Consider the following 129,475-nt stretch of genomic DNA (forward strand, 5'->3'; position numbering starts at 1 on the left):
CTCTGTCTTTCTCCAAATGTAAGACAGGTGGTGCTAATGAAACTGCAGTGGGTGGGTTTTAAAAATACCTCCCTGCAGAGATTTTTAGGAGTGGTTGATGTGACTCTCATGCAGCTTTCCTCCAGTACTATTTATAACCAGCCCAGCCATCTGAGGTGCCCTTGAAATATTTCATTATGTCAGCATATAACATTCTGCATACACTGCTGGTTCCCTCTGGCACAAAGCAGTTGGAAGAATTGTCCTGCAAAGAAGAGCTTTGGGTTATGTTCCACAAAGCTGGTGAAAGCCTGGAAGGACCTCCAAAATGATCCAGACCTCCGGGAGTAACCTTACTTAGGCTCACAATCTGTTTCCATTGCAAATCTGGAAAAGGTCTGCTTTACCAAAGTACTTCCAAACTTACTGCCAAACTCACCATGAGAGCTCTGCTTGTCCTGTCCCCTGGCCCCTTCATTTTGTCCAATAGTCCAGTACTCAATCAGTGAGCCAGATCTATTGAAGTACCTTCATGCCCACAGATTGCACATAAAAAGCATGGCTGGATGAGGGAAGTTTTACAAAATAGTTAGAGAAATGCAAGGCTGGCCAGGATGAAGAGAAGATATCAAACAGCACATTAAACTAAACTCAGCTTTTTTTGCACTCCACTTTTTTTGGTCTAGGATAGGCTCTGCAGAACTCACAATTAGCTCAAGAAAATTGACTTTTGAAAGCATGAGCATGGACATACCCCCAAAATATAAGCCAGAAGGAGGCATAGCTTTAAAAAAGCCATTACTTTAAGTGCTCTCTAAATGTCAGTCCTCCTTTGTGAAACATTTCACAACAGTCCACCCCTGGCTGTGACCCCACTTCCAGTCTGTCTAGAAAGCCTGTTGCTTTGAAAAGCCATCAGGTTGCTGCTGCACTGCTGTTACTGCACTCAAAGCCTATGAGCAGCTCAGCTTGTGCTTTACTTTGCCAGCTATAATCCTTTATTCTTGCCCTGAAGAAATATATTCCATCCCCAGCAAAGGTGAAGACATGAGGAATCTGTGCAAAGCACTTAGCAAAACTCGTGATGATCACTTACAGAGGCTTTCCAGGAAGAATTGTTTTTCCTGCCAAGGTGAGCACTGCCATCACACTGCAAGAGATGGGAAGTATTTAACATAGGCATGCTTGATAGTGGTAAAAGTAATAGGCTTCTTCTTCTCTTTTACAAATTATTGGTGGGCTTTAAAGAGAGTTTATTCAAAAATGCCTTGGAAAATTCATAAATGCACAAAGTCTGCCTGCAGCTAAGCTGAGATGTGCCTCTTTGTCCTTTAAAGACAGCTTGCAGCAGTGGTCATCCCATCCAGTCTTTACAAAAAGAGAAGCAAGAAAGATCTGCAACCAACTCTTTGTCTACTACCCCTCCTGCTACTCTGCACATTCACAACAGCAAAACCCAAGCAACTTTTGCACCAGGATGATTTATTTTTAGGCTTTGTTTAATTCTGACACAGGGACACAGTGGCAGGAAAATTAATGACTATTGAGGAGTCTTGTCCAACCCTCTGAGGGCTGTCCCAGGAGAAACTTCAGCCCAGTGTTCAGGTATCACACCCGTGAATGAGGATTCAGGAGCAGCTCTCCAGATCAGGTGCCTGAGGGAGTTTGCTGCCTAGGGCTGTGAGATGTTTTACGAAATGCAGAGGAAAATCAGTTCTGGATGGCACATGACTTACTATAGGATGTTTAGGGGAGGAAACAAAGGCAGGAAAAGGGAGAGGTTTAGGTGATTGGAGGCATGAAAAAACCCATTGGAAAACAGAGTTGCAAAGGGATTGAAAAGGACCAGGTTTGTGTAAATAGTCAGCTCGTCAGTACCTATGCCTTACTGTGCCCTGTAGCTGGTGTGTGTGTGTCTCATCTTGCACAGTGAACTCCTTTCCACCCCCTTCTGCACAGGGGCACTCAGCTGTGTGTGCACGTCTGGCGCATGGTGAGTGATGTGTATGTGCTGGTCGGTACCAGGAGCTGGAATGGAGCTGTGGCCTCCAAGGCAGGTATCCCCAAGCAACAGCAACTGGAGAGACTGGGATTTGGTTCCCAGATTTTGGACAGGCAGGGACTGAGTCCAGTCCACCTTGTACTGAGTAAATGCTTTCCCTGAATGACTTCAGCTGAAGTTCAGAGGCCCCAGCACACACAGGCACACACAACCACGTGTTCTGCTATTGGTGCCAGCCCCAAGCTTTTGTTTTGTCTTTGGTTTTTAGACAAAAATGCCTGTTTTTCTCAAAACGTTGCTCTTCCTTAACAAATGCACTTTTGCAAGCAGCATGCTGTTCAGCATCTGATTCTTTTGCCACATGTTATGCATGACTTTGGCTGCTCTGAAACAAGCTACAAATGGCTAGCAAGGAACACAGCTTTCAAATAGACCCATTGCACAGTAGTACAAAAAGCACATGCATGAGTGTCAAGGAAAGCCCATGTAACTCAGCTTTCATGTCTGTTGTCAAGAAGTTGGGTTTGTAAACAGCAGAGAATAAAACCAAGAGGCTTCCTGGATTGCAATTCTAATGGTAAGAGAGGTGTGTTAGCAAACAGCCCAGTGTTCAGTGACAAAGCCAGCTGTCCCCACTGCATCACATCATCTGCTGCCATCATCTACCCCATCCACTGCTCTGAGATCTGTAGATCTCTAGACCTTCTAGTTATGAGGAAATCTCTAACTGCTCCTATTCAGAGAATGGATCCACCATTGGCTTGACCCAGTTGTTTGCTTCAAGAGTGGTCAGCTGAGCAATCCAACCAACACTGCCCTGCAGCCATTAATAATCACTGAAATGAACCAGACCAAAAAAGCACTTGGAAAGGAGCTGCCACAGTGTGATACAAAATGCCTTAAAGTGAAACAAAAGAAGTAAGGGAAAACCAGCTAAAGAGTTCTTTGATAAAGAAAGAAAAACTGCAGCTGAATCAGGAAAATCCAGCTGTAAAATAATCAGAGCCATTTCTGGACTCCAATACCAAGAAGACTAAAATAAGTGGAATGAGCAAAGAGCTTGAACATGCAAAAAGAAAAAAAAAGTATAAAACATTGAGGTCTTAGAATGCCAAGTTGTGCCTGCTTTCATGTTGAAATCTTGCAGACATGTGCTCCTAAAGCTCCTGTGAGTGCCTGCCAGCAGATGGGTGGGATCTAGGTGACACTGGCTCTGGATCAATACAACGTTTAAAATAGCTGCATGAATCTCTGATAAAACTGATCTGCGAGAGGGCAGATGGATGATAGGTGGACCGTTGACTTCTCAGCTAACGACTGCACCCTAGCTGTCACTTTGATGTTGGGCATACCCATTCTCTAAAAAATATGCCTTCTTTTGCCTGAGGCTGGCTAGCTGGTGGCTCCCCATGAAGATACATGCTTGTCTTTGGATACCCCTCTTGCTACTTCAGGGCTTACCCCTCCCACTGGTCTGACCACCTCAGAAGTGATCCAATGACCCTGGACACCCCAGGACAGTTTCTTCCTCCCTAGCTCCACCTTGGAGTCTCCTTTCTGAACAAGGACCCGACTCTCACAGCCACAGGACTCAATAAGGGCCTTCTTGCACAGTTCTGCACTGGGGCTGCTGGGTCACCAGGAATTGTGCAGGGACGCCAGCCCAGCACCTCAAACATGCAACAAGACATTAAGTGGTATGCAACCAAATCAACCTCATGTACTGAAACAGGCATTTCCCATCTCATCTCTCTTTTCCATTGTGTCTTTTTCCAATTACTTAGCACCCAGAAGTGTACAGACTTCTCTGACATCCCAAGTAATCTCTGTGAAGCCGATATTTTTTCTGTTGTCTAAACACAAACTTCACTGTTTCACAGTCAGCTTATCCTTCATGATGACCTTCAGAATCTCCTGCAGAATTCAATATTTTTCTTTGACTTTAAATTCAGTCTATCATCAATTATGTAGCAATAGCTGTCCTTTCAGATCCACAGCCACAATAATCACATTTTGTATGTTCCAGGCACTTAGTGTGTTAGTCTACACACAGTTCTTACCTCTTCCATGAATTATGGATAATGATTGATTAGTAATGAAATCAACCTCCTCTCCAATTCCAGCACAAAATCCAGAAAACAGTAGGCAATTTTTAACATCATGACTGTGTCTGCAGAACCTGATTTTAAGAGAAAGACTACAAAAAGTGCTTCATCATTACGTCTGTTTATCAAAAGCTCTTCTGAACACCTGAAAACCATGTGCAAGATGGATTGTGAGCCCAGATTGAGATCCATAAAAAGGAAGGCAAAAACCTGTGCAAAAGTGTGGAGAAGAAAGAGAAGGGCAGAATCTCTGACCTTTGCCTTCCCTCACCCACCACTGCCTACTGTGAGACACCCCGAGGCCTCCAGGAGCCGACGCTGCCAGCTCCAGGAGAGCCCTCTGATCCTTCTTCCTTGGACCCAAGCCACAAGTGGAGCTGTGGAAATCCCCCATCTCCCTGATCCTGACTTTTGTGGTGAGAGCACTGTGAGAGGACCGAGGCTTGGCTGTGGGGATCAGGCACCTGATTTCGAGCCTGTGTTTCGGAGCAAGGGTGGCTGCTTTCCACCTAAGCTGCTCCTGAGATTGGAGATGGCAGATAATTCACTCCAAATGGCAGAAAATAAGAAAAAAATAAGGCACAAACTGCTTCACCCCAAGTGGTATCAGTGGCAAAAAAAGGTAGCAGCAGTGTGGTGGTGAGCTATACTATGCTTTTTAAAGTAAACTTAGCTATTTCTTACTTTTCTCTACTTTTCTTTCTATTTGCTTCTTTACTGTTAAATAAAATATATCAATTTTTTTTTTGTATCAGTGTATAACCTTGTTTTGGTTTTATTCTGGGAATAACTGAACCTTTGAATCCATCCTGCTTTATTCACTGAGAGTTCTCTTTGCTCCTCCATGATGAGAGCGGATTGTAACAGCACCAACAGAAGTGGCTCCTGCTTCTCATGTGAAGCAGGAAGCTGAACTGCCACCTGCATCACTTACAACAGCATGTGCAACATCGAATGGGGCACAGATCAGAGTAACTGAACAGGGAAAAATGGAGAAATGAGTAGTCAACCCACCAAGGGCAATGAAGCAAGAGGATGAGGCCCAAGGCAAGTTGAAAGCACACTTTCTTAAGAAGGACCCTCAGAGATCAGACAAACAGCTATGAAAAATGCTGAAGGTGGGACCCATCTACTATTTCAGATCTGAGAACTTTCTTGAAGGTAATGTGAGGTTCCCCAGGTGCCCATCACAGCCCTGTGAGCAACTCTTTGCACCTGCTTAGCCTCCAGCCATTCTGATTAAAAACAGCAAAATTACTTGCGAGGCCTTGTGAGCCTGAGTAGCCAACCTTGTGTGTAAAGGACACTCTGATCTCAAAATGCTCTTGAAGAGAGAAAAGGTAAAGCAGTCCCTGTCATATCAGAATGTACAGAGTTGAGACTGCTTGTTTTCTAGGGGACGAGTCATCAGAATGAGGAGCTTGTTTCCTCTTGAGTCACAACACAGAGGATCTGTTGAGGTGCCAGTGGCAGAGGATCCAGAAATAACCCAATGTCTGTGTTTCAAATCAGCACTGATAATTTTTAAGCAATGCCCACTGCAATGGCTGCAATAAAATCTAGAGAGACCCTCAAAGCTGAGCATTTCCATTGAAATTATCAAGTCTCAGATGTTGCAGTTGCAGTCTAACACTGAAACGAAGCAGAGAAAAGATTCCTTTCTTTTCCAGAGGTGAGAGCAGCCCAAGGGATACATTCTACCTGACATCCTGACTCTGTACTAGTTCCAGGCACTTCTGTAAACAGCAAAATGCATTTAAACAATAATCCAAGTAATGCTAATACAATCCATTGCAGCTAGTTACAAAGGCATTGCTCAAATGGGAAAACAGAAGCATTTGGACAATACATTGTATTACAAAATACACCAAAGCAGAACTTCTGCTCTGCTATGCTGAACCCCGCTGAGAACCAGTAGAAAAGATCAGAAGTAAGGACATTATTTGCTGCATCAGCAGTCAGTACTGTTCCCAACAGCAATGGAAGCTGTCATATGGTGCAGCCTTGGAGCACTCAGAATCAAAGCCATTGTGTTCTCTTGAACAAGGATTCAGGCAAGGGACAGTGAACTTTGCATCAAAGAAGAAAACAAACAAATAGCCTTAATGAATTTAATAAGAATGAAGTTTCACTTTCTTCAGGTGTGTGAAGAAACAATTGCAAACTACAGACATGGGCAGGAAACAACAAACAAGGCTTTAACAGCAACATCTCCTCATGGAAATCACCCCATCAGTCTTCGGACTGAAGCCAATGGCTTTCATTTTTGTTCTGTTCTTATTTCCATGGACACATCCACATGCAATCATTAGACAAAATACACAAAGCACAGACATGTCCAATTCAAGCCCTTCAGTAAAACACCTCTACATACTGACAAGTGCAAGTGTATTGCCATGTGAAAGACTAGAAATATTTATATAGATGTGGACCACATCTTCCTTTTAGCAGCTGAATCTCTCAGACTATGCTTGTAAGCATTTTTCACCACTAATGCCAGATCATTGCTTGACTTCCTTGAAGAAAAACTAATTAAAAGGAAGCCTAAAAAAATCAAGAATATAACAAACTAAATGAGGATGGTGTTGGAAATTAAAGATGCGCAGGGACTTGTTTTGGAGGTACACAGGGATTTGCACTGCAGTGTACCTCTATTCATATGCAGCACTGGATTAAGCCTAACTTGACTTATGACCGATTGAATCCTGAGTGACTATGCCTACCTGGGTTTCAACAGCTGAATTTATCTATCTTAAATGCACATATTCAAATGATATGGATTTCTTAGCTGACTGCTCTAATCCCAAGGAAGAAGTTATTGCACAAAAATAAGTAGTACACTCAAAGTAATGATTTTTTAATAGCAGAATAGTCATCAGCAAAATAAGAAAATATCAGTTACATATAAAGTAAGAAATACCAGTAAAAACTTTGTCATATTGTATTTTGTCTGGGTTAAAAAATGCAGTTAGCTCCTACTGGCTGCAGGGCAGTTTTATGCTTTCAGGGCTAGCAAACACAACTGTTAGCAAAATTTCTTTTTGTGATGCTTGGGAATTTCAGTCAAATAGAAGTTTTTAGTCTTTATTTATCAGAATAACACCATGTTCAGGAAAGGGAGGGAGCCAGGCCCAGCACTGGTTACTTCACAGATCGATGGAAGCAACCAGTAGTACAAAGTTCAGGTAAGCATTAAAACCACGTATAATAAAGGCATGGAGGACTTGCAAAATATAACACTTCCTGAATTAGTGCTAATTTTCATTCAATTTTTAGTGACTATACACAGGCAAAGGGACTTTTCTGCAGTTTGTCTCTCATAGTGACATTTAAATGAAGCTAGTAAGTGGCAAAATCCTTATTTCCTCACAATTTCCATACAATAAAGGACAATTATACATGGGTAATATCAGTGCAAATAAGAAATGCATGTATGGATAAAACTGACTCCAAAGCAGCCCCGAGTTGCTGGCAGTTCCTGACAAGCCAAGTGTATAAATAAAGGTAATGTCCTCTCAGCATGTAGAGCAGTTTACAAGCTAAACATCTGCATTACTGAATGTAATGCAGAGGCTGCAAGAAATTCAACTACTGTTTTGCATTGTTAATATCTCAACCAGATAAGGTTGTAAGGATAAGGTTGAAAGGAACAAGTCAGGTAAGTACCTTTTTATCCAGGTACATAAAGACACCAGGATAATGCTGTTTTCCCTCTTGGCGACTGAAGCCATTTTATTTCCTGTATAGCAGTTATTTGACACACACTTGCCACAGACATTACAGTGGAGTAGTACTTTCAGCCATCCTTCTGTTTTAAGTAAAAGGCAGATTTTATGACAATGCAATGTGACACCACCTCTGTCTCAGTCACACTGCATTTATTCAGTGATACGATGACTACCACCTCTTCATGTTCCCAGGAGAGAATGGGACAAAAACTTTCAGCCACACAGCATTTCAGTTAGTTTCTCTGCTTTTATTAACAAGCATATAATATTCATTGGCAAAACACTGGATACAAGCTTCACTATCATAAAATCAAAACATTAAGCATTAATCCCCAAAAGGCTTATTCAGACAAAACTAGCCACCAGTAGTACAGAAATTACACAGCAACACAAAGCATAAAAAATTGTAAACTTTTGAATGAAGCTAAGCCAAAAATATGGTTTTACACTCTGACAGTTCGAGAATCTTTATTATGCCACGTATGAGGATAAAAGGCTTAGTGGTTGCACTGGCTAATTGTCCCTTAACTACAAAATGATCCTGTTTGCAGAAGGAAAGAACAAACTTTCCTTTTGTTCAGATAAGTCACTTGAATTAAAGAACCTATCAAACCAATACCTTCCATTTCAAACAGAAATAACAGAATAAAAAAATAGTTGAATATCAGTACTCAAAACTCAGGAGTTCTTCCTTAAGCCATACCTCTGTTTGAATGAATGATCCCACTGGTTTCTGTGGAACCATCCAGGTTATTAGCAAAGTTACCAATGTAAATGTTCATAGAATTGGACATTTAGTTCCTACCCTACCACCAGGACATGGACAGGTCATTGTGGTTTCAAAAGACCTCCAAAATATTCTGAGTAGGATAAAATTTGGAACAAATAGTAGAGTCATACCTTTAATTTGTATACAAACAAACAGGTAAAACATTAGCTGTTGACTTGCCACAAGACTCAAGTTCCTAGGTAATTTTTGTCCCGACTGCAAGTGTTGATGACAGCAGAGATTGAAGCATTGTTCCATGTTCTTTAGTGTTCTCTGCAGCTTTTTCTTCAAAAATAGATCTCAAGACCCAAGTAACATCTAATTGTATCTTATGTAAGGAGACTTGTGGGTGGAACAAGTTCTGTTGCCAACTTTAGGCATTAATGTTTTCAGTAAAACATCCAAACCGAAGTGATTACCTGAGGAAAAGTAGAAACTTGATTTTTCTGTTCAGTAAAGCCTTCTGTACAGAATGTGTACCTAAGTTTCATCTCACTGATGTACAGACGGTTGGCTTTTTCCTATTATATTTATCTCAATGTAATATGCAGAATGCTGTAAAATAGCAAGTTATATTTATCATCTAGTAGAAAAAAAAAAAAATCTGTAAATCCCCTAGGACTGTGTTGTTATAAAGACAATAAGAGCCAGATAAGCTTTCAAAGGCTCATAGCCTATTGGAAAAAATAGCACCATCTTCGCTGTAGTCTGATATTTTTTACGGTCCCATATCTCCTGAGTGACAGTGTTGTGTATACTATTGCACAACCAGTAGAAAAAATATTCCCAGGTGTGATGGTACACAAATATACCAGACCTAACAATGGCACAAAACATTTTCAGATAGGCTGCAAGTCTTGTTGATTGCTTCCACAATTCACATTAAGGTTTCTTGCAAGATCGTTTATTTTAAAATATTGCTGACAGATAGTTCTTGTACTTACAGAAATTTTTAAATCCCCCATTTCACTCATAAAATAAAAAATGGAACAAAGCATAAAACACACATGCCCACCCCCAAATGAGAAAAGCCATCTACATTCCTTTTAAAAGTAATGGTAAGTAGATGCTACATTTACAATTTAAACGTAAGCCTAATTAATGCATGTTTCCAACCTATTGCACAAAAGCATAAGTAATGCTCTTTATCCATACAAAACAAAAACATACAAATGAAAGCTACTCAAACTCAATGTAAAAGGAAGAAGCTCATAAAAACATCTTACAATTTCAATTTATATGCCCGTAAATAAAGCTGGACCACTAAAACCAAAAATACTTGGATGGTAAAATAAGACAGAAGGCTTAAAATAGAATAAATAATTTTATAAAGTTAAAATTTAAACCCCCAAATCTTATTTAAATTCAATATTATATATTCTATCTGAATTCTTTATTTTTAATGAAAGTATACTTAATGAGACTCTAAGCCCAGGTGATTCATCAGTCTCACTGCTGCTGAGGATAATGCAACAAGATACTTCCTTACTGCAACTATTTACCAGCGTCAGTAATTGTAAAAACTACTTCACAGTAATGGCATCTTCACAAAAGCCAAAATCAACTACCATGACCTCATCAGGACTAAGAAATATCTATGGCCAAGTCCAAATTTCTGTCCAATTTTCAACAGTATCAGGGTTACTTTACCCAATATAATCTTTATATAAATTGTCTCTTAAGTGTCACAGAAATTAAACAAGGCTCTGACCCAAAGAAGACCTTGCTCTACACTGTAGTCTTTTAGTGAGACTAACATATGGTACAGACACAGTCACACCACTCCTGAAGGCAATTTTTGTAGTGAAGATGTTATCACATGTGATTTAGAAAAACAACTGAGTAACTTTGGGGTTTTTTGTTGGTTTGGGGGTTTTTTGTTGTTTGGTTTTATTTTTTTTTTCTGTTTTTTTTTTTTTTTTTACTGGTGCGGTTTTATCAGATTAAACACATTGCAAAAGCAGTTACACACAATTACAAGCAAAAACCCCAGCTATAGGTATTAATACTGGCAGAGTTTTCTATATACTGATAGCACCATAACAAATTCAAGTGATCCTAAAGATGGTTATAAACTTATATGTTTTGTATTGTAAGTTGTTCCAGCAAGAGATAGATTTGAAAGGCTTCTGAATTTGTGTTTGTAATTAATTTCTCAGTTGCTCAAGTACACAAGGAAGAAATTAAATCCCGATGTACTTTAACAGCACTGCGTCAATATCTAGTCATACAAAAGTTTTCTGCAGTACACACACTTGAGGTAGACAGATCTCATTTATATGTGTATATGTATATATATTTTTGTTTGTGTGTGTATGTATATATATATATATATTCTGATTAAGGTGGTTAATCAGAATGCTGTCTGGCAGCTTTAGTTTAATGTCTACATCAGGTACAGCCACGGTGTGTATACTCTGGGTGCACAGCGCTGGGACCCTTACAGTCCTGTCCACATTCTCAGGGCCTCAGTGGCAAAGCCAGTCTCTTATTTACACTAGAACAGCAACAATCACGTAAGAAACAGCTCCAGAGAGGCCCAGTATGTCAGCTTGTGTACACATCTATACCACCTGCATTGACTGCTTTCATGGAAAGTTTTAAACATGGTAGACACGTGATCTTGTTTGTTCTTTTCTGCCAGATCAAGTAATGCTAAAGACAGAAAAAAGAGCTGAAAATACAGAAACAGCAAGACAGAATCAGAGCCAGATTTGATTCCATGAATCACAGACATGCACACAAATACCCAGATGTGGAGTTCTGCGTAACCTAAACATTCAAATGCAGTTATCTTAGACTTTCACCCACAAGGACAGCAGCATGTTCTAGCCTTTGTGTGGCTCTCCTTTCCATCTCTGCAATTTAGGAGGCTCCCTTTCATTCTCTGCTCACATTTTTTTTTTTTTTTCATTTTCTTCCTACTCACATCTGTGACTGTAATCAAAAAGGAGCCCTGTTGTCAAAAGTAAGCACAAGCAGCAGCAGAGCTGGGAAAGGAGAACTGAAGACTCCAGAGATAAAATTAAGGGAAATGTACTGAGAAATGTAGCGCTTTGAAAACTCAAGAGGGAAGAATATTTAAAATGCTTAGATAAATCTCTTGCAGAATCAGCTTCTGGTTACCAAGTATCACTTTCTAGCAGAAGAAGCAAAGGAGCACAGCAAGAGGAAGCAGGGCTTCTTATCCTAAGACAATTTATCAAAAAATAATAGGGTTTAATAATATGAATAGCAACTAGCATTTTCAGCTGACAGGAAAACTCTCCCAAAAATAAGGTTATCTATTTCCAGCTGGCAATAATAGGGCATACACTGTTTTCAGTGACTTCACACCTGCGCCAGACAAATGTTCTTACAATTGTACTATGGATGATACATGGTGGATATAGCTTGCAGAAATCACTTTCAACTACATTTTTTTAAAAGTCAATTGTTTCCAAAAGTCTTACAAAAAAGTGCAGTGAGCCCTGCTAAGTGCCATTGAGGGTGCTTTCTATAACATACATAGTTACATGTGTATATAGATGTATGTACCCAAACATATATTAATGTGTATTACCTTGCATCCATTAGGGCTGACGCAAGCAAAATTACTAGTTAAGGCCAAAAGGTGCTAAAATAATCTTGTCTTGACTCTCCCTTCCTCCCCACCCCATGTAAGCTACGAATTGCATTAAGGAAAGTGCTATGGTTTCATAAGAAAACAGCCAAAGAAATTTAAAGCTGCCTGAAAGTTTTAATCAGTGAAATGAAAAATCTGCAATACTCCCAAAGTTGTCCAAGAGCCACCGTTTCAATAGCTAGTGATAGCAAATTCTCTCTAAATTAAAAACTGATTTCTGCAAGCCACAAATACATAAGAAATGTTTATTTTTTAAGAAATTCACAAATCTAGCACTTGTGAGTATTTGTCATTACGTGGTGCAATTCATACCATAGCAAAATATATATCACAGCACATTAAAATCAACTGAAATTATTTCTATTTGTCTTACCAAATTAACATGTACACAGAAGTATCAAAACTTTATTAAAACACAAGGTGAGGAGAGCAATAACTGGGCAAAAATGACAAATTTACCAGTTTCCCAGATTTTCTTAAGTTTTCAATGCAGCATAATAAATTATCACCAGTCACTGTATTATCAGGTATGTTCAATGCTCTACAGAATAACTTCAATAAAGCCAATGCAATCAGGCATACTATATAAGACAATAACACTTTGCAAAAATATAGTTTTTAAAGATTTAGAATGCAAGAAGTAACTAAATGCAACTTGGTCTCAAAAGCAACACATTTATATCACCCCACAACACTCAAACTTTTTTTTCTGTGTGTAACTGTAAGAGACAAATCAGGCTGAGCTACATGGAACTGTGAAGTGTTTTCAGTATCTGTAAACTTAATGCTGGTAGTGTCTTGCTGAGTTGAAACTTCTTTCTTCCGTACAAAAAAAGTATAAATATTGTCTGCCCAGAAGTCTAGGTAACACATCCCTAGAAGAAATATTCAGGACAGCCCACTATGAAAGCCCTCCAGTCTTCCAAAATTATTCAGCTGGTTTGTGTCATGTGATTAGTGATGCACTAAGAAGGTGCCAGATGATAGTCTCTGCAAAAAGCTCTGTCCAGAAGGACAGTAAAGTTCCCTTACAGCAAGTCCATTTTGGGTCTATAATGTAGCAGTAGAGGTGCTTTCTGCAAGACAGAAATACCAGTAAGTTAAGAAACAAATCCAGAACTAATCTGTTCAGCAGGAAAAGCTGTGTCATAAACTAAAGCTTCAATTAAAGGCAAGAGCACTATCTGATCAGTAAAAAAAATCACCAAGACAAATTAAAGGTACAACTTCATCTGTGGGACTCAAACAAGTGATAAAGAACCCTTTCCCCTTTATCTCAGGAGCAGATCTGTCTATCTTTGAAAACTCCCTAAGTAAGGGATGTCTAGAAAGCAACATTGAAGTATGTAGTACTTCACATTTAATAGCTCTCACTTATTCCTCTTCTGTGAAAGCATCTGTTGATTTTTTTTACAAATAGGCAAACTTCAACAACCACAAGAGCCTGCACCATGGACTTCTGTGTCTCATAAAAACAATTACTTCAGCTTGTATGTTCTGGACCTTCCTTGTCTCAGTTCCATTTTACATCCACCACCTCTTTCACTTAGGAAGGCAGTTTACAATTCTGCTTTCCACATGACTCACAATTACACAGATCTCTCACAGGTGAAGAGTAGACTGTACAGATGCACATCAGTTTGATGCTCTCTGTGACACCACGAAACCCTAACGTTTGCATTTTATCTACACCTACATTTAACTTCAGGTGTCTGTCACTCAGAACTGTAAAGACTTAATCTAATACTTTATCATCAATCTGTCACTAACTTAATTAATGACAATGATGTCACTGCACTGGTAATGAACTACTCAGATCCATTTCCAGGTCATTCAGAAACACCATATGAAACAGATTCCAGCAGGATTTCACATGTGACATCTCTGCATTTTTAACATACATTGACTTTATCCTGTGACTCTTACACATGCCAATTATTTTGTAATTCCAAAATAGAAAAATACTTTACTCCCACATGGACCTCTTCTAGATATGCATCCAAAGCCACTGAGCGATTTCACCTCAGTGTACACTGTATGCTTAGAATATGTTGCTTTTGCATTACAAATACAAACTTCTAGTTCCAATAACTCCAGGTATACATATACTGATTCTGTTCAGTGTTGACTTCCCTCCTAAGTGTTCAGTTCTGCTGCTCATTCTTACTGCCTGAAAGGGTTAAAATTAATACATTTTGTAGCTTCTACTTCCTCTGACAGACTTGATAACAATTTGACAGCTAATGCAGTGTTCTCTTGCAACAAATACTTAATTCTCCTTTCCTTCATTTACTAGAAACAAATAAATACTTGGTGCCCAAGGATATTGTAGTAAATATTACTAAAAGTACCTTCTATAAATGTATACTGCAGTATAGTTCCAAATTATTGCTATTTTGTAAGAATTTTATTTGTCCACTTCATGATTTACATTGAATCACTGTGTCATACCTTAAATCTCCATCTAGTAACAACTACAAACTTGAGCGTATGGTCCTTGCCAAGAATCTCTTCATTGCATAATATGTCCAGCTGACAAAATAAAGGTGACAGTTAATTCACTGGGACCAAACAGCATATTTCACATAATACTACACATTTGACAAGACTTTTTTCTTTGAAGATACTGAACTGGTAATCCTGAAGTTGGCCTGCAGACAAAAAATCATACCAGGAATGAAGATAATATCTGTTCTCAACATACAGAACTGAAAGACCATGTCAATGCCTGCCTAAGAAATATAGTATGATATGGATTTAATGTTTATCTTCACAAGTAGTACTAAGGTCCTTTGCTGAAATCTTTACAATCTTTTGATAAGGTTGAATACATGAACAAGGGGACAGAAATGTCAAAGAGAGCTGTTATATAGCATACTATGAATTTTTTTTTAGCTAACACCAGTCAGATAGCATTGTTACAAGGACAGACTTTTATTAAAAAACACTGTCTGCCATATACTTATATGCTATATTTACAGGGGTTTTACAGATACTCAACAAGTATTTTTTGTTTTCTATATCCACTTTAAAGAATCTTTATATTAGAAACAGGGAAGACCTCAACATAAAAGGAGGATCATATCACTACTAATCAGCTCAACTACAATATCTGAACATGATAAAACCAGGGAACGTGTATGAAAACAGCAAGTTCCACCAAGTTGGCTTGTGTTACTATGCTTTACTCCATAGCTCAGAAAGGCCTGAATGTGTATGCAGTCTACTTACATGGCAGTAACTCAAACCTGGAATAGTCTGTATCAAGCAACCAAGTAACCACAAGTTCAAATTCTCCTTCTATGTTACTTGGTACTGGTACAACAATTACACTTTTTAAGAAGGCAGAAAGGGTTAACAAAGAAATAAACAGTACTCCAGAAAAGTTCAATAGAAACTAAGTAGATTTTTAACTCACATCTTGGCACACTGCATTGGAGGGCTTACACATGCATATACCAAAAGAATATATTTTAAAAACCCTTTTGAAACATTCCTTGTAGCTATGCAGCTGCTGGGCTAAAGCCAGGAGTCAGCCACCTCTGAGCTAGCTGATGACAAGACAGGACACATGGTTTTGTTTCAGGAAGACTGGCAGAGTTTGGGGATATAAGATAAGATATATATATATATATATATATACATATCTTATAAGATATAAGATAAAGAGAGTGTTAGTTTGAAACGTACAGAAGCTATGAAGGAAAAGTGATAGAGATGCAAATTGGCTGTTGACAAGTTTGAGCAGCAAGGTGTTGACACACTGGTCTAGCAAGCACATGATTTGATTTGAATGAAATGTCTTAATAAAATTCAGTGAATCAGTGTCATAATATAGAATTCAGAGATGTCAAGCTGCGAGTCAACAGAGATGTCCAGAAACTGTTACCAAGATCCAGCCAAGTGATAAACAGGGGTTACATTCATAGTTTGCCACTTTAAATTTTTGAATCTGGTCTAGGAGAAGTTCAAAGTATTTGAACTTTCTTTCCTACTGTACCTTTCAACTTAAATTATTCCCATGATACCCTGCAAAGACTCTGGTTGTGGTAGGCAGCAACTTCAGACTGAGCTTCACTAAGAGCACAGGAAAGAACAATGTATTTGTGGTGCTTTCTCTTCAACTACGCTTCAGTGCTGAAGTGCTGGCTTCTGTCTGGCCCCTGTAGAGTGCAAATGCTGGGGATAAACTCAACTACAATCTACCAAACATGTCATCTTGCCAGAGTCCATTTTAACACATGTGGAAGCACACAACCAAGCCTTTTTTGCTCAACTATCTATAAATGCACTTGAAAATATGCACTACAAACTAAGTGGAAAGTCCTGTACAGACCCAAGAAAGGACAAGAAAATCGGCATATAACATATAATTCAAGAAACAGTGTATGCTTCTGTTTTCTGAAAATAAAATCAGAATGAAAAGACATCCTTTTGCAAAGGAACAAGCTCATCCCTTTCAAGTTTTCATATCTGTAAGCTTATTTTTTAAAATTCAAATATTACCTCATTAAAAGAAGAAAGGTTGAGTTTTTTGGCAATGAACTTCTTTAGATGCAAGACTGTTGCTTGTGCGGAGCAACGAATCCATTTTCGTTTCAATCCACGCAGTTTGCTGCTATTGCACTCCAAGCAGATGCTTACCTTCAGGAACAGGCAAAAAAATCAAGTGTTGGCTGCAATAATTGTCTGCGGTCCCCATTATGTACTCCACATGCAATTTTTATTAATCCAATACAGTGAACTACAGTACTAGTGTTCTTTAAACTGAAATGCCTAGTAAGAAAACAAGGTTTTCTAAGATTTCGTAAGCTGAGTGGTAAGTAATAAGACAAAAATGTTCAAGTAGTAATTTTTGATGTTGGAACAATGCTGCTTCAGTCAAAATTCATAGGTTGTCAATATCTTAAGAGGACCATATGTTAAAAGCTAGAGCAAGAAAATAATAAGAAAACCATTTTCAATTCTTAATGATTGCTTCTAACTTAATTTCTTGCAGTTAATGCAAATGCTAATCTAGTTTAATTTTAGCATGTTTAAAAAGAATGAATACAGATGATATGGCAAATATTTCAAATTCTCACTTCTTTTCCCATCCAGCTACTCATTACAGTCTAAACTTTTTGTGATGGTTTGCTTATATTGCATTAGGAGGATCTACTACCAAGTACAATCCCTTTGAAAGTTCTCTTACGTGGCAACTGAGAAGAAAATTAACCCAAGCTAAAGTTACTCTGGACACACATAACCAGAAAACATAAAAGGCATGGCTTGTTTATACAAAAGGGAGTTCAAACAAGCTTTGTGTTTAGAACTTAACAATAGGGTTCCCTGCTTTTATGATATTTTTATGATACAGGGCCAATACTGGCTTCGTATTAAAGGCTGAAAACAAAATATATAATAAGTTAGTAAGAGTGCTGTTAAGGAAAGCTGCCTGACCATCCAGGAGCCACTCTGGCTGTCACATTCACATCACCTAAGCTGGGACTGAAGCCCTTTCACTGCTACACCCCTCACACTCACATTCAGACCAGGACTCCTTACCAGCTCAACCCCAGGTTTCCCACAGCAGATTCTCAGACACCCAGGTCCTTCAAATAGCTTAATCATGGTGCAGTAAGTAAATAACAACAGCTCCAGCTGGTGCCTCTGAGAAGGGGCCCTGAACAAAGGAACCCCTGGGCTTTCGTACCCTCACAGCACCAAAGCCTGGGAGTCTCAGCTCCTGCTGTGCCTCAATGTCCAGTCCCCAGCCTGCTGCCACAGCTCCCTGTGCCCTTTCCTGTACCAAGGGCTGGCAGTTCATGGCCTCTGGCTCCCACCCAGACTCAGCCTGCAGCTCCCACTGCAGCTGCACCCTGAGCTACCTGCACTGAATGTGTTAACAGTGCCAGAGGTTTAATTCATAATTATCCATATAATGTATCATGGTGACACTAGGGTACACTCCTGTAGAAGGTAGAAAATTACACAAATTTGTTTTGACAGCAAACTTTGAAGACTCATAAACAGTCAGAACTATAAAAAAATTTGCATGAAGATTTGAACATATTCTCTATTCCTGTCAAAACCCAAAGGTAAAACCTTATGCTTACAGAAAAGCATTGCCCAAACAGCATTGTGTTTGTATCAGAGAACAGAAAAAGTAACTTGAAAGAAGCTTATTTTCTTCTCTGTTAGATAATCAAAGTTACCTTACCAAAACCCAACAGCTAAAACACAAGATAAAACTAGAGCATGCCCTATGAGCCCACCTGTTCATCACTTCGGTGGTAGTCATTATCTTCTTCCTGTTTTTCCTCCGAAGTTTCTTTATTTATATTTTCATCTGCTTTAGTTTCACCTTAGATAAAAAAACCCAGATATATGGGATACATATATATTATCTTCATATATAAACCCCAGATATACTCAGCAGCAGCTTACCGTGCTAATACAATTAAAACAGCACAATTCAGGACCACAGTATAGAAAAAGCTTTGCTATTCCCAAATTGTCCTTATTGGCTCAAGCAACACTTGCAGGCAACAGCCCATAACATGAAAGAGGAGAACACCTACGGAGTTCAGCTGCTAGCAGCCCAGAAGCTGGGTCATTTCACAGTCTCCATGTAGGCACTACTACAGAGACCAACTTTGCCACAAGCAACATGCTATTAACAGCTAAAACCAAAAATTCCACGCACAAATAAGGGACAAGGCAACAATCCTATGCTGCCTCTATTCCTCGCTGTTAGGAAACAATTATGACTGTAATATACCCACTGGGCACAGACTTCCAACAGATCTGTTTATCAATTTACTATATGTCACCCACCAAAGACAGAATAAATAAAGGACTATTTACCATTTCGATGAGAATCTAGGTGCTGTTTTGTAGAGCATGTCTCCCCTTTGATGTCCCCTGGAACTTCCATGCCCAGTTTGTGATAAAACTCCCTCTGCTTTTTCATTTCCGCTGTTTAAAATTGCAAATATTAATCCCTGTAATAAAGTTCTAATGCAATATTTATGAAGTTATTCCAAATCCCTTCCCACTTAAGGATTAGCAACAAGTGGTGGTGGTGTCATTATTTACTGTCCTCTATGTCTCCTATCGCATCAAGTTATGCCTAATCTTATTTTTCAGAATTATAAAAGCATAGAGTTATCTGTATAATTACTACTATATTATTACTGCTAGAATGAGATGGAATTTAAAATACTTATTTTAAATTAGCAGCTAATTTTGAATATTCCCTATTTTGAATATGACCGTATTTCAGTCAAAACATTGCTTTTGAATTTTTATTCATCGTTCTCATTTTCAATATCCCAAAAATATTTTTTAAGTATCTATTTAATCACACTGATGTTTGAAAATGTTCTGGTTAAAAAGCAGCTTCAATAGATTAAACTAGTCCATTTAAATGAAAGTTTTAACATACGTTAAGACAAAAAAAATCCATTGAGTAATATTTATAAAGTATTTCTTTAGTCTAACAGATCTAGCGTCAAAGAGGATTATGAAAACAGTAATTGAAAGTTTTCTAATATGAAAGAACTCTCAAAATAGCAGAAACCAAAAGCATTTAAAAATTGCATTTTACCTCTGAGAAGTCTAGAAAGCTTGCACAACAGGTATACAGTTTAACAGAAACAAATTAAAGTTATGGTATGGCAACATTCAAAAGCTGAATGATTATTCTGCTTTACATAATACTGCTTTTGGAAGAAACATCCTATGTTGCCTCCCACACCCCCACACTGAGTTGCTGCTAGTACAGGTATGAAATCAAATTAATTGCTAAAAATTATACAAGTAAAAGAGTCTGGTTTTCCATTGTATTTTTTCTCAGTTGCCCCCCTGACTCCTGTTTCATCACTTGAAACTTTTTTTTTTTTTTAATATCAAAGAAGTATGTACAAACTGACCTTTAAAAAGGTCACACCACAACTTACCTTCTTGGAGGCCTGGCACAAGTTTGTAAACAATATCTTGCATTGTTCTGTCATGGCTAGCAAGGAAAAAACAACAAAAAACCAGTAACAAAATCAAAAGCTTAAGTTCATGATCTTGATTGAAAACATTTCTCTTTAAAAAATTCCAGTACTATCCATATGCAACAATCTCTAAATTCACCTAAGAAGAATTTTACTTCTCAATCAGTATTTCTATCAAACCAGAAACAACAACATAAGAGAAAACATGAAAAAGTACAAGCTAAGACAGAAAACAAATGGAAGTTTGAGAAATACTAGGCTGTATATGAATTCACCCCACTGAGTATATTCTTCTGCATCAAGACAAGTATGCCAGTAATAATCTAAAATTCTTTTTCAGCTTAGAGATAAACTCATTTTTATTACAGAAGAATCAATAATAGCTTGTTTCTCACTCCTATAGACAAATTTCTCACATTTCTAGATTAGTTATCTTCACTAGGATTCTTCTAAAATGCATGAGACCAATTCACAGAAAAAGACCACAACAACTAAATTTTACTTTGTTTTAAAAGGACAAAGTAACTGTGAGAAACATTATGTAGCTAAGTAGCCTGTAGCAGTAATGTGGCTCAAATGAAAAAAAAGTTAATAATCCCATTGCAAGTAGAACAGTAGGGCCAGTTAAGATTCTAAAATTTAATCCCCAGCTCACCTAGAAAAATTCTGTTCTAGTCTACATAAGTTATGATCACAAAGAAATTAAATATTACATTAACTTCCTATTAAGAAACAGTGTAAAAAGCATTTCAAGTGTCTGCCTTGACTGCTGCAATGTCATTACCTCAAAAGTGTCTGGAGTATCAAGTCCTGAATCAGACTTGAACAGAAAAGGATTACAAGAGTAGTCTCAGGCTTCTTATCACCTGACATGAGCACTTCACAGCAGTGGAGATCAGTAGGCAAGTACAGAAATGGTGACAAATCAAGACATTTACAAAGAGTAACTACAATATTCTAAGTAGCACTACAACATGATTCAGAATATTACTTATCCTAAATTCATGTCATTTTCACCAGTAGCAATCCCATTTGTACAGGCTGGGATTATACAGCGTCACATATGGACTGCAAACACATTGCCAAATTTGAACAAAAATAAGTAAGACATCACCATTAAATGAGAGGTGATAATTTGTGGGTTGGAAGTAGATCATACAGATGATCTTTAAGGTCACAAAACTTTAAGATTCTATGATACTATTTAACAGTATTTAGAAATGCAAACAAGGAGACTGACCTATTTGTCAGACAGACAGAGAAGAATAGTTTAAATCTCCATTTTCAAACACCTTGTGAAATTCCAGATCGTCAATTATTTTTTAAAAGAGGTAAATAAATATATCCAAAAGTAGGCTGGACAAAGTCTGTTTCAGTTTCAATGGGGCAATATTTTACAACTAGGTTAAGCAGCTTACTTAAGCTAAAAATGTACTCAACAATAAAAAACAAATTGCCTTTTAGCTGTCAATATCATGTTGTTTCCTGGCCCCTTTTTGCACAAAAAACAGGTTTTTGAACCAAGGCAAACATGTTGTCTTACATGTCATTTATTAATTCTTGCCTATTTGAATGTACCTGTCCCTTTAATTATACACTCGTACAGAAGTATGAGTGTATTATATAAATGTGGAGACAGCATACTTAGTTTCAGGCTCCTGAATGAGCTTGAGGAATATAAGTGTGTATAGAAATTGACAGTTTTCTGTAAAAGTGCAATCAGACTCATTTGCTAAACCATTGCTTCAGATATTGTTACAGAAGTGAGAAAGGCACATTGAAAAATGCAATGAACAAACACAAATTCTTTATAATGGAAGAAAAAACACTACTTGATAGGCAACAGCTAATGCAGACACACCATTATAATGTATTTTCATCAGCAGGAATAAAATTAAAGGAAAGCACTCAAGGAAAAGAAAGATAATGTCTTTTCTGACAAGAAAAGGAGGTGAAAAAACCCCCCCAAAAAAATCCTTAGTGAACATGCAATTTAACTATGCAAAAATGAGGTGACTGGCAACAGCCAACATGGCTTTAACTATGAGCAAACCGTGTCTGACAAATTTGGTGGTCTTCTATGATGAGGTTACAGAGACAGTGGATGAGGAAAGGTGGAGTCATGGCATCTACCTGGACTTGTGCAAAGCATTTTATGCTGTCCTGCACAACATCCTTGTCCCTAACTGGAGACATGGATTTGACTAACGCAGCGCTTGCTGGAGAAGGAATTGGCTCAAAAGAGCTGTGATCACCAGTTCAATGTCCAAGAGGAGACCAGTCACAAGTGCTGTCTCTCAGGGCTCAGTACAGGGACCAACGCTGGTTAACATCTCTGTCAGTGACAGTGGGATTGAGGGCACCCTCAGCAAATCTGCCAGTGACACCAAGCTGAGTGGGGCAGTGACCATGCTGAAAGGAAAGAATGCTTAGGAGGTGGGTCCATGTGAAGCTCAAAGTTCAACAAGGCCAAGTACAAGGTCCTGCACCTGGACTGGGGTGATCCCACGCACAAATGCAGGCTGGGCAGAGAAGTAATTGAGAGCAGCTCTGAGGGGAAGGACTTGGGGCTATTAGCAAATGGAAAAATCAACATGACTTGGCAATGTGAACTTGTAGTCCAGAAAGCCAACTGCAACCTGGGCTGCATCAAAAAAGACTCAGCAGCAGATGGAAACAGGTGATTTTGTCCTTCTACTTTGCCTGCAAAAGCCCCCACCTAGACCACTGCTTTCAGCTCTGGGGCCCCCAAATAAGAAGGATGTGGACCTGTTGGAGTTAGTCCAGAGGAGAGCCATGAAAATGATGAGAGAGATGGACCTCCTTCTCTGTGAAGGCAAGCTGATAAAGTTGGAGCTGTAGAGCCTGGAGAAGGAAAATTGCAGGGAACCCTCAGAGCAGCCTTCCAGTACATGCAGGGAACCCAGAAGAAGACTGGAAATAAACTTTTTACACAAGCATGTAGTCATAGAACAAGGGGGAACAGTTTTAAACTAAAAGATGACAGATATAGATTAGATAATAGGTTGAAATTCTTGAGAGAGAGTGGCAAGGTTGGAAGAGGTTGCCCAGAGAAGTGGTGCACACTCCACCCCCAGAAAGGGGAGGGGTGGAGTGGGGTTCAGTCCACGCTTCATGGAACTTTGAAAAACCTGGTCTAGGTAAAAGGTGTCCCTGCTCACAGCAGGGTAGTTGGAAATAGATGGTCTCAAAGGGCCCTTCTAACCCAAGCCATTTTATGATGATTCTATGACATTCTTATCTGTTCCTACAACCTAAGCAGACCTTTGAAAGATTAACTAAACAATAAAGCTGAAAATTATTTATCTTACTACTGTCAGACACTGAAAAGCACTGTTCAACTGAGACTAATTTTTGATAATTTTTTAAAAGTATAATTCCTAAAAATGTTTCATATATATAATTTTTACAACCCAAGCATACAAAATGAGGAATGACTATATCCCATTAAAAATCACACAGAAATTAAACATTTGAGTGTACAGTTCACTTTATTGTAAGTCTGGAACAAGCTACCATGCTATGGCCTTGCAAACTCATAGCGGAAGTTTTATCCTCTATCTCCCCCCACATCTCCCTCATACTTCTTTTTTCAATGTGTAACATGCTGATAAGCAAGAATGAAAATATTGAGAGAAGCTGTACTGTATCAAGGGGATGAACCAGTCTAGAGTGAAGCTACTTGCAGTTCTGCTTTTATACTTACCCAATATACTGTAATGGGTGGCTCTGATGTATAACAATCCTACAGGTTGGACAGGTGTTGTTTTCCTCCAAATATTTCACTAGGCAGCTTCTACAGACTAATAAAAAAGACATTAATAAAAATAAAGGTAGCATAATAGAAGTCTGGTTTTACACAGTCATAGAATGCACATTTCTGAAATTTACATGACGTTCATTTTTCTACATAATATGTGCACCAAGTCAAATCTTGCAGAATACAGTTTCCAGTACCTTTCATAAATTATCCTGATGAAGGAAATGGATGCACCAGAATTAAAGCATCCACACCTATCAAAAACCTTAACACAGAATCCAACACAAAATATCACTTCAAAATTTCCTAGAACAATCTCTAGCAGGTCAACATTCAGCTTGCATGGATGACATTACAGGAACTATTTGCCATTAATATAGTAAACAAAACATACTTGCTTTAACCATGGCCACATACAGAACAAGGGTGTGTGATGGCAACATACAAAAAGAATTCCAAAGCAGAAAAATGGATATCTGGGTGTTATTTAAATTCCAACTTTCACAGAGTATACTACAGCTGAAATTCCACCAGTAAAAAAAAAAAATTACATTGTCACAGACCCTCATTATTAGTAAAAATGTCCTGCCAGAAGCTGCTAAAGTAGTCATTCACTATTAAGCTGCGTGTTTCTATACGCATGCACAAAATCAGCCACCTGATTATTTTAAAAGTAAATTATTATTTGCCCCAAATCAGTACTCATAAAATACACTACTACATTATATCCTCACTCACTTGAAGTTACATCTTAAAAGGTATGGAGAAAAGAAGGGAGGTTTTCTTGAAGTGACTAGTTCATGTAGTCTTGGTATTAGTGCACTTACCACACAAAATGAAAGGATTTCTGTAACTATAGTGCCATCTACCTCTCAAACAAGAAGACAGTACAATTACATAAACACCCATTGACTAAAAACAGAAGTAACAGTAAATGAAGCACTATAACTCTGCATTATTATTTACATACCTAGGATGACAGCACTATTGGTGGCAAAAGTTAGACAAAGCCTCATCTCGCACAGCAGTTTGTTCCAGCAAAATGCCAGAACAATAGATCCATTTGCAAAAGTGATGCCAGACTCTATTCCTAATGAGTCAATAAAAGCAGAATGTGACAGAGTAAGCAGGGACAGGTATCCTGAAAAGGGTATAGGGATGTTGCTAACTCGGGTAGAGAAGGGTCAGAAAGGCCAAATCACAGCGGAATCTGGGCAGGGATATGAAGCATTATAAGGGTCAGAGAATGTGTAACCCCCAGATAAACACAATTGGCAAACCAGTAACAATGGACAAGAAGAAGGCTGAGGTATTCAATATTTCTGCCTCAAGTCTTCTCTAGCAATTTCTCTTCCCACAGCTCTTGCATAGATGAAGGAGGCACTAGGGGTGCAAAGTCCCTTCTACTGTGTGAAAAGATCAGACTCATGAACACCTGGGCATGTGAATACATATAACTCTCTAGGACTTGATGAGATGTTTTCCAGGATCTCAAATTGGCTGATGTAGTTGCCAAGCCACTAACAGCGATAGTCCTGACAGTCAGGTGAAATCCCTGGTGACTAGAAAAAGGGAAACATTGCTTCTACTTTTAGGAAGTGGTAGAAAGGGAGAGAGAGACCTGGAAATCACCAAGCTGTTTGCCTTAACTCTGTGTCTGGGAAGATCATGGAGTAGATCTTCCTAGAAGCTGTATTAAGGCACGTAGAGGACAAGGAGGTAACTCTAGACAGCTAGCACAGCTTCACCAAGGAGTCTGAGCAGCTTGATGCAGCTGAAGATACCCCTGCCCATTGCAGTGGTGAAGCATTAGGTGACTTTTATAGGTCCCTTCCAACCCAAACCGTTCTGTGATATCTAAAACATTATCCCATGTTAGTACATACTCCAGCTTGGACTAGGTAAACACTAACTCCTCCTCAAATGAACTGGTCACAAGGTAGCCAATGTTCTGGCAGGTTTCAGTTTGAGCACAGATTGAATACATAAATGCCAAATAAATGAACAAATAAATGCCAAATAAAACCACTAGATGGCTTATGAAGGGTGGTGCAGCCATCTAGGTTATTTTTTTCTGGGATCAGGTTGGGATTATAAACTTTCCTGAAACTAGAAGTCTTTGGAGTAATGGACAGGCAACACAGAAAACGTTCTGTGGTATGAAACTATATTATTTCTAGAATTTTCCATTATTTTGGTTTTCCAGCATCTCTAATTTCTGTTTACCCAGACATACAGGCACTGATTGTGGACATGAACAGAGCTGTACATTTTCTGATTTCTTAAACACATCAGAGAGGTTTCATCAGAACAGGAACAGGGAACGCTAAGGCTCACATTTTTATTTTAACAGTTTCACTTCTCTTGACTTTTCTCATTCCCATGTCTAGTTCAAATCGACCTTCTATCACTCTGAGGTATTCAGAAGATGATAGGTTTCATGTGAGGTCTTCCCTTTCATAACATAGAAGGACAGCTTTCACACTAAACACTAACAAAACTGATATAAACACAAAGTTTAACAAGACCTGCATATATCATCTAGCCTAGAAGTTTAATCAAGGAACAGATACAAAATAAAAAAATACTTAGGACTTTTTTTTAGTTACTACTAATGAAGTTTTTGTCAACTGACTTAGTGGCCTACCTGTCACTAGCAAACTTAAACCACAGCAGAGAAATAAGCAGGAAAGAAAGCGAAAACGCTTTGTTTACTCCTAAATTCAGTTTTACAAAAATTTGCCCTGTTCCTCCAGAGGACTGGCCTTGGTCCTCCAAATTACTTTCACTAAAGGACTCAAGAACTTCATTTACTACTGAAGAGTCTTTGAATGCCTGAAGATTAGTAAATTAGAGAAAAATTGAAAAGGCAAGAAAAATGTGCAGTTCTGAGTAGAAGAGAATGAAAATTTCAAGGTGGTGTAATTTAGAAGAGAATTCACTATCTCAACAGACAGGGTAATTCCATGATGGATTTTGCAAGGATGCTTTTCCAGAAGCATATCTTATTAGCATTCTCTTACACAATACAAACAATGCCAACGCATATGAAGACAGGACTCTGTGCCTCTTCTCACAAAACTAATTCTACAGAGCACAGAGTGAAGTAGTATTCATAAAATATAAACTGTCAAAATAAGGGAGAAGAAAGCCAAAGAAAACCCCAGAAAAAAAAAAGCAGGAAAAGGTAGTAAGGTTCATTTCCTGACTTTTGCAGCAAACGCTGTAGAGCTGTGGATCTACATATTTCTTCCACAAGCAAATATAAGAGATGATGCAGATAATAAGACCTGAGGGGTATTTGTGAGGTTTTGTTTTATTTTTAAAGAACAATAAAAAATTACCTCTCTCTAGCTCTCTGTCAGCTATGTTAACTTGTTATGATACTCATTTTGGATTCACTCTTCTAACTAGCCGCAGTAAAGAAATTTGGGCAAAACTAAGTCTAACTCTGAAAACAATATTACAGAAATTGAGAAATGGAAACAAGAAGGCTCTGAAGAGACCTTAAAGCAGTCTTCCAAAAGTTGAAGGGCACGACAAGAGCTATGGAAATGAACTTTGTACAGGGGCCTGTACTGACAGGACAAGGGGAAATGGCTTCCTCCTGAAGGAATATACATTCAAATTAGATATTAGAAAGAATTTATTTACTGTGAGTGTAACTGGCAAAGAAGCTGTGGACATACCATCACTGGAAGCATTCAAGGCCAGGTTATATGGGACATGGAGCAACCTGATCCAGTAGATGCTGACCCCGCCCATGGCCAGGGGATTGAATATAGATTCTAGAACCATTCTGTGATTCTTAGAATCATGGAAGAAACCCTTCTACTATCCTAGATTCTATGAGGATATGTAGAACAACATGAAGTGTGACAAGTGCAACACATTCATCAAGGCTGATAAACTGAGCTTCTAAACGGAATATAATAAAAACCATAATCACTGTAAAATCATAAGCATTGCCCTTTCCCTTTGTCAGATATAAAAGGTGCTAACACTTTTTATTTTATGATAAAGACACAGTCACCAAATTACTGCCTTCCAAGAAAATATAGGACTAAATTATTAAGCTAATTAAACAACCTACTAGCTTTATCAGAATAAACATAAATATTGTGACAGAACAATTTTAAAACATGGGATGGATTGCAAGGTTTTAAGCCATCCTTTGCCTACACAGAAACAGAAATTCACAGAGTAACTTATCAACAGACAACTACTTTTTCACAGTGTTTTGGAATACAATCTTATTTCTAGGATACAATACAACATACTTATTCTTTCTTGATAGACTGCTCTGTTTTCTGCAGAGGAATGGGAGAGAAAGAGACTTCTGAAAGGCTCCAGGTGGAGAACAGATGTTATATCAACTGCCACAGAAGATAGAACTAGGTATTCCACATTCCTTTAGCATGAAGACAGACTGCATTCTTGAATAGTTACATTACCACTAATTGTATATGGCTTCAAGTTTATGTAGCACAGCTTTAATGTTCCCTCCATTTGCTTTGTTAAAAAAACCAAATTATCTGTTAAAGAAAAGGGGTCTAGTAAAGCACATTCTTTTTGGCTGATGCACAATAGCTATTTTAAATTTCAACTGAAAACATTACATGTTGCATATCAAGTTTAGGAAAAAAAAAAAAAAAAACAAAATAAAACCAGAAACAAACAGAAACCAAGACAGCAACTTTAACTTAATTATACTTCTACTTACAAGTATGCAAGCATTCTGTTACAGTAGTAGCATCAATCAGGTATCCATTGCACAGACGACAGGTTATATGGGCATTAATGTCCCAAAGCTTAATCTTCCTTGTTAGCATCTTTGGTGTCTGTAGAAGAAATGTATCATAAAGTAACACAGCTGTAGTCATTTGGGAATAAATTATTAACTTGTGTTAACCCAGCTTCAGACTTTTGTACAATGTACATGGATGTGAGGGCACAGTGGTGGCACTAACTTTTATGTCACTTGACAGAAACTAAACAATGCAAACCCAGCACTATTTTGCAAGCCAGTACTGCAAGAGCATAGAAAATGTCCCTTCCAGTATGCGACCAATAAATTCCTGTACCAACCAACAGACTCAGATTTCAGGTGAAACCCTACTATCCTGGTCGTCAAATTCAGTCTAGTAATGACGGAAAAATCACAAAATATATAGAAAGAAAATCCTCAAAGTAATTTCAGATTCAAAAGTGTTTTGACAATTGAAAAGTCAAAGCAATTGTTTAGTTTAACCACACTTTTACGTGTTCACCTTGTGGCACTATGTTAAAGCATAATTTTGAATCTGTCTCTCAGTAATGGGGCTGCAAAGTAAACCTTCTGAAATCCCTTTTATTTAAACACAAGTTAATTGAAGATTACATTACAGATTAAAATAATTTCTTTGGCAGAGGAGCAATTGGTTGTGCTGAAACTTGAACTAGACATTTTTCCTTTCTTTTAAGCATGAGATGGCATAAGCATCTTTAAAAGAAAAAAAATATTAGAAATCAAAAATTAAAAAGCTAATTTAACTTTTTTTTTGCAGTAACACCAATTGCTTAGAGAGAAAACACCACACAAAGCCCATACCTTTACAAATAAACTGTTAACATTTTAAACAGAGTGATTATCTTTTTTTTTTTTCAAAATATTTTGAAAATTGTACTGTTACCAGAACTTGACCAGCATTCTAGTTAATTAGAAGAGCAGGCTATACTTGCGTACAACCTACTATATTTGGTTCTCGCATTGCAGAAGTCACCAAATAACACTGTTTTCCTTTAAAGTGATTTTACTGTCCCCAGCTCACAAATGCTAGTTTTCATCTAGCTCAGTCTGGAAAACATTTCAGAATTTGAATACTGACACATGTTTCCAAAGTTTCAAACTGAAATATTGCAACAAGGTTGTCTGATCTTTAATTTTGTTATCTTTTTTTTTCCCTATGTTCAGTGAAGTGGTACTAAGAAAAAAGAACTATCAAACGGCAAACTTCCACACCAAACTCAACTATTCCAGTGCAGAGAAGTACCATGTGTTCCACTGTAAAATGTGGAGAAACATATCCAACACCCACCCATTTAAATCTGCTTTGTCCTATACAAAAGAGTAGAAAAACTTCCAGTTCTCATGGTTAAGAAGTAAACAATGGGAGAAAAAAAATCAGTATTAGCTTATAGTATTTGAGATTTAGTTATAAATCTAGTAACCTCCCGTTAAAGAAGAATAAAAAAGCAGCTTAGTTTTGCAGTAGACAAAATAACAAAATATACTCAGAACCTGAATTGCTTTCCTAACTGTAGAATTATTTTTAACCCTCTGAAAACCAAACACACATTAAATCCTGACAAGTTAGTGCATGAGGTCATCAGTTGAGTGCTACTACATGAGGTATGTAGGTTTCTGTGGTGCTGAGGAAGAGCTAGTCAACATCATTCTTCAAGAAGAGATCAAGGATTGGAACCAAGCCACCAGTTAATTTGAAAGTGGGCATGCCAAAAAACACAATTCATGACAGACAAGAGAGAAATTAGTCTAAACAGTTCCTGAAAAGGCAGTATCAATAGAACTAGGTGCTCATCTAGGCAGGAATTCAGAAGAAGGTGTTCAGGAAAACCACAGGCAGAAATCCAAGCATTTCTAAGACAGAAGAGCCAAAGACTTAAAAGTGAAATCTGAACCAAATAAGTTATTTCTTAGAAAAAAAAATTACAAATTTTCCTCCTAACAGTAGAGATAAATGCTGCCACTAGAAGAACCATCAACAAACAAACAAAAATATTCAGATGGGGTAAAATATTATGAGAACAGTGACTGAACCATACAACAAAGGCAAAAATAATACAAAATAGTAATAAAGCCCATTGTGCCAGGGGAAAAACAAATAGAAGAGGATATCAAGAATAATACAGACTCTTCCAACTTAACAGGAAAAAAAATCATACACATATTGGAATTAGAAAAATTAGTATCTTCTAGAATATCAAAAGCAAGCCCATCAAATCAACCATATTAAAATTTCATACACCTTTGAAGGAGGACAGAAAGTTGCTCTCATCAGATGTTTAAAGGATTGAAAATAAGATCTATTGGAAGAAGCAACAGAAAGGTAACATGTCTTTCCAGAGCAGTAGATACCTCAAAAGCTGATAAAACCTAGAGGAGGAGATTTCTGCAGAAGGCCCGTCCCATGCTGCTTTCTTGCAGCATGGGACAGAGGAGAAGGATCTCTTCTCTGCTCATGCAGAGATCCAGACATGGCTGCTTCAGCACACCTTGAATCTCCAATAAACAGTGCAACTTTAAAGGTCTATAAGCAAGCTAGAAGTGTCAGACTTCATTTAAGCCTGCATTTTATACAATTGTGACCCACATCCTCTAGTCTTGGGGAAAAAAAAAGAACTCAGAATGCCTCTCTTGCTTTTCAAAACAGTTAACCTGTTACAAGAGGACTTACCAAAAATTAAAAAAAATAATACAAATAAAATTTTAAAAAGGGCAGACCACTTCATATCTATTTAGAAAGGTAGAGAGAAGCTCGCAAAAAATGGCATATTACCAAGCTGTCAGTTCAGTCAGATAACATAAATGCTCAGACTTTGCAGAAAACTTGAATTGCTTCCTAGAGGGAAATAGAAAAAAAATTTTAGCAGAACTAATGACACATATAAAGAAAAAATAGAGACACTAATGTTACAACCTCATATAAGAAATTAAATTCACTAATCATAGCAACTAATTAAAAACATAAAGTAATTCCATATTATGTAAAGTAATTCCACATTTATCACCTGCCTGTTCTGTATCACTTCAGAGAGAAGAAAACAACATAATTGCAGATTTCACCATCAACTATTTTATTTTCTCAGTATTACTGCATTTGAAGACGATACACAGTCATACTAGGAAATACAAAGATAAGATACTTCTCACAATGCTTAAGAAGAACACTCCATGTGGATAGGTGGCTAATACAGGATGTCTTTCATGTTCCTATCTGGAATACACTATCAGCTCAGAAGGGGTACTGCTCTTGGGAAGGCATTCCAAGATGCCCATGTTTCTACAGCCTAGTGCCAGACAAAAGTTAAGCACCACTTTTATCATATAAGACAGCCAAGTTGTTATCACCCCACCCAAATCCATGCCAGTAATCTCATACAAACTGGTACTAAACAACAAGACAAGACACAATGTCCTAAACATCAAGTTTGACTAAGAATCACACAAGTTTTTTTCTATTTTCCAGACAAATCCATGTCTCCCTTAAACAACTTTCATTTGAAAAAGGGATATTTTTTTAAGATCTGAATTCAAGATGACCTCTTTCACAGAACACATCTTCACATCTCTCAATTACATGCTGAAAAGAAAGCTAAAAATTAATTCACATATCTCCAAAACAAGTAATCTAACCTTATAAACAAAACCCACACAAGTCTAAATGCATATTCCCAAGAAACCATGCAGCTTAAAAGCACAGACAGATAACTGCGTAACACACTGAGCCACTTGGTCTGACCTCAGTTGACTTTGCTTTGAGCAGCTAGATTATAGAATATCTAAGTTGGAAGAGACCCATGGAACCGTCAAGTCTAAATCCTGCCCTGCACAGGACATCCCTCACGCCTTTCATGTGCCTGAGAGAGTTGTCCGAACGCTTCTTGGACTCTGTCAGGTTTGGAGCTGTGACCACTTCCCTGGGGAGCCTGTTCCAGTGCCCAACCACCCTCTGGGTGAAGAACCTTTCCCCAATACCTAACCTAAATCCTCCTTGACACAGGTCATGCCATTCCCTCAGGTCCTACTACAGGTAACCACCTCCATGAAGGACATGATCTTTTTCTAACCTGAATCATCATATGATCCTATGAATTTACCACCTCTGCCTATCCATGTAATAAACAAGCTGAACTTCTTGCTATATTGACTTATCTCAAGCTGCTGATGACTATTGAGACAATCATAGAGACACCAACTCAATGAAGTTAGCATGACTTCAACAACTAAAAATAGCTGCTGTGTAAGGAAAACACACAGAATCAGGCTGACATTTAAGTCATGCACACCAGCTTGAACCAATAATAGGAGATAAGTTTAATTTTCCAAAGCACAACCTAGGCTGATACCTTCTTACCTATATATACATAAATCAGAACAAAAAATATCTTTTAATTGACACATTTTTTTTCACAGAGACTCACTAGACTGTGGAGGATTTAGTAGGAGTAGCAAGCCTCTAAGAGACCATTTACATTTGCCTTACTTCGTAATGTGACCCATCATGCACTGTAGAAGATGCATGTTCAAGAGCTTCTGAATCTTTCACAGGATTACAATCAAGTTCAGAAGCAAAAGTTTCATCCTATCCTAGTTTTCATCCAAAAGCTACCATCCTATATAAAAAACAGGTAAATGCAGAGGACACACCAAATTCTGGACATTGACAGTATCATTTTCCAAACCTAACAGCTTATTTGAACACTGTGAACCTCAGTCTCCCTCTAGACTCCCATGGGCAGTTAGCAGACAAGAGAAAATATCATACCTTAATTTAGTTTTTAGAAAGCCAAAGCCAAGAAAGGCAAATCTCTGTAAAACAGAAATTCTTTAGTTCTTCTAAATTGAATTGTTAGTTCTTCTGAGATTTACCTGCTCAAATAGTAACCTATGACAGCAAGCAATCTCAGACTTTAAGAACTGTAGATAACCTTGAAACTTTCAATCCACTGACTGAACTGTGACACTTGATTAAAAAAATTTAAAGTTTTGTTCTGTACTTAGTCAACAAATGAACACTGGGGCCACAACACAGTTCTTCTCCCTCAAAACCATGTTGCTGGAATAGAAAGAAGTTGCTCCTCAGTCCTATAATCACAAAACTCTACTCAATGCACCAACCAACTAACCAAAAAAAAAAAAAAATCAAAACAAACCAACCCACCGAAAAAAAAATCCAGAACAAAACGTAACAAAAAACAAAGCAAAACAAACAAACAAAAAAAAAGGAAAAAAAAATGAAAGAAAACCCCCACAGAACAAAAACCAAAAACCCACCTAAAAAAGACATACAACACACCAAGCTGAGCCTCAACTGTTTTTATAGGAAATGTAAAATCCATACAAAGCATCCTTTCAACATGTTACATAGATTCATAGAATAATGTTATGGATATAATGAAGTAACATCTCCAAGCTTCTCTAATCCAACCTTGCACTCAAAGAAGGTCCACTTAAATAGAATTACAGAGGGCTATTCCTGGTTCATGCAGAAAATGTTCAACAATTAAGATTCCACAGCCTCTTTGGGCAACCTTTTCCAGTGCCCGACCACCCTCACTGGCAAATAAACGCTCCTACTCTCTTATAGGAATCTCCTGCATTGCGACTTGGGGACAATGTCTCTCTTCCCACAAGTGTGCACCTCCAAGAGTAGTGCAGTACCATCATCTTGATTTCTGTCCACATGTTGTGTAGAAAATAGCAATAACATCTTCCCTACTTCTTTGCATCACCTTCTTTAGGAGTTTTGTAAATGCTGCATAAAGAAGAGCAACACCAAAATCTTAGTCAACAGCTGAAGAGCCACTCTTAACCCAGTTGTTAGTACTTCACCCTGGTTATTATTTTAGAGCAGAACAAATCAGCACTGCACTGCTTTAGAGAAATAGGAAGTGCCCTCTGAAGTGCTTAGAAAGAATTGAGAGATCCTGTTTTAAAAAGTGAAAAAAAGAAAATACTCTCACCAATCTTTCTCTTAAAAAGACAAAGTCTACTTTTCTAACATATACCACCACATCTGCTTGAAATGGATGGAAGAGCTGGTAGAAGAACTCCATTTTGAAGGGACAGTTTTCTTAACAGCTGCCAAGCAATGAATTATTCAAAAACAACATACCAACCATGGAGAGAGAAGAGGCACTTTCTTTCAGTGGCGGAACATGAAACCCCAAACAAACACAGAAAATGTTCCAAACATTCAGCTAACATGAAAAAAAAAGGATCATTTGCAAAAAGATTATTATTTCTTCATCTTGGTTCCAACTGACATTCTTTTAAACCACACTGCTGGCACGGTGTCAGCCTCTCACTGTCTGTATGTCTTAACAAAACACCAAAAAGGGAGTGAGGGCATTTACAAAATCTGGAGTAGATTCCTAATTAAAAAACAAGCAAACAAACAAACCCACCCACACACAAAATCATGAGAGGCTGAAAGGGGACAAGCACATTTCCGAAAGTCAGCTTGTTTTGTTTGTGCTTCATCCCCTTTGTCCACTAAGGCAGTGCTCTCTTAAGATGATCAAGCAAAAAGTTAAGCAACATATTACAGGCCTCTCCACTAAAACTGGTCAGATAAACCTGCTTATCTCAGCACAAGCATTCACATTTCAGAGAGATGTCAGCACTGAAACTATGATTTGTGCAAGATTACAGGGAGGATCAGCAGAGGGGCTCCTCAGAAGTACAGCCTTATCATTTATATAGAAACCAGTCCAGAACATTTTGGCCTACATGAGGCATACCTCTTAAAACAGCATTTCTTTTCAGAGTCTGCCATCCAGAGACCTGAAAAGACAGAAAAATAGTCTGAAAGTTAACATCCAAAATTCCTCAAAATACAGCTGCCACAAAGAAATACTCAGGTCGCTAAGTTTACCTAATTTAGGTATTTAGGTATCTCTGTTAATTTAAGAGAACTGTGAGGCAGACGCACTTGTAAGCAAGAAAAGGGGGAAAAATTTGATCCTCAGGAAAAAGGAAAAAAAAAGATTTAACACAGTCTCCTACTAGACAAGGAAAATTGCTCAAAAAAGAAATCCTAAGAAGTCCTGTTATCATGTGATGGAAAAATAAAAAGAAATTCATTATCTTAAAAAATGATAGGGAAAAAACCAAAATAAATAAGCAGATTTCTTTAACAACAACCGATGGACTAGAAAGTCTTTAAGAAAAGAAAACATTTTGAATTGAAGATGCACATTTAGACAAGCAGCATTCTCAGTTTTCAAGCTATGTTTTCAAGTAATCTGCTCTTTGCGTCTTAATCGTCCAAAATCCTTTCAAGGAAATAACTAGCATTTCCAGAATCTCTTTGTATTTGCCAGAATAAAAGTATATTTTTAAAAATAATAAAAAATAAGATCTTCATTCTTTGGCTAAAGGTGACACAATCTCACATAAATAGGTAAGTTTGACAGAAGAAGCAATTTTTCTTATTGATTCACTGAGGGAAGATTCAGCTGTTACAATGACAGGTAAAGAGTACTAGTAGTTCTATCTTCCTGCTGCAAAAATTCAAAGGCATAGCCTGTAGTTAGTGATTTTGCTGCTATATTGCTAAGGGAATTATGAAAACAATGACAAAACAAGCTGTTAATGATAGCACTTGACAAAAACTTTAGAACAATGCCAATAAAAGACTCTTTGCAGTTCCACTGTGAACTTCTTTGATTAGATTAAAAATAAAAAATTATTATTATCTGAAAGCAATGCAGAGTTGCAGGAGATGCTCTTTTGTTGGAATCCACAAAAAAAGATCCCCATTCAGGACACAAAGCGTCTCATAGAGTAGAATAAACTCCTTAAGACTTTGTTATTTAAAAGATCTATTTTTCCATCAAAATGCAAAAACCAAAACAATTACTCTGCTTCTAAAGAAACCAGCTCAGAGGCTTGTCACAACTCCAAAAGCACATCACAACATGAACTCAAGTAACAAGTCTTCCAAAAGGCCTTGTCCTGCATCTTCCCTCACTGCAGCTGGAAGAGGACAAGGTTACATTTTGGTTCATGGAAAGTGATGCTCAATTTCTGAGAAAAAAACCCAATAACCAAATTAGTCCTACATCATCAGCATATTCTTCCAGTTCTATTTACAGGTTCATTGTGACGCATTATGAAAGACAACAACAAGGAAATTCAGTTCCTTTATAGATCTAGATGATTGCTGGAGACTGGGAAAGTGGATCATTGTACTGATCTTGTAGTAAGTTAGAAGTGAAGAAGTGAGTACTAATTAATACTCTCTTCAAAGGATTTCTTAAGTGCTGTGATTGGTATTAATAACTTGTCAGAGTATCAAACTGTAACTGGTTTTTTGTACCACCTAGCTTTGTGGTACAACAAGACAGGAAGTTATTCTTACCAGGTACAAATTCAGAACTGAAGAGAATGGCAGATTTACAAACCATTACAACTTAGCCCTATTTTAACAGAATAGGCATACATATATTTCTTTCGCTGAAACATAGCACTATACTGTTACTTCATTAAAAAACAGAAGGATAATGTTCCCAGTGGGGAAACCCTAAGAAAACCAGCTAAATGAAGCAAATAACAACTATTTAGCTGACTAATTTTCCTAAAAGGTACTAAAGTCATCCAGCACCGGAATCTGAATGAAAACTGTACTGGAAGCAACAGGCGTACCTCAATTGACAAGGATGTGTATTTAACGTGAAAGTTGCAGCTCTAAGAACAAAGCATTACAATAGAATTTTGTTCTGATTCAAAACTAAGTGTGGAAAAGAAAAATTTCAACTCTGATGCTTGTAATTGTGTGGCTTACATTGGTCATAAGCTTCTCACTTCTGTGAGATCACGAAAGTCATCCATCTCACTCAGTACACAAACCTAGATTTTCAATGAGCTGATTTGAAGTGCAGAAAAATAATATAGCCCTTACTATGACAATCAGTTTCATTCTTCTCAAAGATGACAAAAAAAAATTGATAAACTAACATTTTATCTATTAATTTAAATATTAACATTACATTCTGAAATACTATTATGTATGTTCAATTTTAGTAGCTGTTTCTGTCTAATTCACAAACTATACTAGCTGAACAGGCCTGGAAACACCTTCTTCCATAAAGACAGAATTAAAAAATGGCTCCTAATATTGTGAGCACAACCATGTAATGGAAGAATTAATGAAATTAGTTATTAGAACTAAGTCTAATTTACAATTCCATCACAATGCAAGGAAAGTGTTGTATGGTCATGAAGAGATACAAGCACAGAATTTCTCTTTTTCAATTATCTGTATTAAAACTAAAATAATTGTTATTATAATCAGTTGCAATAGAAAGACAGAGGTTGTTAATTACTGAACAAAAAGACCTCTGTTCCATAAGGAAACTTATTTAAAAGTAACTTATTAAAATAATATGGTGACCTGCAACAGATAAAGAGTAACAGCTACATGAAATTCATTAAAAAGCCTCAGCGGCTTAAAATGAAGTACCTTTCTCTTGTACAAGTTTTTTCATTGTAGAGTAAGATATTTACCAGTCAGACATTTACTTCAAGAGAAATGGAGAAGCAGTCATAGTCCTACCTCCATTGCTAGAAATGTCAATACAGCCTGTACAGTATTCTGAAGAAGGATGAGGATATTACCTCAGGTAAGCAACTTAGGATGCAGGACATGATTTCAAGAGATGGACAGACAAAGACAACAGTACTGTGGTTGGTTTTGCTTCAGATACCAAAGTTTTTTATTTCAACTGTTGTCAGATGTATGTTGAACCTTTACTTTGAAACAATATATAAGCAACTTATAAAAGAGCACAGTGACTTCAAACACTAGCAGAGAGGAGTTTGTGCTGGATTTAGCAAAATGGCATAACAGAAAATACTTTGGTTTTTAACATGAGTTTTAAAATATTGTAAGCTCCCATAAAACTCTTTTATGTTGTGTTTGCAAAGTATAGTTTCATAAAAGAGACTACTAGAAACAAACCTTTCTGTTGAGCAGAAATAAATTAAAGATTTTAATTTGCTGTAGCAAGCTTAGTTATGAGTACATGAGCAGATTTTTATGACTTAATTCAAGAGAATAATTACATGCTAAGGCAGAAAACATATCCATGTACTTTTTTAGCATCATGCCAGCAATTTTTGACATCTCAGTGGAATTGCTCACAAGTGGTTTTTCTCATTCCTGAGAAATGACACCAGTTTTTTCTTATTCCACGAGATGGCACCAGTACTCTATCTTCAATAAAGCAGGTAGCTATATCTTAATAACTGAGCACAGAAAAAAACCCAGGATTGATCTGAAACAGAAAAAAATGAATTAAAACAACTCATTCACCATCATTTTCATGATGAAGACTTCCAAATCCTGCTGTGTCCCTGGCAGCCATCCAGACTCACTTGGTCACCCCAACAGTCAGTCAGTTCCGCCCATCTCCCCCTTAACAGACACACACGCCTCTCCAGCTGCTCTTCACAGAACTTGTGCTCTAGACCCTTTCACCAGCTCCTTTTCCCTTCCCTGGACTTGCTCCAGCACCTCAAAGTCCTTCCCATCATGAGAGGTCCAGAACTGAACACAGAACTTGAGGTGTGGCCTCACTAGTGACAAGTGTAAGGGGACAATCACTGCTCTGGTCTCACTGACCACACTATTCCTGATACAGGCCAGGATGCCTTCTTGGCCATCCGGGCACACCCTTGGCTCATGTCCAGTTGCTGTCGACCAGCACTCCCAGGTCCTTTTCTGCTGGAAAGTTTTCCAACCACTTTGCCCCAACCTGTAGCACTGCATGGTGTTGTTTTGATCGAAGGGTAGGACATGGCACTGGGTCTTGTTCAGTCTTGTATCACTGGCCTCAGCCTACCAATCCATCCTGTCCAGACAGCCCTGCAGAGCCTTCCTGCCCTCCAGATCAACACATCCACCCAATCTGGTGTTATCTGCAGGCTGACTGAAGCAGCACTTGATCCCCTGACACAGGCTGTTGATAAAAACATTAATTAGAACTGGCCCAAATACTGAGACCTTGGGAACACCACCTGTGACCAACAGCCAGTTGGATTTAGTTCCATAGGCTTGGCCATCCAGAGAGCTTTTCACCCAGCAAAGACTGCACTTGCCAAGCCCTAAGCAGCCAGTTTCTACAGACACTGTAGGAATTGGTGCCAAAGACTCTACTAAAGTTCATATAAACAAGATAAGCCCTTCCCTTATTGACTAAGCAGGTCACCTTGTCACTGAAGGAGATCAGGTCAGTCAATCAAGATTAAAAACTAGGTCAATACAAGGCCTATATAAAAGTTATCAGAATTCATTTACCTTTCATGAAGTGATTAGGAAGAAAATCACCATGCCTTCCTATTTCAGCTACCGTCCACATCTATTTTGTTTTTATGTATCCCAGTACTTGGGAAGGACAAGGTGGATGTGGATGTTGGGACATTTCACTGCTCCTTAATAAACTAGGAACTTTCTTTAGCAGGGATAACTATATAAGATGCAGAAAAAATATGGATTTCTTCCCAGTAACTTGTATTACTGCATGCTTGTGTCAGAGGTCCCTTCCAAGAATAATGCTTACCAAACACATTCACAAACCCTGAGAACACAACTAAGCAAAAGGGAAGGTGATAGTAGAAGAAAAACTGGAGCAGTACTTAAAGCTCTAGACTATCACATTTTTCTTCCTGAAATACTCCCCAAGTCTAAGTTTATTTATTTCAAAACCAGTTTAGAGGAATTAAAAAAAGGGGGGAAAAAAACCCAGAAAACCAACCAAGGACAAAAACCCCACCTTATTTTGCACACAGCAAGTAAAAGCATCCTTGATACAGACATATTAAAATTTCTAACTATACAAGAGCATTACTATTGCCACAAGTATACTGGAGAAAATATTTTTAAAACAAAGCTTATGATCCTAGTTTTAAAGTGACTGTGTGAGTTGGTAACTGAAAAGGCTGTTTAGATTTTGTTACTTGTTTTTTTTTCATCTCTAGTCTTGGTTCTAGAACTAAACAAATGAGTGAAATGGTTTTTCCTCCCTCCCTGCAACCAGCTGGCAACTCAAATAAGCTCTATCTGAATACTTCTCTGGTAAAATTTCCTAGACATAAGAAGTATAACTTGATCTTCAATATTGCTGCCCAAGATGTTGATTCAGTGATGAGCTTTATGCAAGACAGATATTTATTCTAGAAGTTCTTACTATTCACTAGACAATTCCCATTTCACATTCATGATCAAAAGACAAAGAGCTGATAAGTCAACCAAAGCACAAATAATGAGACCTTTAGCCAACTTATTTGTAATTAAGTTTGCTATGTTATTTTAGAGACCTTGGGTCATGATTAATGGTAACATCAGCTATCAGGTAATACAAAACAAAGAAGTCTTTGATATCACACCACATTCATGAAAGCATCCTTGAAAATGACCATGTAGTATTTATTTTTTTGATCTGTTCACTCAAGAGAGCCTGGCTCTTTTTTTGAGAAGACTTGACTAACTGGTTAAAGAGAAACTACTCAATAATATTCACATTATTAATAGTTGCATTAGGGTGGCTTAAGAAAAGTTCACCGCAAAGCAAAACACACTCACTTTTACACACAGCTCATTCATTTCAGTGTAAAATAAAAGACATCACTGATAAAAATGACATGTAAAAACTGACATAAATGTTTGAGATAAAGCAGAAGCAACAGTCAGGACATAGAAGCATTAAATCTACCCATCTAGTCTTTATTCACGTCACATATTTTCTTTTATGGTACAGTGAGGGGGTGATCTATCTGGTACTTCTCCATCAAACACGTGTTCAGAGAAAATGAAACAGGCCTTGCAGTAAATTGTCAAAATAGCAAAGATGTTCAAAATTTCTGTCTTACATGTCATTAGTGAAAGGCATAATAAAGAAAAGAAGAATTTCATTTAAGACAGGAGAAATAGCAATGAAGTTGAAGTCTAAGTGACTGAGTGACTCAAAACTGGGTCCCACACCCCTTCACACAAATTTTTGGTAACATTTTCTGTCATTTCAATCTGAAGAATGAAAAGATGAACACAAAACACCACCCCCTCCAAGCTGTCATAGGAATTAACTTCCTTAGAAAATTCATAAGACATAAATACTATTAAAATGTTAAACATATTAAAAATAAACTTAATTCCCCCCACACAAAGCAATCATCACAAACAACAAGAGCCATTCAATCTCAGTTTGCCAAATATCTTAAAAATCTCATTTACGAGACATTTGTTTAATACTAGGGTTGAATACAATGACATTTTAATATAAGGTTTTCTTTCAGTATTTTCTCTTATACATTGCTTAGATTTGGAGTCTTTATTAAAATCAATTGACTGCATTAGAATCCTGAATCAAGAAGGAACCTATTAAATTTAGCTAAAAAATGGTTACAAAACTTATCAATCAATGTGTTTGCAGCCAGAGATAAACAAATACCAAAATCATCAAAGTATGAGATCTTTAAATTTTCAACTGACAACAGATGCTTATAAAGCACTAAATTAAGGGAGACACATTGAAAATCAAGTAAGTAACCATTATTCATCCAATAAAATCAACTAAAGAAAATATACACCTATTTGTCAGAAAAATGGCAACACTAAAGCATTATTATACACAGTGTTTACTTTAAAAACACATCTACATCTTCACCTACTAATAATATATGACTTCAAAGAAAGACATAATCCCTGCACTGAGATTCATATTTCATTTTCAATAAATATTGATTTTCATTAGATTCACTGTAGATTTTAATTCATAGATGATAAGACAACAGTATAAAAACCCCACATGGACAGATGGACAGTACCTTCTGTCCAAACATGTGAAAGCACATGGTAATATTTACTGCAGCCATAATCAGATAGAGACTAATTCAGAATATATCATGGTCGAACTTAAATAGTTACAGTCTGCCTTAAATGCAATGTTGTAAGCAATTAAGTAAAGCATATTTTGAAATAATGTTCAATTCTAGATGAACACATTAAGAAGAAGGACATGAAACTGGACCAAGAACACGATGTGAGTAAAAAAATCCCTCTGTCTTTCCTATATTCATCTATCACATCCTGGTCTGAGAGGGCTATATGACTGTTACTTAAAAGATAAGGAGGAAACAGAGTTATTTAAGTTAAATATACACTGGAAAGAAACCACATGCGCAAACTATTTAAGAGCTATATTTAGGTAGGCTTTAGAAAAATGTTCCCAAATATCTGTAATACTCTTATACTTCAGATAATGTAGAAATGTAATAAGGCACCTTGTTTGTTTACTTAAAGACGGGGGAGAGTAAAGTTAACTAAATGACCCAGACAGTGTTTCAGGCTTTACAGTTTCTCTAAGATGGTGCCTTTGATACAGCAAAGTCACAGCAAGCACAAGAAAATTACAATAAATGTGTTTCTTTTCTTCACAGTATGCCAGCTGCAGAAAACCAAATGCAAACGATGTCATACTCTCAACTCTGACTTGCAGCACAACCATTATTTAACCCCTCCCATAAGGACCACCTGTAACTTCTCCAAATCTTATAGAAGTCCGCTACAGAGTTTTGCTGCAGGACTACATCATGAGGAAAGAAAATGAAACTGCATTTAAAATGTACAAATGGAAATTCAATGGAGCAGAGAAATAAATACCCTGGCTCTGTATAAGAAGCTGGAGACAGATTTTAGCATTAGCTTCCTTCAGCTCTGAAGGCAAAAGCAAACACAGTGCAAAGCAATTAAATATTAAGGTTTTCCTGATGTCAAGCAATGATGATTAAAAATTGTCTTACATTAATATGCATAAAACACCAATACTAAATCAGGATTCACATTTTAAAAGGTTCTGTTTAGGAAGAAGAGCAATGAGAATGAAAAGTAAGAGAATGGCAGATTTTTGAAGTAAGAAACATATACATACATACACACTTAATGCAACATCCTGGACTACTTACTTGATTGCTTCCCACCTACCATCACAACTGTCAGCCCCAGTGCATTATTCCCCATATCCTTCCTCCTCCACTTTTTCCACTGCATCAACATTTCTTAGAGTCAGACAAGGGATAAATATTTATTACATCCACCCAAGATACACTGGAAGTGTTATAATGGAAGAGATCACATTCCCATAGTTCATCAATAGGAAGCTTTTCAAATGGCAACAGATGGCAGGCATTTCTTATCAGAAATAAAACATTATAATGAACATAAAGTAAGTAATACATTATATGAGAATTTTTTATAGGTGCTTTCCGTTTTCTTTGAATAAGTGTATTAGCTTAAAAAGTTACAGTAAGTGCAGTTGCAGTACTTTTATTTGAGCTTGAAAGTTACAATACAAATTTAACTGTAAAAAGGTATCTTATCTTAAAATCTATATTCAAAATTTATTGAAACTAATCCAAAGACTGATGCCGTTACAAAAGCAAAAGGATTTTTTTTAAAAAAAGGGCTGACTACTGGAAAAAACATTCATCCTAGAGAAAGTAACATTAATTATAAAGAGCATGTATTCCTGTAGCTAGCCAAAAAATGTACAAAACAGAAGATAAATCCAATTCTTGGAGTACTTTCAGATTGGCTAATATTTTTTTCCTATTATTTTAGTGAAGTGTATTAGGATACTAGGGTTGGGAGTATTGTTTGTTTATACAGTGGTTCACTATTTTGTCTCCAAGTAGTAATCTCAAAAGCAGTCAGTATTCCTAAATTGTACTGGTCTTACGTATTAATATCATAAAGCTAGACTGTAAACCTCAATAAAGGGGATAAAAATGTGATTATGCACTTCAAGATTTCTTGAATGACATTTAAAATGGTAGGAATCATACTACCAGAAAAATACAGGGATATTTAGTATTCTGAATTCCTATAATTTAAACATGTTTTTTCCACATCAACATTTCCTTCATCAGGTAGGATGAAGGCAACTGGCTAACCAGCCAAATTTCAGATGCAAGATATTAATCTGCATTAGTATGAGACCCTAATTACTGGATCAGATTTATGAGCTTTTGACCTAGTACTGAACTTCTGTATCTTGGGAGGAAAAGTGTATAGCAAAAGATCTGCAATGAGCAATAGTGTATCTGGAGACTCAAACTGAGGGCATATGAGGTGGCCCTACTGCAACAGCACAAACATTTCTAAGTTTTGTTGTACCTGCAGTGCCAGCTGCTAAGGGAAATGTGATTTTTTTTTTGTTTTCAGCTCCAGCCTTCCGAATCATTCACTCCTTTTAACCTCTGAAACAAGTACTGCAGTAGGCAGAGCAGGGAAAGAAAAGGTGCAACAAAAAGGTTTTGAAAACAACAAAACACCTTTAAAACTTGGTGTCTTGTACTTGTTTTGGCTCTGCTTGTACTCAGTATCACAGAAATTAGGGATGTATACTTAAATATAATAAATTAAGTTATTAAGTCATTTATTACACTATTAAGATCACTTAGAAAGAGGATGAAATTTATTACCAAGAGTTTTATGCACTTCTTTTACACACCCCAATAGATTGAGTATCATCTCCAGGGAAAAAAAGGTAATAAATATAAAGAGTCACAGGGCAAATAATTATTATTCGCAGCTTTTGTGCTCACCTGTTAATAGGGAGGGCATGGTTTTAAAAATTCACTTGACTGTCACACGCAAACACCTACAGTTTGTATTTTAGCCCAGTCACTACCTTGCCCTCCACAGAAATCATTTTGACTTGCTGTCAGTTGCTTTACACTAGACAGCAGCTAGTGCATCAAATGCAAGTGATGTATTTAATGTATCTATGTGAAATCATGTTGTGGTAATGTAAGCCACTTCCATTTCATTCTGGTAAGATTTAGGCAGCTGCAGGATAAACAGAGAAAACACTGCCTCAAAGCAAATATTTAATTTGGTAATAGAAAACCTAAGAGAATCTCAAGCATTTGTAAAATAATCCAAATAGAAATGGTGATTTAGTGGTCTCAAAGTTCTAAAACACTACAATTACTCTTTGTTTTTGTTTTGGTGGATTTTTTAAAAATCAAATGGACTTACTACTGTATTTGTGGTTTATTGTACAATACCTGTATATACACAAAGTCCTGTATAGATAGTAAGGTATACATTTAAAACAAAATTTCATTAATTAAATCTTTACTTAGAAAGGTTTTTATAAATTACATTGTCAGTAAAATTCTTTGCAAGAAAAATATTTTGTTGCCCTTTACACTAGTAAACATGTTTTCATTGTCAGTAAAATTCTTTGCAAGAAAAATATTTTGTTGCACTTTACATTAGAAAACATGTTTTCTTAACTGACATCTAGCTTGTCTTGATTAGCAGAACTTTCACCACTATACTGTTCAAAGTATATCCTAATAGAGACACATTAAAAGAGTAACTTTGAGACAGGTAGTGCTGTTTCAAAGCTTAGACATGCTTTGGGAATGACTCAAATCTGTGGATGGTCTTCTGCAGGACTGCTAAATTCACTTATTCACAGGAAGGCTAATGGAGAACTTGAGAATGCTCAAGCAAAGAGGATGCCGTGCATGGTGGAAACTGAAATTTGTTTGGCAGCAAAACACCACTAGCTCGGCTCCTCAGTCTGTGAAACCACTTCCTTCAAAACTCTTCATTTAGGTGCTTTCCAGACCCTTCTTCCAATTAAAACATGCTTAATTGCTCAGACCATGAGATGCTCATGACAAGGTCTTGACACAGTCCTAAGAACAAAGTAACAAATACAAGGACACAGAAAAATATTTGTGCAACAACAGATAAAATTTTCTGCAAGATAGCTTGAATAAAAACATCTGTCTGGCAAGATTTTATCCTACTAAACATTTCCCAACTTCTGACAAAGAAACACTGATTTAATTACATTCAAATTACTCTTTACATTCTGCTATTTCCTTTTTTAGTGCCGAGGTCATTTCCAATCAGCACCCATTTACAAGCATGGATAAAACTGGGAAGAAGTCTTAAGAGTCCCAAGGTTCCCAAAGTCTTAAAATATTATAAAAGCAAAGCATTATTGCAGAAGTGAACTTATTTTCTGTAATATACACCACTGTGACCTTCTCTAAGTAAGATATGGCTCATTATCAGAAATCAAACCACTGCTAGAGGCTGGAGGCTTTTGAAGAAAAGACTACTCTTGATCCCAGATCAAGTCTTGACAAAATGTTATGGAGACATTTGTCATACACTGGAAGAATATATTCCGGCATACTACATGTTGAGATTTTAGAGATGTAAACTACAAGTCATTAAAGAAGCACTTTGTTTCACACAGACCAGATTCTTAGCTTCCAGTAAATAAAACTAAGATCAAAACCAGCTCTAAATCTCATGAAGAAAAAACATCTTCAGTGAGATTTTTCTACCTGATTTCACATCACTTTTTGAATATTTAATATACATGCACTTCAGAAAAGTAATTTAAGACTTTAACTACAGCTGAAACAGACTGCAACATTCATTATGAAGACCTCTGCAGAAAAGATGGAGAACTCAAAATAACAAATGATTTTCGACTGTCATTTGAATCTAATGGTATATGTTTGAACTGACTGCTCTGACTCCATCCAGACAAGAAAACCAGGGCTTGAAAAATTTACCATGAAGAAGCAAGAAGCCTTATGGATCTGTACCATCAGCTCCCCAAAATCTTTAAGCTTTGGTGATCTTTGCCTTCCTCATTCCACTTACACATGTATGTTTTAACTTATGTTGTTGAAAAATCCTAATCATACAATAAAAATACCTAGTTGTGTAAGAAATTAAAACCCATTCTACAACTCCAGAAATCAACCACTTATTAACAAAGACAGGAAAAATGTGTATCCCTAGCAAGTAACTAGGTAATAACCTGAGTACTAGGACTTTTATATCTTTCATCACAGACCTGTATCAGAAATAACACTTTTCTTTATCAATTAGTTTCTGAAATAGAGAGGAAGAATCTTCATATAATTGTAATAAGACAATTTCTCTTTTTATCTATTAAAAGCCCCATAAAATTCAGGTTTTGCATCACCTGACTCCACTTTTTGGTCCAGGTACACTTGCAGACCAGTAAAAGAGTGGCTGTTAAAACAGAAATCTGTACTGACAGGCCGGAAGCTACCAGCTGGTAAGAAGCAGGAGGGTACTGCAATTCAGCTGAAGACACATTTTACCAACAATCACTTTTTCACATTCCCATGTGAAGCCCAGATAGCATCACTTGATTAATTAATCCAGTGATTTGAAAGGGCCTAAGAAAGTACATATCCTTTGGTTAAAAAAATTAAGTGACTAAAGCTTTCAGCTTCACTGATATGTCCAATAATTGCCTCTGTGCTGCTGCAACAGGTGACAAAAAAATTTGCTAGAATTGCTCCACAACCTGCAAGTGGTTTGCAGGTATTCTGGAGTCTTTCTGGATTCAAATGTACAGACAGTAAATTACATAATATTAGGTATCCTTGTACTATACAGTTCAAATTATAAAGGAACCTTGCAAAATTGTTCTTTAGTTCCTGAAAGCCTGGGAGGACTCTAAGATGCACTCTGTTCGTATGATTCTCCCATTATTCTGACTTCAGCTCTTTCAGATATAAATTGCAGCAATGATACAACAAACTCTGTCTCCTTTGAACTCTTGCTGCAGCAGCTTTCTTACCCCAGACACAATCCTCCTGTCTGGCCATGAGAAACAAACAAATAGTTTACATTATTTATTTTGTATTAAATACTACAGCAGGAGTTTAACCAATAGAGCACAAAAGCTATTTTTCTTTCCATGTATAGCTGTTCAGTCCTCCATTTTCTTCAGCATTTAATTCCCTTAATTCTTAACTTGAAGTCTTAAAACTTTGGTTTTGAAGACATTTTACATCTTTTAATTCTTAACTTGAAGTCTTAAAACTTTGGTTTTGAAGACATTTTCCATCTTTTTTTCCTCTCTCAAAACAAATGTACTGTTAAAGTGACATCACGCTTGGTATATTAGGTGGGGGAAGAAAGAGGAACAAGGGAAACACTTGGTGTGATGGCATTTGTCTTCTCAAGTGACAGTTAAAAGTGATGGGGCCCTGTTCCTGGAGATGGCTCAACAACTGCCCATGGGTAGCAGTGAATTTATTTTCTTGTTTCCTCTGCTTCTGCACACAGCTTTCCCTCTTAAACTGTCATTATCTAAACCCATGGGTTTTTTAACAGTACATCCTTCCAATTCTCTTCCCCCTCCTGCTCCAGGGGAGTGGGTGAGCAGCTGCATGGGGGGTAGTTAAGCTGTGACAGTCCTTTTTTGTACCAGATATGAGGCACAAAGTGTTCAAGAAAATGACAGATTCCATTGGGACATACTAGACTGAATATATAGCTGTTAGTACTTTTCAGCTGGTAAACAGCAGCCTCCTGTGCTTGCCATGGGCCTTTGTCTCCTGACATGTATTAAGAGCCTTGTTCTTGCTAGGCTTTCCTTTCTGCTTTCACTACTGCTGTGTTGCTTCTCACTTTCCTAAATTATGTCTGAGAATACTTTGGTAACACCACATCGATGTGTCTGGGCTGGCAGTGGCCAGGGTAGTGCTGCTGTGCTGACAAGTTGAACTTTGGTCTGAAGATGAGCCAAAGAGACTGTGATGTGTCCCTCCATGGGGTGGAGGAGTGATCCACCGGCAGGCCATGTAGAATCCCCTGCTAGAGCAGACAGATGACTTAGCAAGGCTGTGACCCTGTAAGAAGCCCATAGTGAAGCAGGTTTGCTGCTAGGACCTGTGTCTCCACAGGGAACCCTCATTGGATCAGTTTATGAGCAACTGCAGCCCATGGCAAGGACCCACGTTGGACAAGTTCAGGAAAACTGTTTCCCACATTGGAGCAGGGGAAGCAGAGAGTCCCTTGCAGCTTGTGCTGAACTTGTGCTGAACTTGTGCTGAAGACCATGGTGAAGCAGGCAGTGTCCCTGCAGCCCCAGGAAGACTACAGTGTGGAGCCCACTAACAATGGACTCTACCAGGAACCCCCCTGCAGCCAGGCTGGGGACAAGAAGAGGATTTCACTGCAATATTACACCCTATAAACCCAAAATTATCAGGTGTGGAGATTATAATAGATATATCATTAAATTGTTGCAATCCATTATCTGAGTTGTATGTTGCAGGAATAAATATAACAGGAACTACTCAAACTAAGGGAGGAGAAACCTTACAAGAAGTCCAAGAACAGCAGTGACACAATCTGAGCAGCTTTGGTGCCCAGTAATTGGACTAAATGAATTGCAAGCAACACACCTCCTCTCCTGTCCTGAGTGGCTACCATAACACATGGAGCCCAAAGTCATGGACTAAATGGAATCAAAGGATATATTATGGACATTTTGCAGGGGTGGTCCACACACTACAGGAATGACATCTAGATATTTTATCAGAGAGGGAAGGGGAATGGTGGTTAAAGAGTTTGGATGGAATAGCGTGGGACCTGAGCATGATGCAAATGGTGTGGAATAAGGGGTGGAATCTTCTGGTTTTGAATAGGGCACAGCTAATTTTCTTCAGAGTGGCTCATATGGGGCCATGTCTTCAATCTGTGATGACCAGTCTTGATAATACAGGGATACTGCTGAACAGTGTTGATAATACAGGGATTTACTTGGCTGCTGGCTGGAGTTAAACCACAAGAGGCTTTTATGTGTTATTTACAAAGACTGGAAGATTTCTCCTTGTTAAATATATGCTAGAATAAGCTATTAAAAGCTTCCCTTTTTTTAATAAGGAGACCTACAAATAATTTCAATGATACATTAATCCATTAACAGTTGGTATAAAGTCACACTTGTCAGTCACTGCAAGCAAACTAATATACCAGGAAAAAATCATCACTTATTAGTGAGAGTGCATGTGTCACAAAACAGGATCTACTCCTATTCTAGCAGACCCCTCTTCAGTGTCAACCCCACAGGCCTTGTACTGGACATATGTTTCTCATAGTTAAGTCTTTTTCATTCAGGTACCACTCATGACATGTGATGAACTTCCCTTGAAAGACAGCAGATAGCCAGCAGTGAAGGTCCAAAAGCCATTTCCACCAGCCTGCAACTGAGCAGCAGAACTGTCCGAAAAATGTAAGACACTATTCCTCAGCTGCACAAAAACCCCTTAGGCCCATCTGTCCTCTGCAGAATCAAGGGCAATGAATAAGCACTTGTCAGCCCTACAAAGGCAGGAAAAATACAGCAACCTGGACAAATCAAACCTAGCAGAACTCTCCTTTTCTCCCTTTGTACCAATGCAAATTGCACTCAAATAACAGACTTCAATATAAACAGCCTAAAAGGAAGGCTGCCAATAGAGTGACAAAAACATGTAGGCTTGTAGTAGAAGAAGGAATAGCTCAGAGGAATTAGGAAAGAAATGGACACATTAACAGGTAATAAAAATGAAAGTGAAAAACAGGAGTTTGAACAAGAGAGGACTAAGACAGGGCATAAAAAACCCTAGACTCATCCAATAAGCACAAAAACACATCCCTCCAATACAGTGAAACTCTAGCTTTTAAGATCTGAGCTTATTTTGACATGATGAAGATAACACTTTTACATACCACTATATTAAATCAAAACAGGAACATAATGAGCAGCCCTAAACTACTAACCCTAAAAAGGGTTTTATTAACCTTCACTATTTTTAAGCATTAGGTGCTGTATCCATTAGAACCAGCAGACAGCACAGATATCTCAAAGGATCTTCTACCAAAACACAGAAGACATTAATAACTAGATTTCATCAGTCATATCTCTCACATTTCATGTATTCTGAATTTGTCTTACTACATTTGTATTTAGGATTGGTCCCATTATGTGAAGGAAAGATTCCACTTATGCTTGTGGCAGGCTTAATGAAATAATTGCAGAGACGTGAGCCTGACATCTCTGAAATTTCTTTACATTGCCAAGTGTGCTCGTGTAAAACAACTACTACTACTACTTCCAAAACTGAATGACTGCAGCAATGAGGATTACTCCACCTTCCAGTTCAAAATATTCTCAGCAGGATAACAGCATTTGAAAACTTGCACTTGTAGAAAGAATGATATTTTTAAAGCACTCACATTCTATTTATTTTCATTTCTTTGTCATCATTAGATCCAGTGTTTTGCATGCATGTAGGAATGAAAGGAAGAAGTTAAATGTCTAGCAATATGTAAACATACATTATCTTCCATAATGAAATGATACTTCACAGAAAAAATATCTTCTTCTGTTTTGCTGGGTATTGGTTTGAGGATTTTTGTTTGTTTTGTTTCAGATTGTTGGTCAGTTTGTGGGTTTGTTTTTATATTTCACTGTAAATGTTGCAGAAATAAAATATTTCCGAAGTTTTACTGTTACAATTTTTTTTTCATTGCATAACCTAATAATGTGTCACAGTTCAAGTAAACCTGTTAGTAAATAGAGAATATCAATAATTTCAAACATTGTATCAAAGTCATTATTAACAGTTAGTTCTTTAAACTCTGACCAAAAAGCAGAGTGACACCACTACACCATCCCTATTTTGTCTGTCAGTGTCAGTGAAGAACAGTGCCCACAGTGGACAACAATAGCATGAGATGCTTCAGCACTTACATCTGAATTCTTTGCCGTGATCTAATCATTGCCATGATGTGACATTTGCTGGCTTAAAATGAAGAAAATTTGCTTGGCAGCATGCAGGAGCTGAAAGGTCTAAATTACAAAGGCAACAAAATCTCACCAGAGGCTAGTTTCACTTGTTCAAGAGCCTAGAGAAACAGTTCTTCAGTTTTAGAAAACTACTGATTGGAACTGTCCACTCCCCTTGCTAGAGTTGACCACCTGAAAGCAAAACCTTTTTACAGATGCATATTTTAACAGATACTACCATAAAATAATTATGAAGGTAACTTTATGGCAGTAGAGGCTTCATACAACAGAAGAGCAAGGAGAAACTTCAGGAAAAAAGGGAGGTGTAAGAAGAGGTACCTCAATCAACCTGCCTGACAGAGAGAATTCTCAAGTGCTGTTTTAACAGCAGACATTATTAAGATCTGCCAAAATTCAAGTTTGTATTTCCTTCCCCTAGTTCATTAAGAGTTGTAGTTTAATCAGGAAGGAGTAGCCAAGGAAACAGTTGCTAAATTGCCAAATACCAGCTGCTTAACTGAATCCCAGAGAAAGTTAGTGGTTACTAGTTTCTCTTACAAGCACCTCAGCACCTGCTGCAACATTAACAAAAGATTCACATAATGCAGCTAGTAGAAGTTTCCCTTTCCAGTCTTGCCTATAGTCATTCTGCTAAACAGAAGACTGTCTCTCTGGAGTCAGAAATACAGAAAACACATACTTGAACAGTGCAAAAGTTAAGTTGCTTTTCCTTATCCAGTCCTGGTAATGGTACTCTACAGTTTCTGGAATAGTTTAGTTTTAATCCAAAAAAGAGTTGAAGACATGTTCTGCATGCTGTGCATCTTTGCACAAAACTCCTGAGAATCCCTTAAAACAAGACATTGATGTCAACTTTTATAGGTAATGGGAAATTGTTAGTGAAAATAAAGAAGTTGGAACAGAAACCTAATAATCAGATACCTCTTGCCAATTTCAAGTAAAAAAGACAGCATCAAGAGGTAAAATGAAGTAAAAACACCTATGTGGAAAACTAGCATGAAAGCAGATAAATAATGACTAAAATATGACTAAAATGGCTTTTATGCTGTGAGGAGTCATGACAGCCTTTCAGATAGACATAATAATATTCTGATATACTGATAAACTTTTCTAATCTGTGGTTTAAGGTAAGAAAGCAGCAAAATAGTAAGAAAGCACTGGCAAGCCACTGATGAGCTACAGCTTTTATAATTATCTTTTGCTCAGTCTGTATAAAAAGGTATCCATTATTAGAAACATCACTGAACTTACAGAATTGATAATTAGCATTCAAAAAGATAGCCATTACCACCCAAAACTGTTCAGCTGCACAGTGATACAAACTGTTCAAAAACTGTAGAAATAAACTATTCTCTGAAAAGTCTCAGCTTAAATACAGCCTGGCAGTCCATGCAAGGAATAAGTAAATAAATAAACACTATTTCTGCTACTTATCTTAATAATTGTATATTCCAGATACACTTTTAAACTACCCTCAGGAATTTTTTAAAGCCAAATCACTTTCATACACTCCTATTGCTTCCTAAACAAATTTCAAATGGATGGATGTATGACTTGCAGTAAAAAAATGAAAATCTTTCACTGCAAGTTATTAACTACTGCAGTCTGCTAGTAGTATCTGTAGGATGGAATTTAGTCCTTCTCTGCAATTCATGAAGACCTCCTTTTGGTGACTGAACTATGCCGTAAGAGACAACCAAAATAACTTACCAACTTTATCAAAAATACAGTAATTTTTTAATAGATGACACCCACACTGACATTTGCTTCCCTTCATTCTTCAGAACACAACATTCATGCACCAGTAAAAGTTTGGCTGACACGGTCAGAAAGGACCATGTCTCCCAGCGATTTCCACAAAGCAAATCCTGGGCATCTGGAAGACTTTCTGTTCTCAGGATTTACAATGTATAGGTCTCTTCATACTAGAAAGAAGTAATTTCAGAGGAAAAAGAAAAAAATTCATTCCCTTGGTTTTAGATTAAAGTTGGGAGAAGAGAGCTGAATTTGGGTTTTCTTTCATTTGAATGCTAAAACTGTCAAACTCTGCAGATGGCGATAATGGATGAGTAAGTCGAAAAGAAGGTTACTTATGGGAAGCCTTAAATGGCTAAGGAATCTGGGGGAGAAGCAAAAGCAGCTCATTTTTCCCTTGTCTTCACTTTTACAGTGAACATATCTTATGGTAACATCAGGCTTAATAATGGAAACTACAGAAGAGGACTCCAGAAACTTTTCTCATGCACTGACACCCTAGATTTCCCATACCAAAGATAAAAAAAAAAAAAAAAAGCCTATGACACTTTCCAAACTCCTCCAGAAATTCAATTCACTGGCAACTAATGCTTGTGACTGGAGAACAAATGCTCTGACAGAGCACTGGCTTTGGAAGTGTACATCGAGTTCCACTATGAAAGTAATTTGACCCATTTGGTGGAGTGATGGAGAGAGGAACTGAAGAATGGGGACAGGATGTACCTTCTCTTCCTTAAGGGAAACAACAAAAGAAGATTACAATCAATTTACATATTTGATCAATAATAGATTATATAAAGAATTAGTACTACAATTATTTTTCAATTCATAGCATTGATAAATTCAGTAAATTAGAAAAAAAGGCCAGGGTAAAATACATCTTTGTCCCACAAAAAAAGAAAAACCAAAACCACCAAAACCAATGGGAAACAAAACAAAGTATTATCCTCCCTGTATCTGCAAAACCTTGTCCAAATTTCAGCCATTTTTAGTCAGAAAATCATAATCACACAAGCCAAGAGCTATTATTGTCTGGACAAAATAACCTTACATAATTTGAATAACTGCTACAGATTAGAGAAAACAGATTTAGATAAACAATTTCCAGTATCTAAGATTATCCTTAAAATGTTACATTAAAATTACTGCAACTAATACAGTACTTTTTATACCTATGAATTTCTAAGACAGTTATACCACATAGATCAGTGTACAGACCGCTTCTGGTGACTTTTATCAAAACTTGGAAGAATCTCACAAGCAAGAAAGTGAAAAGAAGAAAATTGCTCCACCTGGAGTCCTCTTTACCTGGTGTGGTGCCATTTACAATAAATCTGATACAAATCTAGGCTACTTTTCCTGTGGCCAATGGCCAAAAAATGGCAAATGAAGTATTTTACCAATATAAACACAAGTCTTCTGAAAATGGTTTCTGATTTCTACCTCATTCTAGTCAATCAAGAAAGAAAAGTACAAGACTGCAATATAAACTGACATGCAAATTAATTACTTACTCTGGTGCTACCAAGTCTAATAGTACTAGCAACAAGAATACATGTTATTAAAAAGCATTTCAATTAAACTCCTCCTATTCAACATTAGTTAGATTGAAACTTTTGGTAAAATATATTATTACTACAGTAATTTTAGTCATAGTAGAGGCCTATGTAACTTTTTCAATGGAAAATAGAAAAATATTGGCCATCTGCAATTTGTCTGAGAACAAGCATAAATCAGAGAAATTTATTTTACCAATTTTTGAACTAAATATCTGCGAAGTAATCATCATCTTATGGCAACCCAATAAAAAACATACGATCTTAAAGCACAAGTTGATTTAAGATGGAAATCTGCTTTGCAATTAGTTTAAGGCAAGTGCTACAGGAAAAAAATAGTTTAATTACTTATTTCATTCAACAAATTAAATAAATCCATGCAAATGTTTTTTAAAAAGGTAAATGTTTTTCTGTAAAACCACGGATTTCACAAAAGAGTGTAATTTTTTACTACACTTTCCACACCACAGAACTTTTGTAGTCTTTTGCACATGGCAAGAACAACTTGCACGTGCAGATACGAAATTTTAAGCGAGCATTTAACAAGTTATGCTTGCTTTTTCTTAAAAAATGGTTCAGTAAAGCTTAAAAAACAGACAGTAAACAAGCAACTAGTACAATGCCAAAGCAAGAAAGATTAATAATTTGCTGCAGCCGGGGGGCTTTCCAAAGTACAGAGAGAAGCAATCAGGCAAACACTGTACACTGGTGTGGGGTCCAGACCTCAGAGGAAAGGAATAACTCAAAGATGGAAAGAAAACCATTTCAAGCATTAAGCAGACACATTTGGATACAGTGCATTATGAAATACTATTAGAAGTATCTTTAACAGATACAGATTTAACAGAAGTTATGTTCTAAAATGTAAATACTTGGATGTAGGAACAGGGGCATATATACTTTTAGCAGCATGCAGGATTAGGTACTTACACAGCACATAAAAAATTCCCTTACCTCTTCCTATTTTGAATCCTGAAATCAATATCTGAGTCCTTGTGTCCAGAACATAAATTATATATAAGGGAAAAAAAAGGTAAATTAAAGAAAATCCAGTTATTATCACAACAAAAAAGTATGAAATACAATCATGTGAAATGCAGGAGTTAGGATCCCAGACCATCTTGATGTTAGTGCCAAGGCAGGGCTTAAGCTTCTAAATGTCTCCATTTTCCAATGATTTTTGGGAAAAGTCACACTGAAGGAACAAAATACAGCACTAGGTTGAAAAAAAATCCAAAACATTCTCAAATCTGTTCTACTGATTGCCAGTGCTTAGTACAACAAATAATTTTTTATTGTGAAAATATTTTGTCCAATCAGTTAAAATAAATTTAGCAATGTTCTTTAACTAAGTAAGCAACTGACCCATGGCTTTTATTATGCCAATCTGTGTACTCAATAGTTCAAATACAACAATAAGTGTCACATACAATTATTCATAAATAAAGAATTTATAATTTAGCCAGCTGTACTGCATCTTTCATCTTCTTCTTTCAGGTGGCAAACCAGAAAAAATTGTACAGCACAACACATTACCTGAAAATTCATCAGACACTTCACTGACACATCCACATGAAAAATTACGTTCTTGATTACAAAAACTGTATTGTTTGCATGCATATTGTAAAAGAATAACAAAGATGACCTATACTGGTATAATATCAAAATTTGTACCAAAATAGCATTATATATAATAATTGTGATTTACTGGATAGTAATCAACTAGAGTAGGTATTGTATGAAGTCTGGTTATCTAGAGAAAAAAAAAAAGAGTTCTTAAGTGAAAATCTTGACAAAACAGCCATTTGCAAGTTGGCAAATAACATCAAACTCATTCCATTAACCTAAAAAATTAACTTTTCCTCTCCTAATTACACAGGTACTGCACAGCATTTTCTCATTGACACCAAATATACACTGAATTCTTTCTGTCTTAAATCAAAGTGAACATGACACTATTCATAAAGCAACAGTTTCCAGCAATAAGGACAGTCTCATTATCAAACAAGAAGAATCCTTACTGCTGCCAGAATACAGACCTTTTTAATGTAGACTAAGTTATAAGTTACTGTCAGTTAAAAATTCAGAATACAAAATAGTTATCTCTTAAGATCAGAAATGTCTGCAGGGAGAGTAAGTCTTCTCCATGACACTTTGCAGAGATGAAAAACAGTGTCAGAACTAGTTTAAGTAAGTTCTTGCACTGGCAACAAAACTACAAAAAAGACTGATTATCACTCTTGCATATTCCTTTCTTGCAATCCCTGCACTATCATAATGCTACCACATATACCTTGATTTACTCCAGTTCTCACCCCCACCCCCTCAACAATTTCCCCCACTGGCTCCATCAACTTATAATTGGGATTTGAAAGAGGCAGTCATAACTGTGAGAACAGTCATTTTCTGGCACAAAGAACAAGTAACTTGAGCTCACCAGAGTTCGTCATTCCCCCTACCTTTAATGATCTGTACCACCCCCTACTTTTGAAAAATATGTGTTGTGTTTGTCAAACGAATAAAGAAACCCTTAAGTTCCTACATATAGTTTGAAGTTCCAAGTCCAAAGTATTAAAGAGAAAAAAGAAAAGGCAGAGTGGGGAAAGAAAATAATGGCATTGAAGAACTTCACTGCTGGTTTATTTGTTCCTACAATGCTGGCTCTTCGGTTTGATTGCAAAACTTCAGGTCTCCACAAACTTCAATCAAACCTTCAGTAGCACATAAGGTTTTCAGTCCAATTAGTTCCCACCACATTGAGTATTTCAATTTAATATTCTGTTGATTTAAGTATAGACGCACTTATTCAGTAAAATTAACTTGAGAAAAGCTAATTTTCAATCAGACAATGAGGCAGCATCACCTGCAGTGACTGAGGTAAGTGTGGGAGTGAGCAATAGATCAAGCTGTACAGGGAGATTCCCAAGCTCAGGGACTCCTGAGCAAGAGCTCAGAGCTGCATCCAGACCTGGAAGCTTTGGAGAGCCAACCAAGCTGGCAGATGGAGAGCAGCCCTAGGGAGAAGGACTTGGGGGTGCTGGTGGTGGCCACCAGGGTGAGGGAGGGGATTCTGCCCCTCTGCTCTGCTCTGGTGAGATTCCAGATAGGTCCAACCCTAACCCCGCATCCAGCTCTGGGGTTCCAGCACAGGAAAGACATGGACCTGTTGGAGCAAGTCCAGAGGAGGCCATCAAGATGATCAGAGGGCTAGAGCAGCTCCTACAAGGAAAGGCTGAGCAAACTGGGGTTGTTCAATCTGGAAAAGAGAAAGCTTTAGGGTGACCTAACAGCAGCCTTCCAGTACTTGAAGGGAGCCTACAAGAAAAGAGAAGGATTTTTTACAAGAGCATGTACTGACAGGACAAGGTGTAATAGCTTCAAAGTGAAAGACAGGAGGTTTAGTTTAGATACTGCAAGGAAATTTTTCGCTGTAAGGATGGTGAGGCACTGAAACAGGCTACCCAGAGAAGCTGTGGATGCTCCATCACTAGAGGTGTTCAAGGCCAATTTGGATGCTGCCCTGAGAACTGGGAGGAGAACTAGTGGGAGGTGTCCCTCTCCACAGTAGGGAAGCTGGAACAAAATTATGTTTAAGGTCCTTTCCAACCCAAACATCCTATGATTCTATGAATTTTGATAAAAGCAACAAGTTTTGTCTAGGCTCTTCAGAACAATTATAGAACAAACCACTATTTATAGTGTTTCTTCAGTTAGCAATGAAAATGTGTTACATATCACAATAGGTAAGATTGCTTTTAACTAAGAATAACCCACTTCTTTTTTTCTCTTCTACTGCATGTAAGATTTTCACATACTAGCTAAACTTGCAATACTAGCTTAATACAGCAAGCTTGTATTTTAGAAAGGGTGGTGTAAGTAATGCAAAACTACTTCAAGGCAGAGCTTCTAAGTAAGTTTTGTGAAAGCTAGAAGACATGGGCACCTTCTGCCTGCCTTCTAACCTACTGCAGTCAAATTGCCCTGAGTTTCTCCATATTTTCTTTAAATATAACAGCAAACCCAACTCAGCAAATCAGAGAAGTTTAATCACTAAACACCTTTAGTAGCACTGACAAAAAGAGACCAGTTTAGATTAATAAACTCTCAGGAATGCTGACAGTCTTAAATCACTGCATCTCCAAATGTTACTATCAAAACAAACTTCCACTTAGTATCTACTGACTTATTACATACATATATCAAATGACAATATCTCCAAAGCAAAAAGTAGAGAAAATATTTCTTTTATAAAATACAAGATGTCATTACACTTTCTTGTAATCCAGTATTGTAATTTACAAGAGTAGTTGTAGAGAGGCTATCAACATGCATGCTTTTCAAAACATCATGTCCACATCCACTTTGTAGCTTAGAGCTTAGCAGCTCCACTTAAAAGAGTTTCAATGGAAATGCTTCAACTTTTCTCACAGTGTTACCCAAGGAGTTCAGGAATTTAATCCAGAATTATTTCAGTCCTGGGAGTTCAAGATAAAAAGGCCAAGCTACCTAGATTAAATGGCCATATGGGAAAAGAGAAACAAAAGCTATTAAAGTAAGTGTAGAATGGTTCTTGATGAGAAAACTTACCTGTATCTCAAATATAAAGCTTTGAGATGACCTCCTCTAAATCATGTAAGTAGACAGGAGATACCATAGCAATTAATTTCTGCCATTCTTGGCATTACTATTAGGCTAGGATAATTACGAACTCTAAGTCGACTTCATTATAACATTTACAAGTGTTTAGTCTTGATTTTCTACGGTGACAGCAGAGTAACAAGACCAAAGCAGCCACATCAGCCCACAGAAAGAAATCCAACAGATTTTCCTCAAAAACTGGTTTATGAAATGTTTTATTTCCAAACTTTCTGTCACTGTGCACCTATGCATCTCTAGAAAGTTGCCTGACCTTCTCCTAATGCATCCTATGTGTTTCCACCGAGTATCTTGGGTTCTGCACAGCCTCTGTATTCCCTTAAACACATTATAAATTGTCTACAAACTATGGCTTCAAAGGAAACATTAACATGACTGAAAGGATACAAAGTTTGGGTTTCTATCCACCTTGTTACCAAAGACTTTTAGGAATTTCAGAGCACCTTTATAAAACACATGATGAGTATCATAGTTGACATTCTAATCTGATCTGCCAGTAAAAGAACGACCACAAAAGTTCACAAGTATCCTATCCCAAAATAACTAATAATAATTTTTTAGCAGCACACTAGCTAGTATTAAAACAACTCTTAACAACATAGCTACCATATGCTTAATTGTTCATTCTGTATAAACAAAACCAATCTATAATGGAGGACACACACAGGGGATGCTCCTTAAACATGAAGGCTTATGTAAACTTTTTTTCTTTTTTTTTTTTTTTTTAATTCAAAGCTTTTCATCCACTTACTTAATTCTTCTGTGATACTGTGGAAGAAAATAGCACGGTATTATTTTGAAAAAACACCAAATAAAATATTTTCAGAGCATTCCAGAGGACGTAGGGGTAATAAACCAGAATTTCTTGAACTGGTTTCCCAGAGGCATGCATTTCATACAGAAAGCAGGAAGAGCCTAAACTGATCTGACAAAAAGCCGGCATAGTTTAGTAACCATTAAAAAAAAAAAAAAAAAAAAAAAAAAAAAAAAAAAAAAGAGAGAGAGAGGGAGAGAAAAATTGCAAATATGTGAAGTAGCAAAAGAACATCCAAGCACTTGATTACCCTCAATAATCAATCCTTTAACTTTGGGACACAAAAAACTTTCCACACAGGACACTGAAGTAACACCCAACACTTTCAGGCTAGAAGTGACCAACTTAAAAGGCCAAATGTGACACCACAAGTTACTAGAACTCAGTGGTTTAGAAAAGTTTCCAAATTTCTTAATACCGAATACATATACATGTATATACATAGATGTGAGGATATATATGTGTATTTTTCTCCAGACTGTAAAGCAGACTAAAGACTTCAAACTGCAAAACAATTCCAGCCCCTGTGAGTACCAATTAATTTCCCATTTCTCACAACTTCATATCACAGATAGACAGCCACATACCTGCAGGGCTGAATTCGCACACCCCAAGGGACATGTCCCCTCTATCTCCACCTCACTGCAAACGCCATCTTTCACCCCTCCACTCAAAGAGACCCTTTTCTCCTCCAGCCGTGGGATCCTGCCCCCTGCCCAGGCCCCTGCACACAACCGCAGGGCAGAACGGGTGGGGCAGAGGGGTGCGAGGTTTCCCTCCCCCCAGAGCCGCCTTCCCCGCGGTGGGCAGCACAGGGACAGACCCTCCCCTCGCCCGCGGAGACTCCCTGACAGTTTTTGAGAAACCCTCAAAACCCCCACCCACCCCTCCTGCGGCCACGCCGGAACTTCCAGCGCGGCCCCCCCAGCCCCGAGAAGAGCCGCGCGGCCCTCCCGGCCCCGCTGGCCCCGCAGCCCACGCCGCTCGCACCCCGCGGGGACGGCGGCCCGGCCCGTCCCCCGCCCCTCGGCGGGGCAAAGCCGCGACCCCCACGCCGCCCTCAGCCCCGCACTGACCTGCCGGGGGGCGCGGCCGCCGCTCGGGGCTACAGCGGGGGCTGCCCCCGCCGCCGCCGACCCTCCGCCGCCCGGCCCGTCCTTCCCCGAGCGCCACCGCAGGGCAGAGAGCAGAGAGGCGGAAAGGCGAGGCGGAGCGCGGGGGAAACGCCGGGCCCTCCTTCCCCCCTTCCCGAGAAAATTTTAAAAAGGGAGGAAAAAAGAAAAGAAAAAAAAAAAAAGAAAAGAAAAAAAAAATAAAGGGAGGGGGGGGGATTTAAAGGGCTCGGCCCGGAGTTTAAAACAAAGAGGCGGAAATAGCCGAGCGCAGCCCGAGCGGAGCCGAGCGGGGGCGCCGCGCTCGCCGCGCATGCGCGCGGGCCCTCACCCGGGCACGGCGCCGGCCGCCCCTTCCTTCCCTCCCCCGGGCAGCGGGGCCGGCGAAAGGGGGTCTGGAAATGTTTTATTGCCAAACTTTCTGTCACTGAGCACCTAAGCATCTCTAGAAAGTCAGCCGACAGGGCTGGGCCCGCCCGAGCCACGTTCCGCTCGCAGAGCCGCGGAGTACGCCGAGGTGGGAGGGAGCCGGCAGGATGATGGAGCCCGACTCTCACCCTGACGCAGGACAGCCCTCGGAATCGCGCTGTGTGCCCGGGAGCACTGTCCAACCCTCCGCGAGCTCTGCCAGGCTCGGGGCTCTGACCGCTTCCTTCGCGGACTCGTTCCACTGCCCAGCCATCCTCTGGGTGAACAGCCTTTTCCTAAAATCTAACCTAAAGCACCTCTGAACAACTTCAGGCTGTTATGTGTAATAGATAAAATTCACGCCATTTCTAGTATGATATATGTGATATGGAACATTTGGTGGAGTATACACGTTTGTATTAGGAGTCCCCCCCACCCTCGCAGGCGAAACCTGGTGCATGTTGAAACACGATTTACGAGTAAAAGGATGTGACTCTCTGGAGATGGCCGTAGATACTGGGATGCCAAGGACTGACGTGAATGACCCGAGATGGACATTATGGAAATCCTCCGGATAGATACTTGAGAATGCAGGGTTCCTGTAAATTTCATCAAGGGATTCACCAGCTCCGGACACTGGATTGTTCTACCTTCTCGCCAAGAAAAGAAATCTCATCAAACTATGGAAATCTGAATAGAAGAAAGGACTGACTGCTGAAATCTTGGCCTCAGGCAGAATTTTCCCTATAAAAACCATTTGTACCAGGATGGAGGCGTGTGGTCATAGAGGAAAACCTCTGCTGAGGCTGACCTCTTTGTTGCACACCCAGTGCCAACCACGGGCTGTTCTGTCCTTGTGGCTGGCTAGATAGAATTTGAATTGCAAAATAAATATTTTAATTTTTTAATTTTAATTTGGCTGGACAAATTTTCATTTCTAACAAGGCCATTCCCTCGCGTCCTGTCACTGGTCACCACAGAGAAGAGATCAGTGCTTGCTGGTCCATGATCTCCCCTAGTGAGGATGTTGGCAACCCCAATTCCCCCTCAAGTCTCCTCCAGACTGAACAGACCAACTGACCTCAGCCACTGCTTGAATCGCTTCCCCTCAAAGCTCTTCGCTGTCTTCAGTGCCCTCCTTTGCACATTAATGGCTTGATACCTTTCTTACATTAGGGTGCCTAGAACTGTACGTAACACTCAAAGTGAGGCCCCACCATCACAGAGTAGAGGTAGGAGTAGAGGCTGGGTGCCCAACCTTGAAAAATGCATGCAACTTGTGAGCAGGAAGGCGAGATCAGCAAAGGTGGCCGATCGGTTGGCTTTTAGACAGGATGGACCTGTGCATTGCTACAAGGCACCTCTTCTCGCTCTCCTCAAAAGCACACACGTGTCTTTCCAGTTGATGAGAGTAGAAACTTGAGTAGGAGCTAGGTGGAAGGAGAACTTTTAATAAGAGTGCTGGTCACACTGTATCAGACTACAGGTGGCTCGAAACACTCCTGACTGATGAAGTTACAAAGATCCTGTCTTCCTGAAGGGGTGAAGTCTCAGGTCAAAGAACATGCATAAAGCTTGGGAAGCGCATGCCAACTTAAAGTTTTCACCAAACAGCTGAAGGCTTAACTTGCAAAGACAACTACTTAAAAATCCACCTGTCCAAAGACTAAAGACACCAAACCTATCTTCCCAAATATGCATATATTTTGAATGTAATCCTTTAAAATACCTGCATATTTCCCTCTTTTCTTTCTTCTTTTCCAACAAAGGAAAAGAAGACAATCTTCCATGAGACAATGTTCCACCTTGTCTAAAAATGCCATTGGAAATGGGCTATCTGATATGGCACAAGCCCTCCATGTTCTGCAAACTACTGAGCTTTTATTGTGTGCCAAGACAGGGGCTGTGCTTGGCTCTGGGAGCTATGTTTTCCAGATGCTAAGCCTGAGTTAATGGAAAATATGTCAGCATTTTAGATTTGCTTTGTTTCAGTTCAAGGGTTATGTAGTTACATGAGTGCATCTTGTCTATCTGAAATATAAATTCTGTTTCCAGTTTAATCACACATTACTTTGTATGGGCCTTTGTTGTGTGTTGTAGAAAGTAATGGGTCTTCCTATCTGACCCCTGGAACTGGGGTTCAGGTAGCCAGAAGCAAAAATAACAAACTGTAAGAATGTGCATGAAATTATAAACTGTATGCCTACTTTTCTTGTTTGGTTGGCTTATTTTTTCCTAGTGTTTCCAGACCAATCACCTACAAATTGGTAAAACCATTAAGGCCATGGTGTATAGGTGTTGACTTCCTCTTACTATAGAATTTGTTACCTTAACCAACATGAAACAATCATGCCTACTACAACAATCTGCTGTAATATACCCACTATGACAAGATTTCTGACCCTCAGAGCACAGGCAGTGGTTTGCTCTCTTCTCAACCTCATCACCTAACATCAGTTCTAATGCCTTCAGCAATACCATTAAAGTGTGTGTTAGCCGTAAGTGATGTTTCTGAAATATAAGATTTTTCATTATCTTTTTCTTTAGATACTGCAGTGACTACAATATCTAATATCACAATTAGAGTGCCTTTTCTGAACTACAACACTGGACATTAGAAGAGAAGTGAAACTTTTTGTTTGCATTCATTGCAGTCAGTGAGGCGTGGTCAAACTACACAATTTCAGAGGGTGACTTGAGGAGAACTAGAAACTGCATTTAAAGGAATCTTAAAGTTAACTTTACATGCATTAGTCTTCACAATTTTCACCCAAATAAGAGCATGATGTGAACATGGATAAATTTAATTTCTATCTTCCAGAAACATGTATTTTTTTGCTAAAACAATTCATGGAACAGAATCTGAGAACTTCTTGACAAAAAAAAAAAAAAAACCCACACATCTCAAGTTTATCTCCTTTAAGTCTTCTAAGAGTAAAAAGGAACTGGTCAGCATGAGCATGTTAACAGTATAAATAGTATAAATAGTGTAATATTATAAATAGTATAATGGTATAAACAAAGAAATTACTAGAAACCAAACAAAGCAACACATTTTCAGAAACAAAGCAGAAAAGTAACAAATAAAATGAACAAAGCACATAGCAGGAAAATAAAGGACAAAATTACTGAAATTTAATACTTACTATGGTAAAGTGTTTAGAAACAGATACATTGAGAACCAATATTTCCAGTAGTTTCTCAGAACACAAAGAGTTACATTGATTCTGTAGATCTGAGAGTGTGTTGATGGCATTGCAAGGCTACTCCCCAGCTATTACCTTTTTGAGATCATGGTGACCACGCAAGTCCCTCAGTACTGGAGAACAGTAAATATTTCACCTGTCTTTGAAAATAGTGAGAAAGATAATTTAGAGAACTACAACTTCCCTTTGGTTCCCGAGAATCATGGAGAAATCAAAGATCTCAGAGCTGGGCTCAAGCATCTTGCAGCCTAAAACCAAAGACCTCAAGCATTGGCCAGCTTATTTCTTACACACAGATGTACCAGGCACAAATTATTTAAGCACCATATCCCAATGTGTCAGTCTATAAAATATGGGCATTATCAGAACACACACACAGAGCATGTGTGAGGTTGGAAGGGGCATTTGGAGACCACTCAGGACAGTCTCCATTCACAAAGAAGGATAAGGTAGAGCAGCCGTGTCACTTTAGTTATCACTAGACCAAGCACTGCCATTCTTACATTGTAGATTCTGCATGGTCATCCTAAGGATTGAATGATAACTTCACTCTTGCCCAGGAACCACTGGAAAACAGTCTTTTGAATGTGAATTTCACCACAGTTACATTCTGGCTTCAGAGATGCGGTCTATTAATCCTCTGATCTAAAAATAAAGACCGAGAGGTCCTTTACAGGAGGAGCTATGAGCTACCACCCCACATGGACACAGCTGAATAAGGGACTGGCCAATCAACCAGCAAACTTCTTAGCAAGAAACTATTTGGATGTTCACTGCTCCCCAAATTCTGGCATTCTGAAATATGGTTCAGCATTTTGTAATAGATGTTACCTGAGCATAAGCATAATAACCATAAGTTTTTAATGCCATAACTGTTATACAGCCTTCTGCATCTATAGAATAGTAGGAAATTCCTGTTTCTTTCAATAACCTTTAATATTTTGGGTTTGATGAGTTGATATCTTTCTCCTTGTTGTCCTTGTTAAAGAATTGATAAAGCATTCTCTTAGTCTCTAGCTAAACAGTTTTATTCCTAAACTGATCTGCATAATTTTTTTTCATTATTTTCATGATAAGGATACTATAAAATTCAGAGAAGTTTAAACCCAGGTGATAAATATTTAACTATACCCTCAGTTATTCCAACCCACTTGAGCTGTTCAATTGTTACTGTTACTTGGCTGTCAAGGTCCTCCATTTCCCATGGAAAAAAAAATCATTTTCTCTCTGGTCTCAATGTCAAATAAATCAAGTTCACTCCATAGCCAAATCCACTGAACTGTACAAGACAAACTGATTCAACAATCGTTTGTAAAAGAGGGAAAAGCAAATACCAGTTGTTTAAGTATTTCTAGTTTTACAAATATTTCCACTGGTAAGTGAAAGATTAATGCTCTTGCCGGAGCATGTAACTGTTAGCTAGCAATTAGAAACTTCTGGTTATGAAGTCTTCCTCACCAGAAAACCTCTAAATGTTTCAAAGATGAGCATCAGATAGAAAAGTGGAAATAGTGAGGCTCAAAAAATAAGTGATTCAAAAAATAAGTGACTCAAAAAATAAGAATATTTTCCCACTAATTACTTACATAAATACAGCTTAGACCCCTTCAACGATCTGGGTTTTAAACACAAAATCTTTAGCAATATACCTACTTCTAAATGATGAAATTTATACTGAGAGCAGGGGGCAGCAGGGAGAAGCAAAATAGAGACTCTTGCTCAGGTCCCAGGAGTTCTGCATCTTGGATATTCTGTTCTCAGAACCTGGACCTCACTCCAGTAAGAGGAAAATTATCAGCAGTCTACTGCATTGTGTAAGGCCATGTGTTGTCCCTGTAACTACCGTCTATAGATACTGCACTGAAACTGAGGAGGAAGTTCTCTTCCTGACTTCTTTATGACCATCAATTTTAATTTGGCTCTAGAATGCCAGACTGAACACTGACCAGAGCACTGGCCAGTCTTTTGGTAGGCTATACAGCACAAACCACAAGCATCAATACTTAAATTCCAGCAATTCAGTTTCACATACACTTCCATGCAACCTGTATGAAATTAGAAGCAGAAGTAGTAAACTACAAGTAAAGTCTGTAAAGAGGGGCAGGCAACAGGAGAAAGGAACATTTAGAAAAAGGGATAAAAATAATTCCTTCTTGACCATCCAGCATTTTCTGGACACAGACAAGTCCATGGGACCAGCTGGGACCCACCCAAGGGTACTGAAGGAGCTGGTGGAGTCGCATAATTTTCAATCATTTATCAGCAGGTGCAACTAAAGAGGGAGGTCCCAGGTGACTGGAAGTTAGTCAGCGTGACACCCATCTTCTAAGAAGGGCTGGAGAGACAATTCAGGGAACTACTGGCCTGTCATCTGACAGTGGTGCCAGGGAAAGACATGGAGCAGATCATGTTGGGTGCCATTATGCAGCACATACAGGACAACCAGGGGATCGGGCTCAGACAGCAAAGGTTTAGGGAAGGCAGGTGCTGCTTGACCAACCTGATCTCCTTCTATAACAGGGTGACCCACTTAGTGCATGAGAGTAAGGCTGTGGATGTTGTCTCTGTGAACTTTGGCAAGGCCTTTGTCACCATTTCCCACAGCTTTCTTCTGGAGGAACTGGATGTTAAAGGCTTGGATTGGTGCACTATTAGGTGGGTAAATATCTGGCTGAAGAGCTGGACCTAGAGAATGGTGGCAAATGGAATTACATCCAGCTGGCAGCTGGTTGCAAGCAATTTTCCCCAGGGCTCAGTATTGGGGCCACTCTTGTTTAACATCTTTAGCAATGATTTGGACAAGGGAACAAGTGTCCCTTCAGTCAGCCTGCAGATGACACCAAATTGCGCAGAAGTGTTGATCTTCTGCAGGGCAGGATGGCTCTGTAGAAGGATCTGGACAGGCTGGATTGATAGGCTGTAGCCAACTCTATGAGGTTCATGAAGGCAAAGTGATGGGTCCTGCCCTTGGGTTACAACTACCCCATTCAGTGCCACAGGCTTGAGGAAGAGAGACTGGAAAGCTGCCTGATGGAAAAGGACCTGGAGGTGCTGATTGACAGCCAGCTGAACATGAGCCAGGACTGTGCCCAGGTGTCCAAGAAAGACTGGCATCCTGGCTGATCCTGACCCATATCATCAATTGCCTTTTGTGCTGAAATGCAAATTCTTCCTTCTATGGAAAGACACATATAGCCCATGTTGTGAACTTCAGCAAGGCACAGGGATTCCTGATGCCTTTAACAATTTCCTTTTAAAACCAGTCCTGAGCATCCTTGGACTCTCCCTCCTAAACTTTCCAATTATTTGCAAGACTTCTCTATAGCATTTTTCACAATGGTATTACAAGAGATTAATGAATTATCTTGGAAGTAGATGGACATGTCCAATATGCTGTTGGAAAATATTTTTTCCTGTAAACATGGTTACCTGGTAATTCATCCATATGGAATTGGACAAGTTGTTAGGAAAGTCCACCAAAGGATTTATAAATCTATGATCAGGTTTCTTGTGGCAGGAAAAACAGGGGGATATCCTGATGATATGCTAAAATTTGTCAGATCAGTGACAATAGCAGATGTAATGGAGTGCAAATGTTTCCAGATGCTGCTGCAGCCTTTGAGATGAAGCATACTCTTGACCTAGGAATCGGGAGAGAGACATAGGGAGTAAATAAGGCTCAATAATAATAATAATAATAATAATAATAATAATAATTTACTGCCATCAAAACCTCAGGAATTCATATATTTACCTTCTGATTATAAACATTTCAGGGACTAGCATATTAATACTGTGCCAGCCACAGCCATAAACAGCCACCTCACTCTGAAGAAACAGTTATAGTCCATTACGAAAAAGTTATCTTATGATAAGCTGCATCATATGGCTGGACTTGAGTGCAGCAAGAATAGGCTGCACCTGCAGGCACAGGGGGAAGATATGTCCTGGGCAGCTTTAGATGGGACTTGATGGGACTTTCCATTGTGATTGTGTTCAAAGAGCTACATGGATTCTGTATGAGACTTTCTGTGCCAAGTGACACAAACCATCCCATCAAATACCTGGATCTGCATCATGTAGTGATTTTCATGGCCTTTCTTTAAGCAGGAACTACTAACACCACCACCTAATTACCATGAAGCTCCACAGAAGTATATGAGCTACTCAACTTTAGGCAGAGACTCCCAGCACTGAAAAAGATTCAAATGTGTGTATATATATGAAGGGCAAACATAATGTCTGAAGCTGTTTCATTAAACCAGTTTGTTAGTGACCTGGACCTTTCAAGAGCTGTACCCACACATAGGAACTACCTTTTATAATTTAACATTCAGTTAGATAATGTGACTCAGTGAAAAATAGTCATCTTGGCAAGGCACTTGGCAAGGCAAGGCCCTTTACTATAAATCAGTTTTTTTCTGGTTGATCTTCATGACCCTGTCTCACAGGGGAACAAGTTTCCTGCTTCTGTGATATATGCCTGGAAGAGTTTATACCAAGAAGGAGAAACAGATAGAACCTTGGATAACAAGAAATGTTTGATGGTGAGTCAAAGTCCCCAAAGTAGCTATTTCTTTTGGATGAGATACTGATACAATTTTGTGAGATAATTGTCCAAAGACAGTGTTAAACATCTCAAATTGAAGGTAAATCACTTGTAGATATTGACACTGAAAGTGTTTGGACTGTATTCCTCTTTATAATCACAGAACCTAGTCATAAAACTTTACCTGGTTCCTCCACTTCTCCATCATCTGATATTGCATAGTGTTTTTCCTTTTTCCATCAAGGAGGCTGGGAGATAGGAACCCTGATATCTGCTAGGCAAACTAAACAGGGGAAAAAATGAGCATGAATTAATACTAAGGGAGAAAATACTGCAGAGAAGGAGGAAAAGATTAAAACAAACTCTGAAAGTCTATAGGAGGGGAGAAAGAGGGCAAAGAGAGAAAATGGAGGAAAGAGCATATGAAGTTTGGATCTGTTTTTTCTTAAGGTTTACAGAAAATGTAATAAGTGTACGGAAAAGCCAATTCCCCATTTATCACTTTCAGATATATAGAAGAAACACACTTCTCTTTTGCAGGAGACTTGAAAGCATTGGTAAGGAAATGAAATGGGTGTCCCCCCTTCTGTTTGTGTTCCCCCCTGTGGGTGTCCCCCCTTTTGTTATTGAGCCTAAGAGGTTGTGTGGCAGTGTCTCAAGGTTATGTGCCATGACCTGGCTTGTTATAGTAATTTTATTTTCAAATTGACACTAGTGCATTCTTCTTATTTTCAAAACATATGCTGAACTACGATATAGTTGAAGCTGTGAATTTATGACAGGTTTTGAAAAGACATTTAGAATGAAGGCCTTCTTCTAAAATGCAGCCACTATAAAGCCCAGGAATTTCTGGGTTGAGTTTTTCATATTTCTTTTAAACAGCTTTAGTAAAGGAATTGCTGATTTGAGGCAGTTAGCCTTTGTCCAGCACCATGTACCAAAGCCCGCAACACTTTCAGGCTTATGATTTACCTTTTACAGTAGTTTATACTGAAGAATCCTAAGATTTGAATACTAACTAGCTCCTCTAAGTCCTCTTGACTTCTACACTATCTGCCCCATTCTGTAACTGCACACATGGATAGCTTTTCTATACAACTGTAGAAGAACTAATTCCCTCAAAACCAAAGAAATAATTCAGGTCTCTGAGTGGAAAAAGGGCAAGCATTTCAGACAGAGATCTGTAATTGCCTATCTAAAACTCCTTATGCATTGGCCACAAAGGAGCTTCCCTTAATGATATGCTCACTGAGCCTAACAAAGGAATTGAAGGCCTGGCTCCTGTATCCCTTCTTTCTCCCAATTTTAGTAAGGACTGCAGCTCTTTCTGTCAAGAGGCTACAGTGATGTAGTGTCTCTTGACCCAGCCACCTGCTATCCTAAACCTCGTGACAGCTTGAGACTGAGGTCACCACTTTATTGCTGAATATCTTGGAGACTGGCAAAGGAAATCAGAGATTTGAAGAAGGAAGACATAAGCCATTTTTCTTAGGAAAACAAAGATCAAAATAAGAAGGCTACAGCTTAATGTAAGACATACTATTATTTCAATCAGGCATTCTCATAAAGGAGCAAATCTGAATCATGGTTTTGTGGCATGCATAGCAGTCATCCACTGATTAACAGTGTCTGCCTGGATTAATGAGTCAGCCAAATCACCCACACGTATGAAAACTACAGATAAAATTTATAAGAGCTATCATTTTCCTTGAGGAAAAGGCAGCTCTGATTAATGAATCTTAGTCTGCTAAGATTCCCAGCCATGGCTATCATTTTCCTTGAGGAAAAGGCAGCTCTGATTAATGAATCTTAGTCTGCTAAGATTCCCAGCCATGGACAGCAACACATTTATTCCTTCTATGAACTCTGAAGATGATGTTACTCACCAGTGATTAATGACTTGGGGTATTTCAAATTGGTGCAGTATAAGAAGCATTGCATAATCACTCTGGTAGTCAGGCATCTTGTTTTGGTTTCTTAAATCAATACCTTTAGCCCCTTTTGAAATATATTGGCCTTTAGTTATTTTTTTTTAATAAGAAGCAAAACTGAGTTAGAACCTAGCTTCCATTCTTAAATCCCTTTTAGGTTCCCTCAAATTTTTGGCTTGAATGAAAGTGTGCCATGTTTCTATGAGAACAAAAAAAAAAAAAAAAAAAAACACAAGCACTGCTGAAGTACCAACCATGATACTAGCCTGCTTTGAAATCTGAATTTTTTTTCTTAATATTTTTCTTCCTTATTTTTATCTCAAATGCTACCCTATTAGCACTGTTTTGGTGGTTTTGGAGAGCTACTCCTCATTGTTAACCTGGAAGAAAACTAGGCTGACAGTAAAAAACTTTGGAGAAGGTGAGCAGTTAACAAGGCAAACACCAACTATATGGCGCCTTTTTCCAGCACTCTCTGAAATCAGATCCAGCTCCTAATGTCAACTAAACATGTTTGTGGATGCAAAGTTTTGCATTTAAATTTATGCCTAAGACATTTAAATTAAACTTTCATTATATGTAAAGAGAGAGTCAAATCTTCACATTTATCTCCAGTCTAATGAAGTGGTCAATCTGCTCAGTAGGCTGTGGTATGGACTGAGAACAATGCTGGGGCCATCTGAGCTGGGGTTGCAGCTGTTCTATGCTCCTTACTTAGAAATTAACAAATCCCTCAGCAGATTCCTACAGGATGACCTTTCTCTTTGGGATGGGATGGGTGAGGGTGGGAAGGGGCTCTCTTGGGGTGTCCAAATCTCTGTCAAAGAGAATTCCGTTGAGTGCTGTGAGTTAGAATTTAATCAATTACTGAAGATAATAATCTAATGGTTAATCTACACCCATTTATTTAAAGATTCAGCTTGGCTCATTTAACACTGGGCAGTTCAAAGATTTGTTGCATGCTACAGCAAACAGTTCCCATATGGGTGCTTTTCACTTTCCAGAGTTCAGTGTCATTATGACATTTGCATACTGAGCAGCCATCCATGACTTCATTACAACAGCCTCTTCGGTCAACAGTACCCGCTCAATTACCGTGTTATCTGAAATACATATAATGCTCAACTATCATTAAAAAAGCACAGCAATCAAAAAATCTGCGAGAGCTCAGAGACCTACACTTGAGTAAGTGGCCTCAGAAGTAATTCCTCCTCATTAGTCCCATGTCTAATGCCAGATGGACACTGAACAACCTGAAACACTCCTGAATACAAAACAGCACATGATTCTCCTTTGAGTAGGAGAAATTATCTCAACAACCATTTTTGGCACTTCCTGATTTGGTAATATGTGTAGCCTTCGAGTGGTGTAACATGGAAGAGTTACTGTGTCCTGAAAATAGGAGCTGAGGAGAAGCAGCTCCGTAGAGAGCAGTAGAAAAAGACAGACGTTACTTCCATTTGACGTGATCTGATCCTTTTAGGTCCCTGGATTGTACTCACCTTCTGTACAAACAGAAAACAGACATAGTTTGATTTTTTGCCTGACTGTCTTTTACCCATTAAAAATCTACTTTTCAGCCCACTTGAAATCCATTTCCACTGTGGTTCTCCAGAGGTTCTTCTCTCTCTCTGGTCAGAATCTCTCAATCTGTGCTTCCCTGCCCAGATCAGGACCCAGCCCAATACTGGGATACCATAAGTCTTCTCCGTGTTCTTTTCTACCCACTCACCCCATGAGCCTCCAGTGAGTGGGTTTAAATACTGACAGGGCTCTTGTGCACAGCCACTCTCCCCAGTATGCAATCCCCACAGACAGTACAGCTCCATCTGTGCCACATTTCCAAGCATGTGGAGGAGGATCTGCAGGCTGCAGGTTTATTTCAGTGGCATAGAACTTCCATAAGCTTTTGCAGCCCTGAGTGGGCAAAGAGTTGGAGGGCAGTAAAGCTGCCATCCCACCTTTCTTCCCTTCTCACAAGTCATCTTTAATATCAAAGAGCAAACTGCAAACACAGGATGAAACAAGATGCCAGGCTTCTAAAAAGCAATGCCAGTGATTAATAGTGTGATCATGCCAAGACATTTGTGGGTTAGCTTACTGCAGTTCAGATTTAAAAAAGAAAATTGAGAAATGTATTTACATGATGAGAAATGCATGAAAGACTCACAGTGACAGGGTATTACTATGGTGACCGGTGCAGCATCATATTTAGGCTACAGTGATAAGAGATGTTGATGCGGAATCCTGGCTCCTGAAGCAGCCAGACCTTTAGGGGAGCTGAGTACAGTTTAAAAGGAGGATGAAGGTATTTCCCAGATATAACAAAGCAAAAACACACAGAGAAACACTGTCCTAGCCATGCAGAAGTTTGGAGCTGAGATCTGAGGGCTCTTGGATCCCCAAGTAAAGCTCTGAAACTACAGCACTATTTTTTCAAAATTTCTAGTGCAACAGGCAGAAAACAAGCAGAAACAATGGGTATATTTGTGAAGCTGGATACCAGAGGAATACAAAGACTGCATTTTTAGCTTCTTATGAGGAAAACATCACAGCTCAGTTGTTTTCAGTTTGCACGTTGATGTTTTGTTGCTAAGGAAGCCAGGGCAAATCATGGGATACAAGGCTCAGACTCAGGAAATAGAAAATAATTCCAAACTCCATATCTAACTATAAATCTCACATTATTTTTTAGAAGAGTTCTCTATAAAGGGAAACACATTGTCCCATAGCTTTGTGATAATTTTCCTCTGAAAAAACATCATGTTTTGAACATGCCAAACAGATAGCATTCCATCATTGTGATAAGCTGAAAGCATGTACCTATGTTAGACTTCAGGTCTACCCTGTTCCTTGCTAAGCTGGCTTTTGTTTTGTTTTGTTTTGTTTTCTCCAGTAATATGTTCATAAACTTCTTCAGTCTTCTGCTACTTTCATCCTGGATTAGGCCATTAGTCTTGTTTGCACCTGGTGCTGTTACTACAGATTCTACCACCAACTTTCCTTAGACCTCTACAGTAGCCATCATCTAGCTTGACTTCCAGAAGCCACTGACTCCCTTTATTCCTGTAAAGCTTTCTTAAGGCTTTACTTGTAAGAATACCAGCTTATTTGCCTGTATTTGGCTGTAACATGACACAGTACAAGTCTCCTTTTTTTCAAACACTAGTAACTTTTGAAATCAGGATAAATCAAGGCATCATACATAGTTTCATGAGGAACGGGCAGTAGGAAGTACTACTCCTGTTATCTCTGGAATGCTAACAGATTGCAGAGGATATTTCAGAAAATGAGATGAAATGGTGTTCAGGAAGCTGTGACATAGTGTTGTAGAATATTTTTTTCACAAGAGACCTCTGAAGGTCTGTGATCCATCACTTGCCCCATCACATGTTCAAGCTCCATGTTTAAAGGAGTGCCAGCTGAACCAGAGTACCTCAGGACTTGTTAAGTAGAGCAGGGAATATCTACAGGAGTGCAGATCCCACAGCTTCTCAGTATTTTCTTCCTCTGTCAAGAATCTTGCTGGGGAATAAAGGGCCCCCTTTGGTCTCTGGCAAGTGTCTTTGATCCCTCTGTACCTCAGAGAAGAGGTCTGTTTCTTTTCTTTCTGTTTCTCCACCACAAGGAATTTGAAGACAACCAAAAGAATACTCCTCTCCATTCTTGTCTCCAGATTGTCCAAAAGTCTTTTCCCCATCCCTTTCCAGATGCACTGTGCTCCAGCAGCTTCTCTAGCTCTGTGGCATCTGCTGGGATTTTTCCATGGATTCAGTGGCTGCCCAGCTTCAAAGAGGCAAAACTGGGCACAGGTCTCCAGATGCAGCCAGGCTCACTGCTGCTGATGCAAGGAGAAAAACACCTAAATTTGGGATGAAGTGACACAGAAGCAAATTCAGGCAGCTGAGTCTGTTAGAGTCATCTGAAGCACTGGTCTTGGTGCTCTCCTGAACTTGACAGGGGAATTACTGGATGAGAAGTTTTTGTGTACCAGATACTGATTTTTCCAGGAGGAGACATCTAAGTGTGAGTGGCACAGAATCAGATGTACAGAACTGTTCCTTAACACTGTGCCAACCCTGCAGGGGAACAATATTTAGAATTCTTCTCGAGGGATGCTGGACTAGATGTGTCTCTTTCCACTGTCTTGTGCCTTATGTCCTTGTACCTGATTTTCTTTGGCCTCATAAGAGGTAAAGAGTGACAGGTTTTAGATTGTAATCTATTTTATGCCATGAGATCCCTCAAATAATTGTATTTGTTAATTTTGTTTTTCGTTTCTGGCAGATGCTGATGTGTGACACGGTGATACAGAGTCTAGCACAGTAAAATGAATACTGTCCCACTGCCTGTCTACCCAGGGCAGAGGGATTTCTTGTCCATGAGAAAACCATTGGAAGGCTCCTTAACCTTTATGTGGAATATCTACACACTCCATACTAATACTTAAACATTGACAAAAGTAATTTAATTCTAATTTTTGTAAGTACCTTTCAGAAACTGCTCAAAGACTTGTCTTTGTACAATGATCTAAATGCTATCCACTTCAATTGAAACAAATTATTTTCAGGACTAAAGAATTAACCCAAAATTTTCTCTGAAACTTCTTTGCTTAAAAAGACAGACTTAATATTAGACACAAAAATCCATAGTAATAATTTTATATTCTTTAAGTAAACTGCTGAATTTGGAGCTGAACTTCAAAAATGATTGGTTATTTTTGCATTCCAAGTATATTGACTAAGATTTAAATTTTAGAAACTAAAATCAATCACTTTAGCAGAGTAAATCCCATGGTTCAAACTCAGCTCTTCTGCAATCATTTTGGATAAAAAATACTTTCAAACAACCCTAGGAGTGGAGAAAACAAGACCAGCTCTTTTCTACGAGTGGCAAGGGCTTATTGTTGCAAACCCACAGCCTCTGTTCTCATACACTGGGGAAGTGAGAAACCACATATAATTACTGTCTGCAGTCTTGGAGCCACTAGCTGCCTTTAATTGCAGAGAGTTTGCATGCTCTGTCTAATGTAAACTCTCTCTGCAATTAAATCCAGCTCACTCACATCTCATCTGTGCAACTGACCCTCAGTGACCCCGCTGGAGCCCTCCTCCCTGTGCAGAGCAGCACCACAGCCAAACCCCAGTCAGGAGGTCTCAGCTCCTCATTCCTGCCCTATGCCAGAGCCCTGCCAGCTGCAATGGCAGGGTGAGGGCAAGATGAAGCATTTCCTGACAGGCTGGAGTCACTTGGTAGGAGCTCACACTCAGAAGAAAGATGAATCAGGGTGATAATGGTGAGGTGGTCACCTCAGCATGGAATGCTGAGCTGCATAGCAGAGCTGCCCCCCGGAGATGAAGCCCTGTCGGATTCTGTGCTATTGATGATTCTGAGATTGTAGAAAGTCTCTGTCTTTCAGCCCCATTGCCAAAGCAGAAGCCATAATTGGTCTGTGCTGGTTTCAAGGTTGTTTATTCTGTTTATCTCTAACATGTTCTGCTGCCCTGCCCAGCTCTGTCCTGCAGGGCAGCGTGTGGGGCTCTGCCCTCAGTGGGATGTTACAAACATTAAATACCAAAAATCCCTGGGCTGGATTTACAAGAACGTGCCAATATCTGTCACCTACGTTGGACAGTGTGTCCCCAGCCTGAACCAACAGAAAAATGCCAACACCACAGTGAGACATGGAGGGCATGAAGAAGGAGAAAAAGGACAAGGCACACCCAATTTCCTCCATCTTGTCCCCTTTGAACCCCTAATCTAGAATCCTAAAATTTTACTTTTTCACCCGTGCCACACTTAATTATTACTTATATCAAACATTCAGAGCTTGTAATTCATCCTGTAAGATTGCAAACTCTTTTCCATGGACAGAGATCACAGACAGTGTCTCTGGGGCTCTGTCCAGGGGGGTTCCTGAGCCCTGCCAGGGTCCCAGGGCAGCCAGAGGGAAGCCCTGCATTCCCACAAAGCCCCATGCATTTCCTGGTCTGACCAAGGGATAAAGGACACCCCAAAGATCAGAAGCCCAGGAAACATAGACTCCTAGCTTAGATGGGATAAAGATTTCTCTCAGGTGACATAGGCTGCTTCTCTGGAGGCCGGTGCTGGTGCTGAGGATAGCTCTGCATTGTTATGGAAGAAGAGAAACTGCTTGGTGATGATGGAGCATAATCTTGAGGAACTCTTTCTTTGCTGTCCCTGCCTGTGGGAGGAAGCCCTGTGCAGACTGAGCCACCACCTGGCCTCAGTGGAAAAGCTCTGGTCAGTCTCTGGGATATAGTGGTGAGACAGAGAAAACAGAAGCCCACAGGCTCACAGGCAGCAGATTCAAGGGTCAGAGCTGCACTGTGCTGATGGGGTCATGAACAGCAGACCCAAGTGCAGCCAGAGTGATAAACATGAGAAACCCTCACAAACACCATAGACTTTAGGAGCCCTGGTTTCTGGAGTACTGATTTGCCTTTGTAATAACATTATGCTCCAAACACCCTCCCATACCTACCCACAGCAAACTACCAGCTGGAAAATCAGGCTGCACATCAGAGGTAGAACATTTGTTAGGATAGGAGGAGCTGACATGAGTTTATTTTCCATGCCCTTTAAGACATTGTTTATCTGAACAAATACATTCCTGCCCTGAAATTGCTTTAAAGAGCAATTTTACAGATTATATGCAGAAATTACCTGGGCATGGCTGATCTAATTAATTGTGTTCTTTAATGCTCTTGAAACAAAAACAATCTTGTCATTCTTCTCTGTACAATGAGCCTTATTCAAAAGGATGCTAAAAAATAGCCTAACAAGTAATTCTTGCTGGACATAAATTAAACAAATATAATTTAACTGCTGACTCATTAAATAGAAGCAAGAGAAATAATTCCTGAACTTGGAATGATTTAGACATGTGGGTATGGCAACAATACATTGTCAAATTTTATGCCAAGCATGAGTCTGAGTAATAATACCCATAAGGGAAAACACACTGGACAATGCATATATTGCTGCAAATGGGCATTGGGGTTTCCTCACCCTATTACAGTCCAGATTTCTCTGCAGCAAGAACTAATTCTCATTGTATGTATGACTGCATGTGAATGTAAAATTTTTACCAGAAAGACCTCTTGAATGCATAAGCAAAATTCCAGACTTCTGGAAATAATGTCAAAAGTCAAATGACAGATCCTAAAAGCTTGATGACCAAGAGCAATGACAAAGTTCACATTAAATGAGTGATTTACCATCTGAGTAGCATTAGGGAAAACAGAAAGCATAGGGATTATTTTATCTTCATTACTGAATGTTTAGGTCAGGCAGATGTGGGATTAACCACTACACGTGTTCATGTTTTGCTACAAAGGCGTTATCTGAAGCAGGAAATTATAAACCACATTGCCATACCAGATGTGCTATTGCCCAAAAGTTGTTCTTTCTCCAGTTTGCTCAGGACTGAGCAGACTTTTATAATAGGTGTTTTTCCACTTAGGCAAGGCCTGTAAATTATTTTGTCAGAAGACTTTTTAGGAGGATTTGTGGAGATAGGTACTTTTCTGTACAAAAGGATTCATTACCAAGACATGCCTTTGCTACTTGTTTTAAATGCAAGCCAGGCTTTCTGCATGCTCTTCAGAGGGGGTGCAGCAGCATATTTGGAAAGCTTTTCTTCATTTTCTCAAGCAATAATGCTTCAACAGCCTAGAAACCTTAGCTTGTTTCCATCTGCCCGTGCAGACTTCTAAGAGATAGATCTGAATGATATTTTTATTCCAGCAGAAATCTCACTGAGATTTTACTTTGATTGTGGCCTTCACACATGCTCAAGAGACATTATATCTGTGTAGACAGATAGATGGAAACTAATCCTGCAAGAGGGAAGCAACTTCACATCAGAACCCTCTATGGCTTAATTACAGCCAACACGCCTGTGTCAGATATTTTGTTTTGTAATTGGGCACACAACACCAAATACTTTTTCCAGATATTTGACATCAGCAACATATGACAAACATGCTAAAATAGTACTTCTTTCTCCACTGGGACTATCGAAAACTCCTACAATTTCATGCAAATTAGTTTTAGCTTAATAGTTGCCCTCCAATGTGTATGGTATGGGTTTCATCATGTTATTAATAAGATTAGTTAAATTGCATTTCTGATGTGCCTTTGAGCTACAGGTCAAAGGGGAATTGACTGCCAGTATGTGACTGGCTCTGGTTCCACAGCTCTTCAACCATATTTCCAAGGTATTTCGTGTATTTGACCCTGTGATCCAGAACAATCCACAGCAGGAGAAGGCCTCCAAAAAAGAAAGGCAAACAATTAACCAGTGTCATAGAGCATGAGAAGCTTTGGTTTGAATGGTGTTTGTTGAGTGGTGTTTGTTGTTCCATATGCATGTTCTCAGCAAGAGCAGGTCCATGCTGTTATGATTTATCTTACTTCCCCTACCAATACTCTTCATTATAATAGGTGTCTCCATTCACAGTTTCTTCACTATTGGCTTGCAGATAGTTTAAACACTGAACATTATCTAGCATAGTTACTGTTCAGTGATATAATTCTACCTAGTTTTTTATTTCCTTAATTAGTTAATATGCTGTTACTTGAAATGGTGGTATTTCACCCAGTTAAAACCATATTAAAGAGCAGAACATGAACTATTAATACAGGACCTAAATGCAAGCTTGAAAAGCTCCCTGAGATCTTCAGTGATTATTTTATTATAATGTCTTTTATTGCAGTGAACCTAGATGTCAGACCTAAATAAAGGAAACTTATTTATACTTTTTACAATATAATTAGCATAATAGGTCAACCTTTGAGTCTGTCAAGATTTCAATAAGATACTCAGAGGTCAGAAAAGAAAATTAGTTAAGTTTGAATGTATGAATGGCTTTGGTTTTAAGAATGTTATCAATAAGTCTTATGCAAAACACTTCTCCTTAGGAAAATTAAAATGTGGGGGAAATGTTGCATAGATAAATTGCAGAGAGATGGCTTTTTGCTTTCTCAGAAGTGTTTGAAATACTTATTCCAATATAGAGAGAAGCCTTATCTTTTAAATAAAATGCAGACTCATAAAGATTTAGATGGGTCAGAGGAGAAAACCTGGCCTATAGGTTTTTATGAAAAGCTATCAGAAGCTACAGTCTTATCCCCAACCCAAGGGTAATTCAGGAATATAAATAAATTGCACCAGTATCAGAAGTGATGAGTGTATAGCAGCTGATTGCAGGGAAGGCTTGTGAGCATACTGTGGTGAAGCACAAGTGCCAGGCAGTCTCTAAGTCACTTGTAGTTCACAGCCCATTTCAGACAGATTCTCTGCCCAAGAAGTTATGTAAGAAAAAATTAACTTTAAGACACAGCTTTTTCAACTTCTTTTGGTCCTCTTTATAGACTTCAGTGCCAAATCAGAAGCTTACCTCGATAATAAAATTTCCTTGTACCATGTTGACTGTTAACTAGGCAGACTAAACAGTTGAGCTCATGCTGACTGTACTTGGAGACAAAACTGAGGAGAGCAGCTTGATTTATTGTCAGCAGGAAGCTGCTTTTTCCAGTGTGGGAATGTGGTGTCTGAGGTGGCTACAGTAGCTCCTGCTGCAATTCACAATACTTCTGACATGAGAAATATGAGGGCATGCTTTTTTCACAACAGTGCTATTTTCTGAGTGCACAGGTGAAAAGTAAGCAATCTCACCTTAATGAAATGAGTGTGCACACCTCCCCTCTTACATTAAGCCTTACAAGGAAGCTCATCTAAAAATGCTGTGTGTTCAATGATGATGTGTTCAATGTGAAAATGAACAGCTGGATTATAGAGCATTAATATAGTAAAATAAATTGGTTTTGTGTTGGTTTTTTTCTTTACATTACTGATGAGCCAACATAATACACTGCTGCACCAGCCTGAATGTCTTACTGCATTGGCTCTGCTATCACAGTTGACCTTTGTTTTACAAGCAACCAGTTAAACACAGGTTACCTTCACTGGCCTGTGTAGTATGTAATTTATCCCATGCTCTTTGCTTGAAAAACTCCTCTGAGTAACACATTACAGTGTCTCTCTTCAGCATGTGCAAAGGCCACAGTGACAATCAAATATCAATCTCATTATTTTTGCTGGAATAAAAAATTGTTTGGGTCTGTCACATGGAAGCTTTACCATCCATGCAGTCTATGAGTTTTTCAAAGTCAAATGATAATTCCAGCTTCGTAATCTTAAGCCAGAGGATGTAAACACCTCATCACTTACACAGAGGCTAATTATTGGCTGAACCTACTTAAAATTTTCTGTAACAATTTTGATTTTAAGAATTTGTGCTGCTGAGAACATTTAAATGGTATAACTGCATTTTCAGATATATTAGCACGTGTGACAGCACAGGATAGAAAGCAAATCAACCTCTGGTGGATAAAGTTCTAACAGGAGTTGAGCTTTAAGGCATTTCCGTAATTCTGCAATGCCATAAAGAGAATTCAAAGTCAGAACAACTGGGATATTTGTTAAATAATTATGTCTTCAGATCTGTTAGTTATACGTGGAAACAAGAACTGGGTATTTGCTCAAGGTGGGAAGCAACTGTGAAATTCAGCAGAACACAGAACACAGAAGAGAACACAGAAGAGGTTCTTTGTGAAAACTATCCTTGTCTAACAAATTTGAAGACAGGCCTAAACTATACCCTATGTATTTTCCTAACTACTCTGTGATACTGTGAAGAAAAAGAATCACTAAAGCTGAAAAAAAACCAGCAATAGGCATGGTTTATAACTTTTTGACCTGGTATAACAAAAATCTAAACAAATTGGTCTTTCTGCATAAATCATGTATTTTTAATGCATTTCTTCCCAGTATCCACTCTACCACATGAATCCTTTCTTTTAGTCTCCCTCTAAGACCTAGAGTGTCTCTCATGACCCTGAGCTCTTTTTGGTTGAGTGGACAGCAGGCCAAGGGGCAGTGTGTGCCTTGGCTGGCTGGGAACAGGAGACAGATTCCAACTTCTCATCTTAACTCTGCACCTGAGCTTTAGGGGAGCTCACCAGACAACAGAATACCTGACCCTTCTGTACCTTCCCTTATGCACAGTGCTGTGTTTTCCTTCTTGTCTTCCTAAAGACCAATTTTTACAAAATTTACATGACATCAGAACCATTGGGATTTCCAGCATGACTGAAACAGGTCAACACACACAAAAAGTTACTTACACAGATCACAGACTTTTCCTGTAGCAAAAGGATGAGTCTTCTAGTGCAGCTCTAAGTGAATTGTCCTTCTTTCACAAATACTTGCTAGCTCTCATTTTCAGTAACACTGACTACATCCATGACAAACATAATCACTTTGCCATTTCTCATCCTTCTGGTCTGGTTTAGGCCCTGTTGATTTTTTTTTTTATTAACTGGTCAGCAGCTATAACAGAAACAAAAGAAGGACTGAGATTAACTGGTTCATTCCAGACTTCTGTGAAGTTTTCACAGAAGTCACTTTGGTGGCCACTTTCTGCCACCACTGTGTAATAAAAATACTGAATTGCTCTTTTCCAATTACACAAACTGACAGCAGAAGACCAGGAGCAAAGCAAGCACACATGCCTCCACGTGTTGTGGGTGTGAGAACATGCTGTGTGTTCTCCTACCGAGAGATTAAGAAGTCCCCTGCTGGGGATTTCTGGCATGCAGATATATAGGCAAAACAGAAGAGGAGGGAAGTAACCTTATAGACCTTTGCACTTTTGCAAAGGTCTTGGATTTTGGACAATCCTCTGCCAGCCTATATACACCTCACCCACCCAGGTATAATCGAGCTGCTCTCTACATCTGCAAATTTGTATAAAGCAGAAGGAATGCATTAGTGGATTTTACTACTGAAAGGCAAAACTAAAAAAGGTTATTAAGAACTCTGTAGTTATTATCAGTCAAAAATGACAACATCCTCTTTGGTATTTTGAATTTGGTTTAGGAAGGGAATTCCATTCCAGAAAAATGTCCAGCTGAAGGAGGATATAACAGAATGTGCATCTAATGATGTGGTACTGTCCACTGAAGAGAAACTGAAAATACCACAAAATAGGTCTTCCAAACACTAGAAATTGAACTAAGATGACCAATATGTGGGAAAGGCCTAGATAAATCATTTTCTGCTGTTTTTTAAGAGAAGGAAAAGGAAAGAGGAAGAGGAAAGAGAGGGAGAGGGAGATAGAAAGGCAGAACAGGGAGCTCCTGTCCACAGGTGTCACTGATTTTTGGGAAGATGAACAATAATGTTTTGAGGTATTTAGAAAAGTAATGGTATGGCCTTTGCACAGTATCCTTAAACCAGATTTAACTAAGTCCCTTGTGTGCTCCACCTGGATAGCACTGACCATCTCTTCTCCTCATTTTTGTTGCAGTGCACCTGGAATTGTAGCTGTTGCTTTCTAGAACCATCAGGCATCTAATCGTGTTGGCAATATGTGGATCCTTACTTCACTCATTAGGTCCCATTTAACACATTTCTTTGTGCAGGGAACAAAGGACAAATTTGGGAATGTTTCTGAGAAAAAAAACTGTCTTGACTTGCCCACACCTGAAGGACAAGGCCCAGACACTGCTGACCCAGTGAGCTACCTCTGTGCTGACAAAGAAATAAGAAAGAAAAACAAGAAAAAGGAAGAGCAGAGGCAATGTTGCCTCAGGAAAGCTAATTTTTTAAATTTCCTTTTACTTCAAAATGGACCTATTTTGTTTGGCTTTTGCATTTGTTTATTTTAAATGGAGCATGAAGTATGGTCTGATATAATGACTGAAATAGTTTCAGCTATGCATGTTTGCATGTTTGCAAAGCCATTAAAATTAAAATTATTATGTCTTTCTACACAGAAAATAAAATAGTAAACTAAAGTATTATTTCCATTTCTGTTCTTGAAAAAATTATTCTGTAAGGCGCTAAGGAAGCTGTGAGTTCACAAAGGACAGATTTTTAGATAAACTATAATTCCACTTGCTTGTCTTGTACAAGTGGGAAAATTGATACAACTATAAATGGAAATAAAATAGCTCAAGGAGGACTAAATACAAAATAACAAAATACCTTGAAATGCTAGGAAATTTTTACATCTTTCATTGAGTAATCTTAGGCTTGAGAAAATACTAGCAGCAGAAATACAGCAGTCAGGAGTGTTTTACTTCACATTCTTCATAGGATCCACTTTCTAAGGCATATGTAATTTATTTTTGCCAAAAAAGACCTGTTGTGAGACTGGATCTCCCCATTTGCAGGAATGATTGTAGCTACGAAGATAAATCTGTACTCAGCCTTGAGAGAACGAACATGTCCACAAGGAGGAGCCAGACAAAGTGTAGAAAAGTCTTTAAACTTACCCTGCAGAAAATTATTCTGAGATGAGACTGCAAAAAGGACTTGTCTTGCACTGGCACTTAGAGCAGCAGAGGTGACACAGCTTCCCATGCTTTTGGCAGCTGCTCGCAATTCCCTTACAGTTGGTTTGCCAGGCTCACAGCTGCCAGTGATGGCAACACAATGAATCATTCCCTGTATCTGTTGAAGAGATTCAGCCACTAGACAACTGGCTTGCTACCCGGAGTATTGGACAAGCATTTTGCTGTCTCCTGTGATATTTTTTGTGATTTGACTGGCCTGTTTTGCTCTGTATGTTGAAGCAAGCAGCTAATCTATGTCTGGAGGGAAGTGTCTGGTTCAGTAGTCTGCAAACATGCCAGTGCAGTGACTTCTGCATTCCTGTTTCCTCTCCATACCTGCCAGTAATGTGGAACTTGCATATGCAAAACTCTCTTGCAGTCTGGGAGATACTTTGCTGCTGTTTTGCTCTGTGCACTCAACAATTGCTCTCCCTTCTGAAATCTTTTGTTGTTGCTGTTGTTTTTAATTTATGATCAGCTCCATGAAGGGTCTTAGACTTGTATCACTGCAGTCTTTGACATAAAGATTTAACTAGTTTCTTTCAATTTACCTTCCATACTGTGCACTGTGGAAACAAACAGTATGATTGCTGGCCTCCAGGTTTGCAGAATGAGTCTTCAGAGCCCTCTCTGCTAAAAAGCAAACAAATAACACACTTTAATTAGGATTAAAACATCCAGACTAAATAAACTTCAGGATTCCCTGAGGAAACCTTTTTGTTTCTGAGATCTAGCAAGAAAAAAGCAATGGGCAGTGGATCCATTTATGTAACAACAGCACTTTTCACCATATTTTTGCGCAATGAAAATTAACTAAGACTTGCTAATTTAAACATTAAAACATTAGGAAATGCCAGAATAAAAATTACTTGAGCAATTCCAATTCCACCTCCACCCCCATACACGAATTCTGTATTTAATGAGCCTGCATGGCCTTTAATTACACTTTCAGGTACCGTGCAGGCTCCTTAGGTAGTACAGAATGCACAAAACTAGCAAGTTTGCCTATTTCCTTCTCCTTTCATTCTTTTTTTTTTTTTTTTTTTTTAATGTTACCAAGTTTTAATGATACATGGCAGAGAGACAGCACTCCTAACATCAGGAAAGTCCCTACAGTTTGCTGAAAACCTGTGGCTAAGGAGAGACAAGAACATGTTAGCACCTCAGCACAGAAACCTGCAGTGTCAGCAGCAGGCAGGTGATCCATGCAGGAAGATATTACTAATGCCCCAACCATGATGAAAGGGTTGCAGCTTAGTGCTAGTCAACCCAAAGGTGCAGCCCTAAGGTGTCTGACTCCTTAGTTCTGCAGCTCAGGACGTCTTGTTCCCCACCTCTGGCACTGCGTAGCTGCTTTTCATCCTTCCAGCAGTGATGAGATCTCTGAAGCTTCAACCAAATGTAAGAACAGTGCTCAGGAAAAAAAGAGCTAAATAAGCAGACTGGCTTGGGTAAATACAGAATTGTGGCAGAACTCCAATACAAAAAAAGAATATACAGAAAATAGAAGCAGGGATAGGCTACACAGGAGGAATTTACAAACATTGCCCAGGCATGTAGGAAAGGTGTCAGGAAAGTAAAAGCTCAGCTGGAATTTTAACTTGCATGTCTATAGTAACAAAAAGAATTTCAGCTGCTAAGTGGTAAGCAGCTGAACAAGGAAAATGGCATCTGGTCATTTAGTAGGTTGGGTGTTTTACTCTAAGTGGACACAATCAAACCTGAGGAACTCAATGCCTTCTTTACACAGCAAGGTCTTATAGGGCTTCAGGCCTGGGATTCATGGAGGGGAGAGATGATCATGAGTGGGTGAGTTGGGAGTTGCTGTAGAAAACTTGGCTTATACAAGTCCATGGAAATACAAGGGCTGTGTCCAAGGATGCTGAGAGAGCCGTCTGATGCCAGCACAAGATTTCAATAATCTTTGAGGAGCCATGGATATCCCTGCCAACAGTAGAAAAGTTGCACTTACACTTAAAAAGAACTCAAGGAACAGCCCAAGCAACTGCAGACTGTCCTGTCACACTTCAATTCCTGGCAAAGAGAAAAAGGCAATTGTGAATAATCAGCACAGGTTCATCAGGAATAAGTCATAACAGTGAACATTCCTGATTGACCTTTTTTGATAAAAGAATGGGATTTGTGGATGGGGGGGAGCAGTGGATGTTATTTACCTTGAATGTAGCAACATTTTCAACTCTGTCTACCAGTGTTTTTGTATTTAAGCTAAGACATTATGGTCTGGATGTGTAGCCAACTGATCCAGCTTTAAATGAGGTCAGAGGGTTGTGCTTAATGAGTTGTACCCTATCTGAGGGCTGTGTTGTGGCATCTGTCCTAGGACTGATCCAGCAGGAGAATCAATTATCCAAAGAGGTTGTGCAGTCTCGGTTGCTGGGGGTTTTCAAGACCAGACTGAGTCCTGAGCAAACTGGTCTGACTTCATTGCTGTAGAATCCTAGGAGACAAGAGGGCTAATGTGTGTGTCTCAAACACCGATAGCCAGATGGAGCCAGCCATGGATTGTTGGTGAGAACAGCCAAGAATTGTTGGTAATAATATTGAGAAAGAACATGATGTGGCTGGAGAAGAGGCCATCAGGAGGTAGGGCAGCACTTTCCTGGGACAAACATCCTTGTTCTGGCTCCTGGAGATGAGCAGAACACAGCACAAGTGCAGGGATGAGGCTGGGAAGGGGGCATGGGCTGTAAGAGGGGATTGAGACCACCAAAAACCCCCAAAGCCTTCCGACCCATTTCCAGAAGAGTCTAGAGGAATGGACTGCACAGGATCACTAATTTGCACAGAAAGGGAAAAACTTACCAACAAGATGTGGAGATTTATCTGTAAAAGGTACCCCCATAAAGCCTGGATGCAGGTGCTCCCAGAGCCCTGAACATACCATCAGCTGCATTAGTGCCGGAGCCAAGACTGGTGATTTCACCTTCTCCCTTTTCTTCCTTTCACTCTGTCTCCTCCTCTCCAATTCATGCCTCTGTTCTCTGTTCTCATTCAACCTACCCCATTACCCAAACCCAGTGCCATGTGCTTATACCCATTTACACACCAAGAGTGTAATTTGGTAATAAAACTTTGTAAGCTTTTCCAGCCCCTCTGAACTGTAATTTCTTTCAACCATGAGCATCTACAAATCTTGGGTACTCCCCTCCCTGTTAAGCCACAATTTCTGACCCTGCTTTAAACCTGGATGATCCTGTAATTACCATCATGGGGGCTGAACATTTGAAAAGTGCTACTATGGGTACAGAATTCTCTTCTGACATTATTCCACATCCATTTTTCAACCAATGTACATAGACTTCAACTAATCCACTGCTGAAAGCTTTGTTTCCCTTACTTACTGTATCAATGGCATAGTTAGATCTGTTCAGTGTACTTTAGATATGCTCACACATCAGAGACTAAAGATAGCCCAGTACAAGTACCTACAAAACAAGAAACTGCTTAACTAAGAAGCAGAAATCTGGCTTATGCTTCCAGTTCATAGAAACAAGAACAGGATGAAAATAGGGATAGGATGTGCTTGGGTGTGAGAAAGAGAGGTTGACACTGGGGAGAAAGAGGGTTAAGGGTTAGGGTTAAGAAATATATTAGGAACAAAATGAGCAGGGCAGATGAAGCCATTCTGCTTCAAAACAAATCGTATTGCTGTCCTGGTTGTGCTCCCAGTACAAACAGTGCCCCTGTTTATAGGGGATGTGGGTTATAGGGGTGTAGAGCAGAGGAATGAGGATGCAAAGAGCTGGTCGAAGTATCCCTACCTTTCTGCAGCTCCAGACCAGTCCTTACAGAGTACATACAGCAAGGCAATACATCTAGAAGGGTAAGTGGAGAATAGGATTAATTTTACTCCCAGGTGTGGGAGTAAATTGTTCTGCTTCAAACATCAAAGCAGTTCTCTTCTGCTGCATTGTCCCTTTTCCCTTTCTGTAGCCCCTTTTGACACTGGATTTCTGATGTCTGCACCCAAATTGCAGATCTCTCATAGAAAGTATCTCCCTCACCATCCAGCTCCATTTTTTTCTGGGACCCTATTTCAAGTAAACAGTACATGTTATCTTGACAACAATAAATAATACAGGAAGGAGCTAAATAGGGCAGGCTTTATTCTGATCTGTCCTACAAATATGTGCAATTTGAACTTTTAACGTATTTTAGTAACAAAATTAATCAGTAAAGGAATTTCACATGGGATCCTGGTTTCTGACAGTGTTGTTCAGACATCTTTAATGATAATAGAGATTTTAAGAAGAAAATGGTGTGAGCACGGTGATGTTCACCTACACAGAGTCTTAGTGAAGCTGATTTTCACACAGGGCTTGTCTGCCAGGAGAGACCAGGGAGAGGAGGGAATGATGGTTCTCCTGGTGAGCACTGGCCACTGTGCTTTTCTGCTGTGCCACACACACCTGGGCTCTTTCTAGCATGTTAGTGGATAAGTTTCTCTGCACATGACAGCACTGCTGAGTCAGGAGGGCAGTTCACTCATGCACACAACTCAGATCACTGCATGTCTTTCCAGAGCAGGGCAGAAGCTGCTATGCATAAGCCTACAACATACAAACAACAGTGCATATTTGTCAGACACTCACACACCAGGCAAACCAGGTCAGGCATTTGTAGACAGATGAACATGTCAATTAATAATATTACCTTAATATTCCCACTTGCTATGACAAAATGTCAGCTGGTATTACTAAATGTCAACCCCTAATTCCAGCTGAGAGAGACTAGAAGGCACAATCTATCATTCAGTAAAGCCGATTAGCTTGCTCACTAGCACAAATGCCCCATGCTTCTCTCTGCCATGAAGCAACAGGCTGACATGGGCTAGAAATGGTTTTTTCTTCTTCATTTTCCTCTCTTCACTCTCCACTCCCCTCCCACCCCAGAAAATTTCAGCTAAAATTGTTCATGAGAGAATACTGGCATGCAGGATAACCTTCCTTACCTGCTCTTCCAAATATGCTCAAAGAATTTGGAATAAAGTCCTTCTAACAGTAAGTGACCTCAGCCTCTTACTGAGAGGGTCATATGGTCTTAGCAGGAATGGCACAAGGATTTCAAGGCCTGAGCAAGAGGTGACGTGGTGGATGTTAGCATTTTGGGGCCATTTCTGGAATTCATCAGCCTCAGTACTGCTGAGGTGGAGCCGTTGGTGTGTGGTGGGAGTGTGAAGGTGATTACCTCTCAGAGTTGACATAAAGATGTCTAGGCACTAGCAGTGTTCATCCGATCTGAACTCACAGGTCTTGTTTGGAAACAGTGGAGGCTTTTCTTTTGCATTCCTTTGCATTTTTTTTTTTTTCCCCTTGGTGAGTTTTTGGGTAGGAGATAACATTTAGTGGGGTGTCTGTATTTGGGGGAAAGAAAATGGTGCTGTCCGCAGCAAAACCAGTCATAAAAATCCACAACCAACCTGCGGCTGACAGACCCCTGTTGGTATTACCATTCTCCCCTTACTCTCCTTTATTCTTTCCTACTGCAGTAAGCGATCCCCTCGGCAGGGCTGCTCCCCAGGGCTTCTCCCGGCGGATGCCGCCAGCTGCGGCAGATGCCGCTCGGGCGCCGCGGAGCCGTCGGCGGGGAGCAGTGATGGTGGCGGCGCTGATGTCGCCTTTTTTAGCGACACATCATCAGGACAGCCGTCCCCTCGCCGGGGCAACCCCTTCCGCACACCTCAGCCCCTTCCCCCGGCCAGGAGCGCCGGCTCCGCGGGGAAGGGCTGGCGCCGGCCGGGGCGGCTCCGCAGCCAGGGCACGCCCGCAGCCGCAGCCCGGCCGGGGCCGCCCCGGGGAGGCCGGGCAGGGCGGGGCCGAGCCGAGCCGAGCCGAGCCGCGATGGAGGGCGCGGAGGCGGCCAGCCTGCTCGGGGAGCGCAGCGCCGCGCCGCCGGCCCGCTTCAGGGCGTATCGGCGGCGCTGGTTCCTGCTGGCCGTCGTGTGCCTGCTGAACTGCTCCAACGCCATGGTGAGTGCTCCCGCAGCCGGGCCGCCTGTCGGGGCGCTGGGAAGGTGGCCGGGCAGCCCGCGGAGGCGCAGCGCAGGCAGGGCGCGCAGCCCGTCCCTGCCGCCTCGCTGTGCAGCAGGTCTGCGGAGCAGTGCCGGCCGCTGCTGCTGCTTGCTGCGGAGGGACGGCGGGCTGGCACGGCTCGCCAGAGCCGAAAGCACCTCCTGTTTCTTCCTAGAAGCAGCCAGGCAATCCTCAGGGCTCTGCCCCAGTGCCCTGTCTCAGATCCACCCCCTCATCCTTGGAGCGCCGGGATCGCTTGTACGCGCGCAGTTCAGAGAAGCGTCAGCCTGGCCGTGCCTTATGGACGGAATAAGCGGGTTTTGCTTCTGAACTTTGTCGCTGTGGTTATGACCTTGGCCTGCACGCTTTTCTTTCTGACCGGGGGGATCCGAGGCACCGAGGGGTGGTGACGGGGGAAGGGCGGGATGGGGCGGGATGGTGTGTGGGATCTCCGCGAGCACAGCAGGAAGTACCGCAGACTGGGATGAAGCAAAGTGCGTCCTGGAGCACGGCTAAAGTTGCTGTCGAGTCCACTTCGTATGCCATGGGGAGACTGAGGGAGTATTCATCGTCGCTGAGGGTCATATGTTTCTAGCTTAGAATAGCAGAGCAGTGTTGAAACGCCGTGGAAGAGGAGCAGGAGTTAAGTCTGCCTAATTGCATGCCCGTGACAGCAGATTTATCTGGTCAGGAAAAGAAGCAAGCTTCCTTACAGGATCTGTTGCATATACAGAACACTATAGGAGTGAATATGCACTAAACAGATGGTTGTGTGAACTTCTTTTTGCCTGCTCTTACTGCCTTATTCTGAGAGACTTGAAAAAATTGGGATGTCACATCATACCCCCCTTGTTGAACAGACTTAAATTCAGTAGTTACAGAGATAAACCCATAAATTTTCCTCTTATCAAGGCTTAGTATATGAAAAAGAAGCCCACATCTGTGCTCATCAAGTCATTGAGGACATTGTTGATAATTATCAGACTGATGTAGAATTATTCATGTTCTTGAGGATTACCATGCTGTGAATGCAGGCTGTCTGGCAGACAAGATCAGGCACTGCAACCTGCAAACATTTAAATGCTTTGAAGGAAGATTAGGTATTCCATGATGCAATAATGCTGGGGTAGAGAAATGGAAAAACATAGTGAGAATTTGGCTGTATATGGGGAAAAAACTAATAAGTGCACCTTCTCATTGGAAAATCAGTATATTCTTTAAGAGTGTAAAAAAGTGTGCTGCAGAAAAGCCCCACTGCTTGCAGTTAAATTGGCACAGCAAAACTTTTTGTGACACACCCTGCTGGAAGTGGACAGTGACAGCAAGGGTGAAGGAAACTGTACCAAGCCTTTTCCAGGTTGTCTTGTCAGATTTTGACTTTGCTGAAATCTTAAACGTTAAACTGAAGGGTTTCTTGAACAGATCTTTTCAGTACATCTGTGTCCTCAGTGTGTTGCTGAAAACTTCCTAGCCCTGGAATATTGACCTGTTCTGTCTCCTTTGTATTTTGACAACTTTGTGACTGCCCATAGTATTATTTTCCACTGTATGAAATTAGGCCAGAACTTTACAGCCTCAAAACTGGGTGCCTAATAAGTATCATAAAGTGGAATTACTGTTTTAAAGCCATTGCAAAGATCTGGAATGGCAACTGTGCTAACATATAAAGTTGTAAGCAAACATTTCCTGATGCTAAAATTTCTTCTAAATGTTCCTGGTAAAAATCACATTAAAATGGGCCTAGTAGTTGAAAGTCCATGAAATCAAACTGGTTGGTTGCTATTTAAAAGTTACAGATGAAAAGATTAATTAAGTAGTTCTGTGATATGAAAAATTGCCCTGCAAGTTGTGTTCTCAATTCCTGTGCAGATGTTGCATGCAGCACTCTGTTCTATGTACACCTGTGTCAGGCTATCTGCAAATGCATGTAGTAAGGACACATGACTTTTGAATTGTCTGACTTGGACCTCATTTGCTGGACCAAGCTCCCAGAATAATGCCTTGTATTCCTCACTCTTGTCCAGAGAAATGCAGTTTTCTGTTTGTGGCCTTTGTTGCTGCTAGCAGTGGCACTCAGGAGGCAGTACTGAGTAAGGGAGACTTTCAGTGTCAAGAAAACAAGGGAGAACAAGGGAGAAGCAACTTAACTGCCTCACATAACTCTGCCTGTTGTTTCTCCCCAGATTTGTTTTGCCAAACTTACGCTGTGGTTATGAGTATGATTTTTTTTTTTTCTTCATCTGAAGGCGTAATGTTTAAGAGTATTCATGCTGTGCTTGCAGCTGCTGTAGCACATAGCTCCTTCCTTTTTTCCTCCTTTCTGTGAAGCTGAACAGGTGGGAACTTTGTGTTTCACAGGGGGGGACTTTCTCTTGTTTTAGCTCTGGGCACACAGAAAAAGACAGAAGAATGAAACCAAGAGTGTTTACTGCCCAGTTCTGTGTTCACCAGCATGAGCAAGCTGGGATGGAGCAGGTGAGCAGAGGGCTGGTGTTAGCTCACACTTGGCCAAGTGGCTCCTGACTCACTAAGTGGAGGACGTACACCACCACTGAGTGTACTTGGGAGAGGAAGGAGAGCTGCACAAGTGGATCCTGGCATGCTCCAGGGCAGGGTGCACACGCTCCTCACCCACACCTGTCTGCTGCAGCAGTGCCCCTGTAGATACACGTGCGCACGCAGCTGCTGCTCTTTTTTCCTCTGCTTCTCTTGAGAACTGTAGAGGCTAAAAGAGACATCTTGGCAAGGATCTGGTCTTTTCTGAAGATCACACCTCTGTCCTAATGTCCTAAACTCTTCTGTCAGCATGGGTGCTTTCAGCTGAGCACAGGGGCTGTTTGCTTCCAAACTGTGTGGCCTTTTCAACCTTGAAGATGGTGTAAGGGCTTCATCGTCCAGTTTCAGGGGAGAAGGAGGCAGCATCCATATCACAGAAAGACCGCTTACATCACTTTGTAAGCTGTCTTCAGGGGCATGAAAGAAAGCATGGAGCTGGCAGAATTGCTGTAGGCAAAGCCTGTGTGGGGACTGGCAAGCTGTGCTGGTCCCTGTTAAGACGCAGAAATTCCCATTTAATGCAAGACAACCCTCTTAGCTCCTCCTTTTAAAACTGTACATAAAAGGTACTGCAGGGGCATTTCTACAGTCTATTTCTATAGTCAGCTAAACAGTATGCTAGATAATGAGAAGCACTCTGTATAGCAACCTTTGCTAGCTGATACCACCACTGACATGGCAAAGTGGCCTGATTCCCATCCTGCCTGACTGCATATGTTTGCCTTTCTGCAAATATTTTGCTCTCCACTTTTAGAATCTTGATTTGTTCATGAGGAAAGTAGGCATTGATTACCAGCTTGCCTTTTGTGAATAACATGTTTGGCACTGTTTCTGGCAGGGTTGTACCTGTTTGTATGTGTGAGGCACCAATATATCATTGCTGCACTTTGAGATCCAAAAATCTCACATCTGTCATGTATGCTGTTTTCAGCATACATGACAGCTCACAGCTGTTGCTTACCGAAGTGTAGAGCCTGTGTGGAGTCCTGCCTTCAGCCATCACCTTTCTACCAGACAGAGAACTGGTGTCTCACAGCCTACCTCCTGCAGAAATGGGAGAAAGGACAAACACAACCTCTCTGTGCAACCTGTTCCAGTGCCTCGCTGACCTTAAAGTAAATTTCTTAATATCTAATGTAAATCTACCCTCCCTTAATTTAAGGCCATTCCCCATAGTTCTACCACTATATGCTGTGTGAAAAGTCCCTCCCCATCCTTCCTTTCAGCCACCTTTAATGAAGATTAAATCTCAGTTAATGGAGAAGGGACCAAGCAGTCTCTGGCAAGTGCAGGAGAATTAAAATGTTAGCAAGAAGAAGATTAAAGCAGAGGGCAAGAGAGCTGAAAGTGGAGCCAGAACCATTCCCAACATCAGTATTAGTCAGATAGTTTGAGTGTCGGTGCCCCGGCCCTGGTGCAAGCTTCATTGTTAAAGAAGCTGTGGAGGGGCCCTCCTGTTACTGAGGATATGAGTCGACTGTGGGTAGAAAACATTTCTGTCCTTTTCTTGTAGTGGTGAGGCATGGCTCCCCAGTGAGACAGCTGTGTGCAGTGGGAGTTACAGCTGTACTCCAGTGACAGCCAGAACAGGCTTGTGGATCATCAGGGGCCCTTCTGTCCTCTTCCTCAGCTGCTGAGCACAGGTTTTTATACTGAAGAGTGCATGCTGAGGTATGTTTTTCAGACCAGACTAGCACACACTGGAGCTTTTGCTATCTTTAAACCTAGAAAGCACAGTGATATGAAGGTATTTCTAAGGTTTGAGCTTAGAAGAGGAGTGTAGGAACTAAAATTCCTGCCTTTGGAGAAGAAGCAGCATCTGTTACTATGCTGGCTGTTGCAACATCCTGCTGGATGCATATCTGAAAGGACGGAAAAGTCCATACCAACTGCTGAAGGAGCAAATACTGTGATCTAAAACATCAGTGAAATAATGAATGATAGTAGATTATACTACAGGAGGAGCTGTAATTTGAAAACAACTAATGCAAAATCTGTGAGAGATTGCTGGGGAAGTGAGTTTTGACAAGTATCAGGGGATTGAGCTCACAAACTCATTGTGGCTTTTTGGCTTGCAAAGGCAAGAGTCGCTGTGATTTAGTGGTTTTGCATGGGCTTCCATGTAAATCTTGATTAACATGCAATGGCCCAGAAAGTGAACTGCTGCTGACTTTCATCATCATCTACTCTAACTTGTGCCAAACTGAGAACTTTGTCAAAGTTTGGCAAAAGATTTTCATTAATTGTAGCACTTAGAAGGGGTATCAACTGTAGTACGTGAGTAAAAATTTCTTGTCAGCATTGCAGTTAGGAATTGACATTGTGGCATCAACTGAGCTGCGTTGAGAGAAGCGCATGTGAGCATGGATGAAGCAGTGAAGTGTGTAGCAAGGACTCATCTTGATGCCTTCTGCAGCTCACACTGAGGTTCTGGTTTTGTGTGGCCTCTCAGGAACGGTGTGCAGCTTGGCCAGACCTCAAGGGTGTTTTTCCACAAAATGAAGCATGTGCAGGGACTGAAAATTGCAAGGACTGAACAACACTGCAAGAGGTATCTCTCTGTTTCTCCTTCCTTTATCTGTCCCAGAAGCAACAAGGGGGGGTCTGACATCCTATAACCCCACACATTGTCTCTCCCCTTGCATCTGTCAGTGTGATCTACAGTGGTAAGCTTTGTTACAGGCCATGCAACTAAGACTTGAACTTGATGATCCTCGTGGTGCCCTTCCAACTCAGAAAATTCTGTCATTCTGTGATTCTGTGGTTTTGGTGTGCCAAAGATGAGTGAAGAAAATGGCCTTTGGGGAATGGTGGAGGAATCTCTTTCTATTTCTATTCTGCATCTTTGGAGTTTACAGGACTTTGACCTCACCAAGAGAGCTGCATCTTCTTTACCTGTTCTACCTGAGGGTGCCTACCTCAGGGCAGCCCCTGTGTAGGTGCCAGCCTTGGCAGTGCAAAGTTCCAGAAAAACATGTTGGATAAGGGCTCTAGCTTCCAGCAGAAGAGTTTATTAACTGTTGTGGGTGGAGTTATCATAACTGGGAAAACCAAAAGCAGAAGGTGGCATACTGTCTGTGTATTTCCCTGTGTAGGCAAAACTCCACAATGCCACCTCTTTGTTGCAGGGGCATTTGGTGGCCTCTTTGACTACAGCTGCATCTTGAGCTCCATTGCCCAGTTCTGAATTTCTGTGTTAAAACAACACATGGCAAACAATGAAACATACTTTTTCTCTCCAGACCCATAAATACACCCACTTCCTATTTTGAGGGACAAGCTCTTTCTTGAACAAGCTGCAACTTTCCATCCTCCATGCTCTCACATGTGGATATGCTAGGACTGGAGCTCTTGCTCAGGATAGGAATATGGGGCAGCCCCTATGCTTGGTTTTCTGCATACAATGGTTTTACTAGATCTAATGGAATTGTGCCAGTGCTTGATTCCAGATTACCTAGATGCATACAGTCACTGAACAGAAAATGCTGTGCTTTGTCTTGTGGTATCACTTTCCTAATGATGTAATGCATGGTTGAGCATGTTGTGGGGAGGAGCAGGAGGGGTGAAAACGTACCTGAAGCTGGCTTACAAAATGTATCATCTCTTTAATTGTTTCCTGGTAGAGTGTTTAATTACCACCATCCCTACACAGAAAGTGTTGAGGAACCCAGAAATGCATTTGTTTGAAATACACAGCTGGGATTTATTAGGCAGCAGTTTAGCATCCCATAAGCAAATTAATGCTCATGCCTTAGTAACGCTTGTAACATCTAAACAGTTACATTATCATTAAACAATTAAACTCTGATATAGTCTGATGGAAGTCTGGAAAGTGGCCTGGATTTGTCTCCTTGTTGTCTAAGAGTACAGTTTCCTTCAGCACCTAGCATCTTCCTTCACCAGGCTGTAGAAGCTGATTAAACACCAAATCCATCCTCTACCAGACCTCTGAATTATGTTAAATAAGTGTGACTGAGCCCAGCATGCTGATGTGAGCTTTGAATTGAGTACAGGAGGTACAGCATGGCAGCTCCTTTCAGAAAAGAAGAAAAGGCTGATGCTAGAAGTTCTTGCAAGGTTGCCGAGAATATATTCAAAACCTCTCTGTTACTACCATTTACTCATTGCATCCCTGCTAGGTGAAAAACCTAGCTAAAGAATCATTTGCATGTAGCTATTGTCACATGGTGACTCTAAGGAGAAAAAAAGCCCATCTCCTTTCTGCTTCTGTCTAGTGTGGTAGTTTTTATGGTCCCTATCATGTAAGAAAAAAAACCCAGGAACACTGGAAATAACAAGAAGCAGTTTGTAGGAGCACACGTTCCTCTGAGATTATGCAAGCTTTTTTCAGTTCCAAATAAACATCACATCTGATGCTGGCTGCAGGATGCAGGCTGTGAAGAGGAAGCTTGTGATGACAGAGGGGAGTACCTGGAAAGTGTCTGTGGGTGGAGTTCTTTTGTACAAAGCTATAACTGAAGTTTTTGTTCACATTTCTGCAAATTTTATAACCTTGAGTATTCAGCAGCAGCAAGATCATTTTCTAGCAGTGAGGTAGCCTGTAATTGACATTATTGAATGGTTAGGCCATTTGACAGGTTAGACCAGTCTTTTTTAAAAGCACTGGGATGCATCTTGGCAAAGAATTTACAGAAACATCCTCTAAATTGTAGTACCTAATTTTCTTTCTTGTGGATGTGATCTCAGAACCTGATTTTAAGATCAAACAGTTCTTGTCATTCCCATAAGAAACCAGAAGGAGACAGGAACCACAAAATCAGTGTCTAAAACAAAATCTAGGGAGTTGTGTTCAGATATGGCACTGGAAGAAAAATGTGGACAGTTGTTGAAGTACCTCTTCTGTGTGTACCTCCCTCTTATGTGTTTTAATACCTTAAATAATGCAATCTCTGGCTAATTTTCTATCTGTTGAGTGTCTGTCTAGGAAGGCAGGGAATAATGTATTTCTTGGCTGACACTTAGTAAAGTTGTTCTTAAAAGGCCACATCCAGGTGTTACAAATGGAACTGAAAATACAAGTGCAAATTAAAGGGGATCTTAGCTGCAGAGAGGAGGTGGCAGATTCTGCTTTGTTTATGCTAACACAGAATGAATCCATCAGGTAAGTAAATGCGTCAGGGCCAACCTGTTCAACATGGGAACAGAAAAAGGTACTGACTTCTACTTTTACCAGCCTCCAGAATCAGGACTAGAGGATGGGAGATAAGGCAGTGAAATAAATACATGGGGTGCTCTGGGCCAAGCAACTGCAGACACTGAGGGTTTGAACTTTTATTACTAGCCTTAACATCACAATTTCAAGGAGAGGCTAAGACAGTGAGCCTGCTCAAGGGGATGCTGAATTACTCTTCTGTTGGGGGTGTTCATGCTTACCCATTTTTGGTCTTTGTTCGGCAGCTGTGGCTGACGTTTGCTCCTGTGGCTGATAAGACAGCTGCTTACTTCCACATTTCTCTGGAGACAGTCAACTGGCTCTCAATGGTGTACCTCCTCATCTCCATCCCGTTTGGTCTGGTGGCAACATGGGTCCTTGACAGCGTGGGGCTCCGCTGTGCTGTGAGTTGAAGTGTTCAGCTTCCCTGAGGAAGTTCTCAGAGGTAGCAGTAGAAGCACAAAGAAGTAATGTACATGCTTTGAATAGGAGTCTTGCCAAATGCTACAGAGAATTAGCACGTTGAAAGCTCTGTCCTAGTTCAGTAAGATCATCTCTGTGGTGATGGTGGAGAGAGCAGTGGGAAAAGTCAGAATAAAGTTGCATGTTTGCCTTTCCTGGCTTTACTTTTCATTGTCTTAGCCAATTGATAGGGACAGGAACTGTAAGCTCAGTGAAGAGCTTTCTGTAATTGGATCAGATTTGCTGTGGAAAAGTCTTAGCACTGTCTGGGCCAGTTTAAGGAATAGCAGGACAGAGTGCAAGCCCTGTCAGGTTAGAGCTTGGCCTCTGCTGAGCCAGCTTGCAGTTTGTACATGATCCCAGAATTGTGTTGTGGAATGCAGCACTGAAACACTAGTGTGCTAATAGAATAGAAGAACATTTGCAGGATCCGTAAGCTGGATGATTCATTGCCATTATCTTTGGATTGTCATAGCAAAATATGGGTGATGGTGCAAACTTGATAACAAGGTGTAATTAGTGAACTTCAGATTTCTCATCAATTATATGGGGCTGAGACAGCCACCTTGCTCCCTGTCACCTCAAGACACTCCCTAAGGAGGCAGGTAGGATCAGGAGCATCTTGCAGTGGCCCAGAGGAGTGGGGATAGTCTTCAGGCAGTGATTACTAACACCCAGTGTCTCCTGTAGTGCATTTGAGACCTTGCTGATGCTAATCTATTGTATTAAGCTCTGCCCTTCAGGCTTCAGCACACAAACCCTGTTTGTTTCTGCTCACTGCAGGTGGTCCTGAGTGCATGGCTGAACATGGTTGGTAGCATCACCCGGATGTTCAGCGTTCTGAAGTTCCTGAGCTTGGGTTCCCAGAGTTACTGGTACCTGTTTGTTGGACAATGTTTCTCTGCATTAGCACAGCCTCTTATCATCTTTTCACCAACAAAGCTGGCAGCACTATGGTTCCCAGACCACCAGAGAGCAACAGCAAACATGATTGCATCAATGTGTAAGTGATAGCTGCAAAGTGACATTGCTGCCTCACAGAACTTAGTAGCAATTTGTTTGCCTTTCAGAGGCAGAGGAAGTCGTTTGTACTTCAGCCATTTGTACTTGTAAATCCAGCTCCACCCAAGAGACTTGTAGTCATGTGCAACAACACAGACTAAGAAGAAATGGATATAAGCCACAGTGCTTATAATGGATATAAGTGCAGTGCTCAGTATAAGCCACCCAGATTCCTAATTTCCTCTCTTCCAGGACCAGGTTGTCATCTTTGCTTAAATATCACATAGGTTGATGACAGCCCTTGATGCTACCAAGTGTTTAGTGGCTTTAATTTTGCAGTTTCTTAGGAAGGTCTTAAATTGCATTGTAGTGCCAACGGTCATAGTTGTCAAGTTCTGTAACTGGACAGAGGTGAGGTGAGGCAGTTTTGCCCACCAGTTCATCCAGTAGGAAGGCTGAGCACATATTCCTAATTGGTATGTATGCACACACAAACAAAATATACTTGTCTGTCTGCACAAACATGTTGGGGAGCTAAATGGTGGGATTATCCATGCAAAAGCACACTTGCCTTGCTAAGTGCTTGGAATCTGGGAAACTGGAGGAGAGGCATCAGATAAGCTTGATCTAATCACATACCTCTCTTGGCTCCTTTGGGCACAGATAGAGACAGGATACTGCACTTGACAGACCTGTTTCCTCCCTTCATGCAACATTTTACCCAGCAGCCAGAGAAATCTCTTCTTCTTTTCTCCAAGGACTTGAGAGGTGCTCCAGAAACTGGGCTGGTTCACTGGCTCCAGCTGTGAAGTCTCATAGTACCTGCACATGTGTGGCAGCCCCATCTGTCCTTCCCTCAAGACAGCCAGCAGCTCCCTTCCCTCCCCATTGCCTTGAAGCTATAAGGAAGGTTAGGCATGGGGAAAGAAGAGCACTCTTATGCAGCTTTTCCAGTGCTGCTGCTGCACTAGAGCATGGACACTGTTGTTTAGCAAGAATGGATCTCTGGTGTCAGAGCAAATAAATTATTTTTGCACTGCTTTTCCTAGAATAGGGTGGATATGTTGACTCACCTGTGTTTCCAGTGCTGGGACAGACCTCCACCTTTGCTGCTGGAGAAGGAGGTCTGTTGTCAGTGTGGCATGATACAAGCATTAACAAGGACCACTGGGCACTCAGTGCTTCACTGCCCTGAAGGACTGCAAACAGAGGGCTCTTTTAAATAAGAGAACAGCCATGGAAGCTAAAGAGCATTTTGTTCACACTGCATCCTCAGTCTTTACAGAACCAAATGAATCTAACCATGACAAAGAACAAACCTGAAGACCAAGGAACAGTGGAATCCCAAGACCTGAAGCTATTCAGTGTCTGGCATGTTGGGATGTCAGGGTGCAGGCTGAATGGGCTGTGACTGTTGTCTGCTGCAACACCTGCATGTTGCTCTGTGGGAGGCTTCCATTAATAATACCTGGTTTCATCCAAAATGTCTGCTGCACAATATCAGGATTTCATCTCAAGAAAATTTAAATACTGCCTAGAAGGAGCATCTACTGCAGCCCCAGTTGTTTAATCCAGTGGTCAGTTAGCTCATGGAAAATGTCAGCATCTCGATGCTCTTTATGGCACATGTATTCAGTCTTGTTGCACCTGTCTGTTAGGTAGTTACGGACAGAATCAGCTCTTCTCTTCTTTGTCTTGAAAGACTGAATGGCTTCCACCCTGCCATTTGGCAGCCAAATTTCCCTTTGCTTCCTCCCACTTGTCTTCATTCTTCCTGTTGCTGATGTGAGCTTTTTGTGTCATCTTGCTCCAGCTTACCAGTGCCCACTTCCTGTGTAATTAATGCTGAGCAGCAGTCAGCATTCCAGTACTGTCAATGAGTGCTGCATAGAGAAACTGGCTCTACAGCCTCCTGCTGTTAAAGCCTATGGATAGGCTTCCCTGGGCTTTTGTGATAAATATGTACCTTGCACCCAGGATCCTGCTGAGCAGCTGAAATTATTATGACTCAGCTGTCATAATGATTAATGACTCAGCTCAAGTGTTTGTTCTACCCATCACTTGTAGAGACTTACTCAGAGAGAAGCAGTGCAGGGCCAAAAATCCATCCCCAGTGAAGACCACAAGAAATTCTCCTGTGCCAGAAGGCGAAAAAGTTGTCTGAGTCCACTGCAGTGACCTCTGCCTCATCCATAGGAATCTTCATTTATCAAGGTCTGTTGGTGTGTCATTTTCTTCACCCTGAAGAGTTCCAGTGCATCAGGGTCACTGACCACAAAACACACAGCCCCACTGCAAGAGCACTGCAAGCTGGTCCACCAGGACCCCTGGATCATGATGTATAGTTGATTAACTCAGTGACCTCCTTTCATTTATAATCTAGGCCATGTAGTAGCTCTTCCCAGGAAAAAAAAAAGCCATTTGAAACCATGTAATTACTCAGGTGGTCTCGGTCTTTTCAAATTTAGTTGAATGCTCATCTATACCTTTCCAGGTCTCATCTACACTTTCTGGAACTGCTTCCATGCTGATAGTTCATGGAACAGCTGACTAGTTTACAGGCAATCCCCTACAATGCCTAGTTGCATTTTACCCCAACGGAAAAGATGTAATCCACCTCCTTGGAAACTGCCGTTTAATTGTTTCTACATACTTAGAAGCAGGTAATATTTCACCAGCATCATAAGCTAGTACTTTCCCAAGCGCAGAGTAGAAATGCTACAGTTGTGTGCTGTAGGATTATTAATGATGCCTCAGCATCATTATAGAACAGATAGAGGTGGAAGGCACCTCTTGGGATCATCTTGTCTAGCCCCCTGCTCAACCACTGTTGTCTAGAACAGGTTGCCCAGGTTTATGTTGAGTCAGGTTTTGATTATCTCCATGGATGGAGGTGTAGCAGCTTATCTGAGCATCTTGTTTCCGTGCTGAACAGCCATCACAGTAAAGAAGTTTATATTCAGGTAGAGTTTCCTGTGTTACGCTTCATACACCACTGAGAAAAGTATGTTTTCATCTTTATAATTGCTGATCAATGTTCTTTTCTTCAGGCTTATCAGTTCCAGCTGTCCCAAACTCAGATATGAGAGATGTTCCAGACCTTTAATCATGCTATGGCCCTTGACTGGACTTGCTCCACTAACTCAGTACCTTGTATCAAGGAGCCCAGCACTGAACTTGGCACTCTGTATATTTCTCACCAGGACTTAGCAGAGGAGGAGGATCATGATCTTCCTCCTGCTCCTCCTGATGCAGCCCAGCATGCTGTTGAACATCTTTCTGCAAGGATTATTGATGACTTATAGTCAACTGACAATCCACCAGGACCCCACATCCTTCTCCACAAAACTGCTTTCCAGCAGCTTGTCCAGGGTGATCAGTCCCATTTTTTTTAGTGGCTCCTCACAAGACAGAAGCTCCAGTCCTCTAATCATTTTTCCCTTTTCTGAACCGGTAAATTCTTGCCTGTCTCACACTGGAATCTGAGAACTGCTCACATTTCTCCAGATGTGGACTTGCTAGTGCTGAGTGGAGGGTACAACCAGCTCCCATGGACACCACTGCCTAATGCTGAGCCCAGGATTGTGGTGGCTTTCTTTATCAGAAGGCTGTGTTGCTGGCTTCTGGTCAAGTTGGTGTGCACCAGGATCCCCTGCCCACTTCTGCTCTGGTCTTTCTCTGCAGAGTTGCTTTCCATTTGGTTATTCTTCCCCAAGTGCAGCATATTATATTTCCTTTAGTCAAACTTCACTCTGCCTATTTCTTCAGTCTGTTGCAGTGCCTCTGAGTGGCAGTATGGCCATCTGTTCTGTAGGTCACTCCTCCCATTGTCACATCATCTGCAAACTACCTGTGGGTGCACTCTGTCCTATCATCCAGGTAAACTGTATGGTCCCAGTATCACCCCCTGGGGTACATCACTGATGACAGGCCTCATGTCAGCAATGACAATCCTCTGGGACCAGCCATTCAGCTGGATTTCAGTTCATCTTGCTGTTACTTGTCTAGACAGTACTTCATCAGCTTGTCTGCTGTGTCAATTGCTCTTTCCTTATCCATCTAGCAGTCATTTTACTGTATAAAAGCTACCAGGTTGGTTAAGCATTTTTCCTTTTCACCTTGTCATCCCTCATGTGCCTGAAAATGGTGGCAAGGATTAGTTGTTCCTTGACCTTCCCAGGGAACAAAGTAAAACTGAAAGGCCTGAAGTTCCCTGGATTCTCGTTGTTCTTCTTGAAGATGGGACTGACATATGCTCTCCCAGTCCTCAGGAGCTTCTTGGATTTGCTGTGGCCTTTTAAAGGTATCCAAAAATGGCCTTGCAATGGAAACAATCTGTTGCTTCAGCATTGATTCATCCTATCAATCTCATGGATTTGTGTGTGTCTGGCTTATTTCATGTTCTCCAACCTAGTCTTTCTCCATTGAGGATAAATCTTCACTGCTTCAAGGTCCCAGGGCTGAAGGTCAGTCTTAACTAATCACAGAAGAAGTGAAGAAGGCATTGAATACGTTGATGTTTTCTCTGTCCTTTATCACTGAGTTTCTTGCTCCATGCAGCAGCAGGCTCACATTTCTTTAACTTTTGCTGCTAAAGTACTTGAGGGTGCCTTTCTCATTGCCCTTCATCAGACTCACCAGGCTGGCTTTGGCTTTCTTAACCCCATCCCTGCACATTAGTAGAAAAGCAGCTTTACTTGTTTGACTATTTGCAGAATGCTGCAATAGCATTAAAAATTTGTTGTCTGCAATTTTGGATGTTCCCAAGCTGAGTCCCTTGGGTGCTGCTTCACACACTGCTCAGCTCCAGCCCCATAATAATGCAAATGCCTCCTCCTGTACAAAATCTGCATGATTCTCTGCTGCCATGTAATTTTTGTACTTGGTAGCAGAGATCAACTTTTATACCTGCCTGGTCTTTGCAAAGGAAGTATAAAGGCTTGAAAGGTCTCAGGAATAACCTAGCGTCACTTCTCTGTTCATGGCCTTTTGACAAAGAAAAGTAATGGCATCCTGGTGACCCTCATTAAGGAGCATTGCCAGAAGCTTGAGGGAGTTGCCTGGCCAGATCTAAAGAGCTGTGTCTGGTTGTAGATTCCTATATATAAGAAGGACATGGACTTATTAGTGTAAGTGCAGTTAAGAAGCCACTAAGACAATTAAGGGAAAGGAGTATCTGTCATGGCAGCAAAGGCTAAGAGAGCTGTGGCTGTTCACCCTTGAGCAGAGGAATCCTCTACACAATGTATACATGCCTAATGGCATAGGGGAATACAGAAAGAAAAACACCTATGTAACTCCTGCTGTGTAACACCAAGACAGATGACATTTATGTCAGCTTGACATTTATTGAGGCAGCCTTGTGAGAGTGAGGACATCATAGTCCATAGTTGAAAAACAGTTTACAGAAGTTAGGAGTTGAAGGGAGATGGTTTTATAGAAATCCATTCTTTCATGGGAGTGAGACAACAGATGTGGCAACAGTAAGACCACACAGTCAACTTCTCCAAATGTTCCCCTGCTGGTTCTCCCTATATATGCCTTGTTCATTATAGTGCTGCACACTGCAGCTGTGATGCTGGCAGGCACTAGGGGTGGATATATGATTCTGACTGCTTGCATGAAAAAAAAATGTTTCTCTTCTATTTCCTTCCAGCCAATCCCTTGGGCATTCTTATAGCAAACTTGTTGTCCCCTGCACTAGTTCCTGAAGGAAAGCACATTCCATTGATGGTAAATGAAAACTGCTTTAATCAGTCAGCTGGGCTGATTTGGGTCCAGCTGATTCATTAGTTTGGAGGTGGTGGAGCTGGAAAGACTGGTAACTTGTCTTGTCCTTCTGTTGCGTAGCTGGGTGTTTATGCTGTACCAGCAGTAACAGCCTGTGCTCTAGCAACTCTGGGGATTCACGAGAAGGTCCCACCAACGCCTCCATCAGCCAGTGCCACCAACTCCAACTCACAGCCATTCTTCACAGGGCTCAAAATGGTAAGTTTTGCAGCCCTGCAGTGTGGGGATATGCTGAACAATTTGCTTACAAAGCAGAGTCTAAATGCCACTCCTCTAAACCTGCCATGGAAGCCCCTTGAAGGAGATCAGTATTCCTCCCTTCCTCAGGGAGTGGAAGCAGCTCACAGCAAAGCAGCAAGAGATGCTATCTGACCATTCATCTGTGGGCTGGCAGCCATTCTGAGAGCTCAGACGGGCAGACTTGGGCTTATCCAAGAGGAGCACACAACCTGAATCTTCTTGATAGTAAAGGGTTTTAAAATCATGGGGATCTGGGGAGTTAGAAGGAAAATTAAGCTTAGTAGACCCTGGAAAGTACGCTGGGAAAGTGTAGGCCTTGTACTTGCTAGAACTGCACCTGTGTAGCTAGTATATGTTAAATGATATAAATGTCAGATGTGATGATTGTTTAGTAATTAAATATAATTACTGTTTAATTGTAAGAATAATCATGAGAAACTGTAGTCAGGGGCTTGAAAAAGATCAGGAGAAACTCTTGCTTGAATAAAAGTCAATGAATACAATAGAACAATATAAGTTTAATAATTAATATGTAAGTTATATAATGATAGAATATAAAATACGTTCAGCTCAAAAGCCATGTCGGAGTTAGATTTGGGTCTGTACCCCTGATTCCCAGAGCTCTTAATAAAAGCACCTGCATACAATCATATCCCGTGATTATGTGTGTTCCTGAATGCTAACATTCTGAACAGAGGTGGTAACAGTTAGGATAGCACATAGCAAAGGAAAAGAAGAATTTGAGCACTGAACAATTTTTTCCTCCCTAACGTGGTCCCCACTGTAACTTGTCCTCTGGCTGGACTGCCAGGACAAAGTCACAACTTCCTCAATGATAATGGCATTACCTTGTGAGCAATTTCAAATGAGGAGTCAGAGCTGCTGCCCCTCCAGTCTGCTGTCAGAGACAGGCTTTTTTCCTCTTCCACTTATTTACATTAATTTTTTTTTAGCTCCTGAGAAACAAGCCATACATCATCCTGGCAGTGTGTTTTGGAGGAGGAATTGGGATGTTCACCTGCTTTTCAGCACTGCTAGAACAGATCCTTTGTGAAAAGGGGTATTCAAATGTGAGTCTTCTTCCTTTTCTCTCCATTGTCCACATTGTCTATAATACAATCAGATTGATACTTCCTCCTAAAGGACTGAGAGCAAAATGACAACAGTTGATTATGTTTCAGTCTCATATCTTATATGCTCATTGTCTAATATAGATTAAGCAGATTAATCCAGAACACAGTCAGACTCTTAGTGTAATAGATGACCTGCATTTTCACTACTGCCCATGGCCAGGCTCTCACTTGCAAACAAAAAAATTATTAGGAAAAATGAGTATTGTGATTTTTCTAAGCCACTCCAGAGCACTGCTCTCTAGGCAGCCTTCTGTCACCTACTCCAGAGTAGAATAAGGCCCAGGCAGGCCCTAGAGTGAAGCTGAAGACCAGATGATGCAAGCACCTTTCCCTCTTTGCACAGATTTACATGAAGCCAGGGCAGCAGAAGAGGTCAGTGGTACTATGACAGCTGTTTCTTCATCCTTCTCATGACACCAGGAGGTGCTGCTTTTACAGTTCAGCACAGTATGTGCACAGCTGGTTCCTGCTGCTCTCTCTCCTGCTTATTATGAGGACCCCCAGTTCAGGTGTTTTCTCTCAGCAGGCTGCACTTCAGTCCTGGTGTTTTATTGCCATGGGCGTCCTCTTAAAACACCTCTCCAGCTGTTATATATGCACATTAACATGTCTGGTCTCTGTCCACCCCCTCTTCAGCTCCCAGATCTGATATCTGGCTCAGGGCTCCATAGCCAGGTCACATTTTGCACACTCCATTGGCCTTTAACTGGAAACCTCATAAACTTTGCAGCCTTGCTTTCTGTGCATCCTGATTTTGACTCTGTGATTGTGACTGGCTAGTCCTGGCCCTTTAGTCCAGAGAAGCTATTCATATACCCTTTCCTTCAGTGTCCCTGAGGGTCCTGAAAATGTTTTTCCAAGTTTGTTAAGAGCTTCTGTGCTTTCAGGATTGTTGTCTGCATTTGAATTCTTATGGAGCTGAAGAAATGCTACAAGCAAAGGGCAATCACTGGAGGCAACAGAGCATGTACCCTATCCTAGCCACTGCTCACCACCTCTCTGATTAAACTTTGACACAGCTGGTGTCTCCTTAACATGCTTTGGTGTGCCAGTGGAGGTCCCTGGTAAGAAAAGGGCAGGAGGTAATTATAAACATCAGCAGGTGCCAAGGCAGTTTGGCCTGTTGCCACCAGTATGGACAAAGCACCTGACTGCTCCTGGAAAAGCCCAGTGGCTCCAGGCTGGAATATTTAATGCCAGGGACCTGCTATGGCTCTGTATCCAGCCTACCTTGACAGGTGTACAGAGACTTGTCATCTTTTGGGAGGGCTGTCACCCTGCTGTCCCCACACACTTGCAAAAGCACCTGAACTCTGTCATTTGCTATTCAGAGCCCTCTGAAGGCCTCAGCTACTGCAACAGGCAAGGAAGCTTTTCCTACCTCAGCAACTGAACCACCGGTAGCTGGCAGATGGGTCAGTGACATTAAAACCTCTTTCCTAACTGCTCTAGTTTCTCATTACTTGTTCTTCTGCCCTCCAGGATTTTGCTGGCCTGAATGGTGCACTGTTCACAGTCTGTGGTTTGTTGGGTGCTTTCCTGCTAGGCATGTATGTCGACCGGACAAGGAAGTTCATAGAGTCCACCAAGATCAGTTTCTGTCTGAGTGCACTTGCCAGCATCATGTTCGCAGTGGTGAGTTCTCCCTTGCATTTTGCCATTCCCATGGGCTTATTTCTGTTGCCATCTGATAAATCATCAACTTAAACCAAGGTCATTTGATGTCATAGTGTTTATTAAGCCCTTGCTTTGGGATCCGCTCTTTGGGCTAGGAATTTCTTCCTTTAAGGAAAACCCTTTACTGAGATTTCACAGACTGTGGAGCCTGAGACAGACTGATTTGGGATAAATAGGCAGAATTTTACTTCTCTATAATGGATCACCATGTTTTCTTACTGACTCCTGAGACCATTCTTTCAAACAAAAAAAGAAAGTATTTATATCAAAAATGAACAAGAATGTAATGTTTTTCCAGCTCCTGCCTTTAACAGTGGTGAGTGTTGGGGTTGTAATATTAGTGGAAAGGACCTGGTTATATTCTAGTTCTGAAGTAGTTCCTTGAGGGAGACAAGAGAGACAGAAGAGAACACTTGAATTCAGCCAGAAGAGGAATGCACAAACTGGAGACTTTACACCCACAGGGCCAGGTTACAAATACTGCACTTGAGCACAACCTTTGCCAATGGGAGTTGTCACAGAGCAGGAATCTGACCACAACACACAGCACTGCAGAGGACCCAGAATGGTGCAGGTTTCTGCCTTCCCAGCAGCCTTATGCTGTGCATTTCTCTTGTGTGATGAAAAATCCAGGCTTTCAGTAGAGGGTGATCACACCTTCCCTGGGGCCAAGGCCACAGAGATGATAGCTCCGTTTGGAAGAGACAGATAAATGCAGTCCTTTTGTCAATGTAGGACAAGGTGCCTAAAGCACACCTTGCATTTTCCCCTTTCATATTCTGGCATTTGTTTTGAGGATGACCTGAATACAAGCCATCTTGCCTGGACTCAGGTGAAGCACTGAGTAGATAAGAAGCTATGTTAAGAGCAATGAGCAAACTTATTCCTCTTGCCCTTCCCTCCTCACCTTCATCCCATACAGATGAACTGTTAGTTCAGAGGAGAACAAAAATCACCCATTCAAATCTGTTTGATTCCTTTATGCTTTGAACTCAGATTCCAGACACAGTTTTCCTTGACTTAACCAGTTTAGCTGGGCCAGATTTGCTGCTATGTCAGGACAGACACCTCATGTTCCTCTGTGGGAATTTTTACATGGTCAAGGAAGGAGGTAGCAGCAACATGGCTGAAAAGTATTTTGTCTATAATAGCATTGGCTGGATAAGGTCATGCTCTTTCCTCCAGAGGGACAAGAGGACAAGGCTGTTCTAGGCACTAAACTAATCTCCAGGTTTTGTAAATATTTCGGGTGTCTTTTTCTTTGCTTTTTTGTTTGGGTCTTTTATGTTAAAATCCTAGTATTGTAAGTGCATTTCTGACTGATATTCCCTATCACTGAGCTGCAGCAACCCAGAATTCTCACTTAATTTCCAAAATGTTATTTTGCTTTGGGACAAAGGTGTGTGTTTCACTTGGCCCTAGAGAGATGTTGAACATACTACTGATAAGTTACAGACCAATGAAGTTAGTGTAGTGCAACCACACCAGTGCTTTTCAGGTAATTCTGCTGATCCTCTCCTTACTTCAGTTCAACTGATAGTTCTCCATTTTGTAGCCTTCTGTTGACTCCAGAGGGCTGAAAGTAAAAAATTGATTTCAGGAAAAGGTAGGGAATATATTGGTGAGTCACCCTCTGAGACCTCCTGGAGGTTAAAGGTTCAGAGACTTTCTGTACAACAGTGCTGACATTGAGACTTGTATTGTTTTTTTTTTTTGCCTGCAGACTTCTCGGTTCAGAGATCAGGCCATCACGTTGGCCATCACCAGCTCGCTCTTTGGTTTCTTTGGTTTTGCCATCTACCCCATTGCCATGGAGCTGGCTGTGGAGTGCTCCTACCCTGTAGGAGAGGGGACATCTACAGGCCTGATTTTTGTTGCAAGGTAAGCAGGCAGATTAAATCCAATTGATAGATGAGCTTGGGTTCCAACACTCACACACAAGAGTGTGGGTGCAGATATAGACATCAGTGCTTGCCATCCTGCTGAATGTCTTTCTCGTGTCTGTACACATGTCCATGCAAGGGGACCTGGCTGGCTGAGCCATAGAGTTGAAGAGCTAAATGTTTTAGAACAGGGAAGAGGTGCAAGAAAAGCAGTAAGATGAAGGTCTCCTTTGGCTTGCACAAAGCATGATTTAGCCATGCCCAGCGCCTCCTGCCTTTGAAGTAGATGGGGGCTGCATGCCTGATAGAGGCACCCATTCCCACAACAGTACAGGGGCAAGTCAGTTCCTGGTGCTCTGCTGAGGGAGATGGGGCTTATCAGTCAATAAGGGACAGTGACTGTCCTTCTAATTACCAATTTTCCTGCCTAGGGCTAGCGCTGGACTTCAGCAGGAATGACTTGCTGGAGCTCTAAGCAGTGACACCAGTGATCTGATGCCATGTGTGTGTCAGGTGGAGGTGCCACAGCAAGAAAGATCAATGAGGGGCATCAGACACTGCGTTTGAAGGCTGTCCTCTCTCACTGGTTGTGGACTTAGTGACTGCTGCCAGCCAGCTGTGAATGAGGAGGAGGCTGAAGCCATAGCCTTTTTTGTATCCTCAGTCCTGCAGTGAGAAGTATTTCCAAGTCTCTGCCCAGTGAACATGCCTCAGGTTTTTAACAGATGTAGTTCAACACCTGCTCGCCTTCAGAGGGAGTATATAGTGATCCTGCCACACTGGCCCTGTGTCTGGAGTTGACCTGGACACCCTGTGGGACAGAATCAGTTAACCAAATGCCTGTGCCGGAGGAATCCAGCAGTAGCTTTCTCTGCTAGGAGAACTATGCTGCAGAAAGAGGCATCATTCTTCTCTAGCTGGGGAAGGTGGCCCTGTCTGCAGCACTGATACCTCAGGCAGGTAACATAACTGCATGTTGGCTTCTCCCCACAGCCAGATTGAGGGTGTGATTTTAATGGTTCTTCTACAAGCTCTCACTGTCCGTGTTTCTGAGGATCCATTTTCTACCTGTGCCCTTGACCAGGATGGAGCCCTGGACTGGACAAGTAAGTATGTCCTTGGGAAATGATGCTGGACACTCAGTTGCACCCCATGTACTCCCCACTCTCCTCCAGGTCTCAGTGTGAGGAACCCTGCAAATCTGATTCCTATTGTGGCAAAACTTCTAATCCCCTTTCTGAATCTGATGGTGCACTCCTTGCTGCTCCTGCTAAACCAATCCTGCAAGATTGAAATAGAAAGAACTCTTAAGGTGCCATGAATGCCACTGCTGGCTCTGGGTTAAAATTTCTCTTGCAGAGACTTGAGTTTCATAAAGCGAGTAAGCATCTGTTCTAAGGGGAAGACACTGTCCCTGTAGCATAACCAGGGCTGTTTTTCATATTGGAGGTTACAAGTGCTTTGACTGAAAGCTACATTCCTTCATTCTTCACACACAGTTGCCTGTATTTGTAACATACTCGTGTAGCTTTGTTCTCACTTACTCCAGATTTCCCTTCCTTTCTTAGCTGGTCAGAAGAGACAGCAACTGAGATCAACAGGAGCGCAGAAGTGTTTTCAGTGCAGGCTAAACCCAAGTCTTGATATTTCAGCTGCTTCATGTTTATGTAATACTGACACCTGGGGACAGCGTAAGCAAAGGCTGACCATCACCTATTAAATAAATCCTGCTTGGCTGAGCAGAAACTCCCCAGAATGAGGTCTACTAGCTGTAAGGGATCAAGGCTTCATAATAATTGTCCCCAAAAGCAATTTGACTGCTTCATCTCTGAAAGCCTGCAATTTGCCATTTAATCAGATCAGAGCTGGATCCTGGGATTAGGTACCCATTCATATTCCTTTTGTGGAGAAGGGGATGAAGATGTTCATTTGGGACACTGGTGAAATTAGAACTGCTTCCAGGCTTTGTTGCTTAGTCTTTTAGATATACTTTTTCTTTCCCTTCAGAAAAGATTTTTTAAAAACAAATTTGTCATTAATTAAAGTTCATGTAATGTATTTTTCTACACTTTGCTCTCAGATGATATTACAAGAAGCACTACCTGTGAGGATCTGTTCCCTTATGGAGCTCAACTGATTTGATTTAATCTTTTTTGTAATGTTTTTCACTACTCCCCAAGACACAAACATGTACACTTACAGAGGGACACACACTCCTACAAGTACGTGTGCTCTGATGTAAGAACTGCAGCCTGGGGGGTCATGCAGGACAAAGTGTTCTGGGGACCTTCCACATTTTACCTAAATACTCTTCCTATGCCAGTGTTATGTAAAGCAAGATTTGTCTGTTACCAAACTGGTTATGACCCACTGTGGTCTGCACCCTGTCCTCAGGAGTATCTGCTGGGAGGAGGTCAGACAGACTGTGTCATTTTGGGGAGCTGACCTGTATATTTCTGCACCCACGGGGAGTTTTGGTTTCACTGCCTAAAAGTGTATCTCTCCCACAGCTCCAGTACTGGTGCTGGCTGGCCTCTGCAGTGGTATGGCTTGTTTCTACGTCATCTTCTTCCACACTGACTACAAGCGGCTCCATGCTGAGACAATCAGTGCTGATTTGGCCAAGGCAGAAGATGCAGTGACAACACATGTTCCTGAATCGTAAACAGGCCAAAAAGGGGGTGCCAAGAGCCAGGACTCAGACTAGTGGGCATGGACCAATCCTGAGCTGGTACACTGGGATATCTGTGTCATGTTGCACAACAAGTGAGGACTAGAGCAAGTAGCACCTTTGCTGTGCATCCCTCAGTGTTGTGTTTATTTGGGGATCTGGGCTGTTAAGAAAACTGTCCTGCCAGAAATGTCAAAGTGGCAATGGATAACTATGCACGCAACTAACATTTTTAGGTGACTGGATTCAAGCTGAAGAAATGTCACAGTGGTGGGTAGCATCATATTTCAGCCAGTTTTTAATTTTTATGTACATGGAACAAGGGTGAAGATTACAGAAAGATGGAAGCTGTGCCTACCACAAATGCAGTGGAAAACTTCTGTTTAAGGACTGTGGTACAGCATAACAACTCTTCCACTCATGCTGGAGCTAATTGTGCCTTTTAGCTAAAGGGCAGTAGAATCTAGAGCATCGTTCCATTCCAGTGGGGATATGTAAGTATGTGATCTGCAATACAAGTCTGTTACAAGGAGTCACTTTGTCTTCTACAAGAAAAGAAATGCCTTGCCTGTAATGCTGCCTATAAAAGAAAATATCAGTAAGCAGCAGAAGTTAAATACAACAGCGTTTCTCATCCCTCTGCTTCCCTGCTAAATGCTGAGACATTCAGGATTAGCTTGTTTTACTTGGGATTCTCTTTTTCTTCAGCTCTCTTGCAATTTCAGTGGTTTAAGTTTTCCACAAGAAGACAAACTTGCTGGTTTAGTATTAGACTAATGTGATGCTTTCCTATAGAGCATCACTCCTTGGGGAATGACACTGTAGTGCTTTTGGCATGGTGGAAGCTAGCAGAAGAATTAGCAAAGGTGACACTTTAGTGCAGGGACTTTCATAAGTTTCTGCAGGTGACAGGGGGTTTGGGGAGGAGACCAAGTGAAAAACAACATCAAAAAACACCTGTTCTCTCTGCAACTGACATCTGTTCTTTTGTGTTAAGTGAGATGGTAAGTGACACAAAAGATCCTATTTGGGGTTCAGTTACACTGACAATTACAGTGGGTACAACTGGATTTTTCATTTTACAGTACTTCCACAACAGTACTTCCACAGCAGAGTAATATCCTGCTTTGAGTTCAGGTCTGGGTGTACTCCATGAGAAATTTTTACTTTATAATACTTACGTGGTAAAAAAAAAAAAAAAAAATTAGATCGTTGGGATCTTGTGATGCTTCATGTTATATGTATTTCAAGGGAATCTGAGTTCTTGCTGATTAAGGGACCTTGATGCAGACTGAACCTGAGACTAACTTCATCCAGTCCAGCTAGAAGACAATCCCAACGCCAAGAACACACTGTGTCTGATGAGCACTGTAAAAGGAGCTCTCTCAGTGCCTGAATTCTCTTCCCCATTAGCAGCTGGAGGGCTCTCCCTTTGTAAAACACATGGTTGCATCCTTCTAAGGTACCTGCTTGTTCCTACAGCTCCAGCTGTTCTCTCACTGGTAAGCACTGATGTTTGTCGAAAGGAGCAGGAAAGAAGTCTGAAACCAAAGTGAAACAAGATTGTTTAAACCTGTCAGAGGAATGAGATGGCTGTCTTTTGCAAAACTAGGTAGTCAGTTCTGCAGCCCTGGAACTAACACACCAAACAGATTAACGCGAAATTTACTTGCCACTTCTGAATTCTACTGTGTTGGGAAGCAAGAAGCACTTGATACTTTATAATTTTATATATTTACAAATGTTTATGTTTTTTTTAATAAAGGGTGGTTTAAGAAAGGATTAACCTCTTCTCGTTATCATCTTTTAAAAAGTATTTTATAGATGCAATAGTGTGTTGGATCTGCTATGCAGCACAAAGGCCCCTGTATTTGCTAGATGTGCTTACACTGACTATGTGTAACTGACAATATAATCTCAGATTAATCTCAGATTCTTAAAATGACCATGTGAAATTTGCTGTAGGTTAAACTGTGGTTAACTCTATTTTGAAGGATAGGTTAAGGGAGTAAGGAAATACTGCTAGCAACTGTCTCCAAAACCTGCTGTTGCCCTGGTGAGAAAGTCTGCCTTGCACCAGCTGAGACACTATTATCTTCATCCAAGCACATAAAAGAGATGATAAAAAGGGGAGACTTTTCTGTCTGCTAATGCATGAGACATAGGCATGTGTGAGGCTCTTTTTGGATTCCTAATCAGTAGTTCTCCCTCACTCTATGGTTTGTCATACACTGACAGCATGCCACAAAGGTGTGATGGCATTGCCAGCAGTGAGGCCAGACAGCTCATGCTTTGCAGCATCACCTCCTCCTGCTGGCTCAGCTAGCTTCACATTTTGTATTTATAACAAAAGAGGCTTGAGTGTCCATGCTAGTCTGTAATTACTACCACAGCTGAAGAAGACTTTCTGCTGCTTACTCTTCTCTTCAAGACTGTATAACTGATCTGTCTCACAGCTCACTTATAGATGGGCCTTTCCTTGGAAAACCTATGGAAAATGTGAAGCTGAAATCTTAGCAGAACAGAGGGATTTTGATGTGAAGGCATGGGCCAGGTATGCTGGGGACCCATGTCCTTTCCCTGCCAAGGAGTTGCCTTCTATGACCCCAACAGAGACCTCTACAATTACGTCTGTAGGTGTCACTGGAAAACTGCAGAAAGCCTCCTGCAAAGGTGAACTGTCCTGGCTGTGGTTGGGCCTCACTAGAGCACTTCTGTTTTTGTGAAGTCAGAGAGGCGAAGGGTCAGTCATGTCACTGGTGCCATCACAGCAGTGGAGCAGAGAGAAGCCCTGTGAAACAGGCAGAGATACACAATCTTGCTGTGGCTGCAGTCTGAGGTCTGCAGTGCAGCCTCTCCCTACAGCAGCTCTGTCTGGGTGGCAACAGGCACCACCAGGATAGATAGGACAGATCTCAGATTGCAGGAAGAGACATGTTTCTCCCGGGGCCTGGACAGGCAGCAGACCTGCATGCAGAACATGTGCTCAGGTGGTGCACCTCCTGCAGCAGGTGGCTGAGCTGCAGAAGGCAGTGTGAAGGCTGCATAACATCAGGGAGACTGGGAAGGTGCTAGATAGCTAGTCCCAAGCTCAGCCTGCAGTGGCCCCATAAGCCAATGACCAAACAGCCAGAAAAACTCCCTCACTAGCACATACGGAAGGGAGGAGCTAATAATGCAGAAGAATGGAGGCTTGCAATGGCAAGGACCACAGGGGGAAGAGACTTCCCTGAAGCGCCCTTGCATAACCACTTTGTTTCCTTGTGGACTGAAGAGGAAAGGACCTGTCACATCATGAGAGGCACTGGGGCTGAGTAAGGCAGGCCCATCTGCTCCCTGGATAACAACCAGTATGGCAGCCCCATCTGGTCCCACATCACAGCCAGCACAGCTAAGAAAAGGCAGTGGGTGATAGTAGGTGACTTCTGAGAGATTCAGAGGTACTGAGAGACCTGACACACTCTCTAGAGAGGTGGTGCTTACTGGGGAGTCATAACAGGGATGTCACTGATAGGCTGCTGAGCCTTGTACAATCAACTGACTATTACACATCGCTGTTTCATTAATCCACCCCTCAAAGGGAAGGTGTTTGAAAGGGCCAGTCAGGTCTGGTAAATCAACAAATGGTTACAGGCTGGTACCACAGTCAGGGTTTTGGCTTCTTGGACCACGTGAATCACCCTGACAAAACAGGCTGTGCTGAGGGCTCGTGGGGTCTGTCTGTCAGAGAAGGGGAAGAGCACCTTCAGCCATAGGCTTGCCAGGCTGGTGAAGAGGGCTTTAAATTCAAGGTGTCAGGAGATGGGAACCTCAGTCCCTCGTGGTCCTTCCAGTCTGATGGCAAGTCAGCAAGAGAGGGCCAGAGTTTGGAGCGAGTAAGGAGGAGAATACATGAAAAGTCTTGAAGGAATTACTGACACTCCAACCAGTAACCAGCTTCATCAGGGACTGAACTTAAATGCCTTTCTACCAGCACACGCATCACAGGGAATGAACAAGAGGAGTTAGAGATGGGCTAACATGCACCACACAGGTATGATGAGATGGCTCCTATGACTCCAGTGTTGAAATGAGAGGTTACAGACTCTTTTGAAAAAACAGGCAGGAGAGACGAGGAAAGAGTGTTGCTCTCTGTGCCAAGAACATGCTGGAGTGAATAGAGTTCTGCCCTGGGATGGATGAGGAGCCAACTGATAGCCCATGGATCTGGATTAAATGCAGGGCAGGGACAGGTGACATTATAGCAGGAGCCCACTACAGGCTGCCTGAGCCAGAACATTGAGCAGATGAGTCCCTCTACAGACAGAGGAGCAGCCTCACATTCACAAGACAGGTCCACAGGGGGAACTTGAACCACCCTGACAGCAGTTTAAGGGAGAATACAGCAGGACATAAGCAATCTGGGAGGTTTCTGGAACACATAATTTCCTTCTCCAAGTGATAGAGAAGAAAGAGACATGCTATACAGGATCTTGTTCTCACCAAGAAGGAGAGGCTGGTGGGGAATATAAAGCCCAGGGACAGTCTGGGCTGCAGTGATCACGAAATGGTGGAATTTGAGATATTCAGGGCAGTGACAAAGGCACACAGCAAGCTCACTACCCTAGACTTCAGGACAGGAGATCTTGGCTTCTTCAGGGGTGTTTAGGGATAAAGTTCTGGAGGTAAGAGAAGCCCAGGAAAAGCTGGTTGATATTCCAAGATCACCTCCTCCAAGCTTGGCAGCAATGCACCCCAGCAAGGAGGAAGTCAGGCAAAAAACACCAGGAGGTTTACACAGGTGCCAGGAGCCCCTGGAAAAACTCAAAACACAACAAGGAAACACACAGAGGATGGAGGCAAGCACAGGTAGCCTCGGAGAAGTGCAGAGAGATTGTCCAAACTGCCAGGGATCAAGTAAGGAAAGCTAGTTTTTGGCCTGGTTTTTGGTAGCAGGGGAGACCACAGAGGTGGCTTCTGTGAAAAACTGCTACAAACTCCCACCATGTCCAGCAGAGGACATCAAGATGGACATGTCACTGCTCAAGGCTAGAGATGATGGTAATGCCTCTGTGATAACATATTTAAGAAGACATTAAAACAAAAGTAGGGGTGCAGATTTAATTCCAACCAGAGAAGAGGAGGAGAGGAGAACATGTAAAGCACCAAGATCAGTGAAGAAGGAGGGGGAGAAGCTGCTCCAGGCACCGGAGCTGAGATTCCCTTGCAGGCTGTAGTGAGAAATGGAGAAGCAGCTCTGCCCCTGCAGCCCATGGGGATCCAGGGAGATCCACCCGCAGCCCATGGGGAGACGCCGGTGCTGGAGCGGGTGGATGCCTGGAGGAACTGTGATCCAGTGGGAGACCTGATGGAAGAGGGAGCCTTGCTGCCAGGCTGGAGCAGCCTGTCCTTGGAGGGCTGCACCTGTGGAAGAGTGACCCATGGCACAGCAGTTTTGGGAGGACTCTGTGCCCCTGGGAGGGACCTGCATTGCAGCAGCTTTGGGAGGACTGCTGCTCCTGAGATTTGGAGCCACGCTGGAGAAGTTCACAGAGAACTGTGTCCTGTGGGAAGGGACCCCACGGTCTCACAGGGGAAGAGTTCCTCTTCATGAGCAGCAGAAGAAAACCTTGGGTGATGAACAGACCAAAACCCCATGTTCCTGTGTTCCTGTGCCCTCAGTGGGCAAGAGGGAGTGGCTGGGAGAAGAAAAGTGTTTTTAAGGGCTTATATTACTTCTCATTATTCTCTAATTTGTTTAGTAATATATTCACTTTGTATTTCTAAGCCAAGCCTATTTTGCTCTTTAAGTGTTTTCTCATGGTCCATAGCTCGTGAACTCATTTCTGTCCTCTGCTCAGCTGTAGCAGATGAGGGTGAGGGAGCAGCTTCCATGGGTGCCTGGCACTTGGCCGGTGTCAAACAATGACAAGTCCTCATAGACACAAATTTGGCCAGGGACAACAAGGGCAACAAGAAACTATTCTATAGGTATACTGCACAGATACTGTAGATAGGTTGTCTCAGCCACTGTCAAGTAACAAGTGTTTTGGCAATGGCAAAGGCATGGTGACAGAACTATTGCTGGGGATGGTCCTGAAGTGAGAAGGAGGCTGGACTGAAAATATCCTTCCAGCTGTAAGTCCACATTCAGATGAAGAAAACAAGTGGGAGGTATGTATCTCAAATCCCCTCTAGTAACTTAAGCACCATGGGAGCAAGACTTCCAGGATCACTGTTTACAGTTTCCAAATAATGTCAAGCACTTCAAACAGATGACATGCTGATGTGATTCTGTTGGAGATATTCCCAGGCTAGCCCTCTCCTGGACCACTCCCTGTCCACCCTGAGGTCAGTCTGGGTAGTGGTATGAGCACAGCTGGGCTGCTCTCTATGGTTACCCATCTTAAAAGGCATCAAGGATCAAGATAAAGAAACGCGAGGGGTCCCTTGCATGAGTTCCCAAGAGGTTTATTCTCGAGAAGAGTCAGAGGCAAAGAACCAAGAACAACAAAGTACAGCAACTTATAAAGGGGGGAGGTAACCAGGGGACTTCAACCAATTGCAGGGAGCCAGCGAAGGAGTACAAGGTGAGGAACACAATGCCTAGATGAATAGGGAGTAACAGGAGAGGAGAATAGTTTGAATACACCAGTGAGGTCTCAGGGGATATACAAATGACATGGAAAGTTCTAGGAACAAAGGTGGGGCGACAACAGACAAGGGAAGAGGGCAGGGTTACCATGATGGGCATGGAAGGGCCTGGAGCAAAGGGCAGGTTTTTGGGAAGATGGACAAGGGAGGTGGAAGGATATGACTCAGGGACAAACCATCTATGTAGGAGTAACAGAACAAACCATTACAAATTTGTAATAGAAAAACACACCGCCACAACATGCCACATGTTCTGTGGAGGATATCTAGTTGCATGTATTCCACCATCAGGTATGAAACTGCAGAATAACTTTAGGTAGGTCAGGGTTGGGCACTTTTGGGTCCAGTTGCATTCTGCAAGAGTCCTCTTGTTTCACACCCTCCATAGCACCTTGCCTTTTAGAGATCTCTAACACAATCAGGGAGCTGTGTAACCTAAGCAAAAGCTTTAGTTACCCATGAATTATAAAGATACTGATCAGGACATAAGAACTATCATATTTTCTTAAACGTATGTGTAAGTAAACTCAACTACTCTTCTGCAAACAGTGTCCAAGAACTTTGTAATACTCTGATGGCACAGCTAGATACACTTTATGGCAATGTGAACCATGTAATAAGCAAAGGGGCAAAGTAGGATTCAGATTCAGAATAAAGATTTTCAAGTAGCTAAAGGTTGCTACTAAATGAGCACAAGAGACTGGAAATAAGAAACATTCTAAATACACAGCAGCAAAAGCAAACAGGGAACAGGGAAGACATCCATTACATCTTGGGAAAGAGACAGCATAAAGGAAGCCAGGCACAATGAAGGAAAATCAGCAGACATGAGACAAGCTTACTTTAACCTCTCTCCTCAAAGTGCTTTTATGCCTTGCACCATTCCCTCCATGACTTGCAGCCACTCAGGACCACAGGCATCAGTGCTAAGGGGGTGGCATCTGCTATATGGTACTCATAGCTTACTGAGCACTGAGCTACATACTCACAGGGTGGGAAATGAAGATATGATGAACAGCATGCAAGAATGAATCATTAGCAAGAACTGTGTTGTTACATAATAGATCTGCAAGTCCCCACCTGATAGATAAATACACATATGTTCAGATATCAGTCCTAGTTTGGGTTGCTGTGTTTCTCCAAGCCTTCCTCCACAGGTCTCCATGCCACTTCCCTTTGCAGGCTCCTGCAGGTCAGATTCTCAGAAAAGTTTGAGAAACCTGACAGCTTTCATTGAGCCTTGTCTGGCGCTGAGGAAACACAGAGGGAAAGAAACTGTAAGAGATGCTGCTGTACCTTTCATGCAACTTCTTCTTAACCCACTTTTTCCTTGCCAAGCAAGTTGTGAGTGAAAAGGGGGAGGTCCCACTCAGGGGCTGCTGTTTCTGGAAGCATGCAGTTTGCAAAGGGGAGACATGGAGGAGCTGAGGAAGCACTGATGGGCAGTGTCAGCACAGACAAGACAAAAGCACTCAGGCTTTTTAGGTCAGCTGGGGTATTGACAGAGGCAGGCTTCATTCTACCAGTGTCATCTGGGATGAGTGGGCTGTCCACCCTGCAACAGGGCGGAGTCTTCAGCTGGGCAGAGGGGCTCTGCTTCCCAAAGGCATCTTCATCCCTGAGGTGCTCATTCCACATGGATTCAGGAACTTGCAAGTGTCTTGAAGTTGTCCTCAGCTTCCTGACTAGCCCCACCAGCAAGGCTGCAAAGGAGCTGGGGAGTCAGCCTGAAGCTGTACCTCTACTGTACCAGCACTTCCCTGGGTTCCCCCATGCTGTCACAATGGTGAAAGCTCCTGTGGCTAAAGCAGCAGCAACTCCATATGGATGGGCAGCACTTGTCTGCACACTGTCCTCCCTTCCTTGTCCAGCAGTCTTCACTCCCATTCTTGCCCCCAGTGAGGGAAGATAGCACTTCCTACCTGTTCTGACTTGGTGCTTACTGTTTGCACCAGGAACACAGACTGTGCATGCCCAGCACAATCCTGTTGATCCTCCAGATGTGGCAGGAATGGGGGATGATGATGCAGCTCAGGGAGTTCATGGTCTAGCCTCCCTCCCAGATGAGTGCTCCTCCCCTGCTTGGAGGAGAAAGAAAAGAACATGGAACTGAGAAAGTTACACATTCAAAATTTAAATAGTTGAAGCATCCCTTGCCGAAGTCTATCCCTTTGTCACTCCACAGTAATTTCAAGGTCTTTTTGTAGTTGCCGGTGGGCTAGAGAGAGCTTCCCAAAGGCTTTTATTAAGGCAACAGCATTGCTACCACAGCCAGAAAGGAATGACATGCAAAGCTGTTGTTATTTAGTAGTATTGCTCTCAGTGCTTGGCCTCAGAGACATCAGGGGATTTTTTTTCTGGCTGGGGCACTCAGGAGTCACTCTCACAGCAACAGAGGTGATCTGGGAAGGAAAATTCCTTCATGAGGGACCTGGGCATTGATTCTATCCCTCCTAGGGTCTTTTTCTGTCATGACACCCACTGCAGCACTGATCTCCCTGGTGACCAGTCACAGGATCTGAGGGAATAAGGTAAACTTGTGTCAGGGGATGTTTAGGTTGGGTATCAGGAGATGGTTCGTCACCCAGAGGGTGGTTGGGCACTGAACAGGCTTTCCAGGGAAGCAGTCACAGCACCAAGTCTGACAGAGCTCAAGAAGCATTCAGACAACATTCTCAGGCACCTGGTGTGATTCTCTGGGATGGAGCTGTGCAGGGCCAGGAGCTCGGCTGGATGATCCTCGTGGGTCCCTTCTAACTCAGAACATTTTGTGTTTCTGTAATTACGCGAGGCCGATTCCTGGGGGCCTCAAGCAGAGCTCTGGGTGTTTGAGGCGTGGGGCTGGTTCGTGCTTTCCTGGGGGCCCGTTTGCGTGAACCCAGCGATAACCAAGAGCCCCGAGGATGTGTGGGGAGCCAAACGGAGGAGCGCACGCCTGGCGATGGGCTGGCTCAATTAGGATTAGCATCTCAATTAGCAGAGTCAGGATCACCCCAACCCAGCTCCCTGCTTAACCAGCCAAGTATTCATATCCTGCAGGGAATTGCTCGGGCGAAAGTCTCTGCCGCTGCCCCGGCTCCCGCCAGCAGAGGACATCCCGCCGCCGTCCCTCAGCGCCTCAGCAGCGCCGGCTGCCCGCGGAGCCGCCCCGCCTCGGGCCCCGCTCGGGCTGCCGCGGACAGCGGGGAGAGGCGGCGGGGAGGACGATCCGAGCGCCGGCGGGGCGGGTGATCCGCGGGACGGCGGGGCGGATCACCCCGGGAGCAGCCCGGGGAGGCGGAGGCCCCGCCGCAGCGGGCAGCGCGGAGGGGAGAGCGCCCGCTCGGAGCCGCCCTGAGGTGGCTCTGAGGGGACGGAGCCCGTGGGCCGGGCACGGAGAGAGGCAGGGACGGTGCAGGGACGCTGCCCCGCAAGGAGAGGGAGAGAGGAGTGTCTGAGGGTGGAAGAGAGGAAAAGGAGACAAGAAGTGGGGATAGAGAGAATGAAATAGGGACAAGGAAAGGAGGAGGAAGAGAAGGAGGAAGGGGAGAGGGCAATAAGGAAAGGAGGAGGAAGAGAAGGAGGAAGGGGAGAGGGCAATAAGGAAAGGAGGAGGAAGAGAAGGAGGAAGGGGAGAGGGCAATAAGGAAAGGAGGAGGAAGAGAAGGAGGAAGGGGAGAGGGCAATAAGGAAAGGAGGAGGAAGAGAAGGAGGAAGGGGAGAGGGCAATAAGGAAAGGAGGAGGAAGAGAAGGAGGAAGGGGAGAGGGCAATAAGGAAAGAAGTCTGGGGGCAGGGAAATGAAGGGCTAAGAAAATACACAAAAAGGATACAGAAACAAGCCTGGCAGTAGGAGGAAGAGAAATTGGGAAAGAGAGTGACAGAGTGGAAAAACAGAAAAGAGGGATGGAGAGCATGATGGAAGCACAACGGGAAAGCAGGAGGTGGACACCGGTACAGAGAAAGAAATGTAGAGATGGGAAATAGGACAGATAAAATCTGCAGTTCTCAAGGATGCATTTGAGCACATCTTGGCTGACTCTCTATCAGCAGGCCAGAGGCTGGCATTGCTCCCTCACCAGCCCCGGTGCTGCAGACCCAGCGCCCAGGGAGGGAAATCACCCTCTCAGCTGAGCTCTGGTATGGTGCCCTACACCTCTGTTCTTCTCCTCTTGCGTGGGAAAGTACAGAGCAGGGGCTGAAGAATCAGAGCCTGAACCCTTGGGGATGAGAGGCTACTGCAGGCCTGTCTGACAGGGCTGGTGCTTCTTGCACCTTGCTTTTGTTGTGCAGCTCTTTCCATGTGTCATTGGAGCATGCAGAGCTCAGGTCTCAGCTCCATTGTTACCTCAACCCACCCATCTGCTGCCTGCAAGAGTGGGGAGCTGTGAGATCCCTAGTTCATGCAGACCCTCCTGACATCATGTGCCTCCTTTTGCACCTACAAAAGGAGTGGACCCCTCCATAGCTCACTTCCTTGGCTTCCTCATCTCAGCATCCAGCAGAATTAGGATCACCTCTACCCATCTCCATCCTTAACCAGCCAAGTATTCATATCCGGCAGTACTTTCCTATCCTCCAGCATCCCCAGCCTCACCAGCAAGGTCACTTGGCCTGTGCATGTGTGGCCTGGTGTCATCCACGTTCCTTGGAGAAGAGCTGAAGCCACTGAGTGGTCTCTGCAGCTTGATATGCATGGTGATACCCTAGTCATGTAACTTCTGAACAATGCACTGTATCCACTCCAGCACTTGACACTTTGCCAGACTTCCCCAAATCACTCGTAACTCATCCAAACCATTCCTGAGATAAGTCATTTTCCAACACTTTCTGCATTACAAGGGCTCTCTTCATCCTCCTTTCTCCATCCTCTTGCTCAGCTGTTAAAAGTGTGAGTGTGGCCAGTTGTCCTTTATCTCTGTTTGCTCACAGGTGCTGTGTAAGTTTGGTTTGGAAGTCAAGTCAGTGCTAGGAGGGCTGACTGGGCAAACTCAGCAGCAAGCATGGTGAAAGGTGGCAGAAGAGCTGTCTCACCTGCAGACAAACCCATTCACAGAGGAAGGTTGCCCAGCTGAGTTGTACCATTGTGACCCAGAGGAGACAGCCCCAAGAAGAGGAGAAGCAAGTCACATAACTTCACAAGATCAGAACACAGTCTGAACCACTAGGTAGAGCTTTGACCTGGACCTTTTCTATAAGCCCCAGTCTGCAGCAGTCAATCCCAGGTTTCACAGGGAAATGGCAATGAGAGAAAATGTCTGCCTCCCAGCTCTTTGCTGGAAAATCCTGATTTTGGTATTCATGCCATCTGCTTCTGTAGGAGATGGGGACTCATACAAATGGAGCAATGAAAGCATCCAGAGCTGAGGAGCAGATATGCATCCTTACTATGGGATCTCAGCCAGAAGGGCCTGGTTTTATCTTCTCCGGGAAAGCTTTTTGCAGTGGCAGCACAGAGGAGGAGCACATCAGACTTGCACTATAATCTCGTTCTGGCTGTATCCTTCCTTAAAAACAGCCTGTGAGAGAAACACACCTCCAGGCCCATGCACTGTTGACAAAGTGAGCAGCAATCCCAACAAAGAACCTGGTTGCATCTCAGTAGTGCAATAAATTATATTTTCTGGACTCCATGGTGTATATTTGGTTGTCAGACATGCTCGTTTTTACCAGATGACATGGTTAAATGACTGTCTGTGGAACAAAGCAACCCAGGCATTTTGGAGAATTCACTTGTAGCCTGATTTTGAAATGTGGTTAAGAGCGGAGGAGTGCAGAAAAGGAGCTGGATTGCAAAGCCTCTGGATTCTGCCTGTCTGCATTTGCAGGCTCGATGTCGGATATTGCAGGACCAAGTCTCCTACTTGCAGAGAGCCATGATATAGGTAGATTTGCCATCCTTGTGAGATCAGTGACCTTCAGCCTGTGCCCCTATGAGTCATTTGCAAAATAGATCTCTCTGTTGAGGCAGCTGGTGCACTCAGGAGTCACTCTTGCAGCAGCAGAAATTATCTGGGAGGTGAAAACCCCATCTGGGGAGCAAGGAAGGTTTTATTCCTGAGGGATATGGGTATTACTTCCATCCATCCTTAGACAAGACAACAACTGTGGCCTCACTTTTCTAGCACAACAATTGCTGCTGCAGTGTCACTGAAAGGCAGTGAAGTGGTTTGTCATCCCCAGCTGTCTTCAGACCCCAGAGCACATGACAAGCATGGCCATGGAGCTGGACAACTGCTGTCCCATCTGCCTGGACAGCTGGGATGAGGCCAGCTATGGACTGCCATGGCTGCTCTGCTTGTTAAGTGTGTCTTCTGCCGTGGGCTGGAAGCAAGCCTGAGTGCCCCTTCTAAGAGAGGAGGGTGGCCTCCATTCTGTACTTGGTGTGGGGAGATGACATCTTTGAGGAGCATTTCATTCCACCCCACGGAGCACCATCAGACATGTCCCACCTGAGAGGAGGAGCTCCTGGGTACCCAGCTGCTCCCAGTCTGCACACTGTGGCCATCAGTGGGAGGACAGCCACATGCAGTGGCTGAAGGTGAGTATAGCAACTGGAGCTGCAATATGTGTGAAGTTGTACTTACTGATGAAAGATTTAATTTTTCAAGAAATTTAAGAAAAACCCAAATCTAGACCAAAAATAATGGACAAAACTATGCTCCATGTTGTTCTACTGTGGGGATGTGAGGGGAATAGAGAAGGAGATAAAGGAGAAGTTTTGGTGCAGGTGCCCCCAGTCAGTACAATTGTCTGCAAGAACAGGCATCTCTGTTGTTGGACAATATTTTTTCCTGATCTAGAGATGGGGCAACTGAGAGGTGTTTTAAAAACTTTTATTCCATTTTTAGTCTCACAAAAAGGGTGAGACAATATAGCTGTTATAATTCATGCCATCACAATCAGAAGCTGACTATTTCCTAATTACAATATACTAGAAGTGTTTCTTGGCCTATCAGCTTTTTGCCATGCCATGCTGTAGATTCCTGAAAGCAAATAATCTAAAACTACCCCTCATGGGTCCTACTACAATGCATATTTCATAGTTCTATTTCTCCGAAGTACCTAGTCTTATTTGCAAGGCCATCCTTTGAAACTTTTTTCTAGCTCCATTTCTCTCTCAACAATATCTTTCTATTCCATGGCATTTCTAAGGCAGCATTTCTTGTCTCAAAGTTTGCATATAGATGCACACTGTGTGGCCTTTCTGTCAGGCCCTGAGAACTCTCTACAGATCCATTTCCCACATTCTGCAATGGACTCTGCTCAAGTGATCTTCCCTGGAGGGAGCTGTGATCATCTATCAAACTCACATGAAGTCTGATACATGATCTCCTGAGCACTTAGCTGCCCCCAGTCTCCATTGCCCTGCAGCACCATCAGACCTGAGAGTAGGACCTCTTCTGCCCCTAGCTCCCACAGCACTGCAGTAGCCCTGCCATCAGCAATGTGGCCACTGCCCTGGGGTCAGTGAGCACCTCTGAGAGTGGGAGGACAGCCCCTCTATGGTCCCTGGCTTTGATGCCACCCAAGGGGGTCTCCCAGGCCAGCTTTCATGCAGTCCCAGCAGCAAGTCCCATTCTGTCCCCATTCCTACCCATGGGGAGCAAGAAGGGGCCTGGGAGAACCCAGAGGAGGCTGTGCCTGGGTGTTCCACTTAGAGCTGGTCAGTGAAAGCTCACTTGGAGCACCCCAGCAAGACTGCAAAGGGAGGGCCAGCAGCTCTGAGGACCCTTCCTGAACCCCCAGGAAGAGAGTCCACCATCCAGTGACAGGATGAGAGGGCATTAGGATACAGCTAAATCAGTCCAGGCTGCAGCTGGGGTATACACCAGCCCCTTGTGGTCTCAGCCTTCCAAATCTATTTAACATTTATTAAAAGAAAACAAAAGCATGAAAACTGCAGAAGATGTCTGAGTGTTACTAACTAATGCTGGTGGTGTTGCTCTCCCCACTTGCACTGTTTTCCTCCCCTTTCCTGTTTCTTTGACTACTGATTTCTCACGTGTTTCCTGAGCGTTATAAGTTTACATTTCTGCAGTTGATCCCAGGGCAGATGTTTCCAGCCAGGGGGTCTCCACGGTCAGCCCGTGCCCCACCACTTAACCTCACAAGTGCTCTTCCTCAGAGCACCCTATGCTCCACATCCCAGGGCTCCTACCAGCTTGCACTGCCCGCTGCAGCCTCGCTACGGCAGTCCCCAAATCCCTCCTCCTGCCCAGAGTCACGACTTACTGCTGCTCTCTGCATCAGTCCAGGGTTGTACCCTGTCAAGGCAGGAGCCCCAGGAAATTCAGCAAGGGGAAGTGCAAAGTCCTGTCCCTGCTTGCTGTGAAAGAGAAGTGGATGAGTGTTCAGAACAAATGAGAAAAGAAAGGCCCAAATGATGACTATAATTCATTCAAGACTTTGC

The 129,475-nt window shown here is 41.1% G+C and overlaps 2 protein-coding genes across 9 annotated transcripts; one reads left to right on the forward strand and one right to left on the reverse strand.

Annotated features, from left to right (window-relative positions):
• Positions 1 to 8,041: 8,041 nt before the first annotated feature.
• On the reverse strand, positions 8,042 to 62,469 carry PCGF3 (polycomb group ring finger 3). 8 transcript variants are annotated; one of them, XM_077790024.1, is made up of 12 exons: positions 62,275 to 62,469; positions 56,683 to 56,720; positions 35,501 to 35,543; positions 31,534 to 31,596; positions 28,698 to 28,815; positions 23,921 to 24,017; positions 20,152 to 20,207; positions 19,058 to 19,168; positions 18,466 to 18,554; positions 16,715 to 16,852; positions 14,660 to 14,740; positions 8,042 to 13,284 (listed from the first exon to the last, which is right to left on the reverse strand). In XM_077790024.1, the coding sequence occupies exons 5-12, from the start codon at positions 28,804 to 28,806 to the stop codon at positions 13,237 to 13,239; spliced, it is 729 nt and encodes a 242-aa protein (XP_077646150.1). In that variant the 5' UTR covers positions 28,807 to 28,815; positions 31,534 to 31,596; positions 35,501 to 35,543; positions 56,683 to 56,720; positions 62,275 to 62,469; the 3' UTR covers positions 8,042 to 13,236. The 8 variants fall into 8 exon arrangements, with proteins under 8 accessions (XP_077646150.1, XP_077646153.1, XP_077646149.1 ...); XM_077790027.1 differs by lacking the exon at positions 56,683 to 56,720; XM_077790023.1 differs by lacking the exon at positions 31,534 to 31,596.
• A 29,214-nt stretch (positions 62,470 to 91,683) lies between these two features.
• SLC49A3 (solute carrier family 49 member 3) lies at positions 91,684 to 116,233 on the forward strand. Its single transcript, XM_021533886.2, has 10 exons — positions 91,684 to 91,822; positions 99,839 to 99,997; positions 100,839 to 101,058; positions 106,714 to 106,790; positions 106,908 to 107,045; positions 108,041 to 108,157; positions 109,703 to 109,855; positions 111,621 to 111,778; positions 112,774 to 112,886; positions 114,291 to 116,233. Exons 1-10 carry the CDS (start codon positions 91,694 to 91,696, stop codon positions 114,443 to 114,445), a joined length of 1,419 nt encoding a protein of 472 aa, XP_021389561.1. The 5' UTR covers positions 91,684 to 91,693; the 3' UTR covers positions 114,446 to 116,233.
• The last annotated feature ends 13,242 nt before the right edge of the window (positions 116,234 to 129,475 follow it).

The sequence above is a fragment of the Lonchura striata genome, chromosome Z (assembly GCF_046129695.1).
Source record: "Lonchura striata isolate bLonStr1 chromosome Z, bLonStr1.mat, whole genome shotgun sequence".
NCBI lineage: Eukaryota > Metazoa > Chordata > Aves > Passeriformes > Estrildidae > Lonchura > Lonchura striata.

What these genes read in the sequence shown, in the direction of transcription:
- PCGF3 (XM_077790026.1), bottom strand. Translation starts at nt 28,806, where the DNA reads ATGCTAACAAGGAAGATTAAGCTTTGGGACATTAATGCCCATATAACC. An exon ending in CACCCATTACAGTATATTGG is followed by an intron (nt 20,208 to 23,920) that starts GTAAGTATAAAA and finishes TTTCCTTGCTAG; the next exon opens with CCATGACAGAACAATGCAAG. An exon ending in CCTAGATTCTCATCGAAATG is followed by an intron (nt 18,555 to 19,057) that starts GTAAATAGTCCT and finishes TTTTTATCTAAG; the next exon opens with GTGAAACTAAAGCAGATGAA.
- SLC49A3 (XM_021533886.2), top strand. Translation starts at nt 91,694, where the DNA reads ATGGAGGGCGCGGAGGCGGCCAGCCTGCTCGGGGAGCGCAGCGCCGCG. An exon ending in GAAAGCACATTCCATTGATG is followed by an intron (nt 106,791 to 106,907) that starts GTAAATGAAAAC and finishes TCTGTTGCGTAG; the next exon opens with CTGGGTGTTTATGCTGTACC. An exon ending in TGGAGCCCTGGACTGGACAA is followed by an intron (nt 112,887 to 114,290) that starts GTAAGTATGTCC and finishes TCTCTCCCACAG; the next exon opens with CTCCAGTACTGGTGCTGGCT.